This window comes from Sus scrofa, chromosome 6 (assembly GCF_054392235.1).
Source record: "Sus scrofa isolate SSC_HxYL_T2T_F1_AM1 chromosome 6, Sscrofa_HxYL_maternal_Yorkshire_Landrace_v2.0, whole genome shotgun sequence".
NCBI classification, from domain to species: domain Eukaryota; kingdom Metazoa; phylum Chordata; class Mammalia; order Artiodactyla; family Suidae; genus Sus; species Sus scrofa.
In genome coordinates this window covers 35,340,246-35,483,817 of record NC_139388.1, presented here as the reverse complement: position 1 = coordinate 35,483,817, position 143,572 = coordinate 35,340,246, and the positions used below count along the sequence as shown (strand labels likewise).

At 47.4% G+C, this 143,572-nt stretch overlaps 1 protein-coding gene and 2 long non-coding RNA genes across 8 annotated transcripts; 1 reads left to right on the top strand and 2 right to left on the bottom strand.

Annotated features, from left to right (window-relative positions):
- Window positions 1–42,562: 42,562 nt before the first annotated feature.
- On the bottom strand, window positions 42,563–70,636 carry LOC146402299 (uncharacterized). Its single transcript, XR_014805922.1, has 3 exons — window positions 70,489–70,636; window positions 43,592–43,714; window positions 42,563–42,904 (listed from the first exon to the last, which is right to left on the bottom strand). It is a non-coding gene; the product is annotated as an uncharacterized LOC146402299 (long non-coding RNA).
- A 1,388-nt stretch (window positions 70,637–72,024) lies between these two features.
- On the bottom strand, window positions 72,025–86,929 carry SALL1 (spalt like transcription factor 1). Its single transcript, XM_003126987.5, has 3 exons — window positions 86,825–86,929; window positions 74,075–77,535; window positions 72,025–72,914 (listed from the first exon to the last, which is right to left on the bottom strand). The coding sequence occupies exons 1-3, from the start codon at window positions 86,898–86,900 to the stop codon at window positions 72,474–72,476; spliced, it is 3,978 nt and encodes a 1,325-aa protein (XP_003127035.2). The 5' UTR covers window positions 86,901–86,929; the 3' UTR covers window positions 72,025–72,473.
- Window positions 86,930–87,465: 536 nt separating this feature from the next.
- On the top strand, window positions 87,466–116,336 carry LOC110260962 (uncharacterized). 6 transcript variants are annotated; one of them, XR_014805920.1, is made up of 7 exons: window positions 87,618–87,825; window positions 99,355–100,109; window positions 100,218–100,383; window positions 107,848–108,863; window positions 109,510–110,317; window positions 112,095–112,330; window positions 113,372–116,336. It is a non-coding gene; the product is annotated as an uncharacterized LOC110260962 (long non-coding RNA). The 6 variants fall into 6 exon arrangements; XR_014805917.1 differs by lacking the exon at window positions 113,372–116,336 and having other exon boundaries at window positions 87,761–87,825; window positions 100,218–100,291; window positions 107,691–108,863; window positions 112,095–113,340; XR_014805921.1 differs by lacking the exons at window positions 87,618–87,825; window positions 113,372–116,336 and adding an exon at window positions 90,599–90,807 and having other exon boundaries at window positions 108,281–108,863; window positions 111,950–113,340.
- Window positions 116,337–143,572: the final 27,236 nt, after the last annotated feature.

The following is a 143,572-nucleotide window of genomic DNA, read 5'->3' as shown; positions in this document are numbered from 1 at the left end:
TTAAAAAAAAAAAACAACAGATTGACGAGGTTTAAGATATATCCTAATTGGAGTTCCAATTGTGGTACAGTGGAAACAAATCCGACTAGTATCCATGAGGACTCAGGTTCAATCCCTGGCCTTGCTCAGTGGGTTAAGGATCCGGTGTTGCCATGAGCTGTGGCTGTGGTGTAGGCCGCAGCTCGGATTTGACATTGCTGTGGCTGTGGTATAGGCCGACAGCTACAGCTCCAATTCAACCCCTAGCCTGGGAACCTCCATATACCATGCATGCGGCCCTAAAAAGACAAAAAAAAAAAAAAAATTACCCAATAATATTCACTGACACTTTCCAGTACATGAATATTTGCAATATTCCTTTCTGAATTCCTTATAACACTTTTTATATATACTATTAAACTATTTCTACAAATTTATGGTTACCCAAGGGGAAAGGGGGGTGGGGGAGGAATAAATTAGGAGTTTGGGATTAGTGGATACAAATGACCATATACAAAATACATAAACAACAAGGTCCTACCTTATAGTGCAGGACACTATATCCTGTAATAAATTATAATGGGACAGAATAGGAAAATAATACATATCTGTATAACAGAATCATTTTTCTGCACACCAGAAACTGACAACATTGTAAATCAACAATACTTCAATTAAAAAAAAAAAAAACCTTTGTGGTGGATAAGCAATGAGAAGGAACTATATCTAATCACTTGTGATGGAACATGATGGAGGATAATATGAAAAAAAAGAATATATATGAATCTGTAATTGGATCACTTTGCTGTATAGCAAAATTGATAGAACATTGTAAATCAACTTTAATAAAAACTTTTTTAAAAGAAACCTATTTCTGGAGTTCCTGTTGTGGCTCAGCAGGTTAAGAACCCAAGCAGTATCCATGAGAATGCGGGTTCAATCTCTGGACTTGCTCAGTGGATTAAGGATCCAGCATTGCTCTGGCGTAGGTTGCAAATGCAGCCTGGATCCTGCACTGCTTTGGCTGTGGCATAAGCTGGCAGGTGAAGCTCTGATTTAACCCCTAGTCCTAGAACTTCCATATGCTGCAAGTGCAGCCCTAAAAAGGAAAAAACAAACAAAAAACAAACAAACCAACCCCAACCTATTTCTTATTTATCAAACAGTATTTTTCAATATCCATGGTTAAAGATATTTTAAGAATAACATGATTTCAAGAATTCCAGGAGTTCCCTGGTGGCTCCACGGGTCAAGGATCATTCAGCAGCCACTGTAACTACTGTGGCGCAAGTTCCTGGCCTGGAAACTTACACATGCTAAGGGCATGGCCAAACAAAATAAAATAAAATAAAATAAAATAAAATTCCAATTTCTCATTCTCAGATCCCAAAGATTTATACCTATTGGGAATTTGGAAACACTAAGGGCCGTGACTGGGATACTGGTTTCTTAGTTAGAAGAGTTCAGCTTTTGGATCTGCGGATGGCGACGTCTGCTGAGAAAGTGCCCAAGACCAGAAATAGCCCTCAGCCAGCCTTTACAGCATCCTCTCTCCTTCCCCAACAGGAGGGCAGTCGGCAGAAGCTGGGGATGGTGCTTCAGCTTACAGATGAAGGACTCTGAGGATAATGACACGTTTGCCTGCGCCCGTGTGTGTGTGTGTGTGTGTGTGTGTGTGTGTGTGTTCTCATGTGCACACTGGCTTTCCTGGGCTGTCAACTTTCCCTCTGCCAAATAAAGAAGTTACCAAAGCCAGTGATTTTTCATATATTATTTTCTGTGAAATCTGACCCGAGGTGGACCATGAGCTTAATAGCAATATTAATTATGTGCCTCTCACCGTCCTGAGCTTCACAGCAACCCGTGTGTCCATATCACAGTGGAGAAAGCCTGACGGGTCTAAGGAACTTTCCCAGAGACTCACATGAACAATCTGGCTCCAGAGCCCAAAGTGAGCGTGGGTAACGGGGACCCAAGTCCTTCCTGCTCAGTACCCCCTTGATCCCCATGGGGTCCACAGCACCTTTGGGCTCCCCTGAAAAGCAGCTGGAGGAGTCCCTGTTGTGGCTCAGTGGTTAATGAATCTGATTGGCATCCATGAGGATGTAGGTTTGATGCCTGGTCTTGCTCAGTGGGTTAAGGATCCAGCGTTGCCATGAGCTGTAGTGTAGGTTGTAGAGCAGCTCGGATCCTGCATTGAATAAAGAAGAAGAAGAAGAAGAAGCTGGAAAAGTCACTGCCCTAAACTATCTACAGGGCCTTTTTCAGCTCAGGTCTTAAATATTTTAACGTTACAGTTCATCTTTGTAATTGGCTGAAATCCGTTGATCAATGGAACAATACAGCACCTTCCATAAACTTCACACAGAAACCCTCTAAGACAGAGAAGGCATGGATTCTTAACCTCCTATTTACACAAGCAGCAGAGAGATTCTGCCCGAGGTCAAACTTCAGTTAAATGACAGAGGTGACTCTAGAAATCAGGTCTCCTGAGTCCTGGCTCAGGGTTTTTTCTAAAGCATATGAAAGCACTTTGTCAAGTGTGAACCCTAAACAAATATTCGGTATTATTTTGCACACCTATCGGCCAGCCTTGTACAAAGTAGCTGTTCACTAAGGGTCTGTTGAATTGAATGGATGATTACGGCGGCTTTATGATTATAGAATTAAAGTCAGGCAAGAACAATGGGAACGCTCATGAATTATGATTCTGTTTACCTTCCCATTGTTGATCCGAATCATTTATTTAAGCATGCCCTCCACTAGCCTTAGACTAACACACACACAAAAGGGAGTAGGCGTCTGCTGATTATTCTTCAACTGACCGCAGGGACTGATGGCCCAGAAGCACAATGCACAGGACAGTCACCAGGCTAGGATTCAAATTTCATCGTGGAGCAATGGAAGGAACACTGCCCTCAAGCACTAACAGGGTTGCCTTGCTTATGACAGCTCCTGAGAATGTGTGGGCACCTTTCTCTGAGAGCCTTGGAAATCTGCACATCCTTTGACAAGAACTCCCAATCCTGAGAATTCATTCTAATAAGACCCAGAGAAGGAGTTTCCCAGTGGCTCAGCAGGTTAAGGACTGGGTGTTGTGTCTGCAGTGGCCCACGTCACTGGTAGGGTGTGGGTTTTCTCCCTTTCCTCGGAATTTCCACATGGCTCAAGCATGGCCAAAGTGCTAATAATGATGATGTAATAATAATAATAATAATAATACCCAGAGATTTGGTAATAGAGCTAGCTGTTCACTGCAGCACTGTTTACAAAAGCAAAAACTGGGGAGCAACTGAAACATCTGCAAGAAGGAATTGGCTCCAGAGATGGCATTAAATCTAGTCTATGGACTACTCTCTAGCTATTGGAATTTTGTGTGTGTAGTAGACCCTGTAATTACATGAGATAATAAAGTGAGGATGGAAATATGTATGACTCAAATTTAACAGTAGCTATCGCTTCCTCAGTTGGCTTATGGATGGTTTTATTGTTTATCCTGTTGTTTATCTCTAGTTTTATAAATAAGCCTGTTTACTTGCATAATGACACATAATAAAATTCTTTCCAAGTGACGCTGGGCAAGAGTACATAAAAGCACTGAAAGATGATCATATTACAGTTTTAATAATAATATTAACAATGCAGGTAATGTTTATTGAACACGACTTCATGTCGCCCTTCTGCTCAGTTCTTGACCAGCTTCCTTCATTATTCTCACTGAAACTATGTAAGGAGGGCGCTAGTATTTGTCCCCTTTTATAAGTGAGACTTCTGAGGTTCAGAAAGGCTGACACTGAAACCACGGCAAGCCATTACTTCCCCTCTTGTCAAATGCAAAAGCAGCTATAACACATTGGCACGTATACACACGCGTACACACACAAGTGCACATAGCTTTTTCTTTTTTTTTAGGGCCGCACCCACGGCATATGGAAGCTCCCAGGCTAGGGGTCGTACTGGGACCTACACCACAGCCACCGCAACGCAGGATCCGAACTACGTCTGCAGCCTACACTATGGCTCATAGCAATGCTGGATCCTTAACCCATTGAGAGAGGCCAGAGATCGAACCCTCATCCTCATGGATCCTAGTTGGATTCATTTAGCACTAAGCCACAGAGGGAACTCCCATAGTTATTTTCTACCTGTGTGCAGTGAGATTAAGAATTATCTTTACTTTCTTTCCTTTGCTCATCTGTATTTCTCATTTTTCTAAAAGGAGGCCATGCATTGACTTTTTACTAGAAAAAGCGGAAGCATTTTAAGATCCGCAAAGAAAGTTGGCCACAGAGAATCCATACTCTACATGTTCGTACTGCAAAGGGTGGTACATTCTAGAGGAGGAGACTCAAAAGGAGCTAGAATATTAAGCCCCCAAAGCGAATCTGGGCCGGTCCCCTGAGACAGAATCTGTGTCTTTCTCACTTCTGTCTGCCTCCCTCTCAGACCTGAATCTTGCTCCCTGGAGGAGGTGCTTCTCTGGGTGAAATAGACATGGGAGAGCCCTGGCCGCCCTCTGGAAGCCAAGGGGCTCTCCCTTCTCAGCACTCCGGGATTCTCAGTAGTGCCACTGGCCTCAGAAGCAGACAGGCTTGCGTGCAAATCCTTAATCTGCCAGCAGTGAGGCTGCAGATAAATCAGTTGCAAATCTCTAAGCCCTTGTTCTCCTTTCTGCAAAATATGCACCATATTACAACCTGTCTTGTAGGATTGGGGGGCTGATATAATTAAGAGCCCAGAAGAGCACCTGGCACATAGTAGGGATGCAATAAAAACACAGGTATTTTGTGTTATTGGGATTGATGAATTATTGCTATGATTTAACATTATGATCTATGGGATAAGAATACTATGGAGTGCCCATCGTGGTTCAGTGGAAACCAGTATCCATGAGGATGCAGGTTTAATCCCTGGCCTTGCTCAGTGGGTTGAGGATCTGGTGTTGCCATGAGCTGTGGTGTAGGTCGCAGACCCAGCTCGGATCCTGCATTGCTGCGGCTGTGGTGTAGGCCGGCAGCTGCAGCTCCGATTGGCCCCCTAGCCTGGGAACCTCCATATGCCTTGGGTGCAACCCTAAAAAGACAGAAAAAAAAAAAAGAAGAATATGATTATTAATTTCTCCACCTGCCCTCTTTCAGCTGGACCTTCTCAAGTCCGGGTCCTTTCCTCACCCCAACACCAGAGCCTTCTTCCCTTTGTCTTTTCCCCTAGGAGAACCTTCCAGGCTGGAACCAGTTTCTCAGAGTCCAAATCAACTAGTAAAGTCCTACGAGTTCATCATAGCTCCACATTTGCTTCTCACAGCGACTTTCAATACCTTAACCCCAGAGGAGAATAAGCGTGTGAACCCTGGCTCTGCAGCTCCTCGATTTTACAAGGTCAATCAGGACCAGGGTCCCAGCGAGGGGAGCAGAGGCCTCACAGCTTCACCCACATTTCCGGACCTCTGATCCTTTCCAAACCTTCTCTTTCAGGCCCTAGACTCTTTATGCCCATTGTCATGTTTTAGAAACGTATGAGCAGCGCATTAAGACAGAGAAGCAAGGAAATCCTTGCAGGGGCTCCTTGTAACCCAGCCTCTTTCTGATGGCCGTACCCTCACCACCTAGGCCATTTCCATAGTCTAAAGATCAAAAAGAATCGTTTGCTCTTGCTGAACAAACAGCCGCCCAGCTGTACAACCACGCGGGGCATCAATAAGGCCAAGAATGTGTTTAGGGAAGGTGTGGTAATACCATGGACACAGAAGATTATGGATTTAATGGTTGGAAAAACAGAGCTGAAAATGGACGCTTCTTAGTCATGGCTGCAGACTCGGAACCATACGCCACACGTACACCGTGAGCCCATCGAAAGGACCGACTGGGGTAGGAAAACCACGAAGCGAGGCCGTTTTCAACTCACTGGTCTTACTGCTCAAACACAGGGCTCCGCTGGCTGTATTTACGACTCCATCCCTCCAGATTTGCCTTATTCCAAATAAATCATCACCAGTCTCACTGACCCAAATCCCATTTCTTACTAAACATCCTCACTCTCTCTCTCTTGAGCCTAAATGCAAGTGCAGTAAAAAATATTATGAATCCTTTAGGGTACTTTTCACCAATTAAAAGTGGCATATTAAATTTCTGAAAACCTTTCTAATCTGCAGTATAAAATCACATTTTATGGTAGCAGATAATTTAGAATCCATAAGCTAATTAAATGAAGTGAATGACAACTGTATTCTCCAGATAAATGATACGTCAGGCACAGATAATGTACAAATTTAAGGGACTGGAACCTTTGCAAGGAGCGAGACACGAGAAAAAAAAAATTTGATTTACCAATGTTGGTCTTATACATAAATCCAACTAATTATATTAACCGCATAATGGAATTAATAGCTGGAGTCGTTTTGCCTCCAAATCTCTATGGAGCTGTGGGAATACAGGCTCGCTGCTGTTAGGACAGTTGTCATCTCTCAGTAGCGAGGCGTGCTGTTGGCATGCCTGCATCTAGAAAGGGGATGCAAGGTATCTTCTGCCCCGTGTCTCTGAACAAAGCCACCAAAGCTACTGATGAAAAGGGAGCGTGTTCAAATTGATATTCAAAAATTAGGAGTTTCCATTGTGGCTCAGCAGGTTAAGGACCTGACATAGTCTCTTGGAGGCTATGAGTTCTATCCCTGGCCTCGCTCACTAGGTTAAGGACCCACTGTGGCCTAGGTTGCAGATGTGGCTCAGATCCCGCGTTGCTACAGCTGTGGTGTAGGCCGGCAGCTGCAGCTCGGATTCGACCCCTAGCCTGGGAACTTTTATATGCTGTAGGTATAGCCTTTTAAAAAAAAGAAAAAAAGACAGACATTCAAAAATTACATCTAGGGAAGGCATCAATTTCTTGACCCAATTTCTTTTCATGTAATGTAAAAATTTAGGAGAAACTTAAAGATTATCTAGTGTGGTGTTGAGAAGGATTCTGAGTCTGTGTTTAGGCTCAACAAGAAAGAGTAAAGTGACAAACTAGAAATGCGTGTCATGGACGTGGAAACAATAAGACAGACACCAAACCTGATCAAGTTCAAATCTTTCATTTAAGAAATGAGGAATAGGAGTTCCCGTTGTGGCCCAGCCATAACAAACCCAACTAGTATCGGGTTCAATCCCTGGCCCCACTCAGTGGGTTAAGGATCCAGCGCTGTTGTGAGCTGTGGCATAGGCTGACGGCTACAGCTCCGACTCCACCTGTAACCTGGGAATTTCCATATGCTGCAGGTGCAGCCCTAAAAAGACAACAAAGAAAGAAAGAAAAAGAAAAGAGGAATAAAGACCCTCCAAGGATGAGGTGATTATCCAAAGTCAGATGGTTAAGTTCAGTGGTTAGAACTGGAGAGAGAATATAAGAACCTGAGCTTTTCCTACAAAGCGCCGCCCACCCCCAAGTCCCCGGTACTCTGGTTTCAGTGAAGAACGACCAGACATACAGAGGAAAAGTCCAACTGTGTTAAGAGAGATAAGGTCAGACTGGCTATCTGGCATACAATAGAAAAAGATCTAAAGGTCAGAGTAAACAATCTGATAAAGCTATGAGCAAAAGCATCCTAAATTAGATAAAGCTAGACACATGACTTCTCTTGGTTCCAGAGTCCTTGCCCCCCAAATCAAAAGGAGAACCTATGAAAGGAGGAATAGACTCTTAAAGTATAGTCGAGTCCAAACAGTGCTGAACACAGAGCAAGTGAGCTTTAGACACTGTGTAGTATTGAATGAATCTCCTGTTTAGACTCAAGTAGTCAACGCATAGCAGGCACCGCATGATAAATGTGTTCATGAGAACTCTCCCGATGGTAAGTGATAGAAACTCAATTCAGACTAACTTAAGCAAAAAAGGGTGGTACATGGTTCATGAAACAAAAAGGTCAAGCATAGGTACAGTTTCAGGTATGGCTGGATCCAGGTTTCAAAAGTTGGTCAGTGAATATTAGCTTTATAATCCATGTTTTGCTCCTTCTTTTCTCCTGTTGGCTCCATTTTCAAGCAAATCCCCCATAGGGTAGCACTCAGGAGCTGTGGGCTCATATTCCTCCAACTTCAAGTCCGTCAAAGAGAAAAAAAGACCCTCTTCTTCCAGTAGTTCTAGCAAAAGTCCAGATCTGAGTCTTATTAAGACTTGGGTCAAGGGCTCATCCCTGGACTGGAGGAATGAAGTTCTCTGATTGGCCATCCTGATCCAACACCAGTCACCACTGATTCTTACCAAGGCTTACTAAGTCACCAGCAAACTTTAAGTAAGGTATATTGTTGAAGGTACAACTTTGGGTGGGTCAACCCCATTTATACCATATGGACAGAGCTATAGTCTCCTCCATAGGAGGTGGTTCCCTAAGGAAATCCAGGCTTCGACTACTCCAGACCACAGCTGTTGCCAGTGAAGGCGAGGGAAATCCTGGAACTTTTCTGAGTAGCACCTCCGAGGTGGTTAGAAGATTGACCCCATGGGAAGAAGGGGCGGGCTGGTGTAGGGGCATATGAAGCCCACAGGAAGTCAGGAGTCAGTGAGTGCTCACTGGTGGAGTGAAGAGAAAGCTGGATATTGACAAGGTCGAAGTCTCCGATCAATGTAGTGGGGAGAGAGTCAGCAGTAAATGTGAGCTGGTGAAGTGAGCTGAATGGCAGTCCTTAAAGACATCAGGTCCACATCCCTGGAACCTGTGAATTTTATCTTAGATGGTTTTGCAGCTCCTCAACTGGTTAAATTGAGGATCTGGAGATGAGGAAATCATCTAGGTTATCCTGGTGGACCCTGTAAGATATCACAATGGTCCTTATGAGACAGAGGTAGAGGGAGATTTGACACAGATTAATTAAGAGGACACACTTCTGCAATATGGAGGCAGAGGTTGGAGGGACGGCAGCCAAAAGCCAAGGACGGCCCACAGCCACCTGAAGATGGACAAGGCCAAGGACAGCTCCCCAGAGTCTCTGGAGGGACTGTGACCAATAGCTGGATTTTGACCAAGTGATGTTGATTTCAGACTTCAAGCCTCCAGAACTGCGGAGGAATACATTGCTTTTGCTTTCTGCCAAGTTTGTACTGATGTGCGATAGCAACCAACACTGATGCCGACGGGATAGGAGAAGTGTATTCTACAAGCAGGAAGTTTTAGGTTCAGACAGAAAGGCGATGCAGTCTTTCAGCAGGAAAGGGGGACTCCCAAGGGAGCGTGGACACGCTATCGGCAAGGAGCGTTTCACCAACGCTTAAAGCGTCACAATGAGGATGAAGTCCTCTTTCTACCGCAGTGGTGGTCAGAGCACAGGACGGGCTTAAAGACAGATACTGCATGTGATGCTGCCACTTGGAATAAGGTAGTCTCTTCATTGACTGTGAAAGGGCGCTTGGGCCAAGGAGACAGGAGGCCTCTTTGGCACAGAAGATCCTGCTCCTTCGTTTCCTCCTCTCCCCAAGGGGAGAAGTACTTTTAATCCTCCTGATGCGTTTAATCCTCCCAAGGGGTTACCTTTCCTTCTTCGTTCTGGGAAGAGACATTTCATGACCGAGAAGCAGCTGCTCGTTCCCGGACAGTAACACCTTGCAGAGTGCCTGACAGCCCTTTGATCCGCATAGCAGCACTCGGAGGTTCACCCCATTTGGCAGATGAGGAAACTGAGGCACAGAGAAGGTGAGGGCCTAGCCTAAAGCCACACAGCTAGCGCGGAGTAGAACCAGGCTTCAAACCCACGCGGTCTGAGCTCTAAGTCCACACCCTTAGCCTCAGGCCACGGTGCTAAGGACAGTGCCAGCCCCCCGCACCCCCTCTTGTTCATTCCCCGGGGCCTCACACCCAGACATGGCTTTTTTTGGTTGGCTTCTCATTCTTTATGCTGCTACTTTTTAGCCGTGTTACTGATGAGAAAACAGCTTAGTAAAATCAATGCTTTTAAATTATACCTTTATGTACCAAGGATACAAAACAAGCTACAAAACAGAAATACTTTCCCGTGACAAAAAATCAATCTGGCTGATGCTACTGTTCCTTGAGCCTGCCTCCCACCCCCCACACCGCCCCCATCCCCCCCTCTCACTTAAGACTTTCTCTGCTCTTGCATCTGCCGGCTTTGTGCAGACTTTCTTCAGGTTTCTTGCTCTGGAGACTCGTTTTATCTAAAAGGTCAATTCTTTCAGCGGGGCACCAAGCAGAATTGAATATAATTATCCCAATCTCTACCGTGTAGAATTCATGCTTGAATTCATTCAAAAAATAGCATGCAGTATAATTAACTCAGAGTCCAACCAAATCTATTGAGAAAGCCTCAGGTATCATACAGTTCCACTTACAATAGAACATTTTCATTTAAGGACATTGTACGTATTAACCCAAGTCAGCATCCAATTACTCTGAATAAGTGAATTCTCTGTTCCAGGAATGTAATTTGAAAATGTTGTCATGCAATCTGAGGCAAAAGGTCCTTTTTCATTAATCTAACTCTCATTAAAGTGGAAGCCTGCAGGTTATTTCAAATCCATTAGTTTTAAATACAGGTGATTACAATTCTATTGCACATAAGACAACAGAAGTGTCTATCAAGAAGTATGGGGACGTTTTGAGGGATGGGACTGGTGGGTGGTTTTGCTGTCACGGCTGAGCATGAAATTTACCAGCTGATGGAAAAGGCAACTCTGTTCTAAACCTTCCCCCCACCCCCAGGGCACACACAGTCAACGATGTGAACCCAGAGGGTGAAACTATGCATGGGAAAGAACCTGTGCTAGACTCGCTCTCCCAGAATTATCTGTTGTGTGTATTTCCGATCCACTTAGCTTTGGAAGCTCAGTAAAATTAACAGTCACAGCTTTAATTCTTTAAGAGGTGGGCCGTCGTTGGATACATGGTTTCGTCTGCCTGGATTCCCCTCCCCTCTACTTATCCTTCAGATCGCTGACTCAAGCCCCCTCTGCCAGGCAGCCTTCCCTGATGACCCAGCTAGATGTGATGGGCTTCTGCTTCGAACCCCTTCGACTCTGAGCATCTGATTTCTCTGGTATTTGCCATCCGCTCCCTCAGCCTTCTAGCTGTCTTTTCAAACGTGATTCAGTTCAATCAATGTTTCATATCTAGCAGGCACTGGACTTGTTGCTCGAGAGTCAGTGACCAGAGTCAGAGGCTTCGCCCTTGAGAAATTGACATTCTAGTGGGTGAAGGTTTGGGGACATGCAAGTGACTAGGCAGTTACACTAAGTGCCCATAAGTGCTATGACACAAGACTTTTGAGGCATGGTGGAAGCCCCAGGGAGAAGCTCCCAACCTGAACTTCAGATGGCTTCTGTACCCTAAACCCTCGAACGGCTTCCCATCAGGTAGGGAACAGAGTCCACACCTCTAACGCGCCCTCTGAGGTTCCATGATGATCAGGTCTTGCCTCCCCCTCTCACCTTCACATCTTCACATTCTTCTCCCTCTTCAGCCACACTGGCTCCTTTGAGGTCTTTAAATGTTCTAAACACGTTGTTGCCCCAGTGCCTTTGCACCTGCTATCCTCTCATCTATGCCTCTTTCTCCCAAACTCTTCATCTAGCTCTCCCTTCCTGATCCTATAGCTCTCACCTCAAATGCCACTGCCTCATGGAAGTCCCCTGAACTCTACTTTTCAACCTAAGTTGCAAGCCTGAACTATTTCTTGTTTATTTCTTTCCAAACTGTTTAGTCTCCTGAAATATTAAGTATTTTGTTCAGTTGTATGTTATCTCTGTCCTTCCTAGAATGTAAATTACTGGAAGGCTGGGAGTTCCCTGGTGACCTGGCAGTTAAGGATTCACCATCATCACTGCCATGGCTGAAGTTTGATCCCTGGCACAGGAACTTCTGCATATCTCAGGCATGGCCAAAATTAATTAAATAAGTAAAAAAATTGACTTCTGGAGTCAAGGACTGGGTCGGTTTTATTATCATGAAATCTACTGCACCTGGCCCAGAGCCTGGCATAGAGCAAGCACTCAATAATTTTTGCTGAGTAAAATTTAAAAAAATTTTTTTGTTTTTTTGGTGTGTGTTTTTTTTTTTTTTTTTTTTTTTTTTGCTTTTTAAGACCACACCCACAACATATGGAAGTTCCCAGGTTAGGGGCCAAATCTGAGCTATAGCTGCCAGCCACAGCCACAGAAATTCAGGATCCACGTCCACAACCTACACCATAGCTCATGGCAACACTGGATCCTTAACACACTGAGCAAGGCCAGAGATCGAACCTGCATCCTCATGGATACTAGTCGGGTTCATTTCCACTGAGCCATGATGGGAGCTCCTTAAAAAGAATTTAAATAGATGATTTGGGAATAATTGAAACTGAGACTTTAGGCATTTCCCAGCATAAGATGGGGAAAAGGAAGGATGTTGTCTTATTGTCAAATTGGATCATAGCTTTGGGTGGGCTTCTTCATGTGCGACTCTCCAGAATCATGTCAACGTTGACCGGTGTGCACCTTGGCTCAGTGTCCAAGATGATCAGTATATTTCTGTTGTGAGATTTATCCCATTTTTCATCTTCAGGTGAACCCAGAAGATGAGCAGAAAGGTTGAAGTTGGGTAGAGACTGCATCTGGTAGAAGGGATCCTAGGGCCTTGCTTGCATCTCTCCCGGGTGGGTACAACATTACAAGTGACATGAGATGGAATTCCCGGAGTTCCCGCTGTGGCTCAGCAGTAATGAACCCAACTAGTATCCACAGGCTTGCTCAATGAGTTAAGGATCTGGCATTGCCGTGCGAGGTAGCATAGGATCCTGCGTTGCTGTGGCTGAGGTGTACGCCTGCAGCTGCAGCTTGGATTAGACCCCTAGTCTGGGAACCTCCATATGCTGTGGGTGTGGCCCTAAAAAGATACACACACTCGAAAAAGATGGAATTCTCCACTCCCAAACCCTCTTAACTGCTTACACCACCTCCAGCTTGCCCACCTACAGATCAACTGGAAAGACCTTTCTTGGGGAGTTCCTGTCGTGGTGCAGTGGTTAACAAATCTGACTAGGAACCATGAGGTTGTGGGTTCGATCCCTGGCCTCGCTCAGTGGGTTAAGGATCTGGCATTGCCATGACCTGTGGTGTAGGTCGCAGATGAGGCTCGGATCCCGCGTTGCTGTGGCTGTGCCGTAGGCCGGCGGCTACAGCTCTGATTCGACCCCTAGCCTGGGAACCTCCATATGCCTCAAGAACAGCCCAGTAAATGGCAAAAAGACAAAAACAAAAAACTTTCTTGGAAGTTCCCATCATGGCTCAGAGGAAACGAATCTGACTAGCATCCATGAGGACGCAGGTTCAATCCTGGGCCTCATTCAGTGGGTTAAGGATCCAGCATTGCCATGAGCTATGGTGTAGGTGGCAGACTCGGCTCAGATCTGGCGTTGCTGTGGCTGTGGTGTAGGCCAGCAGCTGCAGCTCCAATTCAACCCCCAGCCTGGGAACCTCCCTCCATACGCCGTGGGTGCGGCCCTAAAAAGACAAAAAATAAAAAATAAAAAAAGACCTTTCTCTTAATAAGTTACATGCACTTAATATCTATCCCTAAGCTATTCGGGTGGCTTCTGGGTGCAGAGCCCAGGGCTGAGTGACTGGGGAACTGAGAAACTTCAATCACTTTCTCCACTCTGGAGAGACTTACCCGTACTTTAGAAAATAAACCCTTCATAGAGCAATGAACGTTTTCAAGTGTGAAAGTTCCTTTACAGGCATTACAACTTTTAATGTCTCACCAAAGACTTCCGAAGTCAAAACACAATTACAGAAAAATTACGGATAAGGGAAAAACTTGCTGAAAGTCACATATCAAGGAAGAGGAAAAACTCAAACTTGAATTCATTTCCAGATAATTTTCCAGTATGGAGAAAAAGGTCCTTCTAGAAACTCTCCCAGAATTCCCTGGGACATGCAAGGTCAGGTAGAGGTGGGGATGCGGTTTTTTTTTTTTTTTTTTTTTTTTTTTTTTTTGTGGCCGTGCCCCCGGCATGCAGGAGTTCCCAGGCCCGGGATTGAACCAGCACCACAGCAGGGACAACCCTGAATCCTTAACCACTAAGCCACCAGGGAACTCTGAGGTGGGGTATGTTTGTAAGGCTGACCCTCATGGAAGTGGTCCAAGGACCCCCGGGGCCATTACCCTTGGAGAAAATCAAATCAATCCGCAACACTCATTTTCCCATCATTTCAAACTTTTCATCCCAACCAGCTCCTGCTTCTAAGGCAACCTCAAGGACAACAACTTTCTTGAAGCTTTTCCCCAAGAGTCTTCTAGATGGTCTTCCTCCACACAGTGGGCACCAAACAATCCTGAAATTAATCCGATACCATCTTTTTCTCTTCTCTAATAGTTTCACAGGTTGTCTTATCTTCCCAACGACCATGAAAATAGCTGGGGCAGCAACAATGCCCCATAATGCTAATTACAAGATAATAATCTCTTTTATGTAGCCATACTTTCAAGTTTACAGAGCAGGTCCACATCCTCATCCAATCCTCACCACACTCCAGGGAGGTTGGCAGGACCCGTGCCATGCTTATTCACCTGTGACAGATGAGGAAACTGAGGCTGGGAAGATCAGATGACTTTTCTGAGATGGTATAAGCCACCCGAGGGTAGGCGTGGTATGAACCACACTGGGACTTAAAGCTGGTTCCTCTAATCTCAAGATTCTTTCCCCCTATCACCCGAGATCATCTTTCTTTGGCCAAGATCATCACATTTCCAGCTTTCCTTTTCTTCTCTCATTCACTCTTTTTTCCCTTTCCCACCTTTGAGCACTGAGCTTCTTGGGCTCTCAGGCTGAGCTGGATGATGGGCACCAAAAACTACTCTCCTCTGAGAAAAGGATTTTGTTGCTTAAAACACCTGTATATTAATAAATGAAGATAATAGACTGGCTTCTATGGTAGCTGTTTGGTTCGGCTTCCTACAACTAAGCTCATCCAAAGTTGATGGGCATCAAAGACACTGACGAGCTCATAGATGTTCGAGATGTTCTAGGCTTCGTCCATGACCAAGAACTAGACCTTGCTTGACTTGAGTCTGTAGATATTGGTCAGCATGATTGGGGTAGGCTTGGGGTCCTGAGCTGCCCAGAAGGAAGAAAATTCACAATGAAGGCTTTACCTACTAGTTGCAAGATGGCTTATGGTATTCCCATGGTGGCTCAGCAGTTTACAAACCTGACTAGTATCCGTGAGGACTCGGGTTCGATCCTTGGCCTGGCTCAGTGGGTTAAGGATCTGACGTTGCCATGAGCTCTGGTTTAGGTAGCAGACATGGCTTGGGTCCTACGTTGCTGTGGCTGTGGCGTAGACGGGCAGCTGCAGCTCTGATTGGACCCCTAGCCTGGGAACTTCCATACGCTGCAGGTGCAGCCCTAAAACAAAAGGCAAAAAACAAACAAAAAACCAAGATGGCTTAAATATCTCTAGTCCCTTCCCACCTCATCGTCCTTCAGTAAAGAGACTAAACTAGCTGCCTGGAAGAATTTGCAGGACCTTTACCAAGAAAACAAGTCTCTAGACCACTCCGAGCTGAGAGTCATCATGGAAAAGGGAATGTGATGAGAAAAAGACACCAGAGACACTCACCAAAGCTATTTTTGTGACATTGACACTTAGGTTCCCAGCCTGGGCACCTGAAACATACATGGCAAACAATATTCATGAACACGTGGATGGTTGCCCACAAGCAGCAGAAGACCTTAGGTGAACACGTATGTGTGATGTTCCTACACCCACCCCATGAAATGCCCAGCATGCAAATGAATGGCATCTGTGTGTGCATAAACTTGAATAGCTCTAATGTGTGAGAATTATTAGCAGACGTTGGCATTTTAACTATTGAAGTTTAAAAACAAACAAAACCCACTTGTCTCACACCTCCAACGGATTGCCTCATAAAATATGTCATGGTCCTGGGCTGCCAATTTTTTTTATCCTCCTGTTTCCTTCCTCCTCCCCCTTCTGCCCCAATTCTCCTATGATTTTAGACACATCCAGGAAGGAAAGCCCCAGGAGAGGAGAGGAGAGCCACTAATCTACACTCCTTAAAATTACACTTGAGTGAATGTGCACCTGTGTGTGCTCACGAACACGCACGCTCTCGCGCGTGCACACACACACACTAACCTTGATGCTTCGTCTTTTTTAAACACGTCTTTCCATTCCAGACCCGGGGTTAAGCATGTTTTTTTTTTTTATCTTATTTAGTCCTCTCATATTAAAATCAGCTCCTTCACAATCAACAGAGCTCCTTGTCACACAGTATAAAAATCGAAACCTTTAAACACCAACAAAAAAATACGCTCAGTGTTTTCTGTCTTGGAACAATCCTCAAGACCCCTTACAGACCTTCAAGGTCTGGATTCCCTTTGTTCTTCTGAGCTGAACTAGTGACTCCTTCACTCTAAAGGGACATTTGAATTTCTTTTCAAATGTATATTTGACCTCATTTACAGCGACTCCTCTGATTTTCAAAATGTGCGTGTGACGGTCTTTTCACATGAAATAGCCTTTTGAAGTTTGTTTACTGTGAGTGCCAGGACTTTCTTTTCCTCTGGATTCCAAAGTATTTTCTGGAAGGGTGGGGAGCGAGGTGGAGGTGGAGGGTATCGTATTTATGTATTGTATTTACATCTAAAATTACTTTTATTTATGTATAAACACCTGTATTATGGAGTAAGTATTATGGGCTAGGTATTATGTATAATGCCTGCATTTGTATATAAATAAAAGAGAACCAGTAAGATTGATATGTTAAGAAGGGAGGTGCGACAGTCTTCCAGCTCAGGTTGGGGGTCCTTATTTCTTCCCGCCTACAGATTTTAAGTAAATGTGAAAAGCCATACTTGAAGTCTAGGATTGTTCCCACAATATCTCATGACATTTTTTGAGAAATGTACTGTAATTATCCTTGTTTATCACCAGGATGCGAAGAGATTTAACAAAAATTCACCCAATGTCACATACTTAGCAAATGGAGAAGCTGGTATTTACACCCGAGCCTGATCCTGTTTTGAAGTTTCCAGGCAATGTTGATCTAAAAAAAAAAAAAAAAAAAAAAAGCGGTTTTGTTGTTCTTGTTGTTTTGTGTTGGCTGCCATGTGACTGGGGTACCTGCTAGGTTTCAGTCTCAGTTCAGGAGGCTGTTTTCCCTCAGGTTCCTCCCTCATGCATCCTCTGCTCTCTGTACAGCAGGCCTGGACCCTGCAGGATGCACCCCAGACCCACCCCCATCTCTGGGCTTCCAGGTGAGTTCAGCCCACAGAGGTGCCCTGGGCAGGAGCTGACTCTCCTCCATGGTTCTAGATTCCACCTGGTCACTTCTGTCTGGAACGCCAGCCCTCTGCCTCCTCCTTCTGACACCCCCCTCTTATAGGAGCTAGTGGATTCCTGCAATTTCTAAGCTCTAATTGGCCCCCTGTCCTTTCCAGCTTCTCAGTCCTTCTGGCATCGGTGTAACCAATCCCCTGTATTAAATTCCTTTGCCTCGTAACAGTGAGACTGGATTCTGTCTTCCTGGCCTGAACCTGGATGATACAGAGATGAACACCCATGAAACCATTTTAGAAACATACAAGAAGAGTCACAGGGACAATGGCATGGGCCTGACTTTGGACCACATTTCCCTGTTGCAAAGGAGGACTCTACCAAGATAGAATGCCGAAAGGGAGAGAATACGCCCTATGTGGGCAGATATGAAGATAAAATATTTCTGTGTATTTCAACGAGCTGCATTTCCCACTCCTTTGAAGGGTAAGAATGATGGGTAGAGCCCCATGGCTTCTGCTCCCTCCTCATGGCCTCTTTACTTGCCTACGAAGGACAGCAAGGTTTAATACAAATCTGTTGCCACTATCAGACAACAGCAGAGACTTTAAACCTGAATCTCATAAGTCCATACCTGATTTGGGGCTGCCCCTTCTTGCTCTACCTTTCTCCATGCATCTGGTCCTGTTTAATCCCACAGCAGGAAGGAAGGAACAAGGAGGCATTGCTGGAAGGTGCTCGTTTGGGCTGGAACTACTACAAAGACATAGGACAAAATCCATAGTTTTCCCCTGGGCACCTCCTAAAAAATATAGTTTTTGCTTTTCTCACCAAGGAAGCCCATGGGAGACATCTGTGTCTGAATACGGCCTAAGTGAACAACTATAGCAAGTACTAACTAGAGATGTTAGAACCAAATGCTTTCAGTCCTGGTCATGGTGCATGTATCCCCAGAGAAACAGAACCAATAGAGTATACAGGCACACACACACACACATACATACACACAGGGATTTATTATGAGGAATTGGCTCACACAGTTATGGAGGCTAGCAAGTCCAAAATCTGCAGAGCTGCTATTTCAGTTAGAGTCCAAAGGCTGGGAGCTGCTATAGAACCTGGAAGACCTGATATCCTGGCTCAAAAACCATCAGGCAGGAAAAGTCAAGGCTCATCATTTTGAGGTCCTTCAGGTGGGAGAATTCTCTCTTACTGGGTGAGGGTCAGCCTTTTGTTCCAGTTAGACCTTCCACTGATTGGACGAGGCCCACCTACCTTAGGGAGAGCAATCTGCTTTATTCACTCGACTGATTTAAATGGTAATCTCATCCAAAACACCCTCACAGAAACAGAAACACCCAGAATAATATTTGACTAAATATCTGGGTACCATTTGACCAGCTGAGTGAACACAAACATTCACCATCATAGCAGGTGAGAAGTTCTACAAAATGGAAAGGTTAAAACCACAAGAATTATTCCACTTAAATGGGATACCTGGAATATATAGTTAGATTCATAGAGACAGAAAGTAGAATGATTTTTGCCAAAGGCTGGGGGCGGGGGGTGGGGAATGAGCAGAGTTTCAGTTTGTGATGATGAGAAAGTTCTGGGTATGGAAGGTGGTGTTGGTGGTAAAACAAGGTGAGTATACTTAACGCCACTGGACTGTATGATTAAAAATGGTTAAAATGACAAATTTTATGTTATGCGTATTTTATCACTTCGTCTTTAGAAAGAACTAAACAAAAATATTACTTAGCTAATAGTTATTGTTTTTAAATGAATTAATAAGCATATTTTAATAATTTTCCAGTTAAATTAACAAGGGCTTTTTTGGATATCTACTGTGACCTAACAAATCACACCTGAACTTTGTAATTTAAAACAACAATTTATGAAATGTTTTTCATGTTTTCCTTAAAGTATGGTTAATTTACAATGTCATGCCTATTTCTACCTTAAAGTCACCCAGTTATACACATGTGTATGTTCTTTTTTATATTCTTTCCCAGGAGATTGGCTGTAATTCCCCATGCTGTATGGCAGGACCTTTTTATTTATCTTTTCTAAATGTAAGAGTATGCATCTAACAATCTATTATTATTATTATTATTCTGCTGTTCTAACTTGAGATCTCTCATGTAGATGCAGTCAGATGGTGGCTACGGCTGCAACATCTTCGATCCCATGCCTGGTTCCTGGGCAAAGATGGCTGGCAGGCTGGCACTTCACTCTCTCTCCATGTGGACTCACCAGAGGGTCAGATTGGGCTTCCTTATATGGTGGCTGGATCCCAAGAGTGAACTCCACCTTGTCACTTGTCATTGCCTAGGGTTAAAGCAGTCAGAGGCAGTCCTCTTTCAAGGAGCAGGAAAACAGTCTCCCCTTCTCCAAGGGGAGAACAGTAAGACTAGGTGGCCATCTTTAATCCACCTCAAGGGAACAGCTGTGACACAGAGCAAGCGCATTCTTCCTCGACTTGCATTCCTCGTCATCCATTCTAAGTAAATATAACTTAGGAGAGCTGCATTAACCTGAATGGCATCATTGCAGGCTCCGCACACTAGTATCTCCTGTGATCCCAGAGGAATGGGGATGTGTCTTCTGGCAAATCAAATCCTCGATTGAGTCGAGTCTCAGTGTACCTCAGCACACACAGATACCAGTGTTAAAAGGCTTGGTTTATATCGTATCCCTTTAATGCTAAAACTGCAGAAATTCATTTCAACTTTCTTAGATGACTCAGAAGCCTGCAGCATGGGGGAGGGGGGTCGCCCCCAGTAGCATATCCATTATCATTTCGCTGGTTCTGCACCCCAGGGCTGGTTGACAGGATGCCAAAGAGATAAACCGCTTTTACTGTAATTCCCACTCTAAAAAAAAGGGATTTACTAAGCAAATTAAGAGGGTGAAGAAACTTGCAAGGGGTGACATTTAGCCTACTCAAGACACCAAACTTTTCAAGCACTTTAGAAGCATGATTTACATACAATTACAGGAAGGCTTCATTTATCCACCCTTGTCAGAGGAGGGGCAGTTTCACAGAAGTGAATTTTTCAGATAATGGTTGCTTCCCCCTAGAGGCACCAAGCCATTCTAACCTGACCAGGCAGAAATCTTTCACACATGTATTGCAAACCTGCAGAAGCCTCAAAATGAACACATAGCATATGGTTCATCTTTGTTTGATGATCGCAAGTTCTTACGACTCCCTGTTACTATGCAGGTCTCTACAATGACAATGTACCTGAAGTTACCCATCCACCCAGTGGCTGCCTTCACCATTCAAATCACAGGTATTTACCCCCTATTGCCAGGAGCTGCGTTTACACTTCTCCTACTGTGATTTTTTCTGACTTAAGTATAAAGGGTGATGATAGCGGACTCCTAGGGAAGCAGCCTGCTATTTCACCAGTCTGTTTTGTTTTATTAAATTTTTTTTATTGAAGTACAGTTAGTTTACAATGTTGTGTTAGTTTCTGCTGTACGGCAAAGTAATTCAGTTATATATATATGTGTGTGTGTGTGTGTGTGTGTGTGTGTGTGTATTCTCTTTTAGAATATTTTCCCTTATAGATTATTACAAGGTTTTGAGTAATAGTTCCCTGTGCTACACAGTAGGTCCTTGTTGTTAACTTATTTTTTTTTTTTTATTTTTCTTTTTAGGGCTGCACCCGAGGCATATGAAGTTCCCAGGCTAGGGGTTGAATCGGAGCTGCAGCAGCCAACCACAGCTACAGCAATCCGGGATCCAAGCCACATCTGCGACCTACACAGCAGCTTGCAGCAACGCCGAGTCTTTAACCCACTGAGCTAGGCCAGGGATCAAACCTGCGTCCTCATGGATACTAGTCGGATTTGTTACCACTGAACCACAATAGGAACCCTGATGTTTACCTATTTTATATTTGGTAGCATGTATCTGTTAATCCCCAACTCATTTAAATTTCTAATCCTTTTACTCATCCCAGTAGCTGTCCTTACACATGCATTTGATATCTATCCTTTCATATATGTGTCTTTGCAAAATGCATGGTGCTATTTTATTTTTCTATATTCTTTCTTTATTTTTTTTCTTTTTATGGTAGCATCAGTGGCATCTGGAAGTTTCCAGGCGAGGGGTCGAATTGGAGCTGCAGCTGCTGGCCTATGCCACAGCCATAGCCACCCCAGATCAGAGCCATTTAGTGACCTATGCCACAGCTTGCAGCAACCCTGGATCCTTAACGCAATGAGCGAGGCCAGGGACTGAACCCACAACCTCACAGACACTATGTTGGGTTCTTAACCTGCTGAGCCACAATGGGAACGGCTATTTTCTATGTTCTAATTAATATAAATGGTGTCGTGCTACGGAACACTTTGTTACCTACTTTTCCCACTAAATCCCATGTCTTTAAGATGGATCTTTCCTGCTTCTAAATACTACCTTGTATTCCAGCTATATCCACACTTTTCCTGGTTGATTGCTCTGGGGTTGGATGACCAGGTGATCTCCAACTCCCGGCCACAGACACCACACTGCAAAGAACAGCCTCATGCCTCTAAACCTGGGGGAGAAACCAGGGCTGAGATGAGGGGATGTCCCCGGTCTCTCACCCACGTCTATGTACTCAGTTTCAGAGGTGCTGCCGGATCCCTCTCCAGAGTAGCTGTCTTAGTGTAAAGGACACCAGCAGTTCTTGGGGAGTCCTCTATGCCCACATCATCACCAACACTTGGTATTATTTAACTTTTTTTTTTTTTAGGGCCATTGGGAGTACCAACCCCATAGGACTAGTTCTTCTGAGTTTTTAAAAGAGAAGTTGTATTTTATTTATTTATTTTTATTTTTGTCTTTTGTCTTTTTAGGGCCACACCCATGGCATATGGAGGTTCCCAGGCTAGAGGTTGAATCGGAGCTGTAGCTGCTGGTCTACACTATAGCTCACGGCAATACCAGATCCTTAATCCACTGAGCAAGGCCAGGGGTAGAACCCGCGTCCTCATGGATACCAGTCAGATTCTTTTCCGCTGAGCTGCAAGGGGAATTTTTTTTTTAAAAGATTGAATCTTTAAAAAAAAAAAAAAATCTGAATCTATTGAATCTCCCTATTGAATCTTTTTTTTTTTTTAAAAAAAAACAATCTGATGAGTATAAAATGTTACCTACTTGTTTTACTTTATCTTGCTGATTAGCAGGTGAAGCATCTCTCCATCGGCATGGTTGCCATTGTGAGTCACCTAGTCATTTTTCCCTCACAATATGTCACACTCCCCCGCCACCACCCATCTCCGGGGGTGGGGGACTTCCTTTAGGGAATTTCAGGAAACCGAAAGGGTTAATTTTAATGTAGTACATACATTCCTTCCAGGTTTTTGGGTGGTTCTTGTCTCTTTCCCATGAATCTCACCTGTCCCTTTCAGGCCCTCTCCAGATTTTTTTCTCGAATCTTCCCGCACGGTTCCACACCTGGCCATATGCAAGCTTTCTCTCTCTCTGGGATGCCTTTTGCTCTTGCGCTCTGCCAGCAAATACCTACCTGGCTCTTCAGCCAGATTCCTGTCTTTTACTCCAAGTCTGCACGTCACCTTGCTCGCATCTCTCTTTAACGCCCATTGCATCCCTCCCTCTAGCGAAGGAGGCCACGTGATCGCCATCTCCCTCCGTAAGATGACAAATCCCTCGAAGGCAGGCCTGGAACTCCACCCACCTTTCTACCGCTGGGGTGAGCGGCCCAGACAGGCGGCCAGTAAGTTATCAGAAAGCGTCCATCAGACAAATCAAAAGAAATTTACAGCATGAAGAGGAAGCCAATCTCCAGCCAGCATTCACCCACCCGCTCTATTGAAATATGCTCACAACTAAAGAAAACTCCAGTGTCAAGCCCACCTAGAATCTTTCCCTGTGGGGCAAATGAAAGTGTGGGAGGAATTCATTCCGCAAATCCAAGGCTCCAGACTGAACTGATCTCCACAGGACAGCTCTCTTGCATGTAAGAGGGGAAAAGGAGGGCTAGGAAAGATGGTACCAGGTCTTCCTCTGTGGGATGAAGGTGTCTGATCCTCCCCTGCCACCGTGGCGTTCTTCCTGTGCTCTCTCTATTGCTGCACAACAAACCTTCACAACATAGCGTTGAAAGCCATGGCAGTGATTAATTCCTTCATTCCCATTCTGGGGGCTTACTGGGCTCCCCTGGATGGTGTTTGCTTGAGGGGTGGGTAGGTGGGCACGAGTTGCAGCCAGACTGTGACTGCAGCTGGAGCCACCTTGAAAGTAACTTCATCTTTGTCTTGTGCATGGGCTCGACTTGCTGGATGGAAAAGAAGGGCTCTAAGAACCATTTTGGAAGGGATTGCTCCTCAACGTCTCCAGCATGGTGGCTTAAGGATAGCCAGACTTCTCCCAAGGCAGCTCAGGGCTCAAAGGCAGGTGTCTGAAGAGGTAGAGAAGAAGTGAGCCAGGAGGAAGCCATTCACCTTTGCTGACGGAGCCTCAGAACCCCTGGAGCATCACCTGCACCATATTGAGGCCGTCAAAGCCTGGCCCAGGTCCAAAGCAGAGAGGAAATAGACCCCAGGTTTTGATGGTGACAAATAAAATTTGGAAATACCCTATGGGAACTGAAATACGACCATAGCCAAATTTGGAAAATAATAATCGGCCACGACTTACATTTTTTTCTAAACCAAACACCAGGCTGAAGGTACAATATCCATCTCTCAGAGCCTCAGTCACTCCATCTGTACAATGAGCAGATTGGCCCAGGCCATTGGTTTTAGTAACTTTTATTCAACACATCTTTTTTTTTGTAAATTCACAATATCGCCAGTAACAATGAAGCTGTTACTCTGGAATAAAGTTAACACAAAGACCCATCCATTTAGCCTCCTGTATCCACAACAAGCCTCTAGGCTCCCTTCTAGCTGGAATTTTTTCTGCCTTTTTTTTTTTTATTGGCCTTAGCTGCGACATATGGAAATTCCCAGGCTAGGTGTCAGAACTGCAGCAGCTATGGTCTACACCACAGCTCACAGCAACATCAGATCCTTACCTCGCCAAGTGAGGCCAGGGATGGAATCCACATCCTCACAGATACTAGTTGGGTTCGTAACCCGCTGAGCCGCAACAGGAGCTCCAGATCTCTCTGCTTTGACAATTGCCCGCCCTCAAGGTAAAACCCATGTCCTGGGAAAGATTGGATTTCCTCCCTGCTTCCCAGCTTGTGCCTAAAGATCAGAAACTCTCCTTCTGCCGCCAATCCCATTACCAGCCTGCAAGCTGATTGACTGAACCCAACAGAGATAGATTGGTGAAATCACCCTCGCAGTAGGTGCTGGAGAGTAATGGTACCCAGGAGGGACAGGTAAGCAAAAAGGGAACAAACCCAGGCAGTTTCCAGACATCTCCACTGCCCATTACTTTGTTCACTTAAATAAACAAATAACCCCCAGGCCATCAGCAGCCAGAACCTGCAGCTGCAGCAATGATTTCCTTTCACTAGACGCAAAGACTAATCAATGCCCCTTGATCGCACTACCACGTGCCCAAACAGCATGCCACGTCCCCAGCCGGGTCTCCCCTTCTGGGCATCTGCTCCACACAGGTGGAGGGGAAGCCTCCTGTTTCCACCCTCCTGAAGGGCTTCAGGGAAGAAGCCAGCCCCATCCCACACGGGTGGGTCCTCAGAGGAATGATAGCAGGGGCAGCCCAACGGGGCTGAGATGGAGGCAAAGGTGAAGCGTGAAAGGGTTCTTGGGAGTTGGACCATCCGTGAGAATATATGGTGAGCATCTTCCATCACTGCTGGCCACCTGCCTGGAGCCCCAGGGGGCTGCCTAAGGAAATACCAGGTCCACCTATAAGTAGCCTCTAGGGTAACCTCAAGAGTCCTCAAGAGTTCGAAAGTGGACTTTGTACCTTGGATATGTCTGGGGACTGTGGCTAGTGGGGCTCTGGACACAGTGCTCCTTTTCCCAGTGAATGGATTCCACAGGGGCAGGTACCATGTGCACTCTTGGACCAAATGACCAGGGAGCAACCCATTATGAGTGGCCAGAAACCACCTTCTCTCACTTGGGCTGTGTTCCCAACTCCAACTCCTTTCCCCATGGGTGCATCCTGAGTCTGGGGAAAATTTTTAGGGGTCTCACATTCCCAGACGTATTCCAAATGGCTTATGGGACCGTGGGACTGTCTTTGATTGTGAATTCAGTGAGCACCTCAGCATCAGTGTCAGTGTCCATCTCTGGGATGTCCAAGAAGAAAGCCCTATTGATAATTTTCTTACCTCCCATAGTAAGAGAATATGATGTTCTGATTCATTAAATTTCAGATTTCTGTCATTTTCATAGTACCACCGTGATTTTGGCCATACCCCACCTTTTAATTGTTTAATTTTTTTTCTTTAAATAGGCTCAGTTTCCTAGAAAAAAAGAGAACATATTTATTTAAAAAAAAAAACTTTTTATCACTGCCCAAACTGGAAAATCGATATTGCATGCCATAAATAGACCATGACTATAAAAATAAGCACAATGGGAGTTCATGGTGGATTAAACACAAATGCTTTACTCTGCTTGTTGCTGAAACCTTAATAAAATTAGAGTGAAGGGATTAAAAAAAAAGGCATAAACCCACAGGACCAGAAGAGAACAGAAGAGGCAGATAGCAAATGACAAATGTCAACCAAATTGTGGAGACTAGTGAGAAAATGGATCTAGATGAACTGACATCTAGTTCTGAGAGGAAGGAAGCAAAGAGATAAGCTGTTCTGAACAGCCATGCCTTGGAAAGTCTCCAGTAAATGTGGGGTTCAGGTAGGGCTAACACCAGTAGAATTAATAAAAAGCCTGAATTAGAATCTGCCAGACTCCTAGATTCCCTTTCCTGTTAATTCTCCATCAGGGACCCCCACCCCCACTCCCTGCCAGCAGAGGATGGGAAGTTTATTATTTGGGGAAGATGATAATGAAATGAGTCCTTTTATCATTAGAAGAACATTGTGACGTACATCCTAAAAGTTGGAAATGCAACTAACTACAAAGTTAAATCCTTGGCGTTTTACCACCTGAGTGGTACACTGTCCTTGGGCAATGGGTTTTCATGCTCTAAAATGGTAAGCCTGGGGGCTATTGTGGGTACTGCAGCTTCTGCTGTATGCGGGTAAGAAAAGAGATTATATCCATGAAATAGAAACACAAAACTATAAAAAGGGGTGGGGGGACACCCAGGAATACCCGTCATGGTTCAGTGGGTTAAGAATCCAACTAGCATCCATGAGGATGTGGGTTCAATCCCTGGTCTCACTCAGTGGGTTAAAGATCACGCATTTCTATGGTTGTAGCATAGGCTGGTAGCTGCAGCTCCAATTTGACCCTTAGCCCAAGGACTTCCATATTCCATAGGTACAACCCTAAAAAGAAATGAAGGGGGGGGGGGGATGACCAGAGAAGGAGAGAAAGGACAAAAAGATGGAGAAGAGCAGATAAAAGGATAAGAAAATAGATGCATGGCTGTAGGTCTGCTATCTGAATAACAGACCTTTCAGAGGCAAAAGAAATAGAGGATACAAGAGGGGAGGAAATTATCAAAGAAATAATACAAGAAAATTTCACAGAAGAAAAGGCTTTGGTTTTTGGATTCAACAGGTCCACTGAGTGCTCAAGAGAATGAAAAGACAACCAAGGGATATCATCATGAAATTTCAGATCGCCAGGCATAGAAAGAAAAACCTAAATCTTCCAGAGGAAAAAAAATAAGAAACAAAACAACAAGACCAGGTTACATATACAAGGAATTGTGACTGAATGAGGCAATGGGCTTTTCCTCAACATTCATTAGAAGCCAGTGGAATAATACCTGAAAAATTCTGAAAGAAAATTATTTCAATGTTTGAATTTTATACACAGCCAAACTATCAATCCGATTGATGTGGATCATAAACTCTTTTCTAAAGGAATGTCAATATCAAAAATGTATATCAGAGGATATGTTCCATCAAACAAGGGAGTCCATCAGGAAAGATGAAGACATGAGATTCAGGGCCCAGGGGCTCCTGCACAAGCCAGCAGCAAGGGAAGTCCCTGATGACAGCTGGGTTATAGGCCCCTGGGAGCAAAGGAACCAGATGGGGCAGGAGGGTGGAGGGCTCCAGGGCGGATGACTCCAGGGAAAAAATGGAACCGACACATAAACTGACACGTGAGGCCGGGTGTAAAATTGGATCCAGGGCCTTTGTACAGAGGTCCAGGAGGTTGTGGGAAGCATCGCCCAGACATTCAATGAAAGCCAACCCAAAGGCCAGGAAAGGATGATATTCTAAGAACTGTGCAACTAAGCTATGAATAATATTTACCCATTTATCATAATAAAAATACCAAATCTGGATTCAATTTAAAAAACGACAACAACACAAAAAACCAATGGTGGGAAGTTGGAAAGAAGGGGAGACCTAGGTGAGGGAGAAGTGGTCTGAGAGACCATTTGCTGGTCTTATTTGGAAATAATACCTACTTGTTGTATGAAAAAAAATTCAGGAGATAGTAGCATAAACATGTCATTTAAAAGAATAATGGGGAAAAAAAAAAACCCAGAAGAAACAGCTGGAAGAATTGACAGCAGCTGCTTCAGGGAATTGGCATTTGGGGGGGGTGGGGGGTGGACCAAAGGGCCTGCTGTTCATTATAAGCTCTGTGTTGTTCAGCTCTGTGTTAAGCAATGTTTATGTATTATTTTGGCACAACTTTATAAGGGACCCAAAATAAAAACAATTAAAACAAAACAAGATGGTTAAATTTTCACTACATATTGTTATCAGTTCAAAGCTTTGCACCCGAGCAGATGGGCCTGCTCTCTATCTTAAAAATAAATAAATAAGGAGTTCCCGTTGTGGCGCAGTGGTTAACGAATCTGACTAGGAACCATGAGGTTGTGGGTTCGGTCCCTGGCCTTGCTCAGTGCGTTAAGGATCCGGCGTTGCTGTGAGCTGTGGTATAGGCTGCAGATGCGGCTTGGATCCTGAATTGCTGTGGCTGTGGTGTAGGCCAGCGGCTCCGGCTCCGATTAGACCCCTAGCCTGGGAACCTCCATACTCCAAGGGAGTGGCCCTAGTTTTCTTTTGGCAAAAAGACAAAAAAAAAAAAAAAAAGATTAGGGAAAAATAGAGAGTTGGCAAGGACTAGCTAGCCCCCAGCTGCAACTTCTCCCAGGCAGGTATTCAGAAAAGATGTCCAGAGCTGGCTCCCCAAATATTACCAATACAATTTGTGGCCAGGACACAGCTGAGTTTATAGCTTCCAGGGCAAGGGAGACCATCACTTTGGCAGAGTTCTGGTCATGTCTTGGAGCAGGGCAAGTAGGATCCGAATTTGCTGGAAATTAGAAGTTTGCTTTCCGGAGGGCCTGTTGATGCAGGGATTTGAATAGGTTGCGTATGAACACGAGATAACAGTTCCGGGTTGGTGGAAACAGCAAGGCCAGGATTTTGAGAGGACAGATTCTTAGGGTCCAGACTGTGTGTGGATGCCCTCACTGAAGAGGTGATGGGTTTTTTGGAAAGCCCGAGCATTTGCTTAAACAGGACAGTCCTGGCAAAGTCAAGTCAGACTGAAGAACCTGGGATAGGAAGGACGTGCTGATGTTGGCAGTGAGCTGTGCTTTGGTTCTCTTTGTCCAGGTGGAGTGTGGGAGTCGGGGATCATTTAGGTTCTTTTTGTTTTTTCTTTTTTGGGCCACACCTGTAGCATATGGAAGTTCCCAGGCCAGGGGTTAGATCGGAGCTGCAGCTCTGGCCTATGCCACAGCCCCAGCAAAGCCGTATTCTTAACACACTGGGCCAAGCAAGGAATGGAACCTGCATCCTTACAGAGACAACATCGTTCCCTAACCCACTGAGCCACCACAGGAACACTGGTTTGGGCTCTTAAAGACGACAAAGAAGGAATAATTGATATATATATATATATTTTTGGGGGGGGGGGTTTAGGGCTGCACCCATGGCATATGGAAGTTCCCAGGCTGGGGATAGAATCAGAGCTACAGCTGCTGGCCTACACCACAGCCACAGCCACGCAGGATCCAAGCCGCATCTCCACAGCTCACAGCAATGCTGGATCCTTAACCCACTGAGCAAGGCCAGGGATCAAACCCACAACCTCATGGTTCCTAGCTGGATTCATTTCCACTGTGCTACAACGGGAACTCCTGACTAATATTAATGAATGCCACCTTGGCACATTATCTATACCCAAAGTACCTTGGTCCACCTTTTGGGATAAAACAAGTAGGATAGCAAACATAGTGTTACTGCTGGGGAAGGCTAGTTACAGTTACTAGACCTTAAAATTTGAAGACCTGAACTCTGAAGATCTTCGTCTTCCTTCAATGATGCAGACGTGGGAGAGAAAGAGAGAGAGGCCCAGCCTCAGCATCAGCATCGTCAAGGGTACTGCAGTTACTGCGCAGGCGCAGGAGGGGCGGGCTCGAGGGAGGGCCAGCTTGAGGCCAATTCCCACCCAGGTCCACCTGGCTGCAGAACCAGATGTCCAGGGCTCTTGTGTTTGGGCCTTTGCAAGTTTCCAGTGTCCCAGGTATTGAAGTATCTGAGGTATTTCATTTCACTCTGTGTGTGTGTACATATATATATATATGTTTTATATATATCATATATATGCTTTTTTTAAAGTTTTATTAAAGTATAGTTCATTTACAAGGTTGGGATCATTTCTGCTGTACAACATAAGTGGCCCCGTCCTGCATATACCCACATCCATGCCCACTCAGATGCTTTTCCCACATAGATGATCACAGAACACTGGGTAGAGTTCTCTGCGCTGAACCCCAGGTCCCCGTTGGCCACTCATTCCGTAGACCCCAGTGCGCACAGGCCAATCCCAAACCCCCAGGCTATCTCTCTCACACACCCCCCCATCTGTTCCCTTTGGTAACCATTAGTTTTTTACAGCCTGTTTCTATTTTGCAGATAAGTTCATTTGTATCCTTTTTTTTTTTTTTTTTTTTTTAAGATTCCACACATAGGTGATATCATAGGCTATTTGTCTTAATATGCCTGCCCTTAATATGTTCTTGGATGTTTTCCTCTCACTTTCCCTGGCCCAGCACAGGTGGGAGTAACAGCCCCTCCCCCAACTAGATCCACCAGGGGGCCATCAAAACACCTTACTGGGTGTGTGTGTGTGTGTGTGTGTGTGTGTGTGTCTAGGTTCCAATATCCAAGGAACTGCCTGCTGCTCATATACCTGCCTCTGGTTTCCCTCCTCTTAGAGAGGAAATGCTGAGTGATTTGGTTTCCCAACCGCTAAAGTTTGTTTTCTGATGAAAACAGGACCGAACAGGGTGATTTATTTTCATAAATCATCTGTGACCATACATCTTCCACCCCCTCCTCTCAGTGTCCTGGGGGCAAGCCTCCAAGGCCCCACCTGCCAGGCCAGTGGCTCCCTCCCCTTTCCCATATACAAGCCCCTAGATAAAGGGACATGTCTGCGGGATTTTTAGGCCAACTCTGAAATTCAGAGAGGCAGGGAGCCTTCTCAAAAAAGCCACAAACGTCATGTCACAATTTCCCATGACCTGCACACCACTTTTTGTCAAAGTGGCAGCTAGACCAGGCACTTAGGTTGTGGTACAGGCCTGGGCTGAAGTTTCTATCAGATTCCAGCTGGAGGGGTAAGGGGGGATGTTTTTAAAGTTAAGTCCATCCCTGAAGACCTCGGGGCGGGGGAGGGTGGTTTTCTATGGCGAGTTCCCTGGGGCCATCAGCTATGGGCTCCGAAGAGCGAAAAATACACCAAACACACCCAACAACAACAAGCGACCGAAAAGGAAATAAACCAAAAACCTCATCCACCTTATGTATTTTGAAAGCTTAATTTGAAAACAAAGTCAGGTTGGTTTTGAAAGGTGGAGGGGGTGGAGGGAGGGCTGGATGCCCAGCTCCTGGCAGTGCTGCCGGGGCGGCCTCCCCTGGAAGCTCCAGCCGGGCAGTGGGTGCCTCCCTCACCTCCCCCGGCCGCACCCCTCCCTGCCCAGACCCAGAACAAGACGGGAGATTTGTGACCGCTGATGTGTGGCCCGTCCCCATGAAGGAGGCTTTTCTTTAACAAAGTGGCGGGCGGTGTCATCTTCCCCTGGGTCGGAATCATTCACTATTAGCACAATGTGTTATTATTGTATTTTTAATTGAAATGTAAATTCTGGGAACACTCTGACCCAATTTACTCCCAGGGAAAAAAGGGCAAAATTCTCATTTTCAAGGCTCTAGAAATGCAAGTTAGGGTTATTAATGATTAAGCTCTTTTTCCTCCCCCCCCCCCACCTTGGCTGCGGGGTGGGGGCCGGAATGGGGACCTTCTTATCCGGGCACAACGGTAATGTGACCCTGTCCTGCCAGCGCATTTGATTGCAAGGTAGATTCTGAGTGGGAGGCTCGCCTGTTTCTCCGGCCAGTCCTGGGTTCACACCTGGACCGGGAAATGGCCCGAGTGGATAGATGCGGTTTCAGGTTTTAAATGACGACGATGATTGATGTGTGATTAAATGATTGATTTGGAGAGATTATTGTCCCGTCTATTTTAAAGAAACGCTCTTTGTAAAAACAGACCCGAGTGGAGACAGGATGATTCAGGGCTTGAGTCAGACTTTGCCCACAAACATTGTACACTCACACCCCATTGGCTGATAATTCGAGAACTTACGCTAGAATTCAAAGGGCAGGGAGGATTTGCAGCGCAGACTCTGTTTGCAGAGAGAAGAGGAAGCGTGGATGCTGCCAACAAATGTTTTCCGAGGACCTACTAACTGCCAAGCACGCAGTGAGAGTGAAAACGCCAAGATGAACATTTTATATAAATACCTCTGCCTTCCTCCCTAAGGTATAGTGACAGCCCGAAAGTCACCATCTAGGAGTTCCTGCTGTGGCGAAATGGGACCTGTGGTGTCTCTGGAGTGCTGTGGCCCTAAAAATAAATAAATAAATGGAGGAGTTCCCATTGTGGCTCAGCAGTAATGAACCCAACTAGTATCCATGAGGATGCGGGTTCAATCCCTGGCCCCACTCAGTGGATTAAGGATCTGGCATTGCTGTGGGCTGGTGTAAATTGAAGACATGGCTCAGATCCCAAGTTACTGTGGCTGTGGCATAGGCTGGCAGCTGTAGCTCCAATTCAACACCTAGCCTGGGAACCTCCATATGCCATGGCCCTAAAAGACCCCCCCCCCCCGCAAAAAAAAAGAAGAAAGAAAGGAAATGTCTGGTCCAAAACATCAGTATTGCCAAGACTGACAAACTGTTTATTGACAAAGAATCACATAGACTCCATCATGGAGGTGAAGGTTGGGTAAAGGCAGGTCCTTCTGGTCTGGGTGGGTCTCGCGGAAGATGAGACCCTGGAGTCACCCTTTACCCCTGGAGTCACCTCTAACTCAGGCCAGAAGAAGGAATGAGGCTCTAGGCATCCACTCCCCCTCTCTCACTTGTCAATTTAGATATACAAACTCTACTGCTAGGAATCCCCTAACCCGCCCCATCATCTTACAGAGGAAAGGCTGAGGTCTTGATGAGGGAACAGACCCAGAACACTCAGTAACCCACTGGTTAATGAAAGAAGTCCCTGGTTAGCAAGGGGCAGACTGTCTACACTGATGGGGAATCGGGGGCATCTGCCCTCTCACTTTCCCCTAGAGTAAAGGAACAGAGGTGACCTTTGCTACCTGGATGGGTCACACTCCCAAGCCAGAAAGACCAGCATCCAGATCCACCTCCTGGCTGCAGCAGAAGAGCAGGCTAGGGAAGAGAAGAGAGCCTCCTAGCTCATGCTTTTCACGTTACACTTAAACAAGTTATTTGTGGCTTCCTAGAAGCAAAATGAAAATAAATACAGGTTAAGGGAGAAATGATTGGTGAAACCGAGCAGGAGGCAGGGATCTGGGGTGTCAAGGCTTCAGGAAGGCGGCATGCCCCAGCCCAACACCAGTGATCAGGGTATTGTTTGTTATTGGATGATCCCCAGGTTAAGGCTTTGGGGGGGGTGTGGTTTTCTTTTTAAAGAAACTTGGCATTTCGTTACATCTACTTATAGACCATAGATCAAATGCTCAAGGCAGGAATGTGGTGGGGTGGGAAAGAGTCAAAAATGATGTATGGAAGGTCAGGCAGTGCAGGGGTGGGGTGGGGGGAGTCGGGGAATAAAGCCATAAAGAGTCAGTTCCTTCGGCTGCTCTGTCTTCTCAGAGCCTGGGACTCTGATGCTGTGGGTTTACAAACCAGGAGTCAAAAGTCCTGCTTTGCAAACCAGGGCTGAGTTAAAACACGTCAGCCTCCAAGTGGAACCACCTCCAGGAGTTCAGGGCAGACCTCTCAGCCGTCTCCGTGGAGACCGACCTCCAGAATCAAACGTCCCCTGCCACATGGGTTGAGCTAGGTGCCCACTTTTGTAGACACAGATGATGAAGCAGAAAGCCCCCAGAGCTTTCTCTGGAGGCAGAGTCCTCCCCTTCTTATCTGAGTCTGCAGCACATCCCAGCTCCGTGCCAGACCCGGGAGAGGGGAAGAGACAGAAAAGGAGCCGCCCAAACACCCTTGAGGGTGTCATCTGGCTCGGGCAAAGTGTTTGTGTCACTGATACAGCAGTGGTTCCTAAGTGACCCCCAAAGAAGCGGTCATGCTGTGAGAGTCCAGGGAAGAGAGTGAAGTCTGGGCTGGGGAGCAGTTTGAGAAGCTTCCTGGAGGTGGGTGTTTATCTGTTCTGGGGTCTCCTTGAGAGAGAGGATTCTTCAGGATCCTGCTCTGAGGGCGGTTCTAGATGATACAGAAGAAGAATCAATTATGCCCCAGGTTAAGAGAAGCTTTCGATCCCTTGGGAGAAGGAAATTGTCAGGAGTCTAGATCCTTCTATCCAAGTTCATTCCAGGCAGCATCACTGCTGATCCCATAAGAACCTCAAATCTGACACCTCCCAGTGAACTCCCCATTCCCTCCCAAGCCTCTGGCTCTTCCTATCATATTCCTGTCATAATTGTCTCAAGGGGTGACACCACTGGCTGCTCATTCACCAAACCAGAAAATGGGACGGCATCCTAGATTCCTCCAGCTCCCTCGTCAACTTTTATTTTTGGTCTTTTATTTTTTTAAGGCTGCACCCACAGCATATGGAGATTCTCAGGCTAGGGGTCAAATGAGAGCTACAACTAGCTGCCAGCCTACTCCAAAGCCACAGCAACTCAGGCTCCGAGTCACATCTGTTGCCTACACCACAGCTCACAGCAATGCTGGATCCGTAACCCACTGAGCGAGGCCAGGGATCGAACCCAAGTCCTCATGAATACTAGTTGTGTTTGTTAACCACTGAGCCATGACAGGAACTCCTCCCTGGTCTATACCTAATTGCCCACTGCCTGTGGGGCCTCCTTACCATCTCCATCCCCTGCTGCTGCACAGGGTGCTCAGGCTCCCCCCGCCTCTTGCTGGATCACCCCATCCATGTCCCAATTTATCTCTGCCCATCCAGCCTGAACTTCTCCATATATATTCCCTCCTGATGGAACTTTTTTCTTCTTCTTTTTTTTTTTTTGGAAAAAAACAGTTATTTTTAAAAATTATAGTTGTTTTACAATGTTGTGCCAATTTCTGCTATACAGCAGAGGGACCCACTCATACACCCCCCCACACACACACACACACACACACACGCTTTCCTGTATTAGCTTCCATCCTGGTCTATCCCAAGAAACTCAATTTAGTTCCCTGTTCTATATGGTCTGATGGAATTTTCGTAAATGCAAGTCTGATCATAAAAGCAGCTAGGACGTGGTTCGTACTCACTACGTGCCTGGCTCTAGACAAAGCCCTTCATCTCCCCTTTCTCCTGTAGCCCTTGCAGCTACCCTCTGAGATGGGTATTGTTTGACGAGGAGGCTTAAAGGGATAAGACACATACCAGCTTAGGGCCACACAGCTCTTAAGGGAGTGAGTTGAGCCTTGAACCAGATCCCTAGTGCCCACGGTCACAGTCTCAGCTACAGGCTGTCAGCTTCCTATGACTGCCATGTGCCATGTTTAACATTCTTCCATGGAGCCTCAGTGCCTCCTGGATGGAAGTCAAGCTTGTTTAACCTTGCAGTCTCGTTTCCTGCTGTCACCACCCCCTCCATCTTCATCTGCCCTCCCACCAGATCTCACCACCACGTGCCGGCCAATCTAAGCCACCAAAAGCCACCGGCCACACTTTTAAAGAAACAGGCCATCTTTTAATGCAACGCTGGCTATCGCTTAATGTAATACCACTTCCTTCATGAAGTCTTCCTGACAGGGTCTGGGTGAAGGGTCCTGCCTCTGTGCCCTCACGGTGCCCAGGCACCCGTCCCAAGATTTATACTCTAAGAGTTCCCATCGTAGCTCAGTGATGAAGCACCCAACTAGTATCTATGAGGTTGCGGGTTCGATCCCTGGCCTCGCTCAGTGGGTTAAGGATCCAGCGTTGCCATGAGCTGTGGTGTAGGTCGCAGACGTGGCTCGGATCCTGTGTTGCTGTGGCTATGGTGCAGGCTGGTGGCTACAACTCTGATTCGACCCCTAGCCTGGGAACTTCCATATGCCTCGAGTGCTGCCTTAAAGACCCCAAAAAACAAAACAAAAAAAAAAACCAAAACCCAACAACAAAAAAAGCTTACACTCTATTGCAATTATCTCTACCCTTTTGCAGAAACCAGTGTGAGTTTTCTGAGAGCAGAAACCAAAACCCTTTTCTTTTTCCTAGAAGTGGTTGCCCTATGGTGAATGCTTGGCAGATAGTTGTTGAGTGAATATGTGGAGGAGATCTTAGAAACATGGATAGTGGGATGGGTGTTCAGTCGAAAGTTCCAGACTTGCGGCTGTGGAGAGAGAGAGATGGAGAGACAGAGAGAGAGAGAGAGACAAAGAGCGACACTGACAGACAGGCAGAGGCAAAGAGAGTCAGAGAGAAAGAAGGGGGAAATACGCACGGCAAAGAGATACTCTGCAATATTACCAGCAGAGGCATTCACCTGGAATCGGGCATGGAGAGTCTAAATTTTCAAGGCTGCAAAGAGACAGGGAAACTTTGGGATAAAGAAGGCCATGACGGCTGTCTTTTTAAGTCTGGCGTCTTAATCAAATAGTAACTCAAGCAGGCACTCATCACACAAGGTGATACACAGCAGCACACCTGAGATTTATTATCATCATGCAGGGCAGTCTGACAGCTGGGTGGGCATCCTAGTTCTGCCCTGGGCTTGCTGTGTGACCTCAGACAAGTTCCTGAACCTCTCTCTGCATTTGTGTTCTCATCACAAAATAGAGGAATTAAAACATCAACTTTGAGGATTTCTGTGATTTAGAAAAATCAAATAAAATGTGTAAAACCAAGACTCTGAAAACAGAGACTAATATCACCGTTACACATATAACGTTACTGCAAATGGTGACACTTTCAGTAGGGAAAATATTTCTCTTCTGAGTAGCAGAGATCTTCCTAGAAAATTACAGCGGGAGGGTGGGAAGCACAGAGCCATTTGTGCAAGAAGCTGTGTCTACTGAAAAATCCATAAACCAGGAGTTAAACCCAATCATCCACTAGTGAAGAAGGACCATGTGATATCTTGTTCTTGCTGTGCAAGCTCTGGAATTGCCTGCGTCTTTCCATCGTGAGGAGCAAGAAAGCCCCACATTCGGTAAAATGCAATGAAAAGACCATCTATGGCTTGTGACAGGCGCGCTTCCTGGGAAAACACATCCCGGTCAAATAGCAGCAATCATTAAATAATGAGGATCAGGCCATTTAATCTGTGCCTTTCCTATGGATTGATTGCATTCGCAGAGTCACTGAGCTAGGAGACAATTGACATTCCTGCATCCCTTTCAGACAGGAGGGTGAGGCCAGGGCGGGGAGACTTGCAGAGGTTCTCCCCCTTCCACTTCTGCTCCCCAAGTTTCCACCTGGGCCTCGACAGGAGCCGCATGGGGTGCTCGCTGGGTCTGAAGGGGGGTCAGAGTCACAAAAAGCGAGGGTGATGCCCGGCAGTTCCCGGTCATGGTCCTAAAGCAATTTCTCCTTGCTTCGCCTCCTCCCACCACGACCGACTTGCTGGAATCACAAATTACACCTGCGAAGGGGCCACGAGGCCTTCAAGCCATGGACCCCCACAAGCCTCCTCCAGCCAGCTGTGCAGTAAAGGAAATAAGAAATCAATGGGGTTTTTAAATTTTTTATTAAAGAGCAGTTGGTTTATAGTGTTGTGCTAATTTCTGCTGTATAGCATGGTAACCCTGTCCTATATATATACACACACACACCTTTTTCTCATACTATCTTCCATCCTATTCTACCTGAAGAAATTGAATGTAGTTCCCTGTGCTGTACAGTAGGACTTCATGGCTGATCCATTCTAAATGTAATTGTTTGCATCTACTAACCCCAACCTCCCTGTCCATCCCACTCCCTCCCCCTTGGCAACCACAAGTCTGTTCTCTGATGTCCATGAATCTGTTTCTGTTCTGTAGATAGGTTTATCTGTGCCATATATTAGATTCCACATATAAGGGATATCAGTATGGTATTTGTCTTTCTCTGTCTGACTTACTTCACTTAGTATGAGATTCTCTGGTTGCATCCATGGTGCTGCAAAAGGCATGATTTAGTTCTTTTCATGGCTGAGTAGTATTCCACTGTATACATGTACCACAGCTTCTTAATCCACTCATCTATCGCTGGACTTTCAGGATGTTTCCATGTCTTAAGAAATCAGTGTTAACTTGACACAGTCAGGGGAGCTCTGGGAGGCCAAAGTTGGGGTTTTTCTCTTGGAACATTTCCCAGAAGACGAGGGTGTTGCCGCTGCTTTGAGAAGGGATTGATGTGTGGGTGCAGGGAGGGGAGAGGGGTTCAAGCCCAGACTGCCTCTTCATCAACCACCTTCCATCACCCCCACCTGGGAGGAGGTACAAACCCTCACTCCTTGATCCCAAGGAAGCAACCTACCTTTGGCTTCTACACAACTCCTGGTTCTCAGAGTTGGAGAGGCTCTGGTGAGACACTGGCTCTCTGGGGCCCTAACCACATCCCCGTGGCCCCACTGGTTTTAGCACAGAAGTGGCAGGGGGCTCTACACCCAAGGCCCACGTGCCTGGGCCACCTCTCCACTTTTCTAGCCCAGAGTCCTGGGAAGTGTGAATAGCTGCTCAGTCCTGGTGCACGTATAGCCCCAGAGTCCAGAGAGGGGTCCAACCACACCCAGAGGCAACCCTCTAGCAGTGGGATAAGAGCTGGTGGATGACCCACCCTCTCCCTGGGAAGGACAACATTTTGCTGGGTCCTGCATGGTCCCCAGACAGTCCCCAGTGGATGGGGGCCCTCTGCTCTTGGCAGCAACCAGACCAACAACTTTTTTGGTTTTTCTTTCTTCCCTCTCTTACTCCTTCTGCTCCTTCAACTCTTGTCTTCTGGGACCATATTTCAAGTTACCTGCACCCAAGTTCTTTTCTTAGGCTCTGCTTTAGGGGAAACCCTAATGCAAGATGCATAGGACAGGAGTATTTCCCGTGTGGCTCAGCAGGTTAAGAACCCAACTAGTATCCATGAGAATGTGGGTTCAATCCCTGGCCTCACTCAGTGGGTTAAGGATCTGGAGTTGCTGCAAGCTGCTGCGTAGGTTGCAGATGCGGCTTGGCTCTGGCATTGCTGTGGCTGTGGTGTAGGCCGGCAGCTACAACTTTGATTTGAGTCCTAGCCTGAGAACCTCCATATGCCACAAGCATGGCCATTAAAAAAAAAAGAAAGAAAGAAAAAAAGAAAGAAAGAAAGAAAGAAAGAAAGAAAGATGCATAGGAAATGAAAGATCAAAAGCCCTTCCAGAGAAGTAATTTGAGACCCCACAGTTTCCTGGCTTGTCCCAGACCAAGTAGGATGTGTACTGTGCCCTTGCCATGCCCCACAAGGCAGGAATAGACTTAACTCCCCAGGAGGGGTTCCGGAGCCTGTGCCCAGCTTCTGGATGGAGATGGCCTGAAGGAAGGAGCCGGGCACCTCTCAGGACGGCTCATTGACACAGCGTGGTTCTTAGGTGTATGGCATTCTCATTGGAGTCTAGCACCATCCCAGGAGGTGGGGTCAAGAAGAGGCATCATCCTCATTGGACTGAATAGCAAATCAAAAGCATTTTCACAAAGAAAGAGGTTTGATTACATCTTTAATAGTTACTCAACACATGCATGACCACCTATCACTTCCTCATTCCTTTATTTTGATAAATCCATGAAAACAACCCATCTTTGTTTGTTCATTGTATTTCAGCTTTTTCTAGCCCAGCCGTTCCCAAAGTGTAACACACTTTAGGAGATACGAGGCTATATTACTTAATAACCTGAATCGTGTAGGAAGAAGAAATTTCCCTTTTCTATTCTCTTCCAATTCCATAAAGACGAGCAGAAAGGCTGGTTGTGGTGCCAATGTGTCCTTAGCATTTCTCCAAACTTTGATAATCTCTCTGGTTCTCAAAGGCAGGCAAGAGCATCTGGCCAGAGCTGTTTGCTTGCTTTATTTTCATGGAGTTAATTTTCAGATTTGCTTCCTTTTAGAGGAAAAGGAAGGTCAGCTTCCACATGTGGATGTGATACAAGCTTTTTCTTTTAAATAAACTCAGGAAAGCAAAAAAAGCGGAGTTAATTAAAATAGTACGTGACTGATAATGGTGAAATTGCTGAATGCTCTTTGAGAATAACTGAAGTTTGGGAAACACCGTTTAAGCCTCCACTCATTACGCCACTCTCTCCACTGCTTTCAGAGTCAGTTCTCTTATTTGGCGATTAAAATGGAAAACTTGGAGTTCCCGTTGTGGCGCAGCGGAAACGAATCTGACGAGGAACCCTGAGGTTGCGAGTTCCATCCCTGGCTTTGCTCAGTGGGTTAAGGATCTGGCCTTGATGTGAGCTGTGGTGTAGGTCGCAGATGCGGCTCAGATCCTGCGTTGCTGTGGCTGTGGTGCAGGCTGGCAACTGCAGCTCCGATTCAACCCCTAGCTTGGGAACTTCTATATGCCACGAGTGCGGCCCTAAAAACCAATAATGATAATAATAGTAACAGTAATAATAATAAAAATAAAATGGAAAACTTGCCATGAAAAGGAAGTAGCCAATCTGGAAAAGGATTCCAGAGATCTGTTGTGATCTTGACAATGTCCTTCCCCTTTCTGGATCTCCATTTCCCCATCTTAAAAAGGGTGGTAAGGTGGGTAAAACAATCTCCCACAACCCCCCCTTTTTTTTTGGCTTGAGACCTTCACTTCCTGGTGAGTCCTGATGTTGACCTGGTTTTTGCTCTTGCTGGGTCCACCACAGCTATCTGCAATGCCATCTCCCTCGCCAGGCTGCCAGCTTCTTTAGGCTCAGCGTCCATCCCGGGGGCTGGCATTGAGTCGGATGCTCAATTAATAAATGATAGACACACACACACACAAATAGTACAAATAAACAATAGACACACAGATGATTTATTAACGATTTATCATGTAAGTCTATGAGGCTGCCACGCTGCCCAGAGAGCTCTTTCCCCTTCCTCGGGTTTTCCGCTTCATTTTTGGCTTTTCTTACCTTGTGGGGACAAGGTTAATCGATCACCTCCGTCGATACCGCTCCTTTCAGGAGACTCGAAGCTTCTAGAGGACAGAGGTTGCTCCCAACCGTTGCTCAGAGAACAGGCATTTGTGAGTCAATGCAAATTGTCTGGAGAGACACCAACTCTTCATAAACACAAAGCAAATACCCTCTTCTAGGGCCCCTGACATGTCAACATGTCTATTCTGTACCCCTCTAAGTCAGGCCATTTCACCTCTCTCAAGTCATCATCCATAGAAGCTATGGCAGGCCATAGCAGCAGATGCAATTATATATGGAAGGAAGAAATTTCTATTTTGGTCTCAAGAAAATTATGTGATTTTGCTTAAGCTCAATTTTAAAACATGGAATATGACTGAACTTAATGTTAGTGCTTAAGAAAAATGTTCCCAGTAATTACAGACGAGGATACATATATGCAATTTATTTCAAATTTAGTAATACAAAAAAATTCTGGATCCCAACATCACTATTTATAACTTGGCCAGAAGAACTCTGAGAATCCCAGTTATTTCACCAGAATAGGTTATTCTTCATGTATCTTATTTAAGCAATAATGCATGACAGAGCGTGAATTATGGCATATTAATTCTCACCTAGTGTGCTATTAGGCTAGCGTTGACGGCCGAGAGCTGTCAGTGCAACTAGGCATGAATTAATATCTAATAATTCCCCTGCTGAAGTGTCTTATTGAGATTATAGCGTTTTATTAGCAAAGGTTATTCCTTTAAAAATGTTTTTGTATGCTAATTGGGAGATGGGGAGCTCAGCATGGAAAAGGCACCCCTGCTTTTTCCAGCAGCCATTTCTAAAACTTCTCTTTGATGCCCCCAACATTTCCTCCTTGTTGATTCAATATCATCTTGTGAAAGTTTTCTCAGAGGCGTGACACAGAGACAGATGCTCCGTGGCAATTGGGAACGTGAATGAAAGAGCTTGCTTGGTCCCAGACACGGCCTTCAATAAAACATAAGTGAGCTTCGCCAACCTAAGCACCGCCCCACGGGGGGCTGAGCGACGATGCAAGATATGGAAGATTCCTCCAACATTAGGGGAGACCCCTGTGGCCAGTGGGGACCAGGGATTGTCTGAGTCTGAAGGAAAGGCTTTGAATCCTGATTCTAGAGAGGCTTACCAACTGCAACCATCCAGCCAAGCAACTCATCTCGCTGGTCCAGGTTCCTTCCAATAGAATGGGCATTCTGCCCACCTTGCAGGTGTGTTGAGAGGCACAGATGTCTACTCTCTGTGCCCCTTTCCCCACCCACTGGTTTCTCATATTGAAACCAAAATAAACTCTGCTGCCACTCTCCTCCCCAGGGGTATGACTAACTGTTGTCCACTGGCATCTAATTCCCCAAGTCCCATTGGAATGGAAGCCACTTTCCCCTTGCTGGCTGGGTTCTAGCTACTCTGGCCTTCCTTCTGCTGCTCAAATAGGCTGTGATGCTTCCTAACTCAGAGCCTGTACACATACTGCTGCCAGTCCCTAGCTGCTCCCTGAGACCCTGCCATGTCACCCTTTCTATGGACAACTCCTTTTTTTTTTTGCTTTTTAGGGTCTGGAAGTTCCCAGTCTAGGGGTCAAATTGGAGCTGCAGCTGCCATTCTACACCACAGCTGGAGCAATATTGGATCTGAGCCGCATCTGCAACATATACCACAGCTCATGGCAACACTGGATCCTTAACCACTGAATGAGGCTAGGGATCAAACCTACATCCTTTATGGATACTAGTCGGGTTAGTAACCCTCTGAGCCACAATGGAAACTCCCTCCCTGGTCAACTCTCATGCACAATTCAGATCCCTGCTAAAACCAGAGAAGTCTTCCCTGCTTCTCCCTGGTAGGCATCCGGCATCTCCCCTTCAATCTGCCTCCAAGTTAGGTGAGGCCACATGACAAGTGTAGAGGAAGTGACCTGTGTTGTCTCTAGAAGAAAAGCTAGAAAGAATTTCTCCTGTGATGTGTAAGCCATGTTGAAATGGAGCCTCTCCCAGCCAGTTCCTGAGTGAACAGGAGGAGCAGATCTGTAGAAGGGAGAAACAAATACACACTGTTAACTCCAGAGGTTTGAGGGCTATTTGTTACACAGCAAAGCACAACCTAACCTGGCTGATACACCCAGCCTCACCCTGACACTTGGTCAGGTCTCTATAAAAACACCATGAACTCTCTCTTCTGATAATTAACATGTCAGTAATTACTTAGTTATGTGTAATTATTTGTTTAATGTCTACTTTCACCACTAGTCCAAAAGTTCCATGAGGGCACAAACCATGTCTGCTTTGCCCACTACTACAGCCACAGCTCCTATGTGCTTGGCTCATGCTAGATGCCCAATAATATTTGTTGAACAACTGAATGAAAAAATGAAGGATTCAAATGAATGAAAGGTAACATAAATACAAGCCCTTGGGAAACATTAGGCACCCCCCCAAAAAAAAAGCAGTTTAATAGCTGAATAGATTAAATCTCGGAATGGGAGTTCCCACTGTGACTCAGCAGAAACTACCCCAACTAGGATCCATGAGGACACAGGTTCAATTCCTGGCCTTGATCACTGGGTTAAGGTCAGCCACTGTAGCTCCAATTTGACCCCCTAGCCTGGGAACTTCCATATGCCGCAGGTGTGGCCCTAAAAAGCAAAAAAAAAGTTAAAAAATAATAATAATAAAATACAACCTCTGAATGGCAGGTCAAAAAATGGTTCCAACCTTCTGAGTAATACGTCCTTGAACTTGCTGCATGACCCTGAGCAAGAATCTTCCCTCTTCGGGCCTTGGTTTTCTCATCTGTCCAATGAAGATCATCTTTCCGAAGACCTTCCATATATGGAGCTAGGATACAATAATGCATGCATTTATATATTTATAAACACACTCACAAATCATGCTCAGTAGGCAATTAGAGCATGGCGATATCTCCAATGACACTTCTCCAGGTTGACAGCAGCCAATTTCTCCCGATGTATCAGTCACCAAACCCAGCGAGCTGCTTCATCAACCAGTATGGCAGTTTCCACGTAGAAACGTCTTTGGGGTGCCCTTCAGCAATGTCCATCACAGAAAGATTCCCCCCGGAGGCCAAGAAAAAAAAAAAGCACATTTTCTTGGGCTTGATCACTTGAAATATATGGGGGCTGCTTTGGCCAATCCAGAAACAAGGCTGGCAAATATGATTTCTTATCCGTACACTACTGGTGCAGGAGGGGGTTCTCTAGGGTTTGGAGCCCAAGAAACCTTTCCTTCATCCCACCAAAGGAAAAAGGAGCAGGAGAAGAGAACAAATTTGCTCATGCATTACAAAATCAATGCCCATCAGCGCTCAGAGCAGCTACGCTGCTCCACGAGCGGACAAATGCAACCAAGAAGACACGGGGCAACCTACACATCAGCACGGCTTTGCTCCCTGCACAGAATTTACAGCCAGAATTAAGTTCTGAACGGATCCAGGGGGACCTTCACAAGGGCACAGCCAAGCTAAAAGGCTAAGGAGTGATTGTCCCCTGAACAGTGGTTGAAAGGCACGTCCTGTCTCCCTAACAGAGATGATTCCACGGAGGCTCGGCCTCAGGGGAAAGGTGGCCAACAGGACAATGAGATCGGCGATAAATCCTTGCCATTCTCATCTTTCCAGGCGCTCCATCTTCGCTTTGGGCTCTCATGAGACGTCTGGTTCGACTCTCTGAAGCCGCCTGGGTCTGTGTCTGTTCTTTTCTTCACAGACCAAAGGAATCCACATTTTCCTTCTGTAAGTCTCAGGACAGATAAGACACCAAGCATCACCCTCTCTCATTTGTGCCCCTTTGCAGAAGAAAATTGACTTCTAGGCTGTGACACGTCAGAGGGCGGCAACTCATGCTTCTGCTTCTGAATGATCCCCGAAATCTTGACGGGCCACTGGCCCCCCAGGTCAGGGAGGATCTGCCTTTAGTTCCAGTGTTTGTGCAAAGCACCCACCTCTGCCTGGGCCATGCCCTCTCAGGTATCAGCCCAGAGGTCACCCACAAGCTGCAGGCATCCTTTGCAAAAATGCCCAAAATTCACTGCCTGCTGTAGGTGGCTCCTTTTTCATGAATTTCTCTGCTCTCTACCTTGTAGATGTCTTCTCCTTAGGAAGAAAGCGTTCCTCTCCTAGAACAGTGCCCCACCCCCATCTGCTGTCTATAGGGAGCATCATATGATTGAGGACCTGCAGAGGGGGAGCCCATTGTAGAGATGGGATGGCTGAGGCAAGTGGATCTAACTGTGCTGAAAGGGATTCAAGAGCCCTAGCATCAGAACCGGGTGATGCTTGTTGAAATGCACATCCTCAAGCCCCATGACAGCCTGGCATATAAGAATCTCTGGGGACACGGACCCTGGGACCTACAGGTCTAGCAATCTGGAAGTCATGAGTCTGTTCTCACACACACCCTCACCCAACTCAATTCTGATGAGCCATAAAGTCCAAGAATCTCTGCCATAAAACCTAATTCCTTCCATCTCACACTAGAGTTACCTTAAAAGGAGGCAGATTTGAAAGTTTGAGAAAGGCAGACCGTTAGTAGGGGCTAGTTAAACTGGCTGCAATGAAAACACGCAAGTTTTTTTTGTTGTTGTTTTTTTTTTTAAATCCTTTCCTTCTGCCTGGTATTTTTCTGGACATGCTCGCTGCTGGTATTGACATCTCTTCTCAGCCACTCATGCAAAACCCAGGAATTTTCTGAAGGCTCCCCAAAGCAGGTCTGTTATCACCACGCCAGTGGCACCCATTTTAGGCCAGCCTCAGAGGGAGGTATTTTTGAGACGACCTCAGGGCCCTGGTCCATCTGGCTGTGCCCTCCCCCCCCCCAGGCCGTGAATTTCAATGTCTTCCTCCCGGTTGTCCGGAGGTAAAGTTCTGCCCTTGTCTCCTCGAAGTACATGTCCCCTCTTGGTAAGCAGCTGGACCCTTCTTGGCAGCTGCTACAGATTAGTAAATTACAAGTTGGAGATTAAAAAAAAAAAAAAAAGAAATGACCAAAGAATAAAACCTTTAGTCTGGCAATGGGAAGTCAGACGACTACAATGAACACCTGTTGAGAAAGACCATTATTAGAAGCTGGAGGCTTTGGGTGAAAAGATCACTGTGAATTAATTTTGATTGCCTTACAAAACTCTGCATAACAAATGATCACCGATGGGGGTGTCAAGGGACTTGCATTTGAAGGGGGGGAAGATTTTGTTTCCAGCAAGGTAATATAAGCTCTGCCTTCTTCGATATTAAAATCCGCCATGGGCTGTCTTGTGTGCCTCTGTGGAAACAGATTGTGTGTGCTAAGGTTACCATGTATTATGCTTCTGGGGAAAAAAGAGAAACAATTGATATCAAAATCTTTTCAAAAGGGGAGTTGAGAAAGCATGAGGTCAGAGACTCATGACTCCGAAATTGTTAAATCATTTATTTACGTCCGCGTCTATGTAAATGGAGATTTGGGTGTGTTCTTGGTGATTTAAGCACCTTTGTTTTATTTTTTGACCCATGGATATGTATACACACACCCACACCCACATTCATAATGGGGGGGGGCAACGGAAGAATAGAGGAAAAGATGTGTTAATAAATGGATTCCCTGGCAGTTAGATGCCCTTTGTACTTGGCAATGTCATCAGAAATGAGAAAAAGTTAGGCATCTCCAGATCACGAGGCACAGTGGGTGGACTGGATGGGCAAGGCTGGAGGAGAGGGGACACTGAATATTAAGTAGTTTCATTCTTTCCTGAAAAGAAAGAGACTCCAGCTAAAATATGCCGGCGTCCTACCTGTCTGTCAGCCCCTGATTAAATCGAAAAGCAGGCATTCCATCTGTTTGCCCCCAATGAAAAGTGTAATATTCTACTAACTACTTTCTATTATCGCTCAACTTAAGAGTTTCCTGCAAAACGATCCTCGGTTCATTTGAAGTTTATTTGGCACACAAAGGGAAGCTCCAGAAAGCTTGATGCTTTTAAGCTAATAAGCAATATACCCAACTGACTCTGTGGCTGAGTCTTCAACACTTGGCCATTAATATAACATGAATTTTCATGGTCTTCCATTTGTCATGAGACAGAAAGCCTAAAAATATCCCTCCCGAGAGCAAGGGACAGCTAGGAATATAAACAAAATCTTAATTCTTTGTCCCCATTTGGGATAATTCTAATAGTGAGCCTAGAAGTTCCATAAAACCACATTAAAATTACGTAACCATATTTTGCCCACCAAGTCGATCATTTTACTAAAACCAAAATTTTTTCTTTCCAATGTGTGAGGGCCTAGCCTCCCACGTCTGGGCACAACAGGGGTACCAAAGCCCCCCCCCCCCCAACCTCCAAATAAAGTCACTCTCCCAGAGGTTGCAGATGCCTCTGGTCCTTGCCTTTTTTTTTTCTAGGTTCTCCAAAAGATTTGAGAAACCTCGCTGAGAGGAAGGGCTCCTTGGGTTGTCTGCAAATGCGCTCTCCCCAGGAGCAAACCCTTTGGAAAAAGAATTCCAATTTCTGCCCGATTTGGAAAGTCTTTGGGGGTTCCTCTGAGATATTAGATAATTGAATATAGCCTTCTCCCATTGGAAAAAAAAATTCACACATCCAACGCCAGCCCCCAAACTCCCAAGATCCCTTAGCACACTAGTCAATTTTATGACAAAATTAATCTGGAGCGTGACTTATGGAGCCCCAGAGGGAGGTCAAGGGGGCCGGTAAATATGTAAACATGGCTTTTTCGGTTTCCGTTTCGCATGAATACAAAATAAACCGCGGCCCTCCGCACGCTGGAAAGTTCTTCCTTAAAGTTAATAAAATCTGTCAACTTCCATAAAGGCTGAGAGGAAGGGGGTCCACAGGTGCAGGCGGCTCGGCTCTGTCTCGAGAAGTCGGGGCAGCTAATAAAAAGCCCTGGGCACTGCGCGGCTCCCTCCCCATCAATTCCCATCAAGCGTTATTAGAGTCATCTGCCGCCTCGGAGGTGCGTCCCCCGCGCTCGCCCCGCAGAAGCGACAATGACATTTGGCCGCGCTGCAGGTGCGGCTGTGTGTGGCCGCGCGGCCCGAGAGGGGCCGCCTTTGTGGCGCTCGGGCCCTTTGATCTGGGCCACAAAGGGCCGCGAGGCTGCAGCCCCCTAGCTTTCCGCCGGCGGCTCCGCCCGGGCCGGGGAGGGGGCGGGGGCGGGGGGCGGCGGGGAGGGAGGCCGGAGCAGGGGGAGAGGGAGGGGGGCCTCGGGAGGGGGTGATCCATAATATTTATTTCAACAATAGCTTCAAATCTTTTTAAACATCATAAGAACACGGCTCATTAAGCCCACAACAGCCTTGAAATTGTGTTATAAAACCGCAAAACAGAAATCAATACATTTGCTAGAAAGGAGGTAATGAAATATATTGAGTTGCCTGCGAAGTGGTTTGTATGAATCATAATATTATTATGTGCGCATCAATTCCATTTCCAATACTTAAAGTTAACCAGCTAGCGAAGAGCGCTCTGAACCCTCGTTAAACAAGCTCTCCCCCGGTTACTCGCCAGGCCGGCGCATCCTATAAATAACCTGGGGAGGGGGCCGGATCAATGCCGCCCACCCCGGAGCTTCAGCTGCCGCGGCCCGATTGCTTCCCGGCCGGATCAATACGTGCGCACAATGGCCGGGAGAGCGCCGGGGGCAGGCGGCAGGCCCACCGCTCCGAGCCCGGGCCTCCCGCCCAGAGCAACGCGGCCAGCTTCTCTCAGGCCGGCTCTGGGCAGCTGCTCAGCCAGCCCCTCCTCGCCAGAAATGGCAGCTTCCCTCCCCAGTCTGGGGCTTCTACAGCTTCCTCTCCCGGGTGTGAACGAATCTGAATCGGATGACCCCAGTTTCCGAACCCAGCACCCAGAATCAATGGATGAGAGCTACAGTTTTTCTCGTTCCTTTGGGGAATGAGTGTCCCTTTCCGCCTCCTATGCCAACAGTGAATTAACACTGGCTGTGCTTTTCTCCTCTTTCCTGATCTATTTTGAAAGAGGATCTGATGCCCTAAAGTATAGGGAAGCTGAAAGTCAGGGATAGATCCAGGTTTTGCAGAGCCCCGTTTATGCCATTTGTGGGGCCCTCCTGAAGCAAACCTATCTTTGCAAATGTCATAAGAAAAACCCCATGAACACATTGTTAAGAGCTCTCCCCATCTTAGAGGGGGCTTGAGAGGTGGGGGCCCTGAACTGGACCCTCACAGCTTCTACACAAATCCAACCCAGAGAAAGGCCAGGCCCCCAGAAATCAGCTTATCCATGCTTTTCCATGCTGCCTCCACCTACTGGAATGTAAGCCCTCTGAGGGGTCTGGCCTTGACTGGCTTTCTTCCCTCTGTGTCCCCAGAGCAGTGAACCTGTCACCTAGTGGGTGTATGGTGAACAGGGGGATCCAGGAGTGGGCTTCTTTGTAGGGTCTTCCAGGGAGCCATGGGCTCGTGTCACAGCCGCAGACGGTTCTTGAAAGCCTTGAGTTGGGCAGCCTTTCTGCCTCCCCTCCAACTCACTCTTTGCATTGGGCATTTGGAATTTGGACTGACCATTAAAACAAGATGAGCCAGTTGACTTTCAAAGTCTTCTCAGGTGGCCAGCAAAACATGGACAGTTGTGTGTAGCTGTGCATGGACACACACAGGCAAACCTTCACACCGAAACAAAGGCACGTACAAAGCCAGGTCAGTGCAGACACTGGTCCCCAGATCCTCTAGGTTTGGCGAAAGACTCTTCTTGCTCTTCCACCAGCACGTAGTGGTATCTACTGAGGCAGATACCACTCAAAGTGTGCTTCTCAATCTGGGATGACTTTGTTCCCCCAGGGAACATTTGACAATGTCTGGAGATTTTTTTTTTTTTTTCTTTTTTTTAAGGCCACACCTGTGGCACATGGAAGTTCCCAAGCTAGGGGTTGAATTGGAGCTGCAGCTGCCAAGCCTACACCACAGCCTCAGCAACGCGGGATCCGAGCTGCATCTGCGACCTACACCACAGCTCACAGCAATGCCAGATCCTTCAACCCCGAGCGAAGTCAGGGATCGAACCCACATCCTCATGGATACTAGTCAGGTTTGTAACCCACTGAGCCACAAGAGGCACTCCTTTTTTTTTTTTTTTGGTAGAGACATTTTTGTCATATTCTGGGGAGAGGAGGGGATGAAAGGAAGAGGAAGGTGCTGGCCTTTAGATGGTAGGGATTAGGGATATTGCCAAATACAATACACAGGGCAGCCCCCACCTCAAAGAATTGTCTGAGCCCAATAACGGTATCGAGATTGAGAACGGCGAGAAAGCTAAGCTACACCAAGGATGTTTTTCTTGCCAGCATTAACGATGCTGCTGGCCCTGTTTTAACCACAGAGCCTGGGATGGGCAGTATGAGACCCCAGGGCCCGCTCTTGATATCACCACTGGGTACCAGGACCTCATCCGCCGCTCCCCTGGATAACCAAGGATGGCCATTGTCCCCAGTGTGTTGCCACAGCCACAGCTCCAGGGCCACTTGAGGACAAGCCCTTCTTGTGACTCCTTCCAACATGCCAGCCAGTCACCTGTTTGCTAAGGGTTGGCTGTCCCTGGTCCTGCCGGACCTTTAAGGAACCTGACTCATCAGAAGGGCTCAAATAAATAAATCAGCCATCTTGAAATCAGTGGCATCAGCTCTGCTCTCCACAACCCCCCCTCCCATGCACATCCCTAATGCCCCCCACCCCTACTGCACACACAAAGCTCCCCCCCCACCATCACCAGGCACCCCAGGGCACACTGGCTCTCTCAGGCTATTGGATAACCATGTCGGACTCTGCAGTATAAATACAGGAATTAGACGCTGAATGTGCCTCTATTTCAGAATCTAAAAGCTGGATGGCAGTAATTTTTCCAGTGCTGGACTTCCCCCCTCCCACCTCGTTCTGAGTCCCCCCGCCTCTTTCTCCCCGTCCCCTCCCCCACTGCCTATTGTCTCACACTCATCCCAGAATTGATCCTTCAACCATCTTGGCCATTCGTGGACACAGACTTTGTGACGACCCAAGTTTCAGCTTTTGTTGGCCAGGAAAGCTCCGTGGTCACATGAAAGAGCACAAATGTGATTTTCTTTGTTTGGAGAGGGGAGTGTCATCTCGGCTACATAATCCCAATTACGCACAATTAACTGACTCAGGCCAATGCTGGCCACTCATTGACCAGGCAGATGGTCACCCGGGCTAGGATTCTGTCATCACAGAACCTGGAAACAGAAAACTAAGAAATTGTCTCCTATTTCCATTTGGCCTCATCCCTCCAGATCCTCCTCTGATCATTTTTAAGACCCGAACCAAAAAGTAATCCGGTAGTTTTCAGGTTAAAAAAACCTTTTTTTTAAAAATTAAATTGTTTTCACTTTCGGTTTGTACCTGAGGAATGAGCTCAGAACAAAAGTTTCCACAGTATAGCACTCAGAAATGCCTGAGAGAGAGAGAGAAAAAAAAAAAATGAGCCCTGATGATTAAATTTTAAAACTTCAGAGGACAAAATTGAGGGAAAGCAGAAAAAAAAAAATTGCCCAGTCCTGATCATATTAAGCTAACTCAAACAAAATGACTCAATCATCCTTCAAGTAAGGAGTCGCCATAATTTGGTCATGGTTTATGGAACCAATATGGAGAAAGAAAGTCAAAATGATTTCTTTCTTTGTAAATTTTTGGGGTTTTGTTTATAAACACAGAGATTCCATCATAAAATATGTTTTTTTTGTAACCAAGCATGCAAAAACATTAGGAATTCCTCCAAAATGGCAAGCAATTTATTCTTGTTTACTATGTTTATGATCTACAGGATGTCGATAAAGTCCGGAAACATAGGCAAATATAAATAATGCGGTCAAGAACATCTTCGGTCTTAGAAACAACTAATAGATGTCTATTTCCAGACTCTATGGCCATCTTTCATTATCCCTGTCATGTGGACAGCACCAGTGAAAACTTCGTTCACATTTCTTATGTGATGCAAACATGTACTCAAATGGAGAGCTAACTGTATCTCCTTTGACATAATAATATCATATTTGCATAACACTTTTGGAAGCCAGATCATCATTTAAGTGAATGCCACTGAAGATACTTTGAGACAGGAGAGCATCTTTTTGAGAAGGGAGTTTGCCAGGTTTTGAAGCCAAGTTTCGCCTCGATTGGATGCGGATACACGGAGGGCGATGGAGATGAGGACGGGCGTTTGTGTGCTTGGACAATTCGGTGGCAGGCATCTTCCTTTACGTGCGTTACAGGGTTTATCTCAAGGGACTCTTCCTCCGTTTCTGCTGGGACACATCTTTCGGCACATAAACTAAACGCCATGAAGAGCCTTGTTTTCCTTGGTGCCTAGACATGAAGGCAGTGTGCTGCAGGCGGACAGAAAAAATGGAAGAATGTGCAACCCTAAGTTCTACTTCTAACCCGTTCAAATAATAAGCCACAGCATCATTTACCTTGGCTGCATCATTTACCTTTTGTAGGTTTCCGTTTCCTTTCGTGTCAGGCAAAATTATTCAGGGACTAAAAATGCTAGAATTGCGTTACTGACAAGGAAGCTCCCTTTGTCTCCACAGAGACTCCAACTCACAGATCCGATGGTCCATGGGAGAGTAAAAAAGTGTCACCCACAACTGGCACCTAAGATTCCTTAGGTGCCAATTCCTATACTTGCATTTGGAATTAAAGTTAGGAGTTCCCCTTGTGGCTCAGTGGGTTAAGAACCCAACTACTATCCATGAAGATGTGGGTTCGACCCCTGGCCTCGCTCAGTGGGTGAAGGATCCAGTGTTGCAGTGGCTGTGGTATATAGGCTGGGAGCTGCTCCATTGGTCCCCCAGCCTGGGAACTTCCATATGCTGCAGGAGCGGCCCTAAAAAGGAAAAAAAAAAAAGTCATTTTGAACCAAGACAGGATAACTTATGCTGCAACTATGTGAACCTCCTAATTCTTGAGGGCAATGCTGATGTCACATTCACCAGGCATCACCGTGGCATCTGGCAGGCAGAGAGATACTGCCTAAGTATTTGTGCAAAGATGAAATTGATTGAAATAATAATCAAAGAGTTCCTGGCTCAGTGGTTAACGAATCCGACTAGGAACCATGAGGTTGCGGGTTCAATCCCTGGCCTCGCTCAGTGGGTTAAGGATCCGGTGTTGCCGTGAGCTGTGGTGTAGGTCACAGATGCGGCTCGGATCCCGAGTTGCTGTGGCTCTGGCGTAGGCTGGCAGTTACAGCTCCGATTAGACCCTTAGCCTGGGAACCTCCATATGCCGCGGGTGCAGCCCTAGAAAAGGCAAAAAGACCAAAAAAAAAGAAAGAAAAGAAATAATAAATCAAGATCCCATCTCTTGGCTTTTCCCTGAGTTGGAGTCATTCTTTGGAGGCATTCTGTGGTAGGAAGTATGTTTGTCCATATTTTGAAGTTTTTTCCTTTCAACTTGCCGTTCTTACCACCTGCACCCTGTGGAGCCATTGCAGCCCCAATGATTGGAATCTTGGATTCAGTTAAATATGAGCAAATCACATTTGTCACACTGCCTAAGTGTACAGCAGTCTCCAGACTGTATGCAAGTGTGGGTGAGCGTGCATGTGTGTGCGCGTGTTCTGTGCTGCCGCCTGCATGTTTGGGTGCATTCGTATCTGCAGATGTGTATCTCTTGCTAGTGAGGAGGGCGCCTGCCTTTCTACAGCCCTGCAACTCTTGAGAGCATTGCCTGTATCATTTTCAGCAGCTGAATCAATATTTTAATGGAAAATTAGAAAGAAAACGAGCATTTGGAAACCAAAGGTTGCCGACCGAGAGCAGAAAAAGAAAAAAGACTGCCCATCACCTAAAAGAGAGAGATCTAGGAATTGACTTCCCATCCATCTCTTTTATTCTGGTACTTCTTTGATAGCCAGCATCCTCTCTTGCAGCCCCTGATTGCTTATTTTAAATTGTCTTGCAGTTCTGAGCTTCCATCTTCCCGGTCCTGCCCCCCCCCCGCCCCCCTTCTCCTGGGCCTCCCAAATGATACACTGTGTCATTAGCCGTAGAGAGCCCAGAGAGGCTTCATGTCTACAGCCAACCCTGGGGAGAGCAGATGAGGAGAGGGCGATGTCTTCCTCCTGGAAGAGGATCTGACAGGCAAGCACAGATCCCCTGATGGCTCACCGCAGGTCTGAGGCTCTGCAGAGAAGCCACATAAAATTCTGCAGAAGGTTAAGTCTGCCAACAAGTGCAGCAAGCGGTAGGGATCCAGGTCAGAGGCACAAACATCGATCCTGAGGCGTGAATCACTGACCTCCGCCCACACTCACTGCTCTAAATTCTGAGTCTGCACTCACGAAAGATCGCATTTCCATCATCACAGCTCAGAAAGCGAAGCCGCATGCCATTGTTTTCCATCTCTTACTGGGCACCTCCTAGGGAAGGGTCTTCATTTCATCTTTCGATATCCGAAACACAATGCCAAACCTTCCCAAGTTCAACTCCCCTTCCATTCACCATGAACCCCAGAAAGAATGTGGGTAGAAGAAAAAGAGTGGCCAACATTCCTTTGTTCTGAATTGAACCCATGGTATTTGGATCATCCTCCAGGATGTGTCATAACATATTGTCTCTCTAACAATTGTCTCTGCGAAGGTCGGGTAAAGTCCCAAAGATGGAAAGCTGGGATAAAAGGGACACGCGCATTTCTCAACAGAGGAGAAGGGGGTTGGCGTTGATGTTTCGGCTTACGACACATGGAATTCCCCAATGAGTTTTCACTGATTGCAAAACAGGACAGGAGGAAAACCTCCATTCCAGAAAAGGCGCAGAGATAGAGGATCCGAAATATGTGACTTGAACTAAATGCCCATCAAAACCCCTTTTGGAATTCTGAAACTCTCTTTCAATATCAACCCAATCACTTCTCTGCTGAGCCGGATAACAGCCTGGACTGTACCCTCTCCCAGCCTCAGTGTCTCCATGGAAGTATGCATCCCAGTGAAGATAAACTTTTAGGGCTCACCTTAAGAACATCTTAAGAAATATATAATTACTCATTTCACATCCCTTTGTCCTTTACAATGTCCAACTAAAATAAAAACGTTGGAAGTTAAATATCAGTCATTCCAGATGCTAGCAACTCGGGTTCTTATTGCTCTAACAAAATTCCAGGGCAAAGTCCTGTACTTTTATGGTAGAATGCTAATTTGAATTTTAAGTGGTCGTTGAATATTAACCCTGACACTGGCCTGGACAGTGTTTCTCAACCTCAGCACTATCGACCTCCTGGCTGGATCATTCTTTTTGTTGTGGGGACTGTCCTGTGAGCTGTAGGATGTTTAGCAGCAACCCTGGCCTCTCCCCACCAGGTGCCAATAGCACACACACCGGCCACCTCTGTGGCAACAAACAAAAATGTCTCCTGAGGGCAAAAATCGCCCCCAGTTGGGAACTGCCATTGTCATCAAGGGGAACATTCATTCATTAGATATTTCTTTTCCACTTCAAAGAGCGCTCGCCCAAAGTTAGAGTGCATTCTGGACAAGGGAATGAAAAAAAAAGAAATTATGTATTTCCATCCATTTAATGGACTATTAAACAGCCATTAAAATATGGTATTTTAAGGTTTTTTGTTTTGTTTTGTTTTGACCATGCCCGTGGCATGTGGAAGTTCTCAGGCCAGGGATCGAACCCATACCACCGTGGTGACCCAAGCCCCTGCAATGACAACACTGGATCCTTAGCCCATGGCACCACAAGTGAACTCCTAAAAGATGTCTTTGAAGACATTTTTTAGGCGTGAGGATATGCTCATCTTACAACGTTTAATAATAAAAGAGCATGGAGTTCCCGTCGTGGCGCATTGGAAACGAATCCAATTAGGAACCGCAAGGTTTCGGGTTTGATCCCTGGCTTCACTCAGTGGATTAAGGATCCGGCGTTGCTGTGAGCTGTGGTGTAGGTTGCAGACATGGCTCAGATCCTGCGTTGCTGTGGCTGTGGTGTAGGCCGGTGGCTACAGCTCGGATTCAACCCCTAGCCTGGGAACCTCCGTATGCCTCGGGTGCGGCCCTCAAAAGACAAAAGACAAAAAAAAATTTTTTTTTAATAAAATAAAAAAGCAAACCATGACCATATTATGGCCATGTGTATATTTTATAAGACACATGCATTTTTAAATATTGAAAATGTTCTAAAGGGCAAACACCCTTAGAAATACCTTAAAATAATGAAAACCATGGTTATCTGTGGGTGATAGAATAATGCAGCATATCTTTCCTTATTTAAATTTTTCCTTTTTTGCAAACTGTCTACCATGACCATGTATTTTTATAATTTTATTTTTTTTTGTATTTTTATAATTTTAAAGCAGACACAGAAAAAGGAAAAGGAGTCTTGCATTATACAGCATGTTCATGATATCTGAACAAAAAGCTGCAAACAGGCTGCCATCCTCTATTCCTAATTTAATTTTCTTTATACACCCTGAAGGAAGTATAGCAATTCCTTTCCTACTCATCTGATACTTTTGCTCATAAAACCTTCACATCGGCTTCACTCTGCAGAGCTTCTAAGGCCAGAATTCATGACATGGTTTATTTTGTTTTACACCTTGCTTCTCAACCTGGATATACTCCTTCATTCATTCAATCATTCATTCCATACCCTGGCACTGAAATGGGTAGAATTCAGTGGGAGACAGGGCAGGCTGAGTCCCTGCTTTCATGGAAGATGCACAATAAATCAATAAACATATACATGGACAAGATAATTCCAGACAGTGATACGAGCTGTGATGGTAATAAAACATAGCGATGTGTCCAAGAGAGAGGATGTGAGGGAGTTCCCGTGGTAGTGCAGTGGTAATGAAGCTGACCAGTATCCATGAGGATGCGGGTTCAATCCCTGGCCTTGCTCCGTGGGTGGGGGATCCCGTGTTGTGGTGAGCTGTGGTATAGCTGGCAGACGTCGCTCGGATCCGGGGTGGCTGTGGCTGTGGTCAGTGGCTACAGCTCCTATCCCACCCCTAGCCTGGGAACTTCCATATGCTGTGGGTGCAGCCGGAAAGAAAGAAAGAAAGAAAGAAAGAAGGAAGGAAGGAAGGAAGGAAGGAAGGGAAGAAAGAAAGAAAGAAAGAAAGAAAGAAAGAAAGAAAGAAAGAAAGAAAGAAAGAAGGAAGGAAAGAAAGAAAGAGAAGAAAAGGAAAGAGAGAGAGAGAATATGAGAAAAAGTTTTCTTTTGGACTGAGTAGTCCTGGAAGGCCTCTTGGAGGCGGTGACATTTGAGCTGAGAGCTAATGAAGTGGCCAAGATTTGGGGGCTGTTTTTTAGGCATGTTTTTTTATGACCAAGCACCGGACATTCAACAAAGAAAAGAAAGGCCACTGAAGTTGGAGCTTTGCAGGCAAGAAGGAGAGTAACTGGAGCCCGGCTGGAAATTTAGCGGACCCTGATTATACAGCTTTGGCACAGCCAGGCTTAACTCTAGGTGCACTGGAAGGTGGCAGCAGTGAATCAGAATCTTGGAGGCCAGAGCCTGGAATCTGCCATTGAAAACACGCTTTCAGGTGATTCTGATGCCCTGGAAATTTTAGGAACCATGGTTCCAAGGTATACACTTTTCTCAAAAGAGGGAGTGCTATGACAGAGGTGGTGAGTGACTTAAATCAGAGTTTTGCTACTCAAAGCATGATCCATGGCCCAACATCTGTCTCCAGCATCATCTGAGAGCTTACGACTAATGGAGACACTCAGGCCTTCCCCAGAGCTACTGAATCAGAATCTGCACTTCAACAAGATTCCAAGTGATTTACAGGAATGTTTGAAAAGCACTGATTTAAACCGGTACATTATCTGTCTTTTTTAAGAAAATCAATTTTATTAGAGTATAGTTGATTTACAATGTGGTGCCAATTACATTATCTCTTATCATGAAGCTTCTATAGAGAAGAAAATGGAACCTATGATTTTTTAGTGATAAAAGATTAGATAGTAATACAATACCTGATTATACTATCATTTTTCTCTGATATGAGGGAGTCCCAGGGAAAAAAGCTAGGTAAAAAAAAAAAAATTTGTTCTCAGGCCAATATTAAGCCTCCTTGGAGTGAATTGTAGTGTCTGAACTTTGAAATCTGAACTCGTTGACTCTACAAAAGTACATTTGACTGAGTAATAGACATGGAAAATAATTTTACTATTTAGATTTTTTTAAAAGGAAAGTTCTTCAATACGCAACTAAGCACAAACATTTACTATATTGTAACTGCTATTTTATATTTTAAAATATATAAGACTTAAAGAAATACAAACGTGATCAGATCACTAGGGGCTTCTGTCATTAACCCTCAACAGTCATCAGTGTTATTCCTGTTGGCGTTTCCTCTTATCCACGTGTTTTGTAATATTTTACTGACCTCATCCCGCTTTGTGTTAGCATCTATATGTTCTCCCTTTACTCTGTGAAATCTCTCTGCCTCTGTCTCTCTTTTCTCATTAACACAGTTTTTATTCTTTATTTTACTTTTTTTTTAGTTTTACTCCTTTCATATTATTTTATTTCATTTTTTTAGAGTATAGTTTATTTACAATGTTGTGCCAATTTTTGCTGTACGGCAAAGTAACCCAGTCATATATACATACATATCTATCTATCTATCTATCTATATATCTATATATATATATATATATATTTTTTTTTTTTTTTTGTCTCATGTTATCTTCCATCATGTTCTATCCTAAGAGACTGGATATAGTCCCCTGCAAAATACAGCAGGATCTCCTTGCTTATCCATTCCAAACATAATAATTTGCATCTCCTAACCCCAAACTCCCAGTCCATCCCACTCCCTCTCCCTACCCCTCGCCTGGCAACTACAAGTCCGTTCTCTATGTCTATGAATCCGTTCCTGTTTTGTAGGTAGGTTCATTTGTGCCATATTTTAGATTCCACATATAAGTGATATCATTTGTCTTTCTCTTTCTGACATACTTCATCTAGTATGAGACTCCCTAGTTGCATCCATACTGCTGCAAATGGCATTATTTTATCTTTTTTATGGCTGCGTAGTATTCCATTGTATACATGTACCACATGTTCTTAATCCATTCTTCTGTTGATGGACATGTAGATTGTTTCCATATCTTGGCCATTGTGAATAGTGCTGCAATGAACATAAGAGTGCATGTACCTTTTTGAATCAGAGTTTTGCCCAGATATGTGCCCAGAAGTGGGATGGCTGGATCAAATACACTAATTCTAAGACGGGTCTTGCTGCTTTTTCTTCGGTAGTCAGGAAGCGACCAGGTTTATTGGAGCCCGGTGTTTACTCCGTGGCTGTCTCTAATTAAGAGATGTTTCTTTCGGCTGACCATAGCTCCTAACTTTATCTCTTTGCCCTTTGGAGCCAAAAGATGTTATTTCTAGCAACCATCACTAATTCAAGAACAAACACTCTGTTTTCTCCCGAAGTGCTACATTCTGTTAAAGGAAACTGGAATGAGGAAAGTCCCAATTTCTAGCAGCTGCCTACTTTATGAAAGGATTTTGAAGTAGGCAACAAGGTTTGAGAACAGAAGCAAGTTGTGTCTTGTTGCACCTGCCCCTGCCCCCACCATGATGATACCCAAGCCCACCTACCCAGGGGAGTTTGACAGATTTACCCCCAAGTAAAAATGAAGATTCATAAGGAAGAAGTGCTATCTTTTTTTTTTCCCTTTAACTTTTTCTTTATTTGAAGGCAGTGGATACTGCTGTTCTTTTTCTGCCTCCATCAGTCAAAAAAGATATTTCTTCTGGGAGTTCCTGCTGTGCCACCGTGGGTTAAGAACCTGACTACAGTGGCTCAGGTCACTGTGGAGGTGCAGGTTTGATCCCCAGTCCGGGAATTTCCATATGCCTCTAGTGCTGTCATAAATTAAAAACAGAAAAAAGTTTCTTCTCTTTGCCTCCTGGTTGGAGATAATTAGGATAGGAAGGTGACTAGGACACCTCAACTGGGGACAGTGATGGAGTCTGTTTTATTCAGGTTTCTGGGTACAGTCTGTGCAGAGGGTTGTTCTCCAATCTTGGGCTTCTGTAGTCAGTGGCTTGTCCATTTTCCAGATTTCCAGAAGCAAAAGTCCCCAGGAAATGAGGTTACTCTTTCAGTGCATGGCCAATGGCCGTTTGGGCTGCTTCTCAACTCAGTGGCTGTCATTGCCCTGGTTCTCTAATAATGCAGAATGTAAATATCCCACAGCAGCAGTGTCATTGTCAGCATTATTAACAGACCGCTTGGGCAGTACAACAGCTTTTAGATAAGTGGCAGTCTAAAGCCACACGAGCCACTCCTCCAGCCATTTCACAAACATGCAGACAACCCGAGGGCAGATATCCATTCTGCTTTGGTCACGGATGTGTCCGAGAACCACAAACAGTGTCTGGTGCAGAGCCAGTGCTCCACAAACTGCCTGACACTTAGTGGGTGCTTCATAGTTTAATAAGTTTTTTTTTCATTAACAAAATCCACCCAGCAAGCCAGCATGTTCCCAGAGCCTGAGATGACTTTTGGCGCCCCTGTCCCTTTAGTGGCTTTGTGCAGATTTCCAATTCACTTCGCTGCACCAAGAGTACCACTGCTCTGTGTACATCAGAGGGTGACCCTGGATCTCACCAAATTGCTTGACACTTAATGGGTGCTTCATAGTTTAATAAGCTTTTTTATTTTTTATTTTTTGGGGGCTTTTTTAGGGCCACATCTGTGGCATATGGAGGTTCCCAGGCTAGGGGTCTAATCGAAGCTATAGCCACCAGCCTACGCCAGAGCCACAGCAACTGGGGATCCGAGCCGCGTCTTTGACCTACACCACAGCTCACGGCAACACCAGATCCTAACCCCCTGAGCAAGGCCAGTGATCGAACCCACAACCTCGTGGTTCATAGTCTGATTCATTAACCACTGAGCCATGACGGGAACTCCCGGTTTAATAAGCTTTTAATAGCCATCTGGGGAAGAAAGGAAAGAGGTGAGGGCAGAGAGAAAGTGAGAGGGAAGAAAGGAGGGGAGCCTCCGGGTGGGCGGTTTATTAGAGCTTGTCCTCTACAGGTCACTCCATCCGGATTCTGGGAGCTAACCTTCTAACCTTTTTTAGCCTTTGTCCCACTTGGTCTGAATTGAATCTTCCAAACTCAAAGGTGGGAGAGCCTTTTGTCAAGAGGGCAATTCCAACTCCAACAATACTTGGTGTTTCATTAGAAAGACCCTGGGCTAGCAGAGAGAAGTACTGGGTTTAAATAGTTCTCTTCCACTTACTACACAACCCCTGGAATGATCTCCCTCAAATCTCTAGACTTCAGTTTCCTCATCTGTTTAAAAGGAATGGTGTGACCATCTTCTCTGTCCTATAGGGTTGAGGGAAACCAGGAATGTGAAAGTGCTTTATAAAGCACAAAGCCTCCAGCATACGGAGGATGATCAGGGAACCCTCCTTTTCCCCATCTCAGGCTCAGCCCAGAGGCACTGTGTTCTTTCTCTCTCTTTCTGAATCTAGCATCTCCAGCAAGGACTTCTACGGGAAATCCAGGGTCCTGTCTGAACCCTCAAATCTGCTTCCTGGCAGAGCTCTACTCTTGAGATGTTCTGGAGCTGTGGATTAATTTCTCTTTACCTTGAAGTCTTTTGCATTATGGCCCTCTCCTCCAACCACCCCCCCGCTGAATACTCTGCTGTATATTCCACTAATACAAGATGCTCTTGCCTCGTGGCCTTCCTTTCCTCACTTGTACAATGAGCCGATTGGACCACATCCAGGGATAAAAGTCAAAGGCGTACCTGATTGGACAACATCTAGGTAGAAAAGTCAAAGGCGTACCTGATTGGACAACATCTAGGTAGAAAAGTCAAAGGCGTACCTGATTGGACAACATCTTGGGAGAAAAGTCAAAGGTGTATCTGATTGGACCGCATCTTGGGAGAAAAGTCAAAGGGGTACAGAGGCCAGCAGGCTGACAGATGAGTGAGGTGGTCTGCGCAGGAACAGAAGAAAAGCAGCCAGTGGGTTTGCTCCCTCTAAAGGGGAAGGGACCCCGTCAGTGCCAGCCAATTGTTGAAATGTGGGAAAGTGAGAACGCTACATCATCTGACACACACATACACACACACACACAAATCTGAAAATTTGAACTTTTATATGAGATCTCTTGACTTTCAAATGTTGGCAATGCTTTTCAAATTTGTTAAATATGCCCTGGAAGCCAAATAAACACATATGCAGGCAGGACTCCGCCCCCGAGTCTCCATTTTGTAACCTGAGGCGACCAAGCATCCTCTAAGCTCTGAGAGCTGTGGCTTTTCTGGGCTGTGAAATCTGCTCAAAATACCCCAAACTCCTTCCACCCTTTTGTCTCCTCTTGGGACCTCTTTGTGTGTCACCTGAGCCACCGCGACAGCCTCCCACCGACCCTTGGCATCTGCATGACACCTAATTTGGAAATAGAGTCTTTACAAATATAAATGGGTTAAGATGAGGTCAGTAGGGTGGACCAGTGTCCTTAGGAGAAAAGAAGAGACACAGAGACAGTCATGCACAGAGAGAAGACTGTGTGAAGATACACGAGGAAAACATCAACTGACAACAGAGGCAGGGACAAGAGTGATGTGTCTATGAGCTAAGGATTGCCAGCGACAGGTCAGAGACTAAGAGAAAGCCCTTGGACAGCTTCTCCCCTAGAGCCTTTGGCGTGAACTTGGCTCTGGTAACACTTTGACTCGCCTCCAAAACTGTGGGAGACTAAGTTTCTGTTGTATTTTTTTTTTTTAATTATTTATTTTTTGGCTGCACCCAGAGCATAGGGAAGTTCCCGGGTCAGGAATCAAACCCGCATCCTCACTGAGCCACAACGGTAACTCCTCTTGTTGCTTCTGATGCAGGAGCTCTAGGAAACTAATACCTGGTTAATCAGGGGCTGGACACCCAGAGAGGAAGGAAGATCAGCCACCATCATCTTCCCTTCCCCGGAGCACATTCAGACCCTGAAAACCCTCCCCTCCGCTCAGATTTCCTAAATTTCCTAAAGGGTTAACTGCTTCCCTAAACGTTTCCTCCATTTCCTGGGAATTCTCAAACCTAGCTTTGTGTGTCTATGAGCTAAGGGGAGACCAAGAAATACCAGCTGCGCATGCCTGCACACTCTCTCCTTACCATGATAATTCAGATGAGACATTTCCCCACTCTGTGCAACTGCGTGACTTGCAGTCTGCAAAGAGCACAGGAGAAAGAGCTGACTTGTTTTTCCACGAGAGAGAGAGGAAAAGCTGGGGATTGAAGCCCCCCCCCCCAACTGCCAGGTGGGTGCACAATGGCCTCTATGGAAAGGAATTTGATCTCTAAACATGAACAAAAAGTTCCCATCATGGCACACCGGAAACGAATCCGGCTAGGAAACATGAGGTTGCGGGTTCAATCCCTGGCCTCACTCAGTGGGTTGAGGATCCGACATTGCCATGAGCTGTGGTATAGGTCGCAGATGTGGCTCAGATCTGGCGTTGTTGTGGCTGTGGTGTAGGCCAGCAGCTATAGCTTTGATTTGACCCCTAGCCTGGGAACTTCCACATGCCCTGGTGTGGCCCAAAAAAGACAAAAATAAAATAAAATAAAATAAAATAAGATAAAATAACAAGCTCTTTATAGAGCAGATAAAGCCCATTACATCCATAAAAGCATCTGGTGCTCCCTGGAAGACGTACTGGGGTTAGTGGGTGGATTCACAATTCATGTGCATCTTTCAACTTCTGTCCACACTGCAGGCTGAGCTTGAAGGACCCCGCGCAGGGTTCTCCTGGCAGAAGGAAGCATTTGGAGAGCAGCTTACTTGCCTGTGAATCCCAGAGGATTCTACTCTAGAGACCCGTAAGCACAGTAGGGAAGGGAGATGGTGCAGAGATTTCGTGTATTTATTGTGGAATTCTGGGCCTGGGGTGGAGTCAGGGAGAGATTGCTGGTATTTCATCTTCTGGGGAAGATTTGTGACAGGGCAAAAGGAGAACAGAATGGTTAAGAGCTGAGCATGCGTGCCCTGGAGCTGAGAGGTCTGGGTTTAAGTTCTTGCATTTATCCCGTATGTGCCCTTAAACATGTCACTGAACTGTCTGTACCTTAGTATCCTTACCCATAAAATGGGTGCAAGGCTAGTAACCCACAGCCCATGGTCATGACAGGGATGGAGGTGATTCAAATAAAGCTTCTGAAACCACATCTGACACTTTATAATTGCAAAATACGTCTTACTGAAATGGTTGACCGAGGCCCTAATGATGCTAAGCAAGGAACCAGCCACAAGTTCAATGGCTTAAAACCACGCCTGTCTATGCCCCCAGATCTGTGGGTAGGCTCTGCTCAGCTGGACTCCCTTGGGTGCTGGCTGGGGCTTGGCTGACCTTGGCTGGGCTTGGCTGACCTTGGCTGGGCTTGGCAGGAGGTGACTCTGCTCCATATGGCTTTTATTGCTTTCCCAAGACGGTGGGGATGGCCTTTGTCTGGTGATGGCAGAGGCACAAGGGTACAAGTAGAAATGCAGAGGCATCTTGGGGCCCAGGTTTGGTGCTGGCACACCATCAAATCAAGTCACATACCCAAGGAGGCCAGGAAATACACCCTGCCCTGGGGGCCAGCAATGCCAGTCACACAGCAGAGGCTATGGAGAAGCGGGGGCTGAAGAACTGGTGCCAGGAATGAGAACGACCATAAGAAGTCTTTTTATTATCATTTACTTAAGAAGTGTTGAAGGTCCTGTCGTGGTGCAGTGGTTAACGAATCCGACTAGGACCCATGAGGTTGCGGGTTTGATCCCTGCCCTTGCTCAGTGGGTTGACGATCCGGCGTTGCCATGAGCTTTGGTGTAGGTCACAGACGTGGCTCGGATCCCGCGTTGCTGTGGCTCTGGTGTAGGCCGGTGGCTACAGCTCCAATTCGACCCCTAGCCTGGGAATGTCCATATGCCACGGGAGCGGCCCAAGAAATGGCAAAAAGACAAAAAAAAAAAAAAAAAAAAAAAAAAAAAGAAGTGTTAGCCTGGAGTTCCCCATGTGGTACAGTGGGTTAGGGATCTGGTGTGGCTACAGCGGTGGCATAGGTCTTGGCCTCGGCTCAGATTCGATCCCTGACCCTGGGTACTTCCATATGCCATGAGTGAAACCGCAAAAGAAAAAAAAAAAAAAATTCTGAGAATCCAGGTCAAGAAACTATCTCCTGATCTGACAAGCTGACTTTGGGTTAAATCACTCATTCACCCAGATTGAGAGGGTGCATTTTATTTACTTATCTAAATAACCGAGGCTCCAGCTCTCATATTAACTTCCCTGTAGCCAAAGAAGTTCCCTCCTGGCCACTCCTAGCTCTGAAGATTTAGCTAAGTGTGTGTGCGTGCGCGTGTGCACACACGTTAAATAGAATCAGATCTTTGTTAAAATCTGCAGACAACTTCCCTATCTGAGCAGGGTTCCTAAAAGAACTCTTCTAGAAATGATTACTCAGGATGACAGACTATTAGGCTATGGTAAGCCCCATAGTTAGCACAGTGACTAAGGATGCTTAGAAATGGCAGGATCTGTGAGGGATGTTATCTTAGTTACCCCAGAGCTGGGGCCCAGTTGCCAAGGGGGGAGGGTTCTTAAAGGGACAGGATGGCTTGTTACCGAAATTAAGTTTTCCTACCTGTTTTTGTTCTCTCTTTGGCGCTCACATGTGTGTTTCGGGAGAATGCTATTGAAATCCTCCATGAGGAAGCAGCCCAGGAGAGAACACAGGCTTTCCAGCACCACGAGAGCCCTGCCTGAGCCTCCCTTTACCCACTGAGGCAGCAGCTAGGAAACTCTGCCTCCTGGATGCCGGGGTGCAAAGAGAACTGGGCAACGGGTCTACCTGTGCCTTCAACACTTGTCCCCCTCCCGAACCTAACCCCCTATCCCTCGCTCCAAAGCCCCTGATTCTGTGATTTTAGCTGAGAAAAAAGAAGGGAGAACCAAGCCTTCGTCAGTTGCTTCAAACTCTCCCCTGGCAACTTGTGGTAAGACATGTATTGATCATTGTGCCTTGGTGCCTACACATGGCTTTGCAAGGCACTGCCAACCCTTAATACAGAGTGTGATGTCTGCTGATATTTTCCATTCTATTACCCTTCAAAATATAATGCTGGGGAACCACCTGCGAGACTGAGTTCATAATGCACTGATGGGTCCCACCCCACCGTTTGAAAAACTCTGGGCCAGTTTCCAGGTGTATGTCGATGGGTAGAGGGGTAGAGAAACAACACTCCTGAAGACCCACAGACCTCACACTTGTCTAAAGCAAGAGGCAGCTGGTCGGAATAAAACTAAGAAAGGATGTAGCTAACCAAGCAGCAGGGGGTGTCCATATAATTTCTACTTGGGCCCCCTCACCGGCTGGGTATGCATTGTAAGGGTTCCTTCTGCACAGGCTTAGAAAGGCTTCTGGAGAGGACAGAATGCAGAGGTTCGTATTCCTTCTAAAATAAATAGACTTGGGTGTTAAGAAGTGGGTGACTCGAGTGAAATGATCAAATAGGAAAGTATATAAGCGACTCTGATCAAGTGAACTTGTGAACATGGTAAGACGCTGATGGAACCTCCCAGGAAATGTTGATGGAAATTGAACTTTTCAGGGTACGGATGGGAAAACTGGTCCACGGATCAGACGCGTTAGGATGATGTCCCAGAGTTGCCCCAGGTCATAGATCCTGGTTTCCTGAGGTCCAGCGGTTCTTTCTTGGCTCTCTGGGTTTCAGGGTCGTTATCTTGTAAATGACAGTGGCCCTGCCTTGTGTCCCAGGATGGCTGTGAGGTGAGACAGGTGGGAGCACCCCACCTTCTAAATCCTGATGCAGTTCTACAGGCTGCCTGGCATCTCCTTTCCCATCCTCTTCCATCAGGAGAGGAGCCTGCCCTGTTTGCATCTCTGCCCGGGATCACAGGTGACTGTCCCGGCCTCTTATTCAACGTGGCTGTGATGACAACAAGGTGATGTGACCCCTGGCCTTTCTGCCTCAGGTGCACACAGACCTCGCTGGGTCAGGATTCCCCTGGACCGGGTCCTATCCTGGCTCTAATGAGAAAGGACCCCCCCCACCCCGCCACCCGCCCCCTGCCAAGTGATGTGGCTTCCAGCACAAGGACCCCGCGCTTTCAAAGCCCTCCATGGAACGTAAGTGAAAAAGCGGATTCTGGACCTGCCCTCGGAGCCAGCGGCCCCACACAGAAGATGGCCTGTTCCTGGCTGTGTTTATAAAGGCCCATCACATTCCCCACCCCCGTGGTCCTGGCTTTAGAGAGAGGATCAGAGCCAAACTGACAGGCGGTCCCCACGTCTTTGTTAAACTTGAGCTCAGATGGACGTGGAAACACAAGAGGAGCCAAATCATATGTTTAAACAGTTAAGAGGAAACCAGGCTCAGCAAGGAACGACAAACCCTGGATTTAGCCTGGGTGAATTTTCCTTCTCTGGGATTTCCTGTCCCTTTTCTGGATGTTTCTATCTATCAAATGGTCTCTGGCAGTTGGTTTAAGACCATCAAACTCTTCAGGGAAAGAGAGCCTTGCCCAGGACTTGGGCTTAACTGCCAAAACACCTACGGCTTGCCAGCTAGACCCAAAGCCCGGCTTAGGGACACAAGCTCCCACCTCTTCTCTGCCCTTTGTGGAAAGACAGACCAAACTTGAAGACGGGGCTTAAAGTACCAACTCCAAACAATAAAGGCCAGCCTGCAGCCCCCACCTGGGGTGCAGGGATGGGATGGAAGGGGGGAGCTGGTGGGGGTAGGTCTTTAAGGAATGTAGAGTAAGTGAACCCAAAAGTCTGCCTCCTGCAATGTTCTTAGACCGCAGTTAAAATTTAACAATTTTTTTATGGAAATCATCTGGTATGCTCAATGGCAGGGGGTGGGGGGGTGGGGGGGGGTGGGGAAGCAGTGGCAAAGAGGGAACAATGGGCTGGGATTAGATAATTTACTTACTGCTAAAATTCCAGGAAGTTTGTGTTGATCTGGGCCTGGATCTTGTTACTTTTTAGCTCAAATCTAAATCTTTATCTTCCTAGTATAGTTGAGAGGACTTTTTTTTACGTGGCCATTTTTACAGTTGTAATTTTTCCCCCCTTTCATCAAATAGAGCTGGTTAGATTAGCAGCTCTTAGCACGGAGATGAAAATATTGGTAAGGCCCATTGGGCCCTGTTTTGTTTATTCTAACAGAGCAGGCTTTGATCTAAACATATTTCCTGGGGTCTGGACGAGATGACCTAATTCCTGTCTTATCCGTCTCCACTTTCTGTGAATCTCAGATTGCGCTCCACTGTGGAACCCTTTGAAATTCACTTTACATTTTTTCCCACTTTGTTACCCCCTCTGACATTTGTTTCATTTGGGGTAGGAGTATGGAACTCCTAGTAAAAAGACGCCAGTGTTTTATTTCTTTTAACAGGACTGCTAAGTTTGAACAGAGTGGGAGTTTTTTTTTTTTTTTTTTTTTAAGTTCTCTCATTCTTGACATTCGCAACACGCCAAAAACAATAAGCAAATAATCTGCTGCTAGAAATTTATGTCAACTGCAAATCATTTTCGATGTTCCGTATGACACTTTTTTTTTTAATTAAAAAAAAAAAACAAAAAATGCACACACACACCTCTACTCCCATAAGCATCAGTTGAACAAACCTAGCCCAGGAGGATGCAGGATGAGCCTCAGGAATTTCCAATTGATCTGCAGGAAACTGTTCCCGCCTTACCCTGCTCTCTGCCCCAGTCACTGGCCTGAGGAGCTTTGGCTAGCTTGAGTCTGTCACTGGTCTTACTTTTTACCCCCGAAGTTCCTGACAGTCACCAAACTTGCTCTTCCAAGTCTATTTTCCAGAAAGAAGGAAGCGTGTGTGTGTGTGTGTGTGTGTGGTGTGTGTGTGTGTGTGTGTGTGTGTGTGTGTTTAGGAGTGGGGAGCAGTGATGAAGGGGGAGAAAAGGAAAAAAATAAAGGTAATACAGGGAAGGAAAGATGGGAAGAGAAGGGACCAGAAGAAGGGGAAAGAATGACAGCCACACAGTGAGACAGAGAGAAAAAGAAAAGCATAGTTCCGCAAAAATTCATGCCCCCCTCCCCAAGGTGGTAACTAAATCTTGAGCGATGGGCACAAGGGCGTTGTTCTACCATTCGCCGTAATTTTCTGTTTTCTTTGTACAAGTTATATGTCCAAAAAAAAAAAAAAAAAAAAGGAACTGGGGGCCATGTCCCCAAAATCAATAGTTTTTAGTTAAAAATGTGTGTGACCTTGGCCTTAGTCATTTCAGGCAGCAGCAACCCAGGAAATTCGGTTCTCGGCGATTCCAAAACTATCTCGACGCACTTCACATTTCAGAAAGGGAGAAAAGAAAGGTGAAAAAGACGAGGCTTGACGGGAGGGGGGTGGGGACGGTGTGTTCACATCTGCTTTAAAATAAACCCTTTTGCTTTATAAATTCATTTCTCTTCTGCCTGCCGGAGCCCAAAGGCCGAGTGATGTCTCACACAGAGAGAGGAAGCAGGCTGAGGGCGATGTCTTGTTTTAGAAATGAATGGGAAGGGAGCGGGCAGGTGAGGATCCATAGATTGGAAAGACAGTCGATTCCTGCATGCCTAGGCCGGGGCCAAAGCGGGGACGGAGGCGCCGGGTGAGACCCAGAACCCAGGCGCCGACCTTCTCCTAAGGGCTTCAGTCGCCTCAGCAAGTCCGGCCAAAGCAAGAGCTGCCTTTGCTCCCTTTAGCTCATCAGAAAACGCTAGAAGCGAGGAGGTGGGGGGGGAGAGGGGGGAGAAAAAAGCACCCGCTCCCCGCCCCAGCCGCCTGCCTGGCGGAAGTGGACTCGCAGTCCGGGTGGCTCAGGGCAGTGACCCCCGCACCCGCCGCGGGTGGGAGCCCCAGGATGGGGGCAGGGGAGGGGAGGGGGCCCGGCCTGCAGGCTCCCGCCGTGGGCGTGTACGGGGGAGCCCGCGTCGGGGCTCTCTGCCGACGGAAGGGGCCCCTTTGGAAAGACGCGTGCGGAGCGGGGACGCGGGAACCCAGGAGGTGGTTGAGGCGCGTGTGCGCCAGTCCCTCTCGGTGGCGGATAGCCCTCGGATGCCCCAGCTGGTCCCAGGCTCGATCCTGGGAGAAGCGCCCCAATCCTCAGACCATGCGGGCCTGGACACCCCGTCGTCTTGGAGCCCAGCCCTGATAAGGGGATGGGGGCCTCCTTCGTAGCGGAAACATCCGGCCCCTGTCCGGTGTTGAATAAGAGCTGCCAGAATCCCACCTTGTCCCCTCTTTAGAGCAGAGGGGTCTCTATGGGGGCGGCGTGGCCGGGACTCGAGAGGTGCAATCAAGCTAGCGTGCTGAAAGGTCCGGGCGAAGCTCCGCAGCCGGCCGGCCTGCGCCATGGTGTCCCCGCCCTCTCCCGGTCTGGGGCGCCCGCCCGCCCACCTCCACATGGCCCCCGCGGGCGGTCAGCGCCCATCTTTGGGCACGCCCCGCCGGGGCCCCCAGACCACCCAGCCTGGGGAGGTGCGCCCCGAGTGGCCATGAAATGACCTGTGCCCCGGTGGAAACTTCTCCTGGAAGGTGGCCCCGACGCTTCTCCCTTACCTGGGCGCAGGGCCACCGGCTGCCGCAGTTCACAGCCTCTCTGGAAGGAAAAACTTGCTGACCCCGCTAGGCACCAACTTCCACCCCGTCCGATTGCTTACCCCAAAAGAGTGCTCAGGAGGAAAACATGTTTCCACTAGAACAAAAGGGAGAGAGGAAGAATCAGATTGAATTTTGATGATGCAAATGCTCAAACCGACTCTATGTATCCTTTGTCATGCACTTTTTCTTTCAAATATGCGAGTGTGTTTAAATGCCTAAAAGACTAATTAAATAAAGACCAAGTTGACCTCTCTGGGTCGAGGCCCAGTTTTCAGAGTCAGATTATATAACCCCCGCTGCACCGGGAATTCTCCAGCCATGCTGCTCTCAGCGGCCTGGAAAAGGACCCAATTAAGGGAAGTGAAACCGGAACAGTTGAAATAAAGCCGATGATGTCTCCGTGGGCACAAATGTCCAGCTTAAGAAACTTACCTGGCCAGATGGAACGTCCAATAACAACTTTTTATTCCATATCATTTTTCCCCTTTTTGGGGGGGGGAGGAGGGGGCAGGGGGATTGTAAAAAGAGTGGCCAGACAAGTAATCCATACTGGGATCCTCCAAATTTAAAAAAGGAAAAAAAGAAAACACATGCCCATGCAAACCTGTTTCTCTCGTGCCTTTTACAATTCCTTATTTAGAGAGAGATACACACACACTATTTACGGGTGCCTGGGGAAATGTTAAAATCCATTTCGGGGCCTGGCTAAATAGAAATGCACTCTAGAAACACAGACACAGTATTTTGTTTTTATCTGTTGCAAAAAAAAATGTATTTGATTACTTGAGTAAAATTACAGTATCTCTGTTGTTAGTAAGTATTAAATGTTAAAGAAATTGGACCCCTCCCCCCTTTCCTTTCAACTTTCCAAGAAAGTGCATGTAACAGTCCAATTTTTTTTTCTTCCATACCTAATACAAAATAAACAAACACTATACCTGCTCTCTTGATCAAGAAGAAGCATTTGCTCTTGTAAGGAACATATATGTACATTTTAATGAAAGTGATATTTCTTTGTATATACAAGAGCATCTACGTTTTCTCCACTGAAGGTTGTTCAAGATGCTATACTTAGCAGCATTGTGAAATTCCAGCACACATTTTCTATTGTGAATATACCTACAAGGCAAAATGTTACGTCTCAGTTTCAACTACCAAAACAACACTTGTATTTTTTTTCTAAAGGATTCTGCGTGCTTATCACTGTACAGAAACTTATTAACATTGAGGACAACTCAAGTAAAAAGCACGATACAAAGAGCAGTTCAAAACGGAAATGGTTAAATCTACCAAAAAAAAAAAAAATGCAGGTTGAATTTTAGAATCAAAATCAAAAAAAAAAAAAAAAAAAAACCAAACCAAAACCCAAACCCAAACCCACACCTTTCAAAGAACCACACAGTTCAGTCTGTATGTTCAGTTCTTCCCTTAAATTTGTTTCGAGAGATTAGACCATGTGTTTGCTGATAAAATTTTTCCAGCAGGATCAAAGTGTACATTTATATACAGACTTTATTAGAGATCTAATGCATCACTGAGGCATTGCATCAACACCAGATTCATATTAAACTGGATATAGAAAATAAGTTAATGCCAGATGAAGACCGCCTAGCAGGGCAACTTGCAATTGCCATAAATGTTACAGCAAGTTTACAGGACTCTAGTCAATTAGTATTTAGTCCCAAAATACAGAAGACCAAAGTTAACGCTTGCATTCTGTTTGCAAAGCAAGGTTATATCACTAATAAATAAGCTTTCTTAGAACTCTAGAAGTGGAACAAGGTATAAAAGAATGTCTTCAGAACGTTGTAGTTCAGAGATCTGGGGGAACCAAGAAGGCCAGGGGGGCTCGGGGCAGGGCGGGGCGGGGGGGCAAAAGGAGTAGGAAGCAACCGTGGGTCTCATTGGGGACGGGGGATGCTCCTTCTCCAGCCAGAGTGGCTTTAACTTGTGACGATCTCTTTGCTGTCTTCCACGAAGCGGGTGAAACGGAAGTTGGTTCCGTTCTCGCTGCTTGCCATCTTCTCCAGGCCAGCCAGGGGCGCGCTGGGCTCTGAGTTCTGGAGCTTCTCCAGGTTTCCTGTCAGCCCGCTAATAGGTGAGCTGCTCCCGCTGCCCAGGCTGCCAGGAACGGGAGGGACGCCGCCGTTCTGAATGACTGAGATCTCGTTGGCCTTCATGGCCAGCCCGTTGGAGAGCGCTGCTGCATACTGATTCCAGAAATTGGAAGGATCCCCGCTTCCTGACCTGGCCGCCAAATCCTTCTGGAACATTTCTGGGAACTTGACAGGATTGCCTCCTAGAAATGTCATGGGGCCATCCACGGAGAGCCGGCGACCTCGGCGTGCAGGGGTGCTGTTCCACATATGAGTGCCCATGTGTACCTGGGGGGGGGGAGGTGAAGAGGCGGGGGGGGGGCAGGGGAGGAAAAAAAGTGGGGGGGGGGAGGAAGGGAGAAGCTTAATAGTGGAATCTGTCTCAGCTCATATCCCAACACATGACAAGGCGAGGGGCTGTGATGTCTGTTCTTATTATGGGCCCGACAGTGGGAAGGGGAACAAGCACCGTCCACTCCAGTCTGCGGCTAATAAGGTATCTGCTCTCTGCAGCCCTGGGCCGCCTCTCCTCTGCCTGGGCAAGGATGCCTTACTTACTCCATTTTTATTACCTGTATTTAGCTTATAATGGCCTCAAGCAAGCCAGTCCGTCGCAGATAGCTCCTTTCAGGGTTAGAATTGTTATGTCCACTCTCATTGCCCTGGTAAGTATTGTATCTGACACCCTTTAGCCTATAAATGTCCTTCTCAGATGGGAAGCAAGTGCCCCTCACTGATTGCCCATTGGAGGGCCCGTGCGTGGAGAGAAAGAGCCAGAAAGTAATTATTCATCTCACATTACTGGCAGCGATCTCTGGAGAAATACTCTGTCAACAGAAAAATGTACACAGTGAGAGGGCTCCTCTGTTGCTCTAGAACTTAAGCATATTTGCTTTCTCTCCAACACAGATCAGGAGGACCTGTTGTATAATCAATTATCATAATACCCATTAGCAGAGCGGTGACGTTACCATTTTTAGAAAGACAAACCAGGCTGGACTGCAGAGTTATGAAGAAATAGAGGCCCACGCCGCGGAGAACTGTAATTATTAAGTGATACGGGCAGCACACAGGCCGCATGGAGGTCTTTAATCAATACCCCATGGCAACGCCGGGCTGTCTGCCTTGGTAGGTAAAGCAATTCATTTGGTGCACTTAGCGGAGACAACGGAGCTGGGCCGCTGCTCCGCTTAGGTACCAGATTATTCAATGCGCTCTGACCTTCTCCAGGCGGCACAGCCCGCCCCGGTCCCTGCCGGGATCCTGACCTGCACGGGCACCCGTGTGGCTCTGGATCAGCCCCACGCAGCAGGTTCCCTCCAGGAACGCTCTCCCTGACCCTCTGGGCCGAGGACTCTGGGAGCATGCATTACAAACCGTCGGTGGCCGAGGGGGAGAGAGAGGGGGCTGCCGGGGTGGGTCTGGGTGAGGTGCAGATGGAGAGATACCTTAAGATTGCCTTTTGTTGTGAATGCTCTTCCACAAATAGTGCAAGCAAAGGGCTTCTCTCCAGTGTGAGTTCTCTCGTGGATCTGCAGGGCACTCGACGAGGAGAAGGTCTTGCCACACGTGTTGCAGTAGTGCTGTTTGGGGGTTCTCCTGGGCAGAGCTGGGAGCAGAACTGGGGACGTGGCGGCGGAGGAGGACAGAGGCCCCGAAGGAACGTGCCCCGTGGGGGTGTCCTTACTGTCCTGAGGAGTCACATGCACGAAGCCGTTGACCTCTGTCTTAATGAGAGATGCCAACGAGTTGGCGGGAATCACCGCCGAGTTCTGATTGGGGCCAAGGTTGGAACTGGGCTCAAAGAGCTGTGATGGTAGATCTCGCATCTGATGTGTCAACATGTGTTGCTTCAAATTACCCTTGGTGGAAAAGCCACGATTGCAGACTGTGCAAATAAATGGTCTCTCTTTGGTATGACTTCTGTAGTGAATGTCCAAGGCACTCTGACAAGCAAAGGTCTTGCCACAAATGTCGCAAGCAGTGTTTTTAAATTTACCCCGGTCTCTGAACGGGAAGAGGATCCCTAAAGAATCTTCCTTGATGATTTTCTCCGTGTGACTGGATGTCAAGTCCAAAGCCCCACCATTCACGGGGGTGGGCGACAAGCCATTGGCAAAGTCACTGGCTCCGGCTCTCTGTGGCTTCTCCTCGGCGCTGGGTGACTTGTGGAATTCCTGGGTGCTGTTGGATGGGGACAGAGCCTGCATGGAGGAGGTAGACTCTGAGATGGCCGGGCTGCCAGCACTTTGGCTCTCCATGTCACCACCCACTGAGGACGAGTCGTTGGTCAGCACGTCCCCCTCGACCGACCCGTTCTCCACCGACTTCAGGCTGGCCTGCAGCTGCTCCGCCAGGCCGGCATTGATCATCTTCATCTGGTTTTCCAAAGCGGCGATGCTCGACATCTCGAGAGGCAAAGGCGAGGAAGACAGGCTGTCTTGGGACGCATCCGCGGACTTGGGCGTGTCCGGGATGCTGCCCTCCTGACAGTCTTCCATGTTTTCATCGGAGAAGGTGTCTAGGTCATCAAAGTTCTTCTCATCGAAGGAGCCCGTGTCGGACTCCATGGACTCGGGGTAGCTGTCAGGGACTGGGGTGTTGGGGATCTGGCCCCCCATGTGCATGCGGATGTGCTGCTGTAGGACCACAGCGTTGGTGAACTTCTTCTGGCAGATGGGGCAGGAATGCTGGACTCTGAGCGGCGGCATCGCACGATGGACACTGTAGTGGGTTTTAAGGTTCCCTTTCGTGGTGAAAGCCCGGCCGCAGATCTTACACTTAAATGGCCTCTCCCCGGTGTGGGTCCGGTAGTGCATCTTCAGGGCACTCTGACAACTGAGGACCCGGTGGCAGATGATACACTCGTTGGGGTCCGTGGCCTTCTTGTCAATGTTTTCCACCAGCTGTTGAAGCTTGGACGTCTCTGAGGCCTGAGCTGAGTCCAAGAGTCCCCCGAAGGGAAACTTCGCCTTGAACTGCTCGGACATGAGCGGCAACAAAGGGTTGGTGAACGTGGAGGCACTGCCCGGGCCGCCGTCAGGGGCCAGGGAGCCCAGAGCGCTGGTGCTCACGGCCGGGGCTGAGCTGGGGCCCACGCCGCTGTCTTCGCTTTTGCCACTGGAGGGTGGCCCAGCGGGCGCGTCTGCCTCCTCCGGGAGCCCACCTGGGTTTCTCGGGGCCGGCTCGGGAGCCCCGGAGTCACTTTTGACGGAGCCCGGGGGGCTGGCGGCAGAGTGGCTGATGGGGATGGGGGCTGGCTCTTCGGTCTTGATGAAGGGGGGGAGGCTCGGGAGGGTGGGGGGCAACGGGAGGCCGACGGAGGTGGTCAGGGTGGGCAGGACGGGTTTGGTGTCCAGCCAGCTGGTGACGGGCTTTTCCGGAGGGATGGACATGCCGTAGGGGATGCCGGTACTGGTGGGGATGTTGTCCAAGTGCTCAGGCACCGGGTAGGGGTTCATCTGGATGTGAGGGTACTTCTCTTTGTGGCGCTGAAAGTGGACCTTGAGGTTCCCCTTGGTGGAGAACCTGTTCCCACAGATGTTACACTTGAAGGGCCTCTCTCCTGTGTGGGAACGGAGGTGGATCTGCAAGGCACTGTCGCTTCCGAAGACCTTCGCGCAGAACCTGCACTTGTGTTTGAAGAACGCCTCGTCGGAAGCGCTTTTCGCGTCGAAGGCGGTGACATTTGGTGGCTTGCTCTTTCTTTGCTGGGCCAAGGCGGACAAGGAGTTTAAATCCTCTGCCGTCGTTCCGATGTTGGGCAAAGGGGTGGGGAAAACCGAGTTAGCAGGGGCCGGCTGAGGTAGAAGTGGATTAGATGCAGGACTCAATAAACTGCTTATTGCGAAAGCTGGTGAGGAGGCTGCTGAGACGGCCGGGTTGCCGGCCTGGGCGGCCCCCGCGCTCGAAGCCGCTTTCTCGGAGGCCGGGGTGGTCACTGCTGCCGCCAAGATGTTAACACTGGGGGAAGAGCCGCTGTGGGATGGAAGGATGGTGTTGCCAGAACTGCTCTGAGGTAGCTGGATTGGGGGGAGCTGTTTCACACCGCTGATGCTGGCAGACTGGCTAGCGAGGCTCTGTGCTAACCCAGCTGCTGCCGCCAGCTGCTGAGATAAATGGGAACTTAGGGTGGACAAAGGGTTGGCAGATGTTCGTAAAGTACCTTGAGAAGGACTAGAAGATGCTGGCAAGTCTGCGTTCTGAGACGCCAACAGCAGTATTTGGTGACGAATCTGTTCGATCAGTTGCAGCTGGTGGATCTGCTGCTGCTGCAGAGCTAAGAGCTGCTCCATCAGGGCTGGGACGGCCAGCTTGCCTCCGGAGGCCCCACTGCACCTCGCTTCCTGGGAGAACTGGGCCACCGCCACCTTGGTGCTCTGGAGGTTCTCGATGATGACGTTGCTGTTGATCACCGAGAAGTTGCCCAGTGTTGTCAGGTCCCCGAGTTGAGGTAGAGAGGTTGTGATCGCTGAGGTACCTGTGCAGGAGCTGCTGCTGCTGCTGCTGCTGCTGCTGCTGCTGCTGCTGCAGCTGGGGGGCCCACTGCCATCGCTGCTGCCACCCAGGGGGCCACTGCCGCCTTTGTTAGCCACCGGGGCCTCCACCTCCATGGACTCTTCCCTGTCCGGCCCGTGGTGTTCTGGAAGGTCGCTGCAGTCTCCTTGCTCTGTTTTGTTAACCGTGTCATTCATTTGTTCATCGGGATGATGGGGAGAGGGACTGGGGGAGAAGGGTTCGGGGGGAGAGGCTGGACTCTCATTTACGATTAAAACGAGTTGGTTTTTCGTGCAGCTCTTCTTGTGGAGCAGAAGATCTGACAATTCAAAGAACTCGGCACAGCACCGGCCGCAGACGTGGGCATCCTTGCTCTTAGTGGTGCGGTTGGGTTGACCCTTCTCCGCGTCTCCTGCAAACGTCAAAAGGAGCGGGGTTAGCGAGGGAGCCAGGACACCTGGAGCCACCTGTGACTTCGAAAAAGGAGAAAGAGGGTGGTCAATTCTTTTTTGCCGGCAAAACTCAAAACTATGGCCCCTGAAGACCAATCAATATTCCCTAAGAACGTTCAGAATTAAATCTTAAGGCTGTTGGAGGACTTCCTATCAATCTGGTATCTCCGGGAGCCCCGGCCTCCAGGTTATCCATCAAAATATAAAATACTATAAACTGCCGACATTGGTGCCTAATGAAATTCCATAGCAAAATATTGATTTCCAATATTTTATACACCGTATTCTCCACTCATCCAGAGAGGGTCCGGCCACCATTCTGAGGACTTATTAGGCTCTTGAGTTTCTGTCAACCTTATTCATTTTCAACTGATTCAAAGATATCTGTGACAGTTTGTTCTGTCACTAAACTAATTTGTAGTCATTCAGGTTCCAATCAGTGGTTGACAAGGGAGAAAAAAAAAAATGCATATCACCAAGCTGAAGACTGACAACTTGGAAATCACCTCCAGCCCCTACCTAGAACCTGAGCTCCTTCTGATCCGTGACAAACACACTTCAGCCACATCAGTAACAAATCCTCCAGACCTCTCAGGACTCAGCTGAATACAAAGGAGAAAGCAACATGCGTGCGTGCGTGCGTGCGTGCGTGCACACGCACACACACACACACACACGAGAAACACAGCGATCATAATCCGTTTCAAGGCCTGCCTGGCACCTATACATCATCCCATGGCATGTTCATTTTTAAAATTAATGCAATCATGGCTACCATTCTACTAACTGAGGACTATATGCCACTATGCTCCAAATGGCAACGTTATGCCTCTAAATGTTTCATTAAAAGTGCTCTATCTGTAAAAACTGGCATGAGATTTACGTTTCTGATTACACATCAACTTACAGAAGGATGTGCAGTTAAGGGGAAGCAAAGAAATAATTCTTGGTTTCCAGTTTGGAAATGCTTTGCAATTCTCCTGGTCTGAATGTCTTTAAAAACAGTTTGCTCTTAACTGTTATCAATTGTTTAACAGATTGTCCTGAACTTTTCATTATAAAATCCCTTTATTTCATGTTTGTTTCCACTGGTTGCTCAGATTTCTTCTCACTAAGATCCATTTGTAAATTAAACATAAAAATCTCCAACTCCAAGCTAACATCCTATTCAAAGACAGGATGGCGTCCCATTGTTTGCCCAGCATGGGGAACACCAACTTCTGTTGTACAAATGGTGTGTGGTCATCTCTGAAGGCTGTGGAGGAAAAAAAAAAAAAAAAAAAAACTGTTTAATTCAAGGATTACCTCCCTGCATGCTTTTCTGCAGAACTGAATCAGATAATAGTTAGTTTCCATGACTTCCAAATTGAATCTCCCAGAAAACTTGCAGGGGGAGAAAAAAAAAAAAAACTAATTGCAAATATGAATAAATGCAATCTCAAAATGCTGCTTTTCCAAGACACTTAAGAGTCAACTCAAAAGAGCCAGCATTTGCCTCTTTGTAGTAAACATCTTTTTTTTTTTAAAGAAAAAGCCTGAGTAGTTTTGCCTTCCAGAAAATATAATTAATACCCTGATACTAACTTCTGAAAATTCCTTAACTCTCTTTGCCTTGAGTGATGCTGAAGCTGATTAGAAGCCCTGGTAAAGTACGCCAAATGTGTGCACACTGGGAGTGTTATTTGGGCAGCTAAGTTATACTTAACAAGCTAGCTTTCCTAATACCCATCTTTTAATCTCCGCAAGGGTATAGTGCAAAATGCATTAACAATACCAAACAAATCTTAAGTTGTGGCAGAAAATACCAATAATGATTCCGTTTTAATTGAATGTTTAATCATCCTAACTGGCACAGGATTCCTATGCACATTCAAGGTGCTGTTTGAAACCCTTTCTGTCTCTCTCTCTCTGCCTTAAAATAATATAAACAAAATATTAAATGAAATTTGCTAAAGTTATGTTGCTTAACTCGGGACAAAAATAATGTGACAAAAATTCTGTTGAAAGCTTCGTATTTTGACAACCAATTTTAAATGATGCATCCATTTCAGACGCTTATTTTAAACTAGGAAATGCAATTCCTAATATATTCAACAGAAATGTTATTTCTTTCTCTTTGCACATTTCCATATGTAATGGTTATGTTTCCATCTACTTTTACAGCCAATTATGAAGGAACAAAAGCTATTCTGTTTGTTCACACATTTTCAACAAAATGCATTAAAACTATTATGTCAGCATGTTCTATTAAGCTCTGCATTCAGTGGAAAATACTTTTCAACCAGCTCACATTTATCAAAACATAAAGCCACTTTAAAACACAGTTTTGCTTGGTCAGCTGGGCTTAGACAAATAATGACAGATTCAGAACTAAATAACTAGCAAGGGAAATCAGAAAACTGACTTCATCAATTGTACACATTACAATGTAGTTGCTTCAAATATTTAGCACATCTGTGCTCACGATTAAAGGGCATTTTAATTCTTTATAACGTGCAAACATCTGATATTCTCATAATATATAGAGAAAATAAAAGGAAGGTTACTTTGCAGGAGTTAGCTGATTATTACTTTCCTGGGCTCGAATTCTCCATTTGTGCTGCTTCAAGACTCACTTGAGAATTTTTAAGTTTTTCAACCTGAACATTTTTATATTTAGGATTGTGCTAACTGGATGGAAAATATAGACACTTAAAAAAAAAAAAAGTCTGCTTGCTTCTAAGAAAGAGACTGTGTTACAAGAGCTGCCCATGTTTTAGCTTCGATTTTCACAACATTTTAATAAGCTGACATTCGGTCTCACTGTAGAGTCAACTAATTTAATTTCTCGATGTTTATGAACACCAAGAAAAAAAAACTTGATATGTATTTTGATTTATTTCAAAAGCAGGTGTGGCTCCACTATTATAGTTCTTAACTTTAAATCTATCTGCATTCTGAACAGAATTCCAGTGAAACAGGGTTATAAAAAAAAAAAAAAAAAGACCAAACACCAGGACTAGTTTGAATCTTTAACTACCAAAGGAAATATTTTAAGTTGTGAAAAGACACACACACACACACACACACACACACACACACACACACACACACGTTCTAATTCATTTTTCTGACCGTCTGGTATCTTCTATCTCTCTCAAGAATCTGTTACACAGGATTGCAACCGGTGACCCCATTATAGTAAATAAAATACAGTTGCCTCGTTCCCTGTACTATGGGGAAAATAATATTCCAGAGTCTCTTCTATGGATTTTGCATGCAAATGAAAAGTAATTTTGTAACTGTGGTCATACAGGAAAATTTCAGAAGTAGTGGTTTTCTAACTATGTACACACAAAGAGATATATGCGGAATTTTCTGGGGTTCTCCCCCCCCCACCTCTGAGTCAGGGAAGGAGGTGGTGAACTTGCAGCTCCATCCTATTTATATGAAAATCCCAGATGTTTGGGTTCTTTGGGTGCTATTTAGGTACTTGATGCCCAATTCAAATGTGTCAGTTTTTCATCCTCTGAACTCAACACTGCGGAACAGGAGGCAGAAAATTAAAGTGTGCCAGTCTGTCTGTCTGCTGAGAAAACAAAAATAAAACTATGTCCCACACGGAAAGGTTTCACCAGCCAGGGGAAAAAAAAAAAAGAAAGAAAGAAACAAACCAAAACAAAACAACAGCCCCACTGTACCACGTTTAGGGTTCTTTTTTGGAGTTCCTCGGCAAGACCCCTCGTGGTGTTGCTTCCCATCACCTTCCGAGCACATTAACATTTTTCATAAAACCTCTCAAGATTGTGATGTTGGAACCTGCAGTATTCACAGGCTGCTCCTCTTTCGTAGGCCAATTTAGAAAGCCTATCACAAACATTTTTGATTGATTGGTCTTTTATCTTTTTTTTTTTTTTTTCGGTTTGGTTTTGTTTTTCCTTTTTCTTTCACGGACCTGGGAAAAGCCTGCATCTGAATGTCCAGCTTAAGATTCCAAAGCAATTTTAAACACCAGCACATATGCTCTGCATATTTTCTGTAGCGTCTTAAGTTTTGTCCTGTGGAAGATGCGACCAAATGCCACATTTTACTGGCCCCCTTCAAGCTCCCTCCGTGTTGTGAGCAGGATTAGGAGATTCTCGGGTGGAAGGCTACAAGGGAAATCTCTGAAAAAAAAAAAAAAAATAACAACACGGACAAGACAGTCCTTTGAAAATCGTGATAACCAGCCCACCTAATGTACACAATAAATGAAAGGGGAAAATGTCTTCCCTTTGGATGAATCAAACTGAACACTAGATGGGGTTCCAGTTGCAAGGGTTTGTTCAAAAACTTCTTTGTGGCTTTCCTATTCCAGTGACGCGTAAAAGAAACTGCTTAAGGCGAGATCTAAACTTTGACTACATAAACATTGGCAAAGGCACAAGAAACTAAATCCCTGTTGTTTGAGGGTAAAACTGAGCTATGGGAACTACCTGTCAATCTTCCCCTTTGGGGGTCTGGCATCTGAGGGTGACAGGGGAATAAGGTTAGGAAAAGAAGCCAAGCTGATAAGGTGAAACTAAAATAAACTAGGAACTTCCTGCTAAGTGACTAGCAAGACTCAATTTGGGGGTCACTGGGAAGATACCGAAGGACATATTATGATCTGGACCTTGTCACCTCTGCATGGGAGGAGGCTAGCAAAGGTTAAAACAGCTCGACACATCTAGGTTTTCCAAAGCCTGGCACACCAACTTTTTTTTTTCTCTTGGAGGGGGAGGGGTGCCGGTTCTCAGGCTAATTCACCCTCTCCTTCGCGCCACTGCTGAATGACTGCTGTTTTGGTCATCTAAGAATATTCTGGAAGATAGGGCTAGCGGGATCAGGAGATACCCTCGAAAAACCGAACTAAGCCTGCAGGAGGAATTGGTGCTGGTGATTCCACTGAGCTTGGCTTTTCACAGTTTCAAAAAAACTGAACTGCGAGGCTGCCTAGATTTCCCCCAGGTTTTTTTTCGGGCAGATCTCTGCATTCAAATGTGGGGTTTCTGCTTTCTAAAGGACTGGTGGCCAAGACAACTTGCTACCCGCAAAAGTACAGAGAAATGAAAGAAAGCCCCCAAAGAATAACCTATAAATTGGCACTCGTGCCTATAAACCATAGGTGAACCTGGACATAAAATAAACCACAAAACATTCAATATCGCAAGTCCACCTTCAGAAGCCCTCTCTTGCATCCAACGACCCTTCGCTCGTTTTGTGTGCATTTGTGGCATTTTAGAAAGTATGTACAGCCTGAAGCAAGTCCCCTCAAACAGTTTGCATGGTCTCATCCAGAATCTTCCATCATGACACAAACTTAAAGTCAGCCCGATTAAACATGATTTCTTTCCAACTGCCTTATCTTGCAGGTGTCGGTTTTTCAAAAAAAACCAATTCGTTATAGTTCTCGCTAACCTTTTGGGCCCAGAAATCAATGTGTTGCCATTAAGCTGCTCACAATGAGTAAATTACTTTGGTAAATAATAGAATTTCATTATTAATATAAATAAGAGGAATTTTTATGATACTTTAGAGGAGAGGCAATGTTTTATCTGCAGTTCATGGTGTTTTTATCTTTCTTCCAATATTATCTTTTCCTTGGGAAAGCTGAGCACAGAAACACTTTCTTAATAAATGAATGCAGACTGAGTGGGCCATCCATGTAGTTCCAGGAGTCTTAAAAAACACCACCCAAGGAAGAAAAACCCAACACACACACAAAACACACACCCTACAGCCCCCCTGAAATCCAAATCTTTAGAAAATAACCTACATACAAAATCATTCAATTTTAATGTTCCCTTTCCTTAGAATTATTTATCTCGGTAAAGAATGTTCCCAATGGCAGTCTTCTTTCTATAAGTAATTTGAGACTTGTTGAATATCATTTAAGAGACAAGTAATATGTACAATCTTGGTTTTGTAAGAAGCAGAAAAATTCCCCAAGTTTATTTTGGGGCATTATAGCTGCACTAAAGTAGAATGAAAATGTGAACATCATAAAACTGACCAAATAATCTTTTCCTGAACTTGTTCCGATGAACAAGTTTCATCGGGCTGTTGAGCCTGGCTCGGGTTTTCTTTGTACACGCGCACACACTCAAAACACACACAGGCGTGATAGGCAGCATAGCAAGCCTGGCTGCTCCCAGCCCTGGGAGTCCCCTCTTTCAGGGCTAGTGTAACTGGGGTCTACAAACTTTTCTGGGTCCCACTCTGGGCAGAAGTCACGGAGCTGGAGGAGCCAGCCTCTGCTGAGAGCACCAACTGGATGGAATTTTGTTATCTTCAACATTTCATGTGCCACATTTTAAGCCCATCTCAAGATTACAACATTGTAAACCAACTATATCCCAATAAAATTTTAAAAAAAAGAAAAGAAAAAGTAACCATGCTGTTTACATAGTGGTTTATCTTCTAAAAATATAGCCACCTTGATATAGGTGAAGAAGAAGGGGAAAAAAAAAAAAAAACCCGCAAACTAAAAACAAAAAAAACTCGGAGCCCCAGGAAGTCCTTGAGGTGTGTGTTCTGTGTGGAGGGAAGAACAGAGATTGCTGAATACGCTGCAGAAAAGGGGGTGACTCTTTAAGGTAACTTTGAGGCATGTCAGGTTCCCTTCTCTGTGTCTCACAACTAGTAAGGTGCAAGGCCCTTCTGTAAATCAGACATGGAGAAGGATTAGTTGTGTACTAATATTATTACAACATACTAAATCCTGTAACCCTATTACAAAATCTACCCTCTAGGCAGCTTCTCCCAAACTTATTGTTCAACCATGTAAATACAGTCATAACCTAAAACCATTACAACTGGAGAAAAAGAGAGGGGGGTGGGGAGAGGTGAGAAAGGGGGCTGGGAGGGGAGTGTTTCCTAAGATGCCTAACAGTTTACTGCTTCTTAGGACAATGAACCAGCTTTGGGGGCGATAAAAAAGAAAGAAAGGAAAAAAAAAAAAAAAGAGAAGAAAGGGCGGAAGGAAGGAAAGAAGGAAAAAAGTAAAAGAAAGAGAAAAAAAAGGGAAAGGAAACTTGATGCAGTTACTTAATGAAGTTACCTCAATGCTCAAAGAAACTAAAAAAATAAAAGTCCTAATAAATAATAATGGTCAGAGGTAGTGAACTCTTTTTATGCCATGGCTTTATGAGAAGCCTTAACTATTAAAAATTCCAGATTCAGAAGGCAACAGCAAAAAGGCAAAGATCTACGGAGCATCAATTCTCCACGAAGCCCGAGTCTTTATTTTGAAAATATATAAAATCAGCACACATAAAAAAAAAAAAAAAAACCCCAAAAACCTCTTTTTTCTCCTCCAGTTAGTTAGGTTTGTCCTCTACAAATTGTGCACTTTCACGGTATTACGGGTGCGGAAGGTCTCACCAGAAACTTTGGGAAAAGATGTGTGGGGACGAGATGCAGAAGAAACCAGCTGAGAAAACCGGGAAAAAGACTGTTACAGCGGCCTTTGGTAATTTCACCTCCATGGACCCGGACCTCGCCTGGGGTGGAAAGCGGGGATCAGAGGTTCTTTTCAGAGGACTGAGTAATCAATCGCAGGGCTCTGGGAAAGGCTGGAGGCTTGAGAAAGTGCTGGGGTGAAGGGGACAAATACTGTAAACAAATGTCTTAAGCGGTCTCGGTTCTCCCCAATTTCTTAACAGGGACCCCTATACCAGGAGACCCCTTTCCGGACAGCCGGGGCGAAGGGCGGGTGGGTTTCCCTTCGCGTCTCTGCCCGGGTTCAGCGCGGTTCCCTGCGTCCCAGCTCCGCTGAGACGCAGGCCTCTAAGGAAGGCCCCGGGGACCGCGGGGCCCAGGCGGCCGCAGAGTTGAGTGCACTGAGAAGGTGCCCACCAAAGGGCAGCTTCGGAGTTCTAGGGGGTCCAGCTCCCTCCTCCACACCCCAAATTGACGCCCGGGACTGGTGCATCCCAAGAGGCGTCCGGAGTCTCGGGGACCGCTCCTGGGGGACGGGGTTTGGGGAGAGAGATAGCCCTCGTCCTTCTGCACCCAGAAGAGAACTGTGCTGGGGAACCGAGCCCGGGCTCCGCTCCATCGCCTCCGGCCCTGGGCCTGGGAGCTCGGGAGACCCCAAAGTGAAACACCTTTAGGGGTAAAGAGGGATTCGAGGGGTGTTCCCTCCGTACCCCCCAATTCCCTGTCCGGATCTCTCCCTCTCTCTGCCTTAGCTCCCTCACACAAACTTTGTTCTGGACTTCTTCATTCCCTTAGGGACCCGGCAGTTGTCGCCTCCGTCGGAGGAAGCCAGTGCCTCTGTTTTAGGGGGTTTCTCTGGCGACTAGATAGTCCCCCTGCTCTGAAAAACGACCCTTACCACTCCTGGAAGTGCAAGATACCACGATCCTTAGCGAGAGCTGACCGAGTCTAAAGATTACTTGGGGGCTGGCGGGGGTGGGGTGGGGAATGCATGTATTGGCAGAAGAGATGCGGGGGTAAACTTGGGTAGAGGGACCCCGACACTTTCCCCCCGTCTTCCCGAAGTCTGCCTGGGGAGCAACTAGCTGCAAAGAGCTCTCTCCACCCGGGCCTCCACCCCAGCATATCAGGCGCGAGCGCCCGGACACAGGTCCCCATCTTCTTGCAGCTCTGAACTCCCAAAGGCACCCCATTCCCTCGCGCGGAGCCCAGGAGGGGTGGGAGGGTTGGGGACCCGGGGGGAGCGCGGCGCTGGGAGCTCCCCCAAAGCTCCAAGTTCAGCCCGGAACATAAAGTAAACTTCCTTCCCGAAGGCAGCAGGGCCAGGGCGGCGGAGGCCAGGCCGGGGCCCCGGGCGCCCGCGGGAGAGCGCGTGGAGCTCCGCGCAGTCAGGCGCCGGCCGGCCTCTGCCCGCACCCCAAGCCCCGCCGGACACCCGGGCCCCAGCCACGGTTCAGCGGGTCCCGGGCTCCGCTCCCGGGATAAGCTGGGACAGAGGAACAAGGCCGGCGTGCCCTCTCTCCTCCCCCCAGGAGGACCCAACAACTCCGGAAAGATCCTGCGGAGAGAAGTGTTTGCTTTCCCCGGGGCAGGAGGGGGAAGCCCAGCAAAGGCAAATTGAAAATTGAAAAGAAAAAAAAATTGCCGAGTCAAAAAGGCCAGCGGGGACTCGGCGGCGGCGGCGGCGGCGACCGCGGGGCGGTGGGCGCGGGGGCCGGCCGCGTGTGCGTGGGTCCAAGTGTGCGTGAGTGTGAGTGCCAGTGCGTGTGTGCGCGTGTGTGTGTCCGCGGCGCGGGCCGGAGCACTCACCATCTCGCCGGGGGAGCGAGGCCACTTCGGGGTCGGATTGGAAATGTTGAGGCTTCGCTTGCTTCCTCCGCGACATGCTGGCTCAAACATCAGCTGGGGCAGAATAAAAAATTACTAAAAAAAAATCTTCTCAAAATTACGGAAATCGAGCGGCGGCGGCGGCGGCGGCTCCCCCCGCCCGCCGGCCCGCCCGCCCCCTCCCCGGCTCCCCGGCCCCGGGCGCAGCGCGCATGTGTCCTGCTATAATTATGATTATCAATAATGCATTGCGATTAATCATAGAGGGGCTCTTTGAAAGGCGATTGGCACCGGGCCAGCGCTATTCAAACCCGCTCGCCTTAATCAATTAGTTCGTGATTTGCTGCAGACCCCTGTCTCTCCGCGCGCTGGCCCAATAAGCCGGCCGCGGGGCTGGCTCTGCGCTCCGCGCCGCCCGACACTGGGTTAACCCTCTTCGCGACCGCCCGGGACTCCGCGGCCGGGCCGCCGGGGGCCTGCCTTCTCGCCTCTGCGCACCCAGCGCCCCGGCCCGCGCCCCCCGCCTCCCGCCCTCGCTCCCCCCCCCCCCATCCCAGGCTGGGCCGACCCAAATTAGCATGCCCTCCCCGGAATTAAGCCTCTCGGGGTAGGGGGTGGGGGGTGGGGCCGGACGGCGGCTGGGGACCCGGGCTGCGGGCGAGCGGCGAACTTCCCAACTCCGGCGCTAGGCGCGCCGGCCTGCGGGGGGAGGGCGTCCCGTGGCGGGATTTGGGGGGAGGAAGTCCCGTTTCGTGAGTGTTTCTTCGTTTCTTTAAGAGCTACCAGAAAGCAGCCCACCCCCACCCCCATAAAAAAAAAAAAAAAAAAAGCGAGTGGGGAAGAGCCAGCCCCACGCCGGTCCGCCTCCCGCCCGCGGCCCGGCCTCCCTCCCTCTCGCCGCCTGGCTCGGTGCTCCTCCGCCCCGAGTTCTCCATCCCTGGATCGCGGGCTCGCGGGGGCGCGGAGAAGAGGACCAAGGAAAGGTTTGGGAACGTGATGGGTTTGGGGCTCGGGGGGGTGGGGAGGGCAGCTCTCCCGCCACCCCGATTCGCCTCAAAGGGCCCCAGTCCTCCAGGCTCTCGCTTGCCCCCTTTCTCTACCTCGGACATTCCCAGGACAATTAGGGCTGAAGTTTTCGGGAGACGCGGCCCCGAACCCGTGGGATAAGGGGGCGGCCCGGCTCCGCCCAGGACCCCTCCCGGACCTCCCCCCCGGCTGCCCCGGTTGGCTGCAGGGCGCGTCACTCCGCGGGGAGGCGGCGGCAGCTGTGGCGCCGCGGAGCCGGGGGCGGGCGGAGAGCGGGGACCGGCCTAGGATCCGAGTTCAGCTCCAGCCGGGGGGAGGGGAGGGGCCGCCGCTCACCCGGCGCGCTGCAACCCTCCCCTGGCCTCGGGAGGCGCGGCCCTGCCTCGCCGGCTCCGGGCAAGGCCAGTCACTGGGAGCCCTGGGCTGCCCGCCCTGGGAGAGGGGGCCGCGCCCCAGGCTCTTGGAGAAGAGGTGGCCGAGCCCAGCCGGGAGTGAGAGGGGCGGCGGGGGTGGGGGTGGGGGTCCCTGTCCGCAGCTGTTTGGCCCCGCAGAAGCTCGCCTCCACCTCTCAGGCATTTGCCGAGCGCGGCGCCCAAACTTTTCGCACCAGCTCCATCTCCTCAGGCTGGGATGCAGCCTCCCCACCCGCGCCCGGAATGGGGAGCCTTGGACCCGCACTCCCTCCTCTGGGCTTGGGCGCCCGCGAACCTGAGGCTCAGTCCTCGGCTCAGCCTAGCTCTTCCCCTCGAGTCTCGGGGTCTTCTCGCTCCAAGGTTCCCGAAGTCCTGCGCCCGAGGGACAAACTAAACTTCGGTTGAGTAATGGGGAGGAGGGGGGTGCAGATACACAATCCCTGCCCTATCTCGCTATCGGGAAACGAGAGGGCTCATAAGGACGCCCCAATTCGGGAGCGCCCTGGAGTCTGGAGAGCTACACAGTCGGTTCGCGCGAAGTGGGCATCAATCTTCTGAATAGAGTTTCGGGTCCTCTAGACCCTACTGCGCTCCCCCATGACTCTTTCTTTAGTGGGTTTTTTCTTTTTTGTCTTTTTTATCCTTTTTAATCTAAATATTTTGTGTGAGGGTGAATGTTTCTGTTTTTCTCCTACCGACTAATTTTATTCTTGGTTAACTTCTCCTTTCTCCTCCTTGCTCGCCCTCTCTTCACCTTTTCATTTCTCCCTATTTTTTCCTCTCTTTTGCCCTCGCTCGGTTACACACACACACGCACGCGCGCACACACACGCCCCCTCTCTACCTCGCTCTCCCTTTCTCCCCAGGTCCTGTTGGTTACCGTAGATTTTGATAAAAAGACAAACGAAGCCATCAGTGGCGCTGATGTTGAAGAATGAAGATAATAATGTTTCCATAGGTGGTGCTTCAAATGCCATTATTTCTCACTGAATATTTAAAGAGATCCCTCGGCAAAGATGAATCTGCGTGCTCCTGGGGTGCGAGCCGCTCGCTTTCCTCCAGACCCCCGGGAAAGTGTGCAGGAGCACGTGTAAAACCAACCCCCCCACTCCGCAAACTGTGGTCCTCACAAACACCCCAGCCCACCCTCTCTCAGAGGGTGCACTTGCACGTTCGTTTCTCCGCTTACGCCCGCGTTTGGAGCCGCCCGCCTAACAATCTTGGCTTCTTGAAAGTCCGGGCCTCCCGGGCACCGTGTGCTGCCGGGAACCGAGCCTAGCTGGCTGTCCCGCAAACCCTTCCTCCCGGTACGCAGCGCGTACGCAGGGAGAAGCTCCCGGGCAGAGCTTCACACGTGTTCGTTACTTGCTGTGTTGCTGTGTGTGTGATTAAGGACGGGGGGGGGGAGCTTTCGCCCCCCACCAAAACACCGAAACAAACAACCAAACGAAATGCGCACGCAAAATCAGCTTCGCGATGTTTCATTAAAAATGGGCGAGCAGAGACGAATTAATTGGGAGATCCAAACTTTAATAACTTTTTTCGTTTTTTCGCGTCCTCGAAAGCATAGAGGGGCGCGTCTGGCTCCGTGCGCAGCGTCCCCGGCTAATTTCTTGTTTGTTTTCTTTCCTTCTGTGGCCCGAAGAGAAGAGAGAGGAGGTGGAGGAGGGGGGATGGGAGGAGGGGGATGGTCGGAATGGCGGAGAGAGGAGAATTGGTCTTTATTGTTGATGGCAATACATCAATTACGGGCCATTGTCTCCGGCCGGAGTTCCGTGGTTCGCAGACGCGGGCGCCGCACTGTCAGCGCGCTCCGGTGAGGCTTCGTGTGCCGCAAGGCAAAGAAATAATTAAATTAATAAAAATGGAGACCGAGTGGGGGTTGATCTGTACTTTTGAGGGGGTAGAAAGAAGGCAGCGAGTGCGAGCGAGGTGCCGAAGCCGGAGCCCATCCCCACGCCCTGTTCACCCAAGAGACCAGCGCGCTCTACGGGGGGTCGCAGGTCGCCGCCTTGGGTGGGGCAACTGCTGTGCGGGGGAGGGAGATTCGGGCTAACGGGGCTCGGACTAGCCGATCCCACCAAGGCCTGAAATGGGGGTGGCCTGAAGTGAGGCAGAGGCTGCGCCGGGGTCGTGACCTCGTGGGCCAACGGGAACCGCATGCACCGGGGGAGGCGCTTGGCTTGTCTCGCAAACTCCCATTTGGGGGGCTTGATGCCTGTGTTTCTGCTAATACATCCCCTCAGTTTTCCCAGGACCTACTGCGTCCACGGTGGGTTTGGCCGGACTGAAGGGCTGTGACCCAAGGCCGCGGGCCACAACTGAGTTCCCAGTGAAGGGGTTTCCCAGCCTCTCCGCTTCATCTCCTCATCCTCGGAAGGGGATAGCGTGTTGAGCTTCCTTTTCTCAAGGCCTGGTTCTTGAACCCTCAACAACATCTTATCCTGACCCAGTCTGACCCGGATTTGGGATGGAGCCTGGAATGAGGCCTGGCCTGGGCCCGGGACCCTCCTTCTCTTTCCTCCGGTGCTCTACCCTCGAACTTAAGGTCGCCCCCAAGGGCCCTGCCCGAACCCCTGATTCCTCAGCCCCCCCAGCCCCAGGCCCTGCTAGCCCCGCATCTGGAGGCCGAGAGGGCAGGGGAGGAGGTTTCGTTTTCTTGTGCCAGGCAGAAAGCGGTAAAAAGGCGGCAGCGGCGTCCCGCGGGCAGGGGCGGGGGTGGAGGCACGCCGCCGATGGTATCAGCATTATTGATGGGGAAATATTAGGGGCAGGAGCCCGGCGATCAGGTTCCCAGTCCCTCCCCTATCCGGAGGTGGGAGGGACGGAGTGGGTGGTGGTGGCGGTGGCGGTGGCGGTGGCATGTGTTGGGATGCGGGAGGCCGAATGCACCCGCATTAACCACTTCTGAGGTTTATTTATATTCTTCTCGTCTGAAAGTTGAGGTGGGGGCGGGGGGAGGGAGGAAAGATTGACTTGGCTATTACCCTAGCCCTTAAGCTCTTTCCCAGGGTCGCGACCAGAGTCGTGGGAGGAGGGGGAGGGGACAGGAAAAATGATTAAAAAGCAAAGACCAAGTTTGGAAAGCCCACCGTAGGCTGGCTTATTTTCCCAGCCCCGGTACTCCGCTTCCCCGAGAGTTTCAGAAACTCCTTCCTTAACCGAACCGCTGTCGCTCAAATCCTAACCGCTCCTCGGCCACTGCAGAGGCTTCGAACCCGAGGCCTGGGGGAGCAGGCTCAGGTGGGTAACCCTGGCCCCTGCGGAGCCTGTGCTGTGAGCGCTTTGCGCACTGGCTCCCCTGCAGCCAAGTCCCGGTGGCGGCGAAAAGGCGCACTTTCGGGGGGAACCCGCCGCCCGCAGCCAAGGGCTATCTCCAGACCGGCGCCGGGTGCAGCGCGGGGACCAGGCGCCCAGGCGCCGGCTCCGGCGGGAAATTCAGCCGTGGCGAGCGGAGGGCGGGCTCGGTAACCAGCCGCTCGCATCCCAGCCACGGGTCCCACACTGCTGGCAAACTTGGTCTTTCTTCTCTGCAGGGCCGTCCCCACACGGGCATTTAGAAACCGACTTCGCCGGCGATCGCAAGTGCCTGTGATTTTTTTTTTTTTTTTTTTTACTTTCCCTCTGCATTGAGCGTCTTGCACTTAAATTCACAGCGCCTCGCATGCAACAGTGCCTCGCTAAGGGGTCTCTGGGTATAAAATTCCTCCCAAAGGAAATGTCTTGAGGTAGAGAAAGTGAAAAAGACTAATCGAATTTATAAAAAGAAAACCTTTGCTTCCTTTTGGTTAAAATCCCTCTGCGGTTTTCTGAGCGTGAAAAACAAAAAATCATCACCATGCAATAGAGTGTAGCTAATTCCTGGAACCTATTAGTAGGATGTCCAGAAAGCCCCAGCAGGGCTCACAGATTCCCATCTTCCAGCTCAAGAAGTAGGACTTTTGGATCCAGTGAATAGTAATCGGTTCTTCTATGGTATCTGTTGGGAATAAGCGTGAGCTCTGCAGAGCCCTGGACTCTGTGTGCATTTGGGGGTGTGACTGGGGGGGACTGCCAGGAAACTCATTTTCATTAATTAAAGGGATCTGCTCAAATGACCCCCCCCCTCCAGGGGCTCCTAGATGAACTAATTTAGCAAATCCCTTGCAACAAACTTACACACACACACACACACACACACACTCTCTCTGCTTCTTTCTCCATCAAAAAGATCCTTTTTTTAAAGAACAGTAGAACAGTTCAATAATTCCCAGAGAGGTGCATCTTGGTTTTATAAAAAGCTGTGTATAGTGAGACCTTGCCTGGGGTGGGCTTCTTTTTGGTCAGCATTGAGGCGAATACCTTTTGGTTCCTGTTTACTCAGTCCAAGGGCCACATGGGGTTCAGAACCATCCTGGGATCCTGGCCCTTGTTTGCCTGGCAGCCCATGAGCAAGGCCAGACTGTCACTCACATGATGGGTAATTTACAAATCCCACAAGTCTCAGCTGAGCTACGACTTTCTTAGGGCATATTTCTCTGTACTGAGAAAGTGCTGTCTCTGAGGGAGAGAGGTGTTTCTTCTTGGGGCTGCAGTGAGTCAGAGTTGCAGCTTGACCCTGTCCCCATGGTAAATGTCAATCCATCCATCCTGTGTGGTCCAAACCTGCATCCTTTATACCTCCATATGCATAATGAGAAAAAAAAGGTGGGGGGCAGGGCGGGAGAGATGGCCCACCCCTCTCTTCTTCGCCTTCTTTCACCTTTTCCAGGTCCAGGGAATTTTCTAAATTGTCGTACTGCTATTTCTTTCTCCCACTGTTCTTCCTCATCTCTCCAGCTCCAGTTGTAAGTGGAGCTTTACATTTAAGGGGCTGACATTTCCCAGTTCCAATGCCATGTCTCCTTGCTTCTCAAAACCGAGGCAATTAATTATCTCTTAGGTTACAATCCTGAACCATCAACCCCTACCCATTCATACCAGGAACTAGCTCCAACTTTTTCTTCCTCTTCTCAGTTATAACTCTCATTCTGTCCTGGCCTCCATTCTTTCGTCCACGTCCCCCCGCCTTCAGAGTCTTTGATTCTTTGACATATATTATAACAAAACCCAATCCTGGGAAGCCTTGCTCAGAATCTCACTCAGGTTGTAATGGATGTAACTTCTGCTTAGAACTTGGCTGAGGGTTTGCTGTGGCCTTCTCCCGGAGCCTGAAATGGGGAAGATGTAGGCAAATCTCTCCTTCTCCAACCCAAACAAACAGATTTCAGGAGAATCAGGGTGAAAATACTTTCCAGGTTTGTTTTTCTTTTCTTGTTCCCTCCTGAACCCTTTTGCCCCTCTGGTTTGGGAGAAAAGTGCTAAGAAAATCAGCCTCCTAGCTCAGCGTCCCTCCACACTCCCGCCCCCTTGACAACCTGTCCTCTCCGGATCTCAGATATCTGCCACCGACTGGCTTTATTCCCAAGTCCTACTCCGGCATTGGAGTCAGGCTATTAGGGTTCTCTTCGGGGCTCTATCGTTTGACAGTATCCTGGGAACGCAGTCCTAGGTATGTACCCATGTGGTGAGTAGCTTCAATCACATTCATCTCGCTACCCTCTGTTTCCTGCTCCATAAAGGAGAGCTAATGGAGAGGAAGCATAGGGTTTTAAGAGTGCCCTGTAAGACTCTGCTTTGCCCCTTCCTAGCGGTGCAACCTCATCAGCTTCCAACAGTTTCTCATCTGTTAAATGGAGATAATAATAGTCCTTATTTCATAGAGCTCTTGAGGGTTGAAAGAGTTAATATGTATGAAGAATTGAGACTAGAGGCTGGTATATAATTAGCACAACCTAAGTGTTAACTGGTATTGTTATTACCTCACAGGCTTGTTGTGGGGATCAAATGATACTATAGCTAAAATATCACTCTCTATTCATTCATGCATCTATTCATGTATCTATTTATTCATTCACTCTCCTGAATCACATGGGAGGCTTGGGGCTACAACTGGGAAACAAACACTATCCTTCCTTTCCTTGCTTACAGACAATGAATCAAGCAGATTATTTCCTGGGAGCATGTTTTTATTGCCTGGCTCAGTGTTGGGGCTGAGGGGGAACAGAATAGGGTAAAACTGTGTGTGAGCTCAGGGAATTTCTAACAGGAAGTCTCAACTACTAAAGAAATTTGCAACTAGAGCAGGTGATGCATGAGCCCAAGTCCTGTTGGGCAAGTGGGTCCTTTGGGCCAGGGACAGAGAATCTTCACACTTCTAGAAACTTCCATGGTGGATATGGAAGTGGCCCATTGCTTGGGCACCAGGCTGTATGCACCTGGTGGTTTTATGTGGCTCACATATTTGTCTTTTTGATTGCATGGATTCCTCTGTAGAAAACAAAACAAAACAATAAAACGGGTGCTGTGTTTCTCTGGCCCCCCTGAAAGGTATAAATCTCTTTCTCTGTTTACTTAGAACACTTGCATCTACTCTTTTGCTTTCCATTTTTGTCAGATGATAAACACTAGCCATGGTCATTGCAGTAGAGCATCCTATAGCCAAATCAAACAGTTGCGATGGAAAGCCCTCCTCTCAGCCTGTCCTGCTCCCCCCCAGGTGTGTGTCTTTTCTGGGTACAGAGTCTCTAATGGCTGCTGCATGGACCAACTTAGTCTTCGTGTTATAGCCAGATAACCATGTTGTGAGCAAATGTCATGTAACATTTACTGGCGGAACACAAAGTGCTCTTGAGAGCCCCCCCCCCTTCCCCGCCTGCCCGTGCTTTGAGATTAAAACACATTTTATGGTTAGAATCTGGAAAAAGAGCGAGAGAGTCTGGACCAAAAAAAAAAAAAAAAATAGCTGTTAGCAGTGGAGTCGTGTGCAAAACGGGACAGGCAATAGCACATGTGCAACGTTTTCCATGTAATCTCGGCTTCCTTGTGAAGCATCCGCCAGCACGTGGAGTCTAAGGCAGTCGCAGGTGTCAGGGAGCAGAGGGTGAGGTTTCTTTTTTTCCCAAGTGCGGAGGGAGCAGACTCGATTGAATCTGTCACTTGATGTCCTTCTCCTCAAAAATAGTGCTCGGAGGCCCTCAGGGACTTTTTTTAGAGGCTCTTAGGAGCTTGGCAGTATGTAAATTATGCGTGAGTGTCCTTCATAGTTCCCCGTGGTCACAATCAGAGGGATTTAAACATGATTTAGCCTTTCGGATGATTTGTGGGAGCACTGGAGCCAGCCAGTGCAGTGGTGAGAGCCCAGGCTGGGCTTCTCACCATTGCATTAAATAGGTCTTGGCTGCTCGGTCCTTTCTCCTCCTGACCTTGGAGTTGGTCTGCAAGTGGCTCCCCACCCCCCCTGCCCCCACCGCCCCAGCGTTGGTGAGTGGCCTCCCAAATGTCTTTACCATATCAGGGAGCTCTGAGATGTTTCCAAATGGAAGGATTTGTAGCTTTAAAATATACACTTCAAGAGTTCCCTGGTGGCTCAGTGGGTTAAGGATCTGGCATGGTCACTGCTGTGGCTCAGGTTGCTGCTGTGGCCCGGGTTCAATCCCTGGCCTGGGACTTTCCATGTGCCACAGGCACAGCCAAAAAAAAAAAAAAAAGTTAAAAAAAATACAATTCAATGGGGCACAAAGTTTGCCATTCATTCAATCCTCCATTCATTCAACCAACTTTTTTTTTTTTTTTTGTCTTTTTGCTATTTCTTTGGGCCACTCCCACAGCATATGGAGGTTCCCAGGCTAAGGGTCGAATCGGAGCTGTAGCCACTGGCCTACGCCAGAGCCACAGCAACGCGGGATCCCAGCCGTGTCTGCAACCTACACCACAGCTCACGGAAACACCGGATCGTTAACCCACTGAGCAAGGGCAGGGACCGAACTTGCAACCTCATGGGTCCTAGTCGGATTCGTTAACCACTGCACCACGACGGGAACTCCTCAACCAACTTTTATTGCGTGCCTACTATATAGGTATTTAGTGTTCACTGCGCTCCATATAGGTATTTTAGGCATGAATGATATAATTGTGAACCAGACAGATAAGGTCTCTGGTCTTCTGAAGCCAGCATTCTAATGGAGATAGAGATTTTAAAAATGCAGTATGCGTAGAGATCTATGTGTATAGAGTGTATAAAATTGCATGAAGTGATGGAGAGTGATTCGGATGGAGGCATAAGGAGAAATATTTGGAGGGATCAGGGAAGACCTTGGGTGAAGTGAGTTCTGTGTTGAGGTGTGAACGATGAGCTGAGCAGAAATGTCAGGACGTGAGCATTCCAGGCTAAGGAAAGAGCAACTGCAAAGACCCCGAGAAGTTTGGCTTGGAGAAGTTTGCTTCTTTTCCTTCTTCCCTTTTCCACTCCTCCTCCTTGTTATTATACTTTCAGGAGGCTTGGGGAACTTAAGTATCTTTTTTTTTTTTTAATTGGTTTTTCCAGGACTTCCCACTGTGGCTCAGCAGGTTAAGAACCTGTCACAGTGTCCATGAGGATGCAGGTTCAATCCCTGGCTTTGTCCAGTGGCTTAAGGATCCAGTGTTGCCACAAGCTGCAACGTAAGTTGAAGATGTGGCTCAGATCTGGGGTAGCCGTGGCTGTGGCATAGGCGTCAGCAAGCTTTGATTTGACCCCTACCTAGCTTGGGAACTTGCATATGCTGTAGGTATGGCCCTAAAAAGAAAAAAATTGGTTTTTCCGGTTGAGTAGATAAAAGAAATTGTGGAACATCCATGCTGAATGAACTACTGATACTTGCAACGATGCGGATGACTCTCAAAAGTATTATTCTGAGTGAAAGAAACCAGAACCAAAAGAATACATAGAGCTCTATGTATATAACATGCCAGAAAATGCAAATCAATCTGTAGTGACAGAAAGCAAATGAGTGGTTTAATGGTTGCCCGGGGATGGAGTGGGAGGGAAGGAGAGATTTAAGCATCCTAAGGAAACTTTGGGGGCGGGTAATCGAAATATTTGCTGTCTCCATTGTAGTGATGGTTTCCCAGTGCTATACTGATATTTCAAAACCGATCAAATTGTATACTTTATGTATGTGTGGTTCAGTATATTCAAACTGCAGCTCAATCAAGTTGAAAAACTAGGTTTCTCACCCCCAAACAATGTTGGGAATAGGTGTTCCAAATAAGGAATTGAAAGAGAAAATGAAACGTTCCACTGTTGCATTTAAACACTTGAAGCCTCAAAGTTCTTTTGAGACTTGGTCACATTTGAGAACAAATATTGGCTTGAGTGGCACTGGGATTGGTGCCTACACTGACCCTGGAAAAAGAATCAAGATTTCCTTGTGACTTTGAGTCAAACAAACAAACAGAAAGTCCTTTGAATGCTGAATACTAATCCAGTCATCGAATTAGAGGACCCCATGGGTGGTGAGAGAGACAGGGATGGCCCCCCCGAACAGGTGCATCCAGATAGCGGTCAGGGTCTAAAGCTGCACTAACACCATTCAAGCTGACTTATGGCTTACTGATGGGATGATCATTTTGAAGTGCCATAGATCATGACTTGGCCATGAAGGATGATCTTTTGGTGAAAAATCAGGTGTTTTGTTCTTTTTTTTCCTCTAATGTGTCATGGAACGATACTTTTGTAGAATACAACAAAAATATATTACTAGGAAAAAATGGAATGGAAAACAGAGTCACACAAGGCACAAGCCCCAAAATGGTATTACAGGCATACACCTTGGAGATAATTGTGGGTTTGGTTCCAGACCACTGCGATAAAGCAGATAAAGCAAGAAAGCAAATCACACAGATGTTTTGGTTTCCCAATGCATATAAAAGTTATGTTTACACTACACTGTAGTCTATTAAGTGGGCAATAGCATTTGTCTGAAAAAAGCAACATACAGACCTTAATTAAAAATACTTTATTGCTGGAGTTCCCACTGTGGCGCAGCAGGTTAAGGATCCAGCATTGTCTCAGGGGTGACTCCAGTTTGATCCTTGGCCCTGCTCAGTGGGTTAAGGATCTAGCATTGCCACAGCTATGGTGTAGGTCAAAGCTCTGGCTCGGATTTGATCCCTGGCCTGGGAACTTCCATATGCTGTGGGTGCGGCCAATAATAATAATAATAATAATAATAATTTATTGCTAAAATACGCTAACTTTCATCCGAGCCTTTAGTGAGTTATCATAATAACATCAAAGATCAGTGATCACAGATAATCATAACAAATATAATAAAAGTGAAAAGCTTTGAAATATTGTGAAAATTACTAAAATGTGACACAGAGACATGAAGTGGACAAATGCTGTTAGGAAAATGGTGCCAGTAGTTTACTAGATGCAGAGTTGCCACAAACCTTTAATTTGTTAAAAAAAAAAGAAAGAAAGAAAGAAAAAGAAAGAAAGAAAGGAAAAAAAAAAACCAACCAAAAACAAAAACAAAAAAAAATGCAAGATCTGCAAAGTATAGTAAAACAAGGTACACCTGTTTTCAGCAAACATAAAAATGTTCTGGGAAACTGCCAAATTAGCTTCTAAATGCTTATTTTCAATTTCTCTGGTTGTGATGTGGCAGAGTGACAACAAACTGGACCAAGCACTGGTCCAAAGACCACTGTCTGAGTAGCTCTGGAGCAGTTCAGATCCTTGCAGCTTGTGTGGTCCCAAGGGCAGTAGCAGTATGTGAAATGCTGGTTGCTGTTAGTGCTCGGGGAAGCTGGATGGGACTTGTGGTGGCCAGAGTCCCAAGGGCCAGTCTACCTCTGGTCACAAGGAGCTTTTTCCTTTTATCACACTGAGCCACGCAGATGTTCCAGCAGGTCTCTGTGGAAAAAGGTCAGGAGGCACCTTCGACCAATGGTTCTCACACTTTAGAGAGCAAAGCGATTGCGGGGCGGGACTTGCCAAAAATGCAAATTTCTGAACCATAGCTCCATATATTTGGATTCAGTATTCAGTATCCGAGGAGCGAGGGCCAGGAATCAGCATTTTCATCAGGGCATAGTGTTACCTGGACAGGGACTCCTGTGCACGCCTTCCAAGGACCCCATCTGGAGAAGAACTCATGCAGATGTAGTGGAGGTGGGCCAGCGGTGGGGAAATCTTTCCATCACTAAGCACTGGCTTCTCTCCACCAGCTACACTTAAGACCAGAAAGTCAACCAAGAGATGCTTCCCTCAGCGTTCTTAGCCTCGGCAAGAGACATCGTTTCATTTCAACAGAGAAGCAACCTCCTAAGTGACATAGGAACTCACCGATTCTTTAAGAGATCAAGAGAATCAGACAGCCTGTCTGGATTTGACCTCCAGAAGAGCTCCTTAGGAGATGTCGTTATTACCACTGAAAGTGGCCCGATGTTGAGCCCACAGAAGCTGGGCACCACCCCCTCTCCTGGGCCGTCCTCGGCAGACTGGATTCCTTATGGCCCCTGGCTCCTGAGTCAAATTCTTTGGCGGGGTGTTTGGTGCCTGCTTCATAGCTGCAAGGGAGGCTGGGGAAATTGATGAGTGGTGTTTTCCGCTTCTGTTCCAAGCGTGATCTCAGGCTTTTGTGGTGGGACGGCCCCTGAGCTGGGAGAACCAGAAGAATGTCCAGTGTCCCTCCAGACGCAGAGCCTCGATCACCATCTGAGACTTTCACGCTGTCTTTGTATTTTCCTGAGCATCACAGGAGGCCCAGAGAATACTGTTGAAGGCAGTGGTGAGCTCCCCTGTGGGCATGTAGAACAGTATCAACCTTTTTGCTGGGCTCCCTCCTCTGCATGTGAATGGGGCTCCTTTGCTCTCTTAGCAGCTCAACCTGAAGAGCTAGGGGATCCCTGAGAAGACTCATCAGGCACCATCAGCCCTCAGTAGCCCCCTGGAATGTTCTCAGAAAAAAGAGGGGAAGAAGGTGAGTGCTGTTTGTTGCATACATGCCAGCACACAGCCTGGCACATGTTAGCGCCATGAATGCCACCAGGAACTGTCAGGAGTGTTTTCTATTTTCCCCATTTTACAGGTGAGAAAACTGAGGCTCTTGAGGAATTTCTCTGGCACCACTGATCTTTGGAGCTGCTGGATACCTGAAAGCAGGTCTCGTGACATCTTTATGAGAAAACAAAGCAAAACCAAACTAAATGGAATTTAAGGACAACAAAAACATATTCAAGTTGTAGGAAGCCTGGGTGAGGAAGGGACCGTGGGGCGGGAACCTAATCTGTGTCTCCATCTTGATTTCAAAGGGCAGGATGATAGAATTTGAGGGGACAGTTTCATTAAAATCTCTGGAGCTGTTGGAGTTCCCATCGTGGCTCAGTGGTTAATGAATCCGACTAGGAACCATGAGGTTGCAGGTTTGATCCCTGGCCTTGCTCAGTGTGTTAAGGATCCAGCATTGCCATGAGCTGTGGTGTAGATTGCAGATGTGGCTCGGATTCCACGTTGCTGTGGCTCTGGTGTAGGCCGGCGGCAACAGCTCTGATTAGATCCCTAGCCTGGGAACCTCCATACGCTGCAAGAGCGGCCCTAGAAAAGGCAAAAAGACAAAAACAAAAACAAACAAAAAAAGCCTCAGGAGCTGTGGTTGCTTTGTTTTTTTTTTTTTTTGTCTTTTTGCTATTTCTTGGGCCGCTCCCAAGGCATATGGAGGTTCCCAGGCTAGGGGTCGAATCAGAGCTGTAGCCATCGGCCTACACCAGAGCCACAGCAATGTGGGATCCGAGCCGTGTCTGCAACCTACACCGCAGCTCACGGCAACGCCGGATCGTTAACCCACTGAGCAAGGGCGGGGACCAAACCCGCAACCTCATGGTTCCTAGTTGGATTCGTTAACCACTGCGCCACAACAGGAACTCCTGCTTTGTATATTTTTAAATGGGTGATCTTTGAACACCTCTGATTTGGAGCTGATGAAACTGATGGCTTGCTTTAAGCAAAGCAACCCACCCCAGGGAATGAAACCATCCCTGGTCCTAGATGAGTTCAGAGCTGAAGCTGGTGGTCAGTGACCTCCTAGCCCCCAATCCTGCCTTCCGTGTGATTCAGTAGTTAAGACAGCAGAAACGGATCGGAGTTGAAAAGCAGTATGGGCGTAGTAGAACGAGCCATGGTTCGCGAAAAGGATGTCTCAGTTAAAACCCCTGCTCCGGTGAGGAGCAGCAGGATTTTCCCCCAAGTCCTTTGAGCTGATGGAGCTTCATTTCCCTCCTGTGTCACCCAAGGGACTTCATCTGTGTCATCACCTGTCTGGGGGGTGGTGAGCAGCCACCAGGCTGTCGGCTCCACTAGGGCAGGGCACATGGTGGGCGATCAATACGTCTTTGTTGAATGAATGAATCCAGTGGGAGAAAGCTATCGCGGTGCATCTGTGTACACTCTAAAATGCTGACAGATGCTAGCGGTGTTGTGCTTTATGAGAAAGCAGGGCCTCAACTTTTGTTGCATTCAGAAGTGTCCTGTAGATCTTGTCAGAATGCAGATTCTGAATGGGAAGGTCAGGGCTGGGGCCTGGGCTTCCGAATTTCTAATAAGCTCCCGACTGATGGAGATGCTGCGAATCATGGTAGTGAGGATGGAACTAAGTGATCAGCAAATGCGCAGGTCATGCAGGATGGGGGTGGGGTGCGAGAGGGGTCCCCTAGGCCAGTGATCTGCCAATAGGAGCATGGCTCAGCTCTCTAGCTCATCCTGGTTCCAGAAATAAACCCAGTCTGATACCAGGCCTGTGAAGGGGTCGGAAGCATCTGTTCTTTCTTCTCATGGAGCAGTGAGTGCAGCCTGGCCATGGTGGTATCCCACACTGGCCATATTTGGTGATAGTGATCCCTCTGGCTGCCCGTTACGCTGAGTCACCCGTGCGTGGCACTAGCATTAATAACCACTAATACTTGTTATGTGAGGTGTGTGCTGAGCACCCAGCGCAACCTTGGCATGTGAGAGGCACTCCGGAAAAGGTAGCTACTGCTGCAGATGAGGCTTGTTGTATGAAATCTTTGCATCTCTTTTAGTTCTCTTGGCAGCGCAAGGATGTGGGCGTTAATTGTGTGGCTCTGGAATGTCTCTCTCTGGATCCTGGACATACTGGGCCTTTCTTACCTCTGCACCTTTGCTCAGAGCAGTGGTTTTCCCCTGGGCGCGGTTTCCACCCCTAGGGACATGGGACAGTGTCTGGAGCCATTTTGGGTTGTCATGATTTGGGAGGGTGGGGTTTGCTACCGGCTGCTAGTGAGAGACCACAGATGATGCCAAACATCCTACAGTGCAGTGGACATCCCGCCACAGCTAATAGTTACGGGACCTAAAATGCCATGGTGCAGGAGTTCCCACTGTGGCTCAGAGGTTTAAGAACCCAACATAGTGTCCGTGAGGTTGCAGGTTCCATCCCTGGCCTTGCTCAGTGGGTTAAGGATCTGGTGTGGTCACCAGCTGCAACATTAGCAGATGTGGCTCAAATCTGGTGTTGCTGTGGCTGTGGTGTAGGCCAGCAGCTGCAGCTCTGATTCTACCTCTGATCTCGGAACTTCCTCATGCAGCAGGCGACGCCCTAAAAGGGACAGAGCAAGGAAGGAAGGAAAGAAAGAAAGGGAAAGGGAGAGAGAGAGAGAAATGCCATAGGGCTTACGCTGAGAACTTCTGGATTTGTTTTTCCAGAATTCTTTCCCCAGTTCCACCTGTGAATTATCTACAGTTCTCTAAGCTGACTTTGGAATAATCTCCTTATGCTATTTTCCCAACTTTTAAGACTGAGAGCATCTCTAATGCTGTGGGTTCAAATCTAGGCTGGGAGAGCTTCCCCACCGTTCCCACACCCTAGCCAACTGCCCTTTATGATGAGGGGTCGTGGGCAGGGCGGTTGTGTTGGCTGTTCAGCATGGGTAGAGGAAGGGAGAAGAGGGCCCACTGGCTCTATGCCTGTGTTGTCTGTTCCAGGCCCCAGAGCTCTCGTCTGCTTCCTCCTTTGCTCTGGGTCGGCTCAGGGTCTACCCGGAGTAAGGAGGCAGAACGCTTAGCCTCCTCTTGGCTGCACCATACACTTTTTTTTTTTTTTTTTTAAAGACAGAAGGAGGGGCGTTCCCATGGTGGCTCAGCAGAAACGAATCAGACTAGCATCCGTGACGACGCAGATTCAATCCCTGGCCCCGCTCAGTGGGTTAAGGATCCAGCATTGCTGTGGCTGTGGTGTAGGCCGGCAGCTGCAGCTCTGATTGGACCCCTAGCCTGGGAACTTCCATATGCTGTGGGTAAGGCCCTAAAATGACCAAAAAAAAAAAAAAATTAAAAATAATAAAAAAATAAAGACAGAAGGAGGGAGAAAAAATCATGCCAGGCAACTAGTTTGGTGGCAGAAGGTCTTGCCATCTCCAAAAAGTGAGGAGGTCGGCAGGATGCGGCGTGGCCTCCCCGGGAGAACTGCATTTGGGATGCAGGGGCTCTGCAACCCTGCACCCCATCCCCCCACCACCAGGAGCCACCCCCCATCCCCCCACCACCAGGAGCCACCACCCACCCTCCATCAGGCGTTCCTGGGAGATCTGCTCTCTCAACCCGCTACTAACTACAGGAATAAAATGGGGGAGGGGTCCTTGGCCCTGGCCCAGGTCAGCGCTGGGGAGCCTGGGCAAAGCAGTTGAACAGCAGAAGGGCATGTCCATTGGCAAGTGGGAGGCCAGGTGACCGGCTGGAGACATGGAGACATGATACCTCCTGGAAATGGCTTCTTTGATGCGAGTTTGTGCAGAATCAGGGGCAGGGGCGCTGTGTCAGTTATCAGGGAGGATAGACAGACCCGCCATGGGACCAGCCTCCATCGTGTCGCTGCTGGCGATGGTGCCATCTGTGTCTGGCCTGAGAAATGGCCATGCTGCAGGCACCTCCGTCAACGCATCTTATTGATCTGCCGTGCTCCTGCCTCCTGGGACTGAGGGAGGAGGAGTAAAAAGTCAGGAGCTGCCGCCGCACAGCCCCAGTGTTGTGGTCTTGGTGGCTGAGGGCACCCCCTCCCCCAGTAGGTAGCAAGATAGTCCTCAAGGCTCTGCTCCCCTCCGGATCACCATTCTGTCCCCCAGCAGGGACACCCCGGACCTGCCAGCACAATAGCCTTTCAGAAAGATGCATGCCTCTTCTGATTTTTTTTTCCTCATCGAAGAGGCTGTGATTCATTTTGCCATCATTGACACATTGGACCTCTGTTAAATTAGGATTGAAAGCAATTAATCTGGGGCAGAACGCCTGAGAATCCCATTCATAAATAATGCTTTCCCTTAGCACCTCTGGTGCTTGTGTGCCTGGGGAGATTTTCAAACCCAAAGCCTGCAGCCCAAACTCACAGAAGGGAGTATGTACCCACCCAGCCCTCTTCTGCATGTGCATGCAATTAAATGGCCAAGATCAATATATCACCATAAGCACTGAGGCGCCGTGTTTATGGTATGTACATGAGAGTTTATAATGTAGAAGAGATGGGATCCACCACTAGCTCCAACCAGAGCGTAAAACCCATCTTCCAAATGAAAAACATGGGAGTTCCCCTTGTGGCGCAGTGGGTTAAGAACCTGACATCACGTCTGCAAGGAGGCGGGTTCAATCCCTGGCCTCCCTCAGGGGCTTAAGGATCCTGCATTGCTGCAAGCTGCAGTGTAGGTTGCAGATGCTGCTTGGATCTGGCCTTACTTCTTAGAAAGAAAGCACTCAAGGATCCAGCATGGTGGTGAGCTATGATGTAGGTTGCAGATGCAGCTTGGATCCTGCATTGCTGTGGCTGTGGCATAGGCTGGCAGCTGTAGCTCCAATTTGACTCCTAGCCTGGAAATTTCCATATGCCATGGGGGCAGCCCTAAAAAAACAAAAACAAAAATGAAACCCAAAAAAGCACAAAGGCACGTTCGTAAAAGTTCTGTCTTGGGGCTGTTAAGGCTGCACAGAAGGATCAGTTGAGGATAGGCAGGTAGGAATTAGAGCCAGAATGTGTGAGGTGTGGGGAGAGGGACATCCCCGCCCGAACCACTAACTGAGGTATAGCTGAGTGGTTAAGGATGTGGTTAATCATAGCAGTTAATCAAGGCTCCATCACTTGTTAGTTCTATGACCTTGGGCAAGTCACCTGCGTTCTCGGAGCATCAGTTTGTTAATAGCAATAATTGCACCTGGCTTCATAAGAAGGTTGTAAGGATTAAAGGAATGAATGGGCAGAAAATGTGTAGCCCATCCCTGGGATTTAAGAACAGCTCAATCCATGTAGGGAAGAAGAAAAGGATGCTGCTATTGATGGTGGTGCTGATGGCAGTGATTCCTTGGTGTCTCAAAAGTACCCATTGACAATGGACAGTCACAGGCTCTACTGCTCCAACTCTTACCTGTCAGGTAAAAAGCAGGTTCAACCGCTTCAAAGCGTGCTTGGAGGGAAAGTGGCCAGGCCGAGCAGGGACAGGGCATGTGTTTGAACTCCAGAGCTGGTCTTGGACTTGTGCCCTCGAGCCCTCGTCTCTTCACTGCCCTGTCTTCCTCGTGCTGCCCACTGGCTGCGTGTCCCCAGGTTGCACAGCAATTCTCCCGGGAGGGTTGGTGCACCGCGGTTAAGAGGGAGAATTGGCTGCCCACATCATCACTCAGCTTTCTTGTTCGTTTGGTGTGGCTGGGGGAGAATCTGTGCCTTCCTTCCCTCACATGCCTCAAGTGTCACCAATTCCTGGTGAATATGGCAGACAGGGGACCCCAAGCAGCCAGAATCTGAGTGCCGAGGGGAGAGTTGCCAATTCGGCAACTAGGATTCTGTGTACCCTTTTCTGGTCAATTAAAACCTTGTGTTTAACTCAGATCATCCCTTCCCGGGGGCCATCTGAGTCTGTAATAATCTCAAGAGCTGACACGTACTGAGCCAGGCATTCAGGGCGATGCTTTACAAGGGCAATTTCAGTTCAGCTTCACAACAGCCTTACAAAGGAGGCCCTTTCTATCTGGCAGCCTTCTTGGCTGCGAGCAACCCAGGCTGACTTGCTCTTCCAGCAGGAGGGAGTTTATCAGAAGGGTATCGGGGGCTACCAATATCAGTGATAACTGTTGTAGCTCAGGATAGTTGGCCTCATGGTCACTGTCAGAAGGCTGGAATTCAAGGCTGTGGAAAGGCGCTGGGACCAGTGAAGCCCAGAAAGCTGGGCGGCAGGAGAGAACTGGTCCAGGTGCCACCTGTGTGGCTTTGATCATAACCTTCCAGTCTTCTCCAGGCCCTAGTCACTCAATCTGGATTGGTTGAGTTTGGCATCGAGACTTGCCATGTGGCTGGGACAGGGCAGGAAAGAAAAAAAAAAAAAATCTTGTCTGTTAAGCGTAACGGATACCAGACTGGCTCTATTTTTCATCAATACTACACCCCACTGGGGATTCCCCCAAAGGAGTTGACTCTCTGGGGGCATTGGATTCTAGATAGCCCCAAATTGGCAAATCACATTAATGGCCTCAATGTACAGAATGCTCTGAAGGATTGGGTAGATTGCCAGATCTCACACTTACCATGTGGCAGAGCAGGGATTTGCACTCCGAACTCTCAGAGTCCCGATGCTGAGCTCTTAACCAGGAAGAGCTTCCTTTCAGCAGGGAGCTGCCTCCCCTACGATGAACCCAGCTAACGGTGACACTATACCTGTCTCAGACTGATCTAACAGTGGGGAAACTTATTAGCCTCCAGGTCCTGTGCTGGTGAATCCAGGGCCTCAACTATGACATCAGGGGCCCGTGCCAGCCTCATCCATGTGGCTGCAAACTGGCAGTCGCAAGCATTGGGCCTCTTGCTTCCTTGTTCATGTCCCATCAGGGAAAGAGGGGGTAGACTTTCCTCCTCTCTCTCTCTAAAATGGATGAAAGAGGAGTTCCCATTATGGCTCAGCAGTAACAAATCTGACCAGGATCCATGAGGATGCGGATTCAGTCCCTGGCTTTGCTCAGTGGGTTAAGGATCTGGCATTGCCGAGAGCTGTGGTGTAGCTTGCAGACGTGGCTCGGGTCCCACGTTGGTGTGGCTAGAGGTGTAGGCCAGCAGCTGTAGTTCCAGCTTGACTTCTAGCCTGGGAACTTCCTTATGCCAAGGGTGCAGCCCTAAAAAAAAAAAGACAAAAATAAGATAAAATAAAAAGAATGTTCTCCGAAGCCACCAGTAAATCTCTCCTTCAATCTCACTGGCCAGAATTGGGTTATGTGGCCACTCCTAAAATGCAGGCTGGATATGATTAACCTCAGACCTGTCATCGAAGCTGGGGGTCAAGCCAAAGCCTTCATGGCCTTTCCAGGATGACAGAGAGGAGGTTCAAGTATCGGGGCATTGACCATGATCCACCATGGGAATGATAATGCACTTAAATACCCATAAACGTGTGTGAGTGTAAATCACATTTTACTTATAACAAGGATTCAGGCCAGTCCATATATTCTCCACTACTGATACTTGTGATCCAGTCTCTCTCTCTTTCTCTAGCTAATAAATGCTTTTATTTCATAACTGCAGTATAGACAGAATGAAGACATTATTTGTTCCTTGTTGTTTCCAGCTGGGACTTAGAATCTGGCCAATCGCTGGCCCAAACTCATCTCTTATAGACACTCAGCCCTGGAACTTTGCTAACCACGTTCCATTACATGTAGAGGTTCATTTTACTTTTCAGTGTTGTTTTTAAACACAGCTTGTCTCCTTCTGACAGAGTTACTCTTGGTTTGGAGTAGGATGAGGACAGGGCAGAAAAAAATCTCACCAAAGCATGACTTTTTCCGAGTGGACAGGCTTCCCAGAGCACTGTTTGTCAGGATGCTGTGGGTTGCCAGCAACAGAAGCTCACATTGAAACAGTTTACAGAAGAGGGGACCTAAATAGATACTGGAATATCTTGAAAAAGATGCAACAAGGCCTCGGGAAGCAGTGAAATGAGGGGCTCAAATGGCATCAGAATGCCCCCTCTCTCACTGTGCTTCTCACGGAGCCCCTGCTCCATCTTATCCACCTGCAGACCGACTTCTTCCATCTCTGACCCCGTTATGGAAGGGAGTGGGGCTGCCGAGAACAATCCTTCCCCCGCCCCAATGTTGGATATTCTTTCGCAGTTTTAATTTCAAGGATCCTTGGAGGGTCTAGAATGGGCTCCACGAGGCTCAAGTGCCCGTCCCCAGGCCTGCCGCCTGTGGTCAGGACTCACCTTGGACTTGCAGAGTGACTCCCTCGATGACCATGTAAAAGGTGGGAGAGATGGGAGGACAATCCCAGAGACTCTGTCATAATCATCTCGTGCCCATGAGGGAATGAGGGGTGACAGGCGAGGAGAAGGGCATTTTCCTTGTGATTCCACGGACTTGACTCTGCCCAGCGTTTTCCAGGGAGACTTGTCTCTGTGACCTCACCCTTTCCTCCTGAGGATTCTCTGAGGATACTGCTAGATCTTTCAGGAGATGGTGGTTAACAGAGTTGGATACAGGAACATGGTCCAGTCCCTGCCCTCAAGAGACTCCAGACTGGTCAGTGAGACAGATACGGACAGAACTCAACAGGGCTCCCAAGGACCTCAGCTGTTACACTCACTGTGTACCTTGCCAGTTACCTAGGCATGGGCTTCTTGAGTTTTCTAGGCTGTGTCTAGACCTCCACCAGGCTCCGGACCCTAGTTCTTCTGACACTGCATGGATGTGGCAGGTAAGTGATGGAATAAACTTTCCTCCGTTCAGAATGAGGGGAGTGCCAAAGAGCTGGCTGCTTTGAAGAGGGGAGAGCTTGGCTCTTTCCAACTGGAGGACTGGGAAAGTCATCCCAGATGTGGTACCACTGAGCTGTGTGGAGAGGGGTCTGCAGATGGGGAGGAGGGAAGTCAATGAGAAGCAGAAAGGTGGGACTCCAACTCCCCCTGGTACTTCTGTCCCTGGCCGGGGCTCTGACCACTTAGGATACTCCTTAGAGCACAATCTAAGTGAGAACAATGAAATCCGAGCTGTCCCAAGAAGTCAGCACCTGTTTGGTGTCCTGCACGCCTTTCAGGCCCTTTGTGTATTTCTAAATAGACAATCTCATTCATTTTCACAACGGGCACTAAGAGACCAGGAGGGGAGGATGGGCTTAGGAGGAGCCCTGGGCAGGAGTGTCTGAAAGCAGGTGGGAGGCAAGCCTCTGAGGTTTCAACCAGCCTCCCAGCCATTTCTCCCAGCAACACACCATGTGCCCCTGGGCAAGTCTTCTCCCTTCGCTGTGACCCAAGGTCTTCTTTATAGCAAGAGGACATGGGATTCAGTTACCACTGCGGTACCTTCTAGCTCTAACATCGCATGCTCCCTACTGTGCCCTACAGGAAGTGCCCAGTTCCTAAGAAGGATGGTGGTTGGCCTGAGTTCTTCAGCAAGTTGGAGAAGTTTCTGGAAGGTACACCCATTGTGAGCAGTAGGAGGATGAGATCCGTGTTTTCATGTTTACCACGGTGAGAGGTAGATGCTCAGGGGAGATGCTGAATGAATCAGTGCAAGTTTCCAGACTCCTGAGTTCGCACATGCCATGGATTGATGTGTCCCCTCCCTCCAGATTCATACCTTGAAATCCTAACTCCCAATGTGACAGTATTAGAGGTGGCATCTTGGGAGAGTAATTAGGTCATAAAGATGGAGCCCTTATGAATGGGGTCGGTGCCCAAATCAAAGGGACCCTCTTTCCACCGTGTGGAGGACACGATGAGAAGACCGTGGTTGGCACGCTGGAAGGGGACCCTCGCCCAACCATGCTTGCCCTCTGCATCTCAAGCTTCCAGCCTTCAGAACTGTGAGAAATACATTTCTGTAGTTTAGAAGCCACCTGATCGAGGTACGTTTTCATAGCAGGCTGAGCCAGCTAAAACATATCGATTCCAGCGCCTGCTGCCTTTCTGTTGAGCTTTCAGGGAGAAGCCCTCCACTTCCTCACCAGGACAATCTGTTCCTCGGTGGGGATTAAACACTGTTTTATAATTGATATCATAACTGACCCGGGAGCGAGAAGTTGGGACTTACCTTCAATCTCCCATGAGGATCTGGAGCCAGTGCAGCTCACAGGAGACGCAGGGCTGCAGTGCAGAGGAAACCATTCAACGTGTGTATGTGAAAAAACTTCCAAGCTATGGGACAGCACAGGTGAGTGGTTTTGCATCTTTTTTTTTTTTTTTTTTTTTTTTTCCTTTTTGTAACCACACCTGCAGCTTATGGAAGTTCTCGGGTCAGCAGTGGAATCAGAGCTGCAGCTGCCGGCCTACACCACAGCCATGGCAATGCCAGATCCGAGCCACATCCGAGACCTACATCACAGCTTGTTTCGATGCTGGATCCTTAATCCACTGAGCGAGGCCAGGGATTGATTGAACCACATCCTCATGGATACTCGTTGGGGTCTTAACCCACTGAGATACCACGGGAACTCCGGGTGGGTTTGCATCTTAAGGACTAAATGCTGTTGGGTTTTCCAGAGAATGGCAGCACTGTGGAGATGGCTCTAGGAGAGGAGAGCAGGGTCATGTGGCCAGAGGGCTGCCGAGCACAGGAGGCAGGAGCCAGGGAGCCCAGGGGTAGGGTGATCCTGGCTCTATACCAAGGACGACGCAATATTTCCGAAGGTTCATTGGGATGAACTCAGGCCAAGGTCAGCCTATAAACAGGAGAATCTTCTTTCCTATTTCAGCTAGATTTTCTTTATTTGCATTCATATATTTGCTGGTTCACTCGTCACAAGATTTCCGGCAGCACCTTTGCAGCATGAAAGAATGACCCTTTCTCTTCTAGAGAAAGATCCTTAATCTTTAATTCAGGGGCTTTCAAACTTTTCTGAACATGACCTGCTCTGAAAAAATACATTTTACATCAGGATCTAGTGCAAATGAACATGGATAATACTGAAACAAGAGCTTCAAACACCAAAAGCTTGCCCTTAATGTATGTGATGTGTGCCTCTTTTTTGGGGGGGGGGCTGCACCCTCAGAAGTTCCAAGGCTAAGGGTCAAATTGGAGCTCTAGCTGCTTCACACAGCCACAGCCACAGCAATGCCAGATCCTTATTCTCCTGAGCCAAGGATCGACCCTGCATCCTCACAGATACTTGTTGGGTTCGTTACCACTGACCCATCATCAGAACTCCTGTGATGTATTTTTTTTTTTTTTTTGTCTTTTGTCTTTTTAGGGCCACACCTGTGGCACATGGAGATTCCCAGGCTAGGGGTCTAATCGGAGCTGCAGCCTAAATCACAGCCACAGCAATGCCAGATCTGATCCGCATCTTCGACCTACACCACAGCTCACAGCAACGTCAGATCCTTAACCCACTGCAACCTCATGGTTCCTAGTCGGATTCATTTCTGCTGTGACGACAGCGGAACTCCATGTGATTCATTCCTAACACAATGGTTCCCAAGATGTGGTCCTGAATCAGCAGCAGCAACAGCACCTGGGAACTTGTTAGCAATGCAAATTCTCAGGCTCCACCCTCCGTTCTCAGAACACCCTCCAGAAGTTCTGGCTGCTTTATTAAGCCTTTCCAAGTGTTTCTGAGGCATGCTAAAGCTGGAGAAAAACAATATCATATACTTGTCTATTTCATTTTTAAAAAAAGTGTTATTTGGGGCCCACGCCTTGGGGACTTAACATTACCTTTCGACTTTAGAAAACCTCGGAGGCTGCCCCCAGGCTTTCTTCCTTCTCCCCTTTCCAAAACCATCCCCACCCTCTGCTCTTGAAAACCCCAACCAGACCCACGTCCTTTCCCCTTCTCGACTCCAGCCCTCTGTGTTAGACACTCCTGCTGGAAGCCTTCCTTCTCCGCACTCGCAGAGCTGGTTCAAGCCCCATGAGGGTTCTTGGCTCCGATGCCCTTCCCCTCAGAGACACTGTCCCAACGGGGCTGTTCTTTCGTCATTGCCCTCAGCACCCTCGACACTTGTCTGCCTCCAGTTGACCGAAGCTTCATCCAACAATGCCTGGCATATAGTGGGTCCTCGATACATACTTGTTGAGAAAAAGAAGAAATTAATGATTGACTCTCCACCAGACATATCTGGGAAGACATCATAATCACCAGAGCAGTATTTGGAATCCATAAAGCCCCGCTCGCCTCTCGGACCTGGCGCTTCCCAGTGAGAATCCTTGTCACTGTTTTGGAAGGTGAGAAAAAGACGTGGCGCATCCCCTGTCTGAGGTTCCTTGGCTTGCCAGCCCTCCGCCATTCTGGTGGGTAATATTTTCATCAGGGAAATGTGGAAGGAAGAGCACCAGCCTCAAGTTAGGGCACTTGGGTTCAAGGCAGGGTTCACAGCCTGGCTCTTAGGAAAGCCCATCGTGTCTTCAGCCTCAATACCACTGGGGTCACAAAACCCGTATAAACTCCCTTGTAGCACTGTCAAGGGACAACTAGGAGGCGACTTACGAACATGCCACTTGCTATAAAGGAGTCACAGCCTTTGCTAATTTTTTTTTCTCCGTTTTGGCAGCACCAGCAGCATATGGAAATTCCCGGGCCAGGGATCGAACCCGAGCCACAGCTGCAACCTATACCACAGTTTGTGGCAACACCAAATCCTTAGCCCACTGAGGGAGGCCAGGGATTGCACCTGCATCCTCACAGACATGGTGTGGGTTCTTAACTCTCTGAGCCACAACGGGAACTCCCAAAGATCCACAGCCCTAACCTCTAAGGTACTGACCCATAAGCCATATTTGTAACCTTACCCACCGCCCTCCCAAGGAAGCTGCCAGGAGTGTGGGGCTGGAAGTCCCTGGTGAGAGCGAACAAACCTGAAAATACCTGCATGGCTCCTAGAAAGAGTCCTGAGCCTCAGGGTCTAAAGGAGGGCTTTGGCGATTTGCATACTGATTTGCATATCCTTTGCCGTCCCTGGGAGGCTGGTGGCTGATCCCTCCTCCTCCAGCCCTCCTCGGCCTCTACACCTCCCGACTGGAGCCCAGCCTGGAAAAATGGTGGGTTGGGCCCCGCCTGCATTCCCCCCCCCCCCCCACTCGCTGCCCCCACTGCCTTCCCCCACCTCCCGGAAGCTGGGATGTGGGCAAATGTCATCGTGCAGAGAGCTCTAGGGCCACACTGCCTGATGGATGGCAGGCCTTAAGCGTGACTGAGCTTTCACAGCTAAAACCATTAAAGGTTATTCTCCTTTTAATTCTTTGTGGTCGTTCTCACTCCTTCCTTAGAGAAACCTCTGATTTTCACTTGCGAGACGCTCGGCTGCGCTTGTCATACCCAAAAAGGTGATTTCAGTTCTCCGATGCCAAAGAACCTTTTCTGCTGATCAAAACACAGCTGCAGAGGCCCGTGTGATCTGCTAATGGGCACCCCAGCTCTGGGGTATGTCTGTCTGTACCTGGGAAAATAGATATAATTAGGATAACGGATATCATATGTATATGCAAATGCAGCAGGTAAAAATGACTCGCAATGAGATAGGGCTCCTGTTTGCCAAATCCCATCAGACCAGCTGTGCAGCTGAACCAAAGCCGACCCCATCACTACCCCTTCCCCACCTTGCCTTCTGCAGAACCAGCTCTCGTGCCCTCTCTCTCTCTCTCTTTCTCTTTTTTTTTGGTTTGTTTGTTTTTTGTTTTTTGTCTTTTTAGGGCCACACCTGCAGCATATGGAGATTACCAGGCTAGGGACTGAATCGGAGCTGTAGCCCCTGGCCTACACCACAGCCACAGCAACATGGGATCTGAGCTGAGTCTGCAACCTACACCACAGCTCATGGCAACACCAGATCCTTAACCCACTGAGGGAGGCCAGGGATCAAACCTTTGTCCTCATGGAAGCTAGTCGGGTTCATTAACCACTGAGCCACGACTCCTGGTGCCCTCTCTTCATCCCCTTTCCTTTCCTCCCCTCTGCTGGACCCCTCATGTATGTAATTGGGTTTTGTTTTCATATAAAAATAGTTATTCATATTTTCCTGAAAAGTCTCCTTCAGTAGCTCCGGATCTGATGAGGATGCAGGAATCTTAGCATCTCAGAGGCAAACTCGGGAAAGAAGGACAGGAGAGATCCTTTAATAAGACTTCTGTCCCCACAGTAGCAACATTGTGACCAAAGAGGACCTGGCAAATGATGATGGGGACCGAATTGCCTTTTTCGAAGGCAGCTACTCCATTGGGAGGGCCTGGGGTCAGGAGGCAAGAATGTTCAGGTTTGAGTTGAGTTGTGTGTTTGCTTCTTCCTGGTGTGGTGAGCTTGGGCGAGTGGCTTATCTCCCTGTGCCCTGGGTTCCTCACCCTAACATGGACACAACCCCAGGGACGGAAAGGGCCTGGCAAGCTGCACGCTCTCAGATGATGTGTTTCTCTGTAACGGGTTCATGGCAGGCGGAAGAGAGTCAAGGGTCAGGCCCAGGTCCTTGCTCCATTACACCCTCCATTTATGCCCTTCACTGCCTGAGCCTCAGTTTCCGCATCTGTAAAGTGGCCTAAAGGTGTCTATTTTCCTGGGCTGTTAGGAAGGTCAAAGAGACAGTGAATAGAGGTCGTGGTGTATCACCGTAAACCGCGGAATCTAGTTGGGTATATGGAGTTACAGCGTCTGCATCTCTAGGGAGCCCTGGGCCCGACCTCACAGGTTGGAGATGGGTTCAAGAGAACCTTGCTCCCATCTAGCCTGTGAAAATCACTCAAAACTCGAGGCAGGCAACATGGGCACTGTGGGGTTTTTTGTTTGTTTGTTTGTTTGCCTTTTAGGGCTGCACCTGCGGCATACGGAAGTTCCCAAGCTAGAAGTCCAGTCGGAGCTGCCGCTGCCGGCCTGCATCACAGCCACAGCAACTTGGCCTCCTCGCCTCATCTGCAACCTACAGCACAGCTCATGGCATCGCCGGATCCTTAACCCACTGAGTGAGCCCACATCCTCGTGGATACTGATTGGGTTTGTAACCCACTGAGGCACCACAAGAACTCCATGGGCACTGATTTTAATGAAGCTGTGCAGGCATTCAATGTGGGCAGCCAGCTTCTGCCAAATTATGATGCTCTGCATATGGACATCTGACTTTTAGGCTGGGATTGGGACCTTTCTCATTTTTGTATGCTCTGTGCTTCGCACAGTGCCTAGTGCATCGGAGATGCTCAAGAAATATTTATCAGTTGCCTAAATCAATGGATGAGTCAATGTTGAATCACATTATAGATTTATTTCTCTGCCCTATGGACAGAGTAGCGAGGGCTGTCAGAGTCCTGGTCCCTCTACCAATGGCGAGGAAGACACTGCACAGGGCAGGTGGACTCTGAAGTCAGAATCACACTCAAATCTGGTTCTGCCATTTCCTAGCAGCGATTCAAACCCTGTTTGAACTTCGGCATAAGAAAACTTGCAGAGCCCCAGTTTGCCTCCTCTGTAAAGTGGGGATCCAAAGAGTACCTCCTTTCTAAGGTCCTGGAGCCGATTTCTTAAACTTGTACTTGACCGTGCCTGCAGATTCCTGCGAGGAAGGTAGGGAAATCGAAGCAGGTCTTCTACCTTCCGCTCTGCGCTTCCTCCCTCATCACCATGCGGATGCCGGGCAAATTTCAGACCCGGTCCGGTCTCAAGCCCCGGAAGTGAATCTGATCCTCAGTCTAACTGGGGCATCGATGTCCTTTATGCTGGTGAAGGCATCGATATATGTTCAATAGCATACGTCTTAAATAAACATCTAAACGCCGTATTACAGATGATGAAAGTCATTTCCGCACCGAAGATTATCTCACACGATCATGTTTCCATCATTATCTGGGGCCTCTGTATTTGGCAAATCTCCGGAGCTATTTAAATGATAGCATTAGTCCTAATACCGTATAAAATGACTAGTTCCTCAGGGTGGGTTTATTTTTAATAGTGTATGTCAGCAGCAAATAGCTCAGAAGACCCCAGAGGAAAAAGCACAGCTCATGCTCTCGCGGAAGTGATGATATGGATATATTTAATATCTATATAAAAAACCTTTTAGGCGCCATGGTGACATCGACCTGGATAGTTAGACATGTACTGGCAAAATCCTGGGCTGTTTATGGGGCGCGATGCAGTGTGCATGGCAGGACCCTTTTGAGGCTGTTCAGAGTCAAATTTGGGCTTCGACAATCTTTGACAGACATTTGACCCTGGTCGTAAAATACTCTGAAACACATACTGAAAGAATAAAAATCACTTCCTTTTTTTTTTCATGAATCTGTTGATAAGTTTGCTGTGCTATTAAAATGTTTAATCACTTGCCTCCAGCAAGAGTAACCTTCCATCTGAAGTTGCAGTTTATTAGAGCGCCTAGAATATACTGGCTATTTACCCAAAAGATGGCGGTGGCGGGGGTCGGGGGGATCCTTAGAGGGAAAAGAAGCCGCATGTCAAAATCAAGCATAGAGTCATGAATGACTGCGTTGAAAGCAAAGGTGATCTTGGAGCCTGTGGCAGGAGGACATAATGTAAAATCTGCACCCAAGTTCCCAACCTGAATGCACAGGGTCAAGTCTTGGAGTGGCAGGTCCCGCCAAAGCTGCAGCCCTGGGGTGGTTGCTGGTGCCACCGGGCATGTACCAGGGAGGGGCGAAGGGGCAGCAGGAATGGAGCTGCTTGCTAGGACTGTCTTCCTTCCAAGCAAAGGCCCACCTCTCTGCTTCAGGGTGTGGTTTCAGCTTCGCTTGCACCATCTGTTGCCTCTGGACTTCATGGAAATGGACCTCACTCCAGCCTTTCAAACTTGACCCGAGGCAAACTGAGTTCTGGGCTGGGGGATGCCTGTGAGGCAGTGAATGCTATCAGACTCTGGGAACCACAGTCCTCTTCTGGCCAGCGAGGCATAACAGCATGGACCTCACCCTTGGAGGAAGGACTATGGAAGACCCTTGGATGACAGCAAATAACATCCAACCCCTTCTGGTAACTGGTCATTCCGGACCATGCCTTGAAAGGCACCTGGAATAATGAGCCACCTGGTTACTATGTCACAAGTCTCTAGAAACTGATGTATAAAGATATAGAGAATGTCCTATACATCATGCTGGTCCTTGGCTCTCCAAATAGCTAAAATTCCTTTTTAGAATCAAATAATTCTATCTCAAACTAGGTGAAAAGGAATAACAGGTATTCTGGCAGGAAAGGATACGAGAGCCCAGGACATTTGGGAAAAGTACTTGGTGTGCCTGCGGTATGCAGAAATTCCCAAGCCAGGGATCGAACCAGCACCCCAGCTGTAACCAGAGCCATAGCAGTGCCAATGCGGGATCCTTAACCTGCTGAGCCACGAGGGAAATACACATCTTGAAGAGTCACGGGGTCTATCAACATCCATCTAATATGTTCTGGAGTGAAAATCTAGCCAACCAGACAGAGCCTAGACGAGTCACTCTGCTCAAGCCAGCGTTTCCCCCAAATCGTTTGGCTACGTATTCCTTTCTTCACAGAATGGCTGGCATCAGTCTTAACCCTGTGAAACCCAGCTTAAGAGTCACTGCGTGGCAGGCAGAATTCTAAACGTGCTTGTCCCCTTTCCAAGATTCTCTTCTTCTTCTGGTTATTCCGTCAAACCCTGATGCAAGTACAGCTGAGAAGGAATTTTGCCCATGGGATGGAAGTCCTCGTACATTGACTTAACAACGGGGAGATTATGTGGGTGGGCCTGACCTAATCAGTTGAGTCCTTGATTGAAAGAGGGCGAAGGATTTGAAATCCCCTCCTTGGCTTTGAAGGTGAAGAGGGAAGGACTGTGAATGGCCTGAAGTAGCCAAGCGTGACCTCTCCAGGGCAGCCAGCAGAAACGTGGGGACATCAGACCTGCAGCCACAAGGAAAGGGATGGTGCCAACAGCCCGAGTGACCCTGGAAGCTGATTCCTCCAGAGCGCCCCAGACAAGAGTCCAGACACCTGGCTTTTGGCCTTGTGAGAGTCTGCCGAGGGAGAACCCAGACACTGAGTCTGCCCCCATTTCAGCCCCACAAATGTGAGACGATGAAAGGGTGGTGTTTAAGCCTCTAAGTTTGTGGTAACTCCTTCATTATACAGCAATAACAATACAACCAAACAAACAAAACAAGCACAAATACCTGCCGATTCAGAGAAATCAAAGCAGAATTAATCGTGGTCCATTCTTCCTACCCCATTACCTGTATAAGGTGTTTTACATGTAACAAAACACTGTCTAATCAGGTTCTACCAGTGATGCCCAGACACGGGCGGGGCAGTGTCTCCATTTTTATAGGCAAGGACACAGATTCAGGAAGGTTGAAGGACTTGCCCGAGATGCTTGGCCAGTAAATGGAGGCGAGGCGACCTGATGGGGGTTGTTTTTTGTCACCTAGGGTTCCGGAATTTCCTTTACTTCCTCCTGCTTTCAAATAGGGAAAATGTGAGCACTGGGTGACATTGCAATTGGATCCGTGCAAAGGAGGATGAAAAACAATTCAGAAGGCACATTAGATGAAGGGTTTGACTACTTTGTCAGAGAGGTCCTCTCGTTTGTCCCTTGTCTCTGACCTGAAAAGCTTGCTGGAAAAAGGACTCCCAGCTTTGAGCTGGTACCTGTGTGCAGGGCGGCTGCCGGAAGTGGACAGCAAGGATGCTTTATCTGGATGACTAAGGGCAAGACACACAGGCCTGTGATATTGAGAGGAATGATGTCTGCAGGCTGACCTCCCAGATGGCTGGTTTGCAGATGCGGGGCTGCTGTGTAAGTAATCTGCTCTCTCTGCCACGAGGAGCCTTCCCACCTGTGCCACCTGCATCCCTTCAGGGGACCCCTCACTTAGCATCAGGGAGCAGACAAGTCACCCAGGACCACTGCCATGGACACAAAGGGACCAGACTCCTTCAGGGTCACAGGTGCCCTGACTTTCCCTCTCAAGTGTTCCCTGGTATGTATACACCATACACACCACACACACACACACACACACACACACACACACACACCATGCATACACACCACAGACACACACACCACATACACACAGCACACACACACCACACTATACACACATATGCACACACTATACAACACACTCACATATACATCACCCCCCCACACACACAGTCCCACACCACATACACACACCACACCCATGTATACACACACATCTAGATACACCCCCACACATCCACACACACCCCGATGCACCCACACACACCACAAACACACCACACACACTCACACCATACCACAGACACTTAGGCATACACACACACACACACACACACACACACACACAATACTTGGCCATCTTATGGTAGCAATTCTCCATGTTGGTTAATGATCATTTGCTGATGAACCAGAATTCCTTACCAAGCAAATTTAGTGTGTGCGTGTGTGTGTGTGTGTGTGTGTGTGTTTTGTGTTTGGCACGAGTAAGAATTGTGCAGTCATTTACTCTTTCCCTAATAACAATCGAGTCCCACCCTGATGGAGAGCAGATGCAGTGCTAGATACTGTCTTGAAACTGCCCCAAGTTCACGCTAAGACACAGATGGAGAAAGTCATGGTCAGATGAGACTAGCGTGCATCCAGAACATCTGACCTCGTGCCTTAACCCGCAGGTTCCCAAAGCACAAGGGGGAACGTGAAATGCTCTAAGACTAAGTGGACCCTGGGTGGAGTTAGAATCTTGAAGGCAAAGATGTTTGGAAAACAGAGTTACGCAATCAAACAAGACCCTTTGCGTGGCTCTTCAAAATTTTATTTTTTAAAAGTTTTCTTGAAGTAGAGTTGATTTACAGTGTTGTGGTCATTTCTGCTGTACAGCAAAGTGCTTCGGTTATCCATACACACACAGCCCTTCGCTTTCAGATTCTTTGCCCACATAGATGATCAGAGAATACGGGGTGGAGTTCTCTGTGCTATGCAGCCGATCCCTGTTGGCCAGTCAGTCCATAGACCTCAGGGTGCACAGGCCAATCCCAAACCCAAACTCGAAAAGGCCAGGAGCACTGTACATCTCCAAGAGGGGCTACATGGCACCCCGCTTGGCTGTGCACCACCCCCCCCAACCTTCTAGAGTCTCTTGGGAAAGACTGACAGAGAACATTTTGAGACAGGCTGGTTAATTCTTCCTGTGTGGCTTGTCTCTTCACTGGCAATGTCTTAGCCTCTTTCTTTCCAGGGTTCTTTTAGGATGGCCGTTTTGTCTTTCCAGGAACTGGGTCGTTTCTTATCCATTAGTCCGAACAAGGAGGTGATGCAGTGGAGACTGGGGTGGGGGTCCTTGCACATCTGTCGCTGTCACCTGTGGCTCACTGGGGGTGGGGTGGGGTGGGAGCAGTGACCGCCCCCATCCTCCAGGGACTGACTTTCACAGTCAGAATTTCCAGCCCAGGGGAGACAGGCAAAGGGACACAACACTCCGGAGGGAGCAGCCCTTCTAAAGGAAACACTCTTCCTGCCTGGGGACTCGTACTGGGGGAGGAGGAAAAGGAAGAGGAGGAGGAGAGAGAAACCCCTGAGCGGTGGACCCAGAGGGGCCCCTTTTATGGCCTTCCTGTTTATGGCTGAGAAGTAAACAGCCTGGGAGCCAGGTCGTCTCCGCCAGCAGCTGGGGCACCGGCTCAAGCTGCCTGGGGACCCTCTCTTTCTGGGTGGCAATGGGCGGGGAATCTGCCAGTCACGGGAGTCTCTGGGGGCACTTTTGTTTGTACCAGTATCTCGGGGCATTTCCCCTTCACCTCCCACCATCTGCTTCACCCGCCTCACGGGTCCTGTGCCTTTCGGGGGACAGCTGCGAAGCTGAGTGCGCAGGCTCCGGGTACAGATCGCAGCTGGGATACCTCACAGCTGTGTGACTTTGGGCGAGCCCTGCACCTCTCTGAGCCTCCTTTGTAGTGATGAGCGGGAGGGCCTGTGAACAGCACCTACAACCTGCCTGGCATGTGCTAAGTGTCAGTGCAGGTTTACCGATGTCCAAATGACTACGCCCTGGCCCTGTGTGCCTGAAGGGAGGCCTTAGTCGAAGGGAGGGATGGGCTGCTGGAGTGGGGGAGTCCCCCCTCCCCGCGCCCTTGATAGGTCCCCTGGCCTTGGACCAGGCAGCAGCAGCTCTCTCTCTGGGTTGGAACCTGCTGCACGTGGCCTCCTGAGACACGCAGGCGGTGATGGAGGAGGAGATGGTGCCCCGGCACCAGGGCCAGCCGACACCAGGAGAATCAATAAACCATAATTATCCAGGATGGTGTCTGTGGGAGGTGCAGAGCCCTGCAGAGGGAGAGACAGAGGAGGGGGAGGGAAGATGCCAGAAAGGAGGTCCCGAGAGCAACATACACACTCATATCTGGAGAGATGCCGCACAAGCGTGCACCAGAGGAAAGAAATGCTGGAGAGGGTGACATACACGGGGATGGGGTGGGGGGCGTGGGCGTGGAGCCCTGTCCTTGCTGGTGGGCCTGGCAGAAGGAGTGAGAGCACCTATCCAGACAGCACTCTGCTCTTTGAACTGCCCCAAAGCCTCGCCCACACGCATCCTTTGCATTAGGAGTAAGAACAGAAGATCCTAAACATAATATCTGTAAAGAATACTGGAGTAACTCTTTGCTGCAGAGACAAAACTTTCCGGTGTCTGCTTATAAGTTGGAATCCACGCATGTGGTTCATCTAGATGGTCAGATATGATGATGTCAGAATCACACCGTCACCAGGATCCTTATCATCCCTGAATACACGGCTGCCTCCCAGGCCCACGTGGTGTGGGATCCAGCACTTCTGGAATTGACTTGTGATGCTGTCTGTCACTGGAGTTAGTGGGGAGGCTCAGGGACCCCTGGGCTTGTTGGTGAGCTCTGCCATGTTGCCACTGATGCCTTTGAAAGCCCCCTTGAAAAGTGGCCTTTTTGGATCCCCCACACTTTGAAGTTTCACAGCCCCCCCCATCAAGGGATGACTAAATTTGTGTGTGTTTTCTAGGCCCCATTTGATCTGGTACCCTGGTAACCTTTACAAGCACACAAGTGGCAAAATCAGGGTCATTTGGGGCTGGCGTGTCTCCTGAATGTGTTAGGGAGACTGATAGACAGGATGTTTTGGTGACCCTCAAATAGGCTGGGTCCCTCCCCCGCTTCTTTTTTTTTAGGATTTTATATATAGATTGCATATGTGTGTGTGTGTGTGTGTGTGTGTGTGTGTGTCTTTTTAGGGCCATACCCATGGCATATGGAAGTTCCCAGGCTCGGGGTCCAGTTGGAGCTGCAGGTGCTGGCCTACACCACAGCCACAGCAACACCAAATCTGAGCTGCCTCTGTGTCCTACACCACAGCTCACAGCAACGCTGGATCCTTCACCCACTCAGTGAGGCCAGAGATTGAACCCGAGTCCTCATGGATACTTGTTGGGTTTGTTGCCGCTGAACCATGATGGGAACGCCTATATATATTTTTTAAACAAACACACATGCAAACAAACTTGTTTTACCTTGGACTTTATGGTGCGCCTGGCACCAGCCTAAGTATTTTACAAGCATTATCTCAGCTGCCTAATCTCAATGGCACCAATAGAAACTCTTTATTCCCTCATGGGTAGAGGTACTGGCCAGGGCCCTGGCTGTCACAGAGCTCCACGGTGGCCAAGCTCAGGAGACACTCAGACTGGCCGTCAGCATTGCACAGGGAAGCCCAAGGTCACCACCGCCTTTTCCAGTGAGGAAACTGAGGACCAGGCAGGTTCACCCTGAGGCCTCACAGCTCATCCTAGCAGGGATCAGAGGAGGTTAGTACCCATCCCCCGACCCCTCTGAAGGTGATGAGAAAAGAAGCACACACGGTAAAACCCAGCTTGCACTGCGGGGGCGGGGGGGATTCTCCAGCATAGTCCCCCACCAGCTGGTGTCCCCTCCCCACTGCCTACCCCTCAAAGGATGCACACACCCCTCCCCCACGTCTAGGTGACACTTTTTTCCAGCAGGCCCACCTCCTGGCCTTGGCCGACTGGGGTGGGGTGGGGGGGCATGGCCCACAGGGCTGCTCAGGCTCCCAGGAGGCAGGAAAGCAGAGGGCTCCTCCAAATTCTGTCTTTTCAGTGGGGGGGGGGTACCATCCAGAAAGGTCCCTCCGGCCTGGAACCCAGAAGGAGAACCAGAACCCTATGGCTCCCACTTGGCCGGGTCAGCCAGGGGCCTGCAGTGAGAAGATGGTTCCAGGGTGTGGGGTGGCCCGTTCTGCTCCCAGGTGGCCGGAGGCTTCCCAAACTTTTTTCTCCTGATGCCGGAGAGCCAGGGCCAAGGGGTTTGGGCTTCTCTCTCTCCTCAGGAGCTCCTGCTCAGCCTTTGGGGAAGGGGGATGTGGTTTCTACTTTGTTTCTTTCTTCTTTTTCTTTTTTTCTCTTATTTCAAATTGCCATGGTGACCTCAGGCAAAGTGCAGCAGGGAGTTTCCTTTTGTTCTTATCTTTTTGTTTTGTTTTGTGTCTGTTTAAGCTGTATACAACTGTTGGAGAGTTTAATTTGGATACAATGAAGCCAGATAACCAGAAACATAAATTACCTTCAAGACTCTGAGCTTTAAGAATTGGCTTCTTCCCCTTTCAAAACTTCATGCAATTTTTCATTAAGTAACTTATTCTCTGACCTTGATAAGATATCCCAGGGAAAGGATGGTTTAAAAAAAAAAAAAAAAAAGGGTGTGTGTGTGTGTGCGCACGTGTATTTTCTACCTCAGTTAAAAGAAAAAGACAAAAGACAAAAAAGGGGGCGGGGTTCCCGCGCGGACACAACAGAAATGAACTGAACCTGACTAGAATCCATGAGGATGTGGGTTCAATCCCTGGCCTTGCTCAGTGGGTTAAGGATCCAGCGTTGCCCAGAGCTGTGGTGTAGGTCGGAGACAGGGCTCAGATCCCGTGTTGCTGTGACTGTGGTGTAGGCCAGCAGCTGTTGCTCCAAATTGACCCCTAGCCTAGAAACTTCTATATGCCTCAGTTGAGGCTCTAAAGAGCAAAAAAAAAAGGGGGGAATGAAAATCTGTAAAGAAAGTGCCCTCAAACTCTGCAAACGCTACCTCTGGGTTACTTTGTTACTTGTTAGTAAGGTTATACCTTTGGCTGGGTTTCTCCAGTTTCTTCTGCCTCAGATCCGAATCCCTCTCTGGAAACACTAGAACTGCCACAGAGTGGGAGGCTTTACAAAAGGCTGAAAACATGGGAAGGATGTGAAGCCGGTTTTCTTTAAACTGAAGGAAACTTTAGTTGCACGAAGTGAAGTAACATTTTCCGCCAATTCAGCCTTGCTGGTTTCTGATTGATTTGGGAAGAAGGGGTGATCTGTGTCACCCCAAGCAGAGGGATCACGTTCATTAGATGTTTTCTTACTTGCTTCAGATGCGTGGAGAAGTCTTGAAGCGCTAAGAGAATAAAAATTGTTGGGAAAGAATAATGCAAGTAATTACTCCTCTCTCTGTTTTTTCCAACCTGGGTTTTGTCCTTTCTTCGTCTATAGCTTCAGATCAAGCATGTTGGACCTTGTCCCCCTCTCCCAGCACCTCCCTCCCCCCTGCTCCCTCCCCATCTCTGCTTCTTTCCAACCCCCGCCCCCCGCCACCCGACACCCCCGGGGGAGCAAGGCCAGAAGGCCAGATGCCTGCTGGCTGGGACTCCCACAAGTGGTTTGGTGTTGGGGGCAGGGAGGTCAGGAAGGCTTGGAAGACTTGGGGAGCAGAGCAGTTTCCATAAGCAGAACCGGGGGCTGAACTCCAGCCAGAGGCCACCATCCCCAAGAGAAGATGAGCTGGAGGTACCAGCTGCTTCTTTATCTTTTTTCCCCTTCCTTTCTTTGTTTCTTTAGTCTTTTTAAGGCAGTAGAGGCACTTGGAGGTTCCCAGGCTAGGGGGTGAATTGGAGCTGTAGATGCCAGCCTACATCACAGCCACAGCCACGCGGGAGCCAAGCCACACCTGCGATCTACACCGCCAGATCTTTAACACACTGAGCGAGATCAGGGATCGAACCTGTGTCCTCATGAATACTAGTCACGTTCTTTACCACTGAGCCCCAGTGGGAACTCCTGCTTCTTTCTTCTTCTGATAGTGAGTTCAACATCCCAGGGAAACCTCCCACTCTCAGGACAAGTTATGAAATGATGATATAAACTATGCTGACTGCTGCTGTGAGTTTCTAAGTATTTAAAGGTCTTGCTTTCTTAAAAAAAAAAAAATGTGAATTTGACGCAAGACTTTTGCAGAGGCAGGTGACAAACATACTGTAAGAAGGATATCACAGCCACAGCCAAAATTTATTGCAAACTCTGTGGTTTTCTGATTGGATTGCTTATTTTCTCTCCCTGTCTCACTACACTTTACTCTTTTCCACATGTCATTGTGTGTATCAGGACTTTCCTTTCTGTTTTGTACACGTGATTTTGAATCTCAAGTGCTCAGAAATCTGTGTATGTCCACATGGGGCCAGATGCATACACCTCTCGCTGGGTGAGCCCGGTCTCATCTGTGGCTTCCCCTAGAGCCCCCACTGTGCTCTGTCCCCCTTGAAATTTACACTCAGGTGACCCTGCCACAGGTGAAAGACTGTAAACCCTCCCCAAGTTCCCCAAGGGTCTCCAGCCCCAGGCACCCTGGGTTTCTGGCTGTTGTTTCTATTAGCATGGACTCAACGCCCTGCTTCGAGGGCTGATTTATGGAGGCGTTCGGGGAAAACTCCACAGAGGGTGTAAAACACAGTGTCCCACGCTTGGGCCCGAGCTTACTTGTTATCAGTGACTGCAAGTGCGTTTTATAACCTTGGTGCCAAATCGAAATCAAGGTGATTTGCGCATCAATCTCCCGGATAAAATCAGGGCATGCTCTATTGTGGTTTGACCTTCCTGGTGCCTTTGGCTGGTCTGACTTGTCTAAGTCCCTTGGACAATTACCCAGGGACAGTTGGAAAATGCAGTGATAATGGCCAGAGCTGGGATTACCAGCTGTATCAAAAGGCTTAACTGCTCACCCCAGAGACTCCTGAGCACCAGCGAAAAAGCCCCAAGGGGAGGTTTACATGGTTTCGAAGGAAGCCTACAGGCTGGGCGTGTGAGTGCCAGGGGGCCGTTTTCCTGTGCATTTAGACTGCACCCCTGAACTCCACAGCAAACTGAGAAAGCAAAACCTGGAACCTTGCAAAAAGCCAGCAGATCACTGGGCTTCAGAGAGCCAGTGCAGGCCCTCCTTGTCTTCTTTCTTTTCTTTTTTACAAACCACGCAGTAGCTTTTATTTATTTATTAATTTGGTCACATCCATGGCATGGGGAACTTCCCAAGGCAGGTATCGAACCGGCGCTACAGCTGCAGGCTGAGCCACAGCAGGGACACCGGATCCTTAACCCATGGAGCCGCCGGGGAAGTACCTTGTCTTATTTCTAAATCCCCGGATCTCAGTCAACTGCTGGCCGGAGATGTAATTAAGTTTCTAAAATGAATGTAAGAGCAGGAATAGGGTGGAAATCAGGGGTATCTTTTCTGCCGCCCTCCCCCAAGTGGGTTCTTCTTGTAGATATGTTGCCGTTGCTGTTGTTACTAGGTAATGATGGGAGGCTTTCTGAAAAACTGACAGTCTTTTTCAGTCAAGTTCAACTCTTAACCCCCAATTCTGAAGGATGCGCTTACAAGAGCCTAGCAGGGTTAATGCTCTTTGGAACAGATTGGTGGAAATTGTAGATTTTTTTGAAACTGAGGGCTCTTCAGTGATGGTCAGAGGGTCTATTTAGGATAAATATTTCTAAGTCAAGGTTTTATGCCTATAATCTGAGTTTCTCAACTTATATTTAGCCCAAACTTCTTTTTAAAGTAATTCCCCCTCTTGGTTCGGCACCCTTTCATAGGCCAGTGGAGGAACTCGGCTGGCTCTTCGCATAGTAAAGCCTGTTTTGCAAATGCCTTTAAGATATGCTAATGTATATGGGCTGATTATTAAGATAAATACCTTGTGTTGGAAACTGCCGTTAATTATAATATATATAATTAGTCACTGGTCAGCCTAGAAGTTATAATTTATTGTTCCCTAATTTGCATTTATTATCAAAGATATTTAATTTAAAGGAATTACAAAAAATCGCCTGATTTGAGTGGTTATGGAGATGGTGGGCATTTAGCAAACTTCAAAACTCTTTTTTTTTTTTTTTTCTTTCGAACTTTTCTAAACCCATTATATACAATTTCAGGAAATAACACACCACTGTGAGGAGATGACTTGTGTTGGTTGATTAAAAAAAAAAATCAGAAAGCCATTTTTGTGAGAAATGATGCCGTTTTCTCTTCCAGACCCTCATTTTTGGAACACTAGGTAAGCTGGCATGATGAGAGGGTCCAAGGCCAAGTAGGATTACGCAGCTTATGCGATGAAGCTGTCTTTGTGTCATTGCTGGTAGGGTTGTGGGGGGTAAAAGTAAAGCATTAGATGCTTTTCGTTTCGGATTATAATTTCTTTGGACAGTAAAAAAGAGACTAGTAGTTTGCTACGGCTACAGCCTTTGTATAAAAGGAGACTCCCGTGCCTTTTCCTGAAGTTTCTCTCCATAAAGCACCACGGGCCTTTCCGACATATTGTTTCTCGCTTCCTTTATCTGAAGACTCTGAGCTCCCTCTGCCACACAGGAGTGACTTTGAATTAATGTCTTATGTTGAAACAGGGCTCCTTGGCATGATGTGAGAAGGCAGCTGTTATCCCTTTCTCCCCTTTGAAATCTCCTTGGAACGTCCTTGGCTCTTTTTAGTCAAGGCAGCTCCAGTTGGACTTGGCAGTGAGTTAGTACGAGCTGTGTCTGCAGGGGAAGAGGCACCACTGGGATGTCAGAAGGCTCCTTCCTGGGTGGCCAGAATCTTCCATCCCAGGCTGATGTCCATAAGACTATACCTTTCAAGTGCGTGTGTCTTCTCATGGCTGTGGTGTAGGCCTGCAGCTGAGGATCCAAGTCGACCCCTAGCCTGGGGACTTTTTAGGGCAGGTGCGACCCTAAAAATAAACAAAACAAAACAAACAAACAAAAAAACACCAACTAAAAACAGCCTCCTTTTTATGATTACCGTTAAGGCCGCAATGCTGACCTCAGTGATACAGGGCTGAACGGCTGCCCACGCAGAGTAATGCACACCGGGTTCTGTGTGGGGATGATTCCTGGGTCCAAATCCAGACCCTCATTTCCGAGTCAGGGCACCCCCCCCTCCCCAAGCTACTGGAAGTGTTGGCTGTCAGTGGCTCAGAGCTGCTGCCTTTCCTGGTGTTTCATCCATCCGCCCCTGAGTAGCCCATAGCCAGTTGACAACCACCCCCTCGGGGGCAGAGAGTCCTAAGGGACAGTTTGCCATTCAGAGTCCCCACCTCCGGAGGCCATGCTTAGATCTGGTTCCAGACTACAGCCTTGCTCAGCCCCATTTCTTTCCGTCTTCTGCTCCCTTTCCCTCCTCCAAGCGCTCACTTAACAGACCCCATGCATTTAGATCCTTGTCCCAGGCTAGGCTTCTAGGGAACAGCTGCCCCCCACCCTCCCCACGTCATTTGACTTCCAGACAGGAATGTTCTGTGTGGCCAGAAAACCCGGCCTCTGTTTCCCCCCAGGTCCATAGGTCTAATTTCTTTTCACCTATAGATGCCCGATGTGCTCCCAAGACAATGTTACTCTTTTCAAGTGCATTCAATGTCATCCATGGGTCTGCAGAGTAAGAGAAGTCTGTGTTCCCCTGAGGATGTCAGAATTCTTTTCTCAAGGGCTCTGCTTGAAGGCTAGAACCAGCCTCTGGGAGGCAGGATAACATGAGTTTTGTGGCCCAACAGACCTGGGTTCAGTCCAGACTGCCATTTACTTTTTGTGCAGGGCCAGGCACAAAACTAAGCCCAAGGCCACCCTCACCCAGCTGGTAAAAAGCAGAGCCACCATGGGACATAGGAGCTCCATTCCAGCCTCCCTGTTTAGCCACTATCCTGGTTAAAGGGGGGCAGTGGCTCTAAAGTGCTTAGCACAGTCCCTGGCTGCTCATACAATGATAGCAATGAATATAAGTATCCAGGTGATGAGAAGACAATGAAGACGATGATAGTGGAGTTTGAGAGAACAAGATTTGTGCGTCTAGCTAACAGAAGATATAGACCAACCAACATCCCATCAATTCTTCCCCAGTTCCTTCTGATGAGAAAAACAAAAACAATAAAATAAACAAAAAAACTTGGGATAACACTGGAAAAGCACTGGTCTTAGAGTCAGAAGACCTTGGAGTCAGCTATTGACTTTGGGTTGGAGAGCAACTTTGGGCAGAAATGGCAGGATTAAATGAAAAGATATCCTGAGTACACGTGCTTAGCACGGTAGTGGGCACAGCAGAGGTGTACAGCAGATGTCTGGTGGTGACAGTCTTCCCATGGCTTAGGAAAAGATTTAAGGGAGACTCTGGAGAGAAGCAGAGCGTGGCAGCTCTACCACTGACTGAGCACCTCCAGGGAGTGTGTCCATGTAACTTGAGAAAATTGCTGGGACCCTAGTAGGCATGGCTGTGCTGGCTTTTATGACAAGGACTTGCTGTTTCCTTGACTTTGAATTGCTACACTCCCAGTGCCTAGGATATTACCCAATATATACTCAACATTCAATAAATTTTTTTTTTTTTGGTCTTTTTGTCTTTTCTAGGGCCGCACCTGTGGCATATGGAGGTTCCCAGGATAGGGGTCGAGTCGGAGCTGTAGCTGCCAGCCTACACCAGAGCCACAGCAACGCCAGATCCAAGCCGTGTCTGCAACCTACACCACAGCTCACAGCAACGCTGGATTCTTAACCCACTGAGTGAGGCCAGGGATCCAACCTGCAACCTCATGGTTCCTAGTCAGATTTGTTAACCACTGAGCCACGACAGGAACTCCAACACTCAATAAATATTGTTGAAAAAGTACACCTTATCAAGAGCCAGGACTGACTGAATGTGGCAGGAACAAGCATTCCACTAAGAGCCAAGAGGTCCTTTCTTGGCTCTGGGGCTTTGGGAGAGCCACCTAACCCCTGTGGATTTCCTCCATCTAGTATGTCAATGACCCCAGCTCTATCTGACAGGGTTGGAATAATGCCAGTGGGGTTTTACCGGATCTTTGAATCTTGAGGGCTATGAAATTGACTTGCCGAGGACAATTTAAAGAAGTGCAGTGAGTCCTAGGATTTACGGAAGATAATATTTCTAGAAAATATGCTGCCACTTTCCTCTCTTGGAATTTTAAAAATGCCTTTCCAAATAAACTCTTGGCTTAAGAAGTCAAAACTGAAATAATAAACAATTTAGAAGTTAATGGCACCATGTACCAGCTGCGGCCTTGGGATGTAGCTAAAGTAGTCCTCAGAGAACAATTTATAGCCTTAAATGGATTTATCAAAATACAAGGTTAAGAAAACCTGGATTGAACATTCAACTCAAGAAGCTGGAAAAGAAATACCACCATCAATAACAACACAGACCACACACACACACACACACACACACACACACACACACACACACACACACTCAGGGGAAGAAAGACATTTTCAACTGAATGTTTTCATAAACATGTCTTGTGATTGGGGGATGTGTTTGTGCCAGGAGAATTTCTGAACCTGGTCACCAATTGATACTCTTCTACTCAGGAATAATTCAGAATTATATATTGCCCTCGTGCAGACTATGAAGCTTTCTAAAGGATATAGCCATTCTATAAATGTCAATCATGCTTTTTAAAATCTAGATCATCCTTGGAAAACTGCCAATTGAAGTGGAAGGAAGAGGTTGTGGAGGATCTAAAGGTCCTAGAGAGAGCAGAGGGTTCATTAGGACTTTTGCCCACATGAAAAAGCCTGTTGCTTCCATGCCGTCTGTACAACGTGGTAGCCACATCAGCAAGGCCCTGGAGTCTGAAATGCAGGGTCCTCTGGGAGTAACTGAGCAGGACCCTGTGGGGCCTTCCCCGGGGAAGGCCCTTCCCCCCGTATCCTCTGAAGAATAATATGTATCTTGTTGGAGGTTTAAAGGGACATCGTGACCTGACCTCTGGGGACAGCTCCAAGAACAAAGACGTTTTGCAGCAACCAACCATGCCCCTCCCTCACTTTGCTTTAAAAATGCTTTGCTGTGAGTTCCTGCCATGGTTCAGCCTTTACAAACTCAACTAGTATCCATGAGGACTTGGGTTTGATCCCTGGCCTCCATCAGTGGGCTATGGATCCTGGGTTGCTGTGGCTGTGGTGTAGGCTGGCAGGTGTAGCTCGGGATTCAACCCCTAGACTGGGAACTTCCCTAATGCCACGAGTGTGGCCCTAAAAGGCAAAAAAAAAAATAATGCTTTGCAAGTTTGGTTCAGGGAATTTGGGTTATTTTGGGGCATGTGGTCCCGGTCTCCTTGAATAGCCCAGCAATAAACTTTTCTCTGCTCCAAACTCCAACATTGTGGTTTGTTTGGCCTCGCTGTACATCAGGCATGCGGACTTGTGCGAACATGCGGAGGGAGGCGCCTGAGACGCTGCTGGCTGCAGTTTCCAGGGAAGTAGAGGGAGCTCGAGGGGAAACAGAGCACTAGCTTCCTTTTCTAGTTCCATTTGATAATTAGTCTGATAAGCTACAGGAGACCAGATTCTCACTTCCCTGGGAACATCATCAGTTAGGAATTTGGTGGCTGAAAACCACTGGAAAATCCTTTCTGGACTTTTCTTTTATAGCAAAGAAGTCCTCAAATGCTCACTTTTTTTTTTTTTTTTAAATGGCTGCACTTGGAGCATATGGAAGTTCCTGGGGCCCGGGGTCAAATCAGGGCTGTAGCTGCCGACCTACACCATAGCCACAGCAATGCCAGATCCGAGGCACGTCTGCAACCTACACCACAGCTCACAGCAACGCTAGATCCTTAACTCACTGAGCAAGGCCAGGGATCGAACCCTCAAGCTCGTGGTTCCTAGTCAGATTTGTCTCCGCTGCGCCACGACAGGAACTCCCTGTTGTTGGCGTTTTCGACCTGTAAAATGGGTGAAATGATGGCACCTACCTGTCTTAGTCTGTTCGAATTTGCTATAACAAAATAACCACACATGATAAGTTGGCTTATAAAAAATAGACACGTACCCCTCATACCTCTGGAGGCTGGCAGTCCAAGATCGGGGTGCCCGCGTGATGGTCTGAGAGCTCTGTTCTGAGCTGTAGACGTTTCACTGTATCTGCATTGGTGAAAAGAAGCCAGTGGAGGGGATTTCTCTGGAGGCTCCTTCTGTAATAAGGCACTGATCCCATTCATGAGGGCTCCCCAAAACCTCACCTGATCACCTCCCCAAAGCTTCACCTCCTGATACTATCACCAACGGGAGCAAAGATTTCCACATACTGAATTCTGGGGGGACACAAACACTCCAACAACAGTACTACCCCAAAGGCTGTGGCAGGTTTTCCATGAAGAAATTATATAAAGCCCTTTGATTTATATATTACGTGAAGCATTTGGACATGTGATTTATAACTATATAGAGCATTTTGATTTGTGAGTTATAAAAAGCCTGGTTTGCGCCCAAACTCAGATGAAGGGGTGGCTGTACATGATGTTGCCCCCTTCATGCCCCTTTTCATATTTGAAAAACAGGATGAACAATCGCCCTCGCCCTCTACTGCAGCACCGAGTCTAAATATCTCAGTTGGAGCCATATGAACCTGTCAATATTTGATCGCTTTTGACCCATACAAAGAGCCGTTTTGTGTGGGTCGATCTGATGACGGGTGTTGTGTTGATTCATATCTCTAGAGCCTTCTAGCGAATGGGAGGTATGTACTGTTACTTTATTCTTTCTTCCCTGACTGGTTCCCTCATGAAAACACATCTCAGAAAAATGACAAAGCTGAAACCATGTGGGTTTGTTTTTTTTCCTCTCTCTCTCTTTGTTTTGTTTTATACTCTTCCACATCTCTCCCCAGAACTTGCCCAAACGTAACCATCTTCCCCGGAACTCTGGAGGGGCAAACTTTGTTAATCTGAAGCATCCCCCTGAATCGAGTGGATGTGTTATTTTCTGTTTTAAGTTGTTAATTGATTGGCTAATTGCCTGGGAGATGCACATAGACGTACACAGACACAAAACAAATGTCAGGCCACACACTTTTCTCTCGACAGTAAGATGAAGATGTTTTAGTTATTGGAACTCAGATGTCACCTAGAAGAATAAGAGGAGGTACGGGGGTGGGGGGGGGAGAGGGGAGAGGAGCCCGCGTGGCGGGGTGGGGCGGGGGGAAGGCAGGCCATCCCTCTTGGTTATCAAGCAAAATGACTCCCCAAATATGACAATAAATCACCGCAGGAATCAATCAGACGGGCGGCCACTGCTCCACGCTGATAATGCATCAATCAATATTTAATGTTTACACTTTAATTAATCCACACATGGGAAGCATTCTTTCAGTGACAAAAATAAAGGGATGAGAAATAAAACACCTTTTATATCAAGGAGCGGGAGCGCACTGCCTATCTGGGTGGCTTTGATTGGAGCTGTCGTGGATCACCTTGAATCTCACCAGCCTCGGAGTCACATTTGGCAATGAGGCTAGCATGGGGGAGGGGCCCAGAGGGGACAGACTCCGGCTGGAAAGCCGGTGACTCCCTGGGCACTGCAGCGGACGATGGATTCCTGCGAAGGCAGAACAAAGCCAGGGCAGATATTGGATTCTAAAGGCTGGTGACATCTTTTCCCCAGGAAAGATTTCTGTCTGCAGATAGTGATCCATACCTCGGGGGAAGAGGGGAGGCAGGGTGAGCAGGAAAGGCATTTTCCCCTCTGGTTTGAAGAGTCTAAGTGTCGTCTTGGACACACAGAGTCCAGTCTCAACACCTAGGACTGTTTTTATAGCATTTGTAGGCCGTTAGTTAGCATGCTTTTCACAGGCTGGGCTACCTCTCAACCAGCATTTACATATACCCACACCCTGCATTAGTTAGCATTCATCCAACTGCTCACCAATCTCTTTGAGCTGTGGTTGACTAGTTGACCTCACCCCACATATTTATTTATTTATTTATTTATTTTTGTCTTTTTAGGGCCTCTCCTGAGGCATATGGAGGTTCCCAGGCTAGGGGGCAAATCGGAGCTGTAGTGGCAGGCTTATACCAGAGCCACAGCAACGCGGGATCCAAGCCGCATCTGCGACCTACACCAGCTCATGGCAACCCTGCATCCTTAAGCCACTGAGCAGGGCCAGGGATGGAACCCACATCCTCATGGATCCTAGGTGGGTTCATTACCTCTGAGCCACAATGGGAACCCCTATTTATTTTTTAATGAAACACCCCTGGCACATGGAAGTTCCTGGGTCAGGGATTGAATCTGAGCTGCAGCTGTAACCTATGCCACAGCTGTAGTAATGCTGGATCCTTAACCCACTGAGCTGGGTGGGTACCAAGCCCACATCTCTGCAGTGACCTGAGCTGCTGCAGTCAGGTTCTTAACCCCCTGCACCACAGCGGGAACTCCCCACATCCTATCCTCGATAGACTTTTAGTTGGTTTTGCAGGTTTCTTTGGATGTTTTGGAGCCAGTGCCTTTTGTTTTGGGCTCTCAAACATTCTGCAGGCCCTTGAAAAGTACACAAGCTATAAATGCATCTATAGTTCCTATTTGAGAAAATGGCTTGGTAGACAAGCTGGATTTTGACTCTCAAAACCACACAAAGTTTTCCTTTTTGGGAGCATAGCAGTGAGGTGAAGATACTAGATGTTCAAAACACCAGGAGTCTTGTTTTGAGTTCCCCCAGAAGTAGATCCCAAGATAAGAGCTTGAGAGCAAGTTGTTTATAAGTGAGACAAGGAAGGAAAAGCAGCCAAATAAAGGGGGGGTGGGGTGGGGGAAATGGGACGTAGTCTTGCTGAGAACTTGGGAAATCAGAGCAGAAGAGTCATTCCAATGAAACCTTCTGGAAATTGAGGAAGGAAGCTGTATTTATTTATCCACAAACTCCCTGTCTGCTATTAGGGAAGGCTGCTTTCAGAGCTCCTGGTCCCCTCTCCCCGACCCCACCTCCAAAGCCAGAAAAAGAGCCCCTGGGCAGAGAATCAGTTCTTCCTCTCATGAAGTATTCAGCTTGCAGAGTTGAAAGGATGACAGGATACAGGCGGCCACCCACAGTGGCTGTTCCACCAGGACAAGCAAGGGATTAGGTGACCAGGGTTCTGACTGTAAAATGTAAAAACAAAAAAATGAACCAACAATTACAAATGGTTTCAATCCCAAACCTTTCAATTACTCTTTATCACCTTCTCGGTATATCTAATCGTGTTAGAATTTCCTCCGGTACTAGAAGGCAGCACATGCTGTCCGTGGAGCAATTCGATGAAGTTCTCTTAGGGGCTGTGTGTGAAAACATGCCAAGTCTCAGGGGAGCAAGATGCTCATATCGTGAGAGGCAGGCAGGAACTGATGCTGACCGAAGGGTGGGCACCTCACCCTCCTTTCTCTCCTCTTTAGACTTCTCCTTCTCTTCTCTATCTCCGCTACGCTGGTTTTGAGCAAGGTCAGTTCTATGATGCAATAATTCTGTATCTATGTACGTATTCCACTCCCTAATACAAGAACCATGATACGCTCCAAAAAATAGAAAGAAGATTTTAAAGAATGCAATGCGAACAAAACAAAAAAACTGCTATTAAATTTTAGCTAGATTCTATTGCTTGCTAAGGATTCTCAGCCATGGGTTCACTTGTAGTTCTTAAAAAGCGAGCTGGGGAGTTCCCGTCGTGGCGCAGTGGTTAATGAATCCGACTAGGAACCATGAGGTTGCGGGTTCGGTCCCTGCCCTTGCTCAGTGGGTTAACGATCCGGCGTTGCCGTGAGCTGTGGTGTAGGTTGCAGACGCAGCTCGGATCCTGAGTTGCTGTGGCTCTGGCGTAGGCCAGTGGCTACAGCTCTGATTTGACCCCTAGCCTGGGAACCTCCATATGCCACAGGAGCGGCCCAAGAAATAGCAAAAAAGACAAAAAAAAAAAAAAAAAAAAAGCGAGCTGGGAGTTCCCGTTGTGGCACAGTGGAAAGGAATACGACTAGTAGCCATGAGGTTGCGGGTTTGAACCCTGGCCTCGCTCAGTGGGTTAAGGATCCGGTGTTGCTGTGAGCCGTAGCGTGGGTCACAGACGTGGCTTGGATCCTGTGTTGCTGTGGCCGTGGCGTAGGCCAGCAGCTGTAGCTCCAATTTGACCCCTAGCCTATATGCCTAGGGTGCAGCCCTAAAAAGAAAAAAATAAAAATAATAATAATCGAGCTGGATTAGTGTTAGAGACACATTGGGACCTATGAAGATTTTTTTCCTCTACAGCTAATCAGAAAGACAGGATGAGGGCTGAAACCCAGGGTCTGCTGTGCCCCTGAAAGAGCTAAGTCAGCTCATGTATTTTATGCATCCTGTTCTTCAGGAATTCCTGGACCCCATGACCTCTGGGGGCTCTTCTGGCTCTAATCCTGCTTCATTTTCCTTGTCTACATCATAGAACTTCTGAGAAACAATGATGAGAAGATGGGGTGAGAGGGTTTCCCAAACTGTGAAGTGCTGTCCCCCAGGGCAGGCAGGTGCTCACTTCCTGTGGAGGGGTTAGTGTCTGATGTGAGAAGTGGGGTTTCTGCCTCCCTAAAAACACCTTCCTGTCTAGTATCGCCAGCTCTTCATTCACCCATCATCCTCTTGGCTTAAGGCGTCTAGATCTTCTTGGCTTCAGGTTTCTTTACTTGATTCTGAATTCCTTCTAGATCCCAAGTCTCCAGGTGGCACTGGGAAGGGGAGTGAACTTTCTAGGGTCCATGGATCATTTATGGCACCTGGGACTGAGGGTATCAGCCCTTCCTGGGAGAAAGGGCAGGGCTCAGGGATGGGTAAGAAGGGTCTGGACTCAGGCCATGGTGACCAAAAGAAGAAGCAGGGATGATAAGCTAAGCCCAGTGTCATGGTTTTGCCAAGGTCCATCCTTGGCTTCTGACCTCTGTCTTCAGCGTGGGTAGAGCTCGGTTCAACCCCAAGTTATAATAACAGGAAGGAGACCACGTGGAGAATTAGAAAGACTCACCTTTAGGAAGTGATGACAGTGTTTCTCTAAAAAGTCTCCGAGCATCGAGCCTTGGAAGCAGCCCCTCCAGCGGTTATTATTCCTATTATATCATCCTTGACAAATATCAGCTTCTCAACGTACCTCCCGTCTGTTGTCTTTCACAGCCCTTGAATAGGGCCTGACCTCTCTAACTTGTCTGTGAAAAGAATAACACCACCATTCGCCAGCTTCTAAAAACTCTCCTGATTTGTCCCAGGCCTTGTGCTAAGTGCTTTCTATGTGGCGTTTTACTCCATCCATTTAACCGCCCCGCAGAACAGAGGCTGTCCATTGTAGACTCGAGAAAATTCAATTTAAGGGGCATGGGAGGAGGCAGCTGAGCTAAGGTGCAGCTCTAGCCTTCCGCAGAGTCATCATTCTCCAGCATTTTCTCAGAAGCATTTGGGTTAGAATGGATTGTGGGATAGAAGGACAGAAGGACTGAAGTCCCTATGTCTTGGCTTTTTTAAAAATGCCCTATAGCAAAAATTCTCAAACTGTCAGGATCAGTAAAATGAGCCCGGGGGTGGGAGAGAGAGCGAGAGGGGAAAGATGCTTTAGTCTCACCCTTGATTATAGAGTCAGGATCTTTGGGATGGGTCCTGGGAATGAGTATTTTCTTTCTTTCTTTTTTTTTTTTTTTGGTCTTTTTTGGGTCTTTTTTTAGGGCCACACTAGTGGCATATGGAGGTTCCCAGGCTTAGGGGTCCAATTGGAGCTGTAGCGACCTGCCTATGCCAGAGCCACAGGAACGCCAGATCTGAGCCGTGTCTGTGACCTACCCCACAGCTCATGGCAACGCCGGATCCTTAACCCACTGAGCGAGGCCAAGGATCGACCCCACGTCCTCATGGATGCTAATGGGGTTTGCTAACAGCTGAGCCATGAAGGGAACTGCAAGGGAATGAATATTTTCGAAGAATTTCCCTGGTGATTCAGCCAGACACAGGAAGCTATGCCCCACGCCCTGTGAGGTATTTCACTTTACAAATCATAGTGTCTACTAAATGTTTGTTGAAGGGGTATGTTCTTTCATAATTTGCCAAAGATGAAGTACAGCATTTCAGGATAGGGGAAAGTTTATGTTCTGTAATCCCAATGGGCATTGTCAGGAAACCAAAAGTGTCAATTCCTTTTATTCCTTCCTTCCTCCCTCCCTTCCTTCCATCCCTCCTTCCTCTATCTATCAATCTATCTATCTATCTATCTATCTATCTATCTATCTATCTATCTATCTATCAATCTATCAATCTATCTATCAATCTATCTATCTATCTATCTATCTATCTATCTATCTATCTATCTATCTACCAATCATCTGTTAATATTATTAAGTACATTTTGGTATCATCTATTAATATTATTAAGTATATTTTGGTCCAAATCTGCCTACCTGCTGGGATGACTTTTCTGTCATGGGGTGGATCTCTGGGCCCTGATGGTGAGAAACTCCTGAACCTTGCCTGCTGGGCAGTGATGTACAGGCAAGGAATGCCATCACCTGCCTGGGAAGAATAGAAGGATGCCCTGTTGCAGGAGCTGAGAAGACCACCATGGGTTGACATGTTAAGGCACATGGCAAGGCCCTGTTCCCTTCATGCCTCTCTCCCCAGATCTCTGCTGAGACCAGGCCTGACCTTTATTTTATTTTATTTTAAAGTTCATGTGTCTTACTATGTGACTAGGCCTGTTTACATATTAAGATGCATCCAGAGTTTGCTTCTGGCTGACTCCTCCAAACAAAAAGGATTCTTCCTTGGACCTGTTCTTAGGGACCACAAACTAACTCCTTCAGAGGAGGAAACTGGTAGAAGAGAGGTAACAGAATAAAAAATGGGGCAGGGGAAACCCTTCCATGTCCCTGGAAAGGCAGGGGCAATGCTCCTTGGAATTCCAGGCCACAGCTCCTTTCCAGGGATCTGGGCAATCAAGGCTTGATGCTGCTAATAAACCCTCTGACCTCTTATTTCCCGGGAAACCAGACATGCAAATTCCCTTCCTTTTGTTTGTACACAGGCACATGGTTGTGAACACACCAGGGAACTCACTTTGTTCTCACCAGTTAAATTCTCAGGCCTCTGAAATGACATGTATGCTGTAGCTGAAACACTGAAACTCAGTCCCAAGGTTGCCAACCAAATATATACAGAGGCATTCTTTCATGGGCCTGTATCCATCACCAAATGCATTTCCATTGGTTTCCAATAGCTTTTGGCGAGCTCTCTTAAAAAACAGAGTAATAAATCCTTTTTCCCCTCAATTTTTTTTTGTCTTTTCTAGGGCTGCTTCCCACGGCATATGGAGGTTTCCAGGCTAGGGGTCTAATTGGAGCTGTAGCCATCGGCCTACACCACAGCCACAGCAATGTGGGATCCGAGCCATGTCTTTGACTTACACCACAGCTCACGGCAACGCTGGATCCTTAACCCACTGAGCGAGGCCAGGGATCGAACCCGCAACCTCATGGTTCCTAGTCAGATTCGTTAACCACTGCGCCACGATGGGAACTCCTTTCCCCTCAATTTTTTTAAAAAAATTTTAGGGCTGCACCTGTGGCATATGGAAGTGACCAGGCTAGGGGCCAAATTGGAGCTGTAGCCACTAGCCGACACCACAGCCACAGCAATGCAGTATCTGAGCTGTGTCTGCAGCCTACATCACAGCTCACGGCAACGCTGGATCCTTAACCCATTGAGCGAGGCCAGGGATCAAACCGGCATCCTCATGGATCCTACTCGAATTTGCTTACTGTTGAGCCATGAAGCAAACTTCCTCTCCCCTCAATTTTAGCCTTCTCTATGAGAAATCAAATTGGGGAAATAGTAAGCCAAAATTACTTTTTGTCTAAAATGCTGTAGTGTTTATTTATTTACTTATTTACTTATTTATTGCTTTTTAGGGCGGTGCCTGTGGCATATGGAAATTCCCAGGCTAGGGATCAAATCAGAGCTACAACTGCCAGCCTATACCACAGCCACAGCAGTGTCAGATCCGAACCGCTTCTGTGACATACAGCAATGTTAGATCCTTAACTCACTGAACGAAGCCCTGGATCGAACCCACATCCTCATGGATACTAGTCTGGTTCGTATCCCACTGAGCCACAGTAGGAACTCCTTTAGATTTTCTAAAATGATGTTTAAGAATCTCTCATAGTGACTGAAAGAGAGTGCTTGGCATGATTACTATAAAATGGTGGTATTTAAGAAGCAGATTCTAGCTCTGGATGTTTTAAACTCTAACAGTTCTAGAATAAAAACAATGAGTTCTAAAGAAAATCATGGACTTGGAAGATAGACTTGTGGCTGCCTAAATGGGAGAGGGAGGGAGTGGGAGGGATCGGGAGCTTGGGGTTATCAGATACAACTTAGAACAGATTTACAAGGAGAACCTGCTGAGTAGCATTGAGAACTATGTCTAGATACTCATAATGCAACAGAACAAAGGGTGGGGGGGGATGTATACATGTAAGGATAACTTGATCCCCTTGCGGTACAGTGGGAAGAAAAACAAGAAACAAAAAAAACCCTAAAAAAAAAAAAAAAAAAAACCGAAATAAAAAACCCAATGAGTTCTAGAAAACTAATGGAAACCTGGCCAACATCCTTACTCTAGAGGTTGACTTTTTTCTTTTGCTAACAAGGGTTGTGCTTTTGGAGGATGATAAAATGAGGAGTTTTATGGTCCTCAGCCCCCCCTGGAAAATGTTATAACATAAAATTGATGAATGTTGCTACAGTGATGGGATAGTTGAGTAATTTCAAGAGTCTGTGTCCAAATATTAAACCACCATGTTGGCCCAGGCAAGGTTGTTGAAAATTAAGTCGTGGTCAGATCTCATGTGTGGTTGGCCTCAGAATGAGAAATTGAGTGGGTGTCTTGATCAAAATTATAAAAAGGGCTAAAATTCTGAAATTAAACCAAACCACCTTTGTCCTGTGTTAAGAAAATATCTAAGAAATAACATGGTTTTGAGCTAGAATGTCTTTGAAATTGAGAGGCAAGAAAATCACTGAGTCATTTTTTCCTTTGCTAGGATACATTCAGAAACAACTTTCAGGCTTTACAGGGGGACCCGTGGTTTCAAATACCAAAGGAGACCTCCCCTGCCCTTTTCTTTTACCCATATGACTGTCTGTCAAACCTGAGGCACCCCATAAATTCTCATCACATGGCCTTTCCCATCAGCAACAGAAAATGGAATTTAGGATCAGTTTATAGGGTGACATTGTTGTGACTGACAAATTATTCCTGCCAAAAACCTATTGTGAACGCTGACTGAGTGCCATGTACATTCTCTACCAAAGGAGCTCAAGAGGTACTGAATTTAAGTTGTGTAAAATGTTTTGAGAGAGGTAGAGTACTTTGTTTAGATACTCAGCCAGTTCAGCTACTTTGGGAAATTTAATGAATACGTCCACTGAATTCGGTTTTTAAAAGGCCAGTTCCATCAAATGCTAAACGTGCTGGGCATAGACGGAGGAACCTGCTTAGTTCCAGGATAACAGAACCTAAATCTGGATGACATTTAGAGATCATCTAGTAAAACTCACACATTTTCCAGATGGGACTGAGGATCAGAAAGAGGAAGTGACTTGACTAAAGTCATATGGGGGTTTGTGGCGGAACTGGAGGTCTTCCCAGTTTTGTGTTTCTTCTCTGGTAACGATCTAAGAGAAACCAGATTGTCTCATCCATTTGTACCCAGGTAAAGGATTCTAAAATCATCATCATCCATCCATCCATCCACCCACATATCCATTAAAATAATGTTTATTAACCATCTTTTCTTGTTTGGGGCACTTCACTGCATCCTGAGGGTAGAAGAAGGAAAGATACCATGTTTATCTTTTTTTATTTTTTTAAATTTTTTTAATTAATTAATTAATTTATTTATTTTTATTTTCCCACTGTACAGCAAGGGGGTCGGGTTATCCTTACATGTATACATTGCAATTACATTTTTCCCCCACCCTTTCTTCTGTTGCAACATGAGTATCTAGACATAGTTCTCAACCATGTTTATCCTTAAGGCACAGGTCAGACAAGATGGTGCAATGAGTGCTCTGCTGAGGGTTTATGTAGTTTCCTATCAAAACACAGAGGAGATGAGTTGAAATCTGATTGGAAAAAAAAAAATCAAAGATGGCTGCACAGGAAACCTAACACTTGTGCTGAGTCTTGGAGGATAGGGAATAAAAAAAAAAATCCCTCAACTTTGTTCTTTTCCATAATTATTTTGGCTATTTGAGTTCCTTTGTCTTTTCATACATACTTTAGAATCAGCTTGTCATTCTAGCTAAAGTTTTGTCAATTTTGTTGATCTTTTCAAAGCCCCAATCTTTGGTTTCATTGATTTCCTCTATTGTATTTATATCCTCTATTTGATTTATTTATTATATCCTTCTTTCTGCTTGCTTTGGATTTAGTTTGCTCTTCTTTTTCTAGTTTCTCAAGGTGGAAGTATAGGTTATTGATTTGAGATCTTTCTTCTTTTGTAATATAGCCATTTACAACTAACTATAAATTTCCCTCCAAACACCTCTTTAGCTGCAGCCCACATTTTGGAATGTTGTGTTTTCATTTTCATTCACCTCAAGGTTTTTTTTGATTTCTCTTGGATTTGTCTGCTGACCCATTATTTAGTTAGGAGAATGCTGTTTAATTTTCACATATTTATAAATTTTTCAAATTAATTTTTCTTACTGATTTATAATTTCATTTCATCAGTAGAGAATATACCTTGTATGATTTCAGTTCTTTTAAATTTATTGGGATTTGTTTAATGGCCTAATGTATGGCCTATCCTGGAGAAAGTTACATGTGCACTTGAGAAAAATGTATAGTCTATTGTTTTAGGTGGTGTAGTCTATAGATATTTGCTTAGTAGTTTATAGTGCTATTCAAGTTTTCTATTTTCTTGTTTATCTAATTGTTCTATCCATTATATGAGGTGAATATTAAAATCCTCAGCAGATACAGATGAATTGTCTATTTTTCCTTAAATTCTGTCAATTTTTGTTCCATAAATTTGGGGGCTTTGTTGTTAGGTGCATACATATTCAGAGTTGTTACATCTTCTTGTTGAATTGACACTTATACCATTACTAAGTGTTCTTCTTTGTATCTAGATACTGGGCTTTTTGAACCTCTGAATGATGCTATCATTGGAAATTTTACTCCAATGCCCAAGTACTGTTCATGATCTTCAGTACTAATAACTTACAATACGGCTTTTTGAACCAATCATTTAAAGGCTTGTGTAAAACAACATTTAAAACTTGCTCTTATAAAGTCATACCCCTAGGAAGAATGACTAAATCTGTTTTGAATATTTTTGCCCTTTTTCTTTATTGATTCTGTCAGGTGACCTCTCTTAGCATCCCAAACC

Coding starts and splice junctions, on each gene's coding strand:
- SALL1 (XM_003126987.5), bottom strand. CDS start 86,900: ATGTCGCGGAGGAAGCAAGCGAAGCCTCAACATTTCCAATCCGACCCC. Junction 77,536..86,824: donor CTCGCTCCCCCGGCGAGATG/GTGAGTGCTCCG, acceptor TGACGTTTGCAG/GAGACGCGGAGAAGGGTCAA. Junction 72,915..74,074: donor CAACAAAAGGCAATCTTAAG/GTATCTCTCCAT, acceptor CCCCCCCCCCAG/GTACACATGGGCACTCATAT.